Source organism: Hippopotamus amphibius, chromosome 3 (genome assembly GCF_030028045.1).
Source record: "Hippopotamus amphibius kiboko isolate mHipAmp2 chromosome 3, mHipAmp2.hap2, whole genome shotgun sequence".
Lineage (NCBI taxonomy): Eukaryota > Metazoa > Chordata > Mammalia > Artiodactyla > Hippopotamidae > Hippopotamus > Hippopotamus amphibius.
In genome coordinates this window covers 153,972,895-154,099,241 of record NC_080188.1, presented here as the reverse complement: position 1 = coordinate 154,099,241, position 126,347 = coordinate 153,972,895, and the positions used below count along the sequence as shown (strand labels likewise).

The window sequence follows — 126,347 nt, the reverse complement described above, 5'->3', positions numbered from 1 at the left end:
AGACACTGTGTGGTGGGGTCTGGTGGCTTCCCTGGATGGCTGTCCTCCTTTCCCTCTGTTCCTTCTCAGAACCTGTTCTTAGTAGGGGAGAGAAGGAAAGGGCACTGTCACGGCTTGGGCTGGGCAGGCTGGGGACAGCCACAAGATTGGCTTGAACTCCCATGGGGTGGTCCCTGCCTGGTTTAAAGGAGGGGCTGCCCAGGAGTTGGGCTCTGCCCAGGGCACGGGTGTCCTCCTGACATTTCAAGCTCTTTGTTTCATTCATTTGACTCCTCTGACTTTTTAATCAGGGACCTCCCTGTAATGCTACCCTTAAGCCACCATGTAAAGATCAACCAGGATCCGCAGGGTGATTTCTTTGCAGTGGACCTAGCTGGGTAGACTGAATTACAACATGGGCTTGTGTGTGTGTGTGGCAGGGGATGCCAGAGTGGTGACCAAGGTATCACAAGTGGGGAGTGTGCTCCGTGCTCTCCCCACTGAGACGTGATTCCTGGCACCAGCCCCACCAGCTGAGAGCCCGAGAAGCCTCCCTTCTTCAGCGTGTTAGTGGAGCAGCCTTGCAAAGACTGAGGCAAAAGTGTATGAAATCTCCATCGCTCTCATCACACAGGTTGTTTGGGATCCTCTGGACTTGGCTCTGATCCTGTAAAGGGCTCTGGGAGCCTTAAAAAGCTGGTGCCCACGCTGCTCCTGGGGAAAACGCCCTCTCCTTTGGATCGGACTCCGTCTCTCTTGGTACTGCCTACAGGAATCGCCCGAGTGGGGCCCGGCTTGGGCGGCCTCTTGCCCCTGCCCCGGATTACGTACCGTACCCCACAGAGCCCTTCACATTTCATCTCAAGCCGGCCTGTGTGTGCACTCAGCCTCCTCAAGACAAGATCATAATCCGGGTTGTTCCCCCTGCAAGTGCCGCCCTGCCATGGGGCCTCGGTCTGCTGTGTGTGTGCCTGCGTGGGTGCCGGGGGTGTGCAGGGCAGGCAGTCCCTTAGTTGGAAAAGCCACAAACATCCATGGATCTTTTTCCACTCCTTCTCCAAGGCTAACTGTATTCAGGGAAACCATGAAAGCACTATCTGCGCCCAGGTTGCAGATCCCCTTGCAGGGTGAGCAGTATTGGCGCCAGCAGCCTCTCGGACAGGTGAACATTTCTCTAGACCCTGGGACTTGCCAGGAAGCGGGTAGACCAGATGCCTCTAACCCCCCCAGGGCAAAGGCAGCAGACAAGGAAAGGGCTAGTTTTTAACTTAAACGCAACCATCTCCTCAAAAGCAAGGTAAGGAAAGAGGGTCCCATTCACCATGACCCAGGCAAGTGGGAGGTGGCCCTGCAGTGCTGTACTCCCCAGATGCTGGCCTCCCTGCTCCTTCAGCTGGGCTCATGTCCCTCTGTGTGGACAGGTTTTCAAAGGAGAGACTGACTAGGGGAGGCAGAGGCACCAAAGCACCGACAAGTTAAGCAACTTGCCCCAAGCGGCAGAGAAGAGGGGCTCAGGAAGCAGGACGGTCCCTGTCTCGCCCAGCCTTGAGGACCAAGTTCTCCCTCCAACGCTCCTGCCTTGAACCTGGAGCCACCGGAGGCTTCAGCACTCAGAATGCTCCCAATTAATGCCACTGTGTCCCAAGCCTCAGTTCCAGGACCGTCGGTCCTGTGCAGGCAGGGGCCACACCTGACTATTCACCACGGTATCCACGGCTCAGAGCCTGGCTCAGACCAGCTGCTCAAGAGTGTCTGTGGAGCGAATGAATGGACAAATGAGAGCGCAGCAGGTGGGATGGCAGCACAGGCAGTGGAACTTCTGGAGCCGGAAATGACCTCCGCTTCTTCCTCCCCGCTCCCCTGCCCCCAGCCAGACAGGCCGAAGCACCAAATGGTATCGTCCTGTCCTGGCACTGTGGTTGGTATGCTTGGGGTGCCTGCGTGAGCGCCCCAGCCGGCAGGGAGTGCTGGACAATACGGCTTTCCTGCCAAGCGGGGTGGGCTCTGGCACGGGCTCCATGGAGAACGGGCTCTCCTCTTCCTGGAGGGAGCTGCCACCCTAACCCTGCCGTCCACGCACCCCTCCGAGCACCTGCCATCTTTGCTTGCGGTAAACGTGGTTCTTCAGGCCCAGGCTTGCTCCTGCCCGCTGGGAGGGAGGTGATCACGTGGTGTGGTCACCTCTCAGCGTGACAGCCCTGCGAGGGGGCCGACAGCACCACCTTCATACACAAAGGGGGTGTCAAGGCTGGCAGGGCACAGATAAAGAGCAAAGACAGGCTGAGAACTCACCTCTCCCCGAGACCCTCTGGCAGCAGAAGCCCTTCCCCCTCCATCAGTTGTGTGGAGGACTTGCTCAGGCAGGGGGATGGGCACGATGATATCTCACAGTCCATCCTGCCCCAAGAGCTTGCTTCCGTGCGAGGAGTCTACTCGCGCGGACGGTGCCATATGCAATGAGGGCCCGAGACACTGATTGCTCTGCTCAGATCCAGCGTGTTTTCTGAAAAGGCCGGTCCTTTAATTCAGCTCACAGGCACACTTCCCTGACAGTCCCTGCCTAGGCTACAGGAATGCCCAGCCGTATCCAGGCAGGTGGAGGAGGAAAGCCAGAGGAGGAGACCCCTGAGCTGGCTCCCTAGCCCCCGCTATTCACCCTGTCCCCTTTTACCACGAGAGAGATGCCCCTCAGGCTTCCTGACAGCACACCTGGCTACAGCTCGGGCCAAAGGACAGTTACTCTCAGGTTCAAACAGCCTACGTGGCTCAGCTGTGGGCTACATTTTCTTACCTGCAGACAGAGTATGTGTGTCTATGGGCTTCACCTTTAACTGACTATTCAGTGATGCAAGCATTGCTAATACCTTTGTGGCTTAAACATATGGCAAATCAGGCTTTCATAAAGTCTCTGAAGGACACAGCCCTGTTCCTGCCCAGATCCCCTGGCAAGCAGCTGGAGGCTCCAATCAGAGGCTGTGTCTGTGGCAGGTGGTCCATTACTGGGGGTCAGCTTCACCCTCCTGAAACCAGCTCTAGCTGCAGCAACAGCTAAAGGGTTACTCTTAGGCTCAAGATCGCTCTCTCTCTCTCTCTCTCTCTCTCTCTCTCTGAGGCTAGGTACCTTTGGTTTCAAAATGGAATAGGTGGGGAGGATGAAGGCAGCGCCTTGGGTCTCTGAGAACGGCAGGTCTGACAGTGTCTCCATCTGGGACAACGGGCTGCAGGGCATGTTTTGAGTGGCTGCTCCTGGCTCTGCTGTGATGCTTGCATAGGCCGCCCCATTCCCCTTGAGAGAGATGTCACTGGAGGCTTCAAGGCTTGCAGGGAGGGGCTGGGAACCTGGGAACTGCAGGGACAGGTCAGAGCTGCGTAAGGCATACGAAGAGCCCTCCCAGGCCAGGCTTTACAGCACTGTTAGTGCCGCGTTCCTGCAGGGCCTCCTGTTATGTAAATACCCTAAGGAAAGGACACACCGGCTCTGTGTTGGGGACAGCAGGGCCCCATTCACATGCCACAAAACACCAGTTTCAACATCACACAGAATTGACTGAGGAGATGCTATCTGCTAGAGACGAAAGGGGGAGCAGTGCTTTCCACCCCCAAGCACACCAGCACAGCCTTCACATCGCAGGGGTCCATTTCCTGGAGGGTAGCAGCACACACCCTGACCAGGTGGGGGGCACCCTCTATTCTGGATGCAGTGGGTGTGGTCCTTTCTCCCACATCCTGAGTTTCACTGATAGGGAGGAAGGAAGTCCAAACTAGCCCTTTCTTTCTTTCTTGAGGTGGGCACAGCTCCCCAGGGACCAGATGCCTGGTTTTCCTCTGCTTGAGGTACACGGTCACGGGAGCTGAAGTCCTTCCCATCAGTGCCCACTCCTGTTCCTCAGCCTCCTTCAGTCAGCGCAGCTTTTGTCTCAGACACTTCGGAGGAAGGGGCAGGGTAGGGGTGAGGAGCAAGAGGTAAGCCCACCTCCCAACTGAACCAGAGCAAGGCAAGGAGGCCTGCCCACCCTCTCCCTGCCAAAAATACTGTTATTTTCCAGAAAGAAGCCAAGCTCAGCTCAGCAACTGACAAGGCTGAGGCGGATGGGTTGGGGGCCAGGGGAGGCATGTGGCGAGAAAGGCATCCTTCAGAAATACGTTGGCCCAGCAGCGGTTTGAATACTATAGCTTTTCTATATGTTCGTTTACGGATCAATCCTTTTTGCCTATCTTTGCAATTCCCTGGGGGAGAATCCAGCTATTCTTTCTTTTTCCAGGGACATTTCTTCAAAAGGAAAAGAAAATGGAGATGTTGGGTCTGGAGGGGAGGATGCACAAAGCAAAAATAAAGATAATGAATAAGTACCGTAACCAACAGAAACGGGTGAGTGTGTGTGTTGAGGTCAAGGGCGGGCAGTGTGGGTGGAGGCTCAGGGTGGCTGTGAGGCTGAGCGAGGGGCCCGGGCTCCCTCCAGCTGAGCTTAGCCGTGGCTCCTGCTCACCCACAGGTGGCACCCCGGCGGGGGATCATCGGGAGGGGGCTTGCGGTTGGCTGGGTGGTCACTGGTCCTCACAGCTTGGCAGACTCCCATGTTGTACCCTGGTTCCTGAAGGTGGTGGCGGCTTTACGGTCGGTCTGCAGCGGCTCATCTCCCCCTCTCCCCTCCTTCTACTTGCAAAGTAGTGGCTGTGCCTGGGGGCACTCCGTTAGGCCAGAGAATAGATGGCGTTGACAGGCGACGTGGCCTCTGAGCTTTCGTTGCCCTCTGTCTCTTCCTTGTCCTTTTTGACTGTGTACTGGCCGATGAAGGAGCCGTCCTCATTGAACTGGCCCTCGCCGCCTTCGCCATAGTCCACCAGGCTGTCGTCACTCTCCTGCTGCTTGATGGTGCCATCCAGGGAGGTCTGGCTGCCCTGCAGGGGCTTGTTGTCCTCGTCACTGGACGGAGAAAGACAGAGAATCAGGGCCGGCCCACCCAGTGCAGCCCAAACCAAGGCCGGGCAGGAGAGAGCCTGCAGCCTCTTGCCAGGCACACGCACTACACAGCTCAGAGAAGACGGGGCTTCAGGGTGACCCAGCCCAGCCCTCACTCCCCTCCCTGTCTGGCCAGCTCTACAGCAGGGACGCTGAGGCCCAGAGAGGATGGCACATTCTCCAAGGCGAGGGGGTAAGCTGGTACAGAGCTGGGATGGACCTGGCCTGGGGTCCTCTCCATGAGGCTGGGCTGCTCTCTGGGGTGGAAGCTGAGAGAGGACGCCACCCTATGGTGCGGCAGAGCCAGCTGCTTGTGGACCAGGGGGATGGGAAGGATCACAGAAGGGGAGTCAAGGACTTGGAGCTCTGGTCCTGAGTGTGTCCCTGTGTGGTTCAGTGGCCTTGGGAAAGCCCTTCCTTCTCACTGGGCCTTAGTCCCTCCATCAAGAGGGTTCAGCTAGCTTTGACTCTGTGACCTCTGACTTTCTCTGGAAAGACTCTGCCCTTGACAAAAAGCAGGGGTCTGGGCCTTAAAGAGACAAACCTCTCCCTGCCCTTCCCCTTCTCGGTCTCGGTGGTGTTCCTCTCAGCTCTGGTTTATCCACAAACAGATGCTGTTGTTTCAGGGCTAGCTCGTGATGGAGGGAGGAGGGAGGGGCATGCAGATGAGCTAGGAGGGGCCCGCAACTTGAGACAAAAGTAGCAAGGCTCAGAGGATCTGGCCCAGCCCTCTCTGAGGCCCCAGGTCCGGCCCTTAAGCTCCTCTCCTGCAAGGAGAGCTGGTAGCTAAAGTGGCATCTACCCACTGGGGTGCCTGCTGTGCCCCCAGGAAGTGAGACACCCCGAGTGGGCCAGGCATCTGCTCAGGCACCACATGCCTTCTCCTGGCTCTTTCAGGCTCAGAGGCAGCGGCCGGGTGCTGCCGGCTGCACTTCGGAGGAGAGACGAGGTCCCTGGCAGGAGGCCGTCGGACCAGCAGTAGGAATCCGGGTCCCAGCAGGCAGGACCACAGCGGTGCCAGGCAGTCTGAGCAGACACCCCCCACCCCCACTCCCCTGCCCCAGGCCACGCGTAGCCCTTCCTGGGCTTGTGGCAAACCACCATCGGAGCTGCCATTAGAGAGGGCAGGGAGCTCTCGCTTCTAACCGCAGTGCTAGGCAAAGACAGCTGCTGCGGGAGGGCCGTGAGCAGAGCCAGAGGAGCTGGGTGTCAGTCGATGGAAAGCTATTAGTCCACTCGCCCCACGCGCTGCGAGGGTGCAGCCCCATTACCCGGCCTGTGTTCTCGAGAGGCAGCCGACTGAGGAAAGTGGGTCTGCGGGGTTAGGTTGCATTTGTTCGGGGGGTGGAATTCACATTTTGAGAACAAGCAGATTCTCATGACCAGGCTCCGTACCCCACCTGGCAGTCTTTTTCCCAGGCACCCTCTCCCTAGGGCCCTCCACACCCCCTGCAGGGACACGATGATGGCGTCTATGTGATTCTCCGGAATTCAGGCACCTAAGCTAAACGCAACCACCGGACAGGGTGGCCCAGTGGGGCGGAAGGCAGTGGGAGGGGTCCTTAGTGTGCCAGGGTCTCGTGCGGAAAGAGGATCTAGGTCTGGAAAGAACAGACCTCTCCCGAGGGAAGCTTGAAAGAAACCCAGTGACTGCGGCCCCTTGTCTAGCCGCTCGTTAGCCTCCCTGCCAAGAGACCTTCGAGGACCCGGTGGACAGACAAGGGAGAGAGAAGTGGAGAGGGCCCCACCAGAGAGGTTCCTGGGCAGCGAGGCCCCAGACGAGCAGGGTGGGCCGGCCGCCCGGCCCCTCTCACCCAGAAACTTGGGTTTTCCTCTGATGTATTAGTCTCTGCCCTTTCCGAGTTTCGGACTCTTGGACTCCTCCAAGCGGGGGACCTAGGGTGGACGCTACAGGCCTCCCCAGAGCCAGAGCCGAGGGAGCCGAGGGGCGTGTCCACGCGTGTACATGCGGGAGCATGGTGTGTAAGCCCAAGCACGCATGTACCCACACATGTGTATCTAGCCTCAGTGTCGGTGGCGCAGGGGGTTGGGGTGGGGAGGACTCAGGTGTTTTTGCCCAACGGCTTTGGTGTCTGGGGGAGGAGAGGTACCTGAGGAGGTGGCTTCTCATCGCGCAGGTTACCTGGCCCTGATTTGAGGAGGTCCTCACCCTGGGCTGCACTGAGGCCCTGGGGAGAGAAGGCCCAGGGCCTTTGGAACCGATAGCTGGGGAATAGCTCTCAGCCTGGGGGGAAGCTGGGCCCCACCAGGGGTGCCGAGGACAGCCAGGGGAGGGGCCTCTCGTGCTCGCCCTTTGGGAGGCTCATAGGGATGCAGGGACTGGATGCCTAGAGCGGCCCCTGTGTGGGCAGCGGCTCTGCGGCCCGTTGATCTGATCCTATTTGAGAGGCTGCTGATGGGCAGAGTGGTGGAGGCCCAAGAGAGGATAAGGAGTGGTTAGAGGAAGATGGGGTGAGCTGGCCCCAGAGAGTAACTGGGTGGGGGTGGGGAAGGAGGGCTCCAGTCAGAGCATTTCCTCCCACTGCACGTGGCCTGAGAATGAGACCTCCACGACCCATCCTGCCTCATTCATTTACTCAGCGCACACTTGCCATTAAAATGGATGGATTACAACTTTGTTAAGCCGGATACAGAGGCCCGCCCAGATCCGAGAGGGAGCACGGGCGTAGGACAGCGGCAGTAGCTGGACGTTGGGCCCCTGGCCTCTCCAGTTTTGCACTAGCTCACTGGGTGGAGAGCGCAGGAATCTTGGCCACGTCACTTCCCAGGCTGGGCCTTGGTCCTCTCATTTGTGATACAGGCACTAGACCAAATGCCTCTCCAAGTCCTATTCCACAGTGCAGCCCAGAGAAGTCATTCTAGCTCCTGAGGAAAAGGGTGCTCCTAGAACACCACCCCCCCCACCCCGCCGCTGCCCTTCATCTCTCACCCAGTAGAGTCTTAAAGACGATACAGCTTCCCTAGGCCATTATCTTCACGGTTAGGGTGGAGTATAGGCAGAGAGGAAGCTAAGAGCAGAGCTCATTTCACAGCAAGGGGGGCCTGGCTGCACTTTGAGAACAAAAAGGTGGAAACACACTTACGAAGGATGCAATAAATCTGAACTGTGCCACTGAATGAACGAAATGTGGTTCAGCGAATGATTGGAGTGTGTTGGGTGAGTGTGTTGGGGGCATGGGGGGGCGCTGTCACAGAGGCAGAGGCGACAGCCTGATGGGAGAGGACATCCGTGCAGTGGCCTTTCAGCCCAGCTGAGCAGCTCTGAGGGGAGGGGGCTGCCCCAGGGGTGGTGAGGAGAACCCACCCGACAGAGGGTGCTGTGTATGAACAGGCAAGGAGATCACGCACCTGTAATCAAAGGAGCCATCCTCTTCTTTGGGGTCTTCAGGGCCAAGGGGAACGTCTTTCTTTTCTCGCACTTGGTCAGTAAGAGAAGCAAAGACACAGACATGGTGACTGAGTGTGCTCCGCTCTGCAGGGCCCCGTGCACAGCCAACGCTGCCTCTGGGCTCAACGACGCTCTCTCTTAATAAGGCGCCATCCATGCCCCCTTGTTCTTTCTTTCCACATTTCATCAGGTTAATTCAGCCAAGTTTATGCTGCCTTCTCCTCCCCATCACTGGGGCTTTTCTTACATCGTCACGGACAACTGAAATCTACCCCCACGTGGTTCCCCACCACCTCTCCGTGAGGTCTTCCCCAAACACCTAATGGATATGATCCTTGGCACCTTCTTGTTTTGTTTTGTTTTTTGTGGGGGCTGCGCCATGCGGCATGCAGGATCTTGGTTTCCTGACCAGGGATCGAACCCATGCCTTCTGCGGTGGAGCCCTAACCACTGGACTGCCAGAGAATTCCTTGGCATCTTTTAAACTCCTGCTCTGTGTTATAATTATTTGTGCCCATTTATTATGCTCGTAACAGAATGCCAGTTCTTTTCTCGAGGGTGGGGACTGTGTGTTTCTTCAAAGCTCCTAGGAGAGTGCCCTGGGCAGACAGGACACGCCACGCACACGTCTAGCATGGAAGGTGCTCTTCTAAGCGTGACCTCACTTGTTTGCATGACTCCCTCTCCCCCCACCCCCCTTCTGTGATGCGCCAGCGTCCCTCCCAGGCCCTGTCTTGTGCTGTGGTCCTCTGACTGTGCCAGCTGCACTGACCGTGAGGGAGAGGTCACCTCTCCTTCTAGTATCCTTAGCACCTAGCAGGGAGCCTGGCACACAGCGGACACTCAGGTGAATGACTGCTTCTTTTCGAGGTACAAGGCAAGATAATCACCCCTATTTTAGGGGAAGGAAGCTGAGGCCTTGAAGATGTCACATAACTAATTAGCAATTAAACAAAGTTTAGAGTGGAGACTGGAACCCTGGCCTCACGGCTCCTGGTTCACTCATCTCTTAATGGAAGGAAAGGAGGTTAGCTGTAAGAAGAACTTTCTGGAATGAGCAGAGGAAGGCTTAGAGTTTATCTAATCTGTTCTCAGGTGCACCAGTTCCACTTGGAACAGGGCGTGAGCTCAGTAAGGCCACTCTTCTCCCTAACTCTGCCTTTCTCTCTTACAGAAGAAAAACAATCCCAACACAGCACAACAAAGTGAAAGAAAACATCATTCACTGATAAAGAAGTATAATTTCCTGTCCTCCCTGACTTGAAGGAGAGGCATAACTCTTTAGAATCCTAGGGTCGGAGGACACGTGGGCCAGGGGAAGAAAATAAAACAGAATCTCTTCTCTCTTTCAGTTTTAGGGGATCTTGGAGGAGGACGTGTTCACAGACGTGGGGAGATGCCAGCATCTGGGGAGCATGGGGTGGGTCTGGTGACGGCTTTGGGGGAGGGAGCAATTTCATTCCGTAAGCCAGCCAGACTTTCACTCCCAGGGTCATCCATTATCCTGTCTCCTGTCACCCTACCCACCCCATCACAGACAGATGGCTTTCTCATCGCTGTTTGAAAAACAATCAATATTTCCAGAAACAAAAAAGCCAGAGGTCCTTGCCCTTGACCTTGGTTTGTCTGGGCTGGAGGATCTTCAGGCCACAGAACAGAAATATCTCTCTGGAGAAAAGCCCAAAGCCCTTTAAGGACTGCAAGGCCCTTTTCAGTGCAACCCACCCCTCAGCCTCTGCCTGCTCCCCATGCAGGAACATCTGGCCCTCTGTTGCGGTATCTATGACTTCAACCCAGTCATGCTGAGAGCCCAGCTCTGCAGCCTCTCTCATGGGTGTGCTTCTTCTGTCCAGACCTCTCCTCACTCCAGTCTCTCTCTCATGGTTACAGAAAATGCATCTCTCCTTCCTCCTTCACTGGGACGTTGGATCCTAATGAGATTCAGGCTGAAAAAAGCCAATTACTGAGCAGATGGGTGGTGAGTCAAGGGGAGGGAAGGCCAGGGTTCCTTGCATCCCCTCTCTGGCTGCCTGGACTGCGCCATCCCCCCACCTCAGGCGAACTTAATTAACTCAAGTGCTTGCTGGCAACTCGAAGACGCACGGAAAAGGCAAGAGGACGGTACGTCCGAGCGTGGCCAGGGCCGTGCTCACGGAGAGAACGGAGCCCCCCGGACCTGGCAGGGGACCTGGTGACTCACAGGAGAGCCTGCTGGCCCCGTCCCCCAGGCCTGCCCCTCGGATGCACCTCACCTGGGTACTTGCCGCCTCGACTCCTCTTGATGAAACAGACGATGAGCAGGATGAGCACCAGGAGGGCGATGGCACACATGAGCCCGATGAACCAGCCCTGGGTGGCGATGTCCGCCTGGTTGTTGGTGTAGGCTGGGGGGGAGGGTCAGAAGCAGACGTGTGAATGATGGGCACACAGGCAAGGGAGAAGGCGAGGAGGGGACGGGGGGAGGGGCGGGAAGAACTTCAGCTATTTCACGTCCAGGTTCCTCCTGCAGCCTAACACGACGACCCAGCAGCCCTCCGTCCCAAACTACCCCGCCACGGGGACAAGGAGAAAATAATTCAAAAGCCAAGGTCAAAAGGTGAGAAAAGAGGCACAGGAAAGGGGTAGGGAGCAGAATAAGCAGCAGAAGGCGGAACAGGTCCTTTAGGAAGGGAAGGTTCCTAAGGATGAGGCGTGGCATTCTTGCAAACCCGATGGCTGGGCACAGCCTGGTGGGGAATGAGGGGAGGCCAGGGACTGACTACGATTCCCCATGAGTAAGCCAGGGGTGAGCCGGCATGCTACCCGTCAGGCAACAGGGGCAGTGGTCACATGGCAAAACCCCTGGAAGAACGCCTTCGCAGGCCTGCACAGGCTCAGGGCAGCAACCCGTCCCACCCGCATGGCCCTGACGTCAATCAGGCTTCAAAGAAGTGGCTCCCGGGCGAGATGCAGTCCCAGGATGCCCTGTGCTTCCTCAGGTCTCCGCAACTGCACTGTGGGCTCCCTGACAGCAAAGACAGTCCCTGCGTGGGTACCCAAGACGGGCCAGTGGCAAGGTTGGGGCCAGAGCTGTGCCTTCAGCACACCCCACGCTGCTTCCAGACCACTTCCACACGTGGAGACCCCTGTGACAGTGGGCCCCTTGGCGTTCCTGCCTGGACACGTGGAGACCGGTCTCAAAGTGGGCAGATCCCTTCGTGATGCAAGGGGCAGGTGGGAGGGCCTGGAGGCTGGAAGCACACCTGATGGTGTCCTGGAGGACCAATGGCTAAGATCAGAGACCGGAAGGGGTGGGGTGGGTAGGAGTCCCTTGACCTCCTCCTTTCTGTGCAATGGAGAACAAGAGATGCAGCCTTCCATGGAAACCATGGCTCAGAGGATAGGAAGCATCAGAGGGACAGAACACACCCCAGGTAACCCTGGGGCCAGGAGAGCAAGCAGAGTGGCCTCTGGGAGAGCCAGACAACAGCAGGAGCCACACAGCCACAGCCGAGGCTCAGGGCCTCCTTGGGGAGAAGCACAGGGACAGAGGGTGGACCCCGGGCCTGTGCTGTGCTCCAGGGTCTACATCACACACCACTTTGTGGGACACGTATCTGGGTGCGCTCTACCCTTTGCTCTCCTTGGGCAGAGAAACTGTCTTTATAGTGTTCTCAGCATCTAGCCAAGGGCCTTGCAACCAAGAGGGGTCTCAATAAACAATGAAGACTGATGAATGAGACCTTCCACGCTCTCCGTGCTTTGGCTGAGCAGGCAGCCCAGGCTGGAAGGCAGCTGAGTCCCACAGAAACATGGCTGTAACCACCCTGATCCAGGCACACTGTGTGACAAGTCCCATCCCTGCTTCTACTCCTGCTTCCAAAGGCCATTTCCCACACAGGGTCACAGAGGTCTTCCCAAACCCCAGGTAGGATCAGATCACTTCCTTGCTATAACCTCCAATGCTTCTCCTTACTATTAGGAAAAACCCTCCATTCCATATCCTGACCTGCCGGGCTCCATCAGTCCCATCTGCCACCACTGTTGACCCTCCAGCCACACTGGCCACTCCCATTCCTGCCTCGGGGTCTTTGCATCTGCTGCTCTTTGTTCAGACGGCTGCTTCAGCAAATGCCATCTCTTTAGAAAGGCATTCCTGGACCTTCCCAGCTAAGGCAAAAGCCCTCTCCCCCACCCAGCCACTCTCTATCTGAGGGCTAGAATTTATCTTTTTCATAGCACGTATAACCATTTGCTATATTACTACTACTAACAGTTTACACTTATAAGCACATCCAATGGGCTGGCACGGCTCTAAGTGCTTTCCCACGGTTATCTAGTTTCATCATCAAAACAGCCCCATAAGGTGGATTTTCACTATTACCCCCGTTTCACAGGTGAGGAGACGGAGGCACTGAGGTTAGTGATTCGCTTAGGGTCCCAGGTCTGGTAAGTGGTAGAGCTGAGCTGTGATCCCAGGCCACCTGGCCTGAGTCTGTGCTCTTCACCCCACTCTCACCCTTCCACCCAGAAAGTAAATTCCTCGAAGGAGGAACTGTCCGGGCTCCTGTCGTCCCCCCAGTGCTGGGATGGAGCCTGGAGCGTAGAGGCACTTGATTCACACCTGCTCCTTGACTTCCTTCCCTTTGATCAGTCCACTCTCCCTCTTGGCCTGATGGGGTCTCTGCTTACCTCAGACTCCACGCTGCCCTCCCTTCTGCGTCACCCATTCCAGCACCCGACTCAATTGCCAGCTGCGGGTCCCCTTGGCAATTACTGCATTTTTCTGCTCCTGCCATGAGCCTTGCTGGAGGAAGATGCAGACCCAGGCTCATCACAGATCACTAAGTCACACTTCAACTGGACCTTCACAGTGGCCTGACCACCCATCCACTCCTCTCTCACTGCCCCTCCCAAACTGCTCCCCCCTCCCCTTGCTGTCCCCACGTGACCCTCTCTCCGCATCAGTATCTTGGTGTCAAGCTCATCTGCCCCACTCTGGAGACCACTGAAACCTCACAGCGTCCACAACTGTTCCTTTCTTTCGTGTCCAGTAGGGCTCTCCTCTCTCCCCTCTGAAGGGACCCAATGCCTCATTTCCTTGGTGGCTCAAACCTGTAAGGATCACTGAAAACTCTAGCATTTTCAATTAATTTCTGTGCTGTGTCCTCCATTCTGCTGTTAAATGCGTTGAAGCTCCTTGTATCTTAAAACAAAAAACCCTTGAGGAACCTGCCAGACTTTTTGGCTCTAGTGCATGCACTGTCCTCTTATAGGTAAACCCTTTAATCTTCCGTCATCTTCAGTTCCTGCCAAGTCCTTTCTCCACCCCCAACATGCTCACCTCAAGCCCCTCCATACTCAACGTTCCTCCACCATCACTGAGGGCGTCATTCCCAAACCTGCCTCAACACCCTTGACTCTTACTCTCACTTGTCCTCCAGTCCTGCCTTTCCAACTGGTGATCCTGTTTTTCATCTGTCATTGTCCTTCCAGCTGGTACCACACTGCAAGCCCAGGGCTTGCTCCTGACATCTTGGATGGCCATCTGCCTCCTTCCTGCCCCCCGCTTCTGCCAGTGGCTTCACAACTCATCTCTAATGGCTATCATTTTACTCCTTCCAAAATGTCTCTCATATTCATGTCACTGTCCCATTCTAAAGGGGTCCCCTCACCTCTGTGTCCATCAGATCCCAAGGATACAATGACACATCATGTCATTATGTTCCCAGGACACTTCCATCATGCCAGATGCTCTGGTCTTCCCCTTCCCTGTGTCCTGCCTACCCAGAGTGCCTGGACTGCCATCCTTCTTGCTCTCCATCTCTCCACGTTCTACCCCTTCCTTCCTGAATCTCCCATTCCTCCAGCTCACCCCAATCTTTGAACTCCGATTTCACCCCCATTTACTCCACACGATGTAACATCTGTTTGCTCTGTTTCCAAGGATACCAGTAAAGGCTTGCAAACAGGGAATTATTTGAGCCTCCTCGTACTTAGCACAGTGCTGGTCACCTAACAAGTAGTCGCTGACTACTTACTGATGACTAATTTCATCCCAATATAATATGGTTAACCTGGGGTATCTCTTTCATTACTTTCTTGATACCAGCTGGGGGGCAGTGTCACACAGATATTGGCTTGACCACATGCCACCTGGGCACTGGGAGGAAGGAGTCACTTCAGCTGTGTTTGGATGGTGGCCCCCACCTTTTGCAGAGAAGTTGGTCTGAATGTCTGCAGTGACCTGTTTGCTCCACCATCTTGGTGACAGCTGTCTAAACACAAGACTTCTTTCTCTTGGGAGAGAAAGTCACAATTCCAGGGAAAGTGGCCATATGGGCAATTTAGAAATGAAATGTAGCTTTCCATTCCTGACAGCACCATGTAAAGTTCCAATGTTACCTTCAGTCCTCACTGAAAACATCAAAGAATTTTCTGTGAAGGTTGGACACAGACGGTTGTTCAAAACCAAGTAGATTTTGTAACTATGTTTGGTGATAGATGTTAACTAAACTTATAGAGATAATCATTTTGCAATATATACATAGATCAAATCATTATGTTGTGTACCTAAAACTAATCAATGTCAATGATACACAATAACAAACAAAGAAACCAAAACCCCAGTGGGATCTGGGGTAAGGTGGGCTCAACCAGACCCCATGAAAATGATTTAGTTTCTCAAGAACTGAAAGAAATTTAGGACACGATCTCAGTCACAACATGACCCCACACATGGAGGAGGAAGGCATTTTTGGAAGGCTTCAGGGCGGTTACATTTGTCAGCCAACACCATTCTTAATCGATCCGTTCAACATTTTTCCAGACTCCTAATGGATACAGTGTAATAGCAACATTGCAAGACCACTCACCACATTTGCCGGAACTAACAGAAGCCAGGACAGCACCTGTTCATCGGGTACACACAAGTCCTAACAACTCTTACTCTGGCCTAGATGCCATATTTTGTGTGCCTTCCACACCACACCCTACGACCCCCCTCAGAAAGAGGCAATTCACCTGCAAGGCAGACAGTTCCCATAACTCCTAACTCTAATCAGGAGGAAACTGGTTTGGCCATTGGAGGGAGGCCAGTCACTCAAAGTTGGCAGAAGAATTATATTTCAGAAATAGGGCAGATGAACAAATATGACAGGGGTGGGCTCTCTTCAAATGCAGTTTGGCTTGGCTGCTCTCACTGGAGCGTCATTTTACACCTTTCCATCTTCACCTTGCTCCATCCTGGGTTTCTCCGAAACACAGCAGAAAGATGCTGACTGCAGGTAGGTCCCCGGATGTCCCTCCTCCCCGTGTCCCTGAGGTCTAAGGCAGTTTGCTGTCTGTCTCGCTGGCCCCTGTCGGCACCCCACCCCGCCTGCCCCAGGATGGAAGAGCTTATGGGCCTCTTAGAGTCCAGGGTCATGTGTTCGTGGCCCCTCGGGTCTCTTTGGCTTCAAAAGTTTCAAGAAGATGATTAAACTTCCCATGTGGGATCTTTCTGGTGAGAGTCAGGGAGCCTGTTAGCATTCCTTGTGGTTTTCTTACATTTCCTGCCCAAACCACTGTAGCATGTGTGAGTCTGTGGACTAAAGTGGTGGCCTGTGGTTGCCTAAATGACTAGTGGTTGGGCCCAGAGATGATCATAAACTTGCTTTGATGAGACACAGGGACCTGGGAGATCGTGTGAACTTGGCTCTGGAGTCCACCCACTCCTTTGTGTATTTTCCAAGGATCTGGACACACACTCACAGGCACACACGAACTTCAGAAAGTGAAAATCTTTTCCCTCCCTATGTGGTCTGCACATAGTCATTCCCAGCCAGCCAGCGAGGTAAGTGACCAGTCTGTACTCAGAGCGAGAGTCAGGAACCTGCCCTCTCCAACCCGCGCTGGGAGGAATTAGGGCACCATGCAAGTGCGGAAGGCCTCACTCACTCTGAAAGCGAGCTATGGCATCAGCCTCTCCATAGCACGCACAGGAAAAGAGCGACGAACATCTGAGTCAATGTTCAGAAGTGTATTATTGACCACTATTATTATCTTTTTGGTACTGCACGTGTAATATCTAAGAGCAGATTTGGGACCTGCCCGAGCACAGGGACTGGTCCTTTTCTCTCTGGCTCTTTTCTCCCCAAACCTCACCCACAGCCCCAGGGCTCAGCACTGGGAGAAGTCAGACTGCAAGCAGCCTGAGCGGGCTTCTGCTGCATTTCCTAGGATGGGGCTCCATCCACAAACCTCATTTTCACTTTCTGCCTCTGGGCTGGACCCAAGTTTGTAATGAAGCCACATCAAATGCACGTACTGGTGGGCAACAGCTTGGGACCTGACTGGGGCAGACAGAGTCCCACCACCTGCTCCACTCGGTCAACTGTCCAGTCCCCCTGGCCTGGCTCCCAGGATGACCTGGCGGCTTGCGGACATCCTGCCTGAGTCGGCCTGGTTAGCCTCAAGCAGGCAGCCGGACTCTCAGACGCCCCGAGTCCTGGCAGCGTGGGCATGTGCAGAGACACAGGGAGGAGGCTGGGACACCCAGACCAGGAGGGACCAGGCTAGAAGGGGTGGAGTGAGGTATTTATACGTATGGGCAGTGACTCTCAAGATGCAAGCGACCAGCATCAGCCTCATCAAGCCAGGCACAGGAAGAGTAATACATCCTTAAGCACGCATTCAGAAGTTCGTATAAGCCATGGTGTGTTTTCTCCTTTATCCTCATGTCTAGCAACCTGCATCTGATTAGGATGTGTCGGTGGGACGGGGACTGGTCCTTTCCTCTCTCAGTCTCTTTTTCCACATTCATCCTTACCCCGTGCTTAGCAAACTGGCCACTTGGCCAGCTTTAAAGAGACACACAAACAGACAAGCAAGTGCCCTCATGGTCTCCAGACTGCCAGGGTCTCCACCCTGACCAACAGAGAGATTCCTGAGCCTTGTACCCTTTACTGAGCCCCAGGTGGCCTGTTCATTTGGTACAAATGAAGAAGCTTCTCCATCCACAGCTGAAGCCCTCATTGATCCAGAGCTCTTCTAGGACTAGAAAGCTTCTTCTCTTCCCCAGCACAACAAAAGGTCAACTACTTTTAAGCCATGACAAGCTTGGGGCAAAATTAAACCAAAACAAAGCTCCAAACAACTCATGTAACACACTTTAGAATTTTTAAACAACAGATGGCAGTGGCAAGGCAGTGGCATACATGCTGACCCTTGGTTTGGTTCCTGGGAAGACTTTTGGGTCAAGACCCTTGGATGGTCCTATCCCCTAACCCCACATGCAGGAAGCAAGCCCCTGCGCCCCCGGGACACAATGCCCCCAGACCCACACACAGAGACCACATTTACACATACACCAAACCCTTGGGGTTCAAGCACAGTGGAGGCCAGGCAGTCTCCCCTGCCCTCATTCTACAATGCCCGCCTTTCCCTCTGACGTCCCACTCATCCCCAGGGTAAGAAGCATGGGTTCCTCTCTATTGGCATGCATTTTGGCTCGTTTTGTCTTCCCAGGAGCTGCAGACTGACAAATAAGAAGAGCCGAGCCACGCCATGCAAGGTGAGGAATGGGAGAATGAGTCTTCTTTCCGAGGAGAAGAGACAAGCAGGAAGCTGAGAATGAGAACGGCATGCCCCGTGCTCGCAGGGGATGGCCAGGCCAGATCCCCTCTCACCTGTACTGGTCATAAAGGTGATGACAGTACTGCTGATGCCCTCGTTGTCCCGGGAATAAACTCGCAACGTGTATGTCATCCCGGGATAGAGGTCTGTCAATTGTATGGGCTGGGCCTGAGCCTTAACAGGGATGGTTTTTTTCGTATGGTTGCCTGGGGAACAGAAACCTCAATCAGCCTAAGGCCAGGCACGAGGTGCTGGAGAGGCAGTGCTTAGGCTCCTGGGCACCTGTCGAAGGTAGAAGCACGGCGGGGGAGGGGGGGCCCAGGCTGTTGTGCAGACCAGGAGGTCAGCAGACAGCTCCAGCAGCCCTCCCATGCAATGCTGAATCTCCTGCACAATGGCCCTGCAGCCGAGGACACTGTTCCCTCTCCTGAAGTTTTCTGTCCTCACCACAGCCTTAAGCACGGAGCACATCATGACCTGCTTCCCTAAGCTCTCAGGGTGTCAGCCAGTGCTCCGTTACCCTGGAGAGCGTCAGAGAGCCACTCAGCATGCCTCAGGGTGGCCAGAGGTGAGACGGGCCTCTGCTTCTCAGCTCTCACTGCTGGTTTCCTCTCTCACGTCTCACCGGGCGGTGAGTTCACACGTCAGGAGAAGCGAGTGCCTGGGTGTCTAGGGGGAGGGTGAATGGTGGTCACACAGACCAAACTAGGAATTCTGGATTCTGTGGATGTGACTCTCTCTCCAACCACAGGGAACTAAGAGTTGGTTTTGTTCTCCTGCTAAGAACTCTGGGTGGATCTTCCGGCACAAGTCAAAAAGGCCAGCATGGTGGGTCTGAGTCCTCAGGAACAGGGGCCTTCACTCAGAGAAGGCAGATATCCCGACCGCCCTCTACAGTCTCACAAATCTGGACGCTTGCCCCCAAGATCCAGTAGAGAATGGACAGCTCAGCTCAAGCCATCAGTTGAGACAAGTGACCCTGGACGGTGTCTCTGACCTATGGGTGGCTGGTGTCCCTCTGTGAGCAAAGCACAGTTGAACCCCAAGTCTGGACTGGCCCAGCCTGTCTAGGGGAGACAGCTGAGAATATGGACCCTGAGTTAAGGAGATCCATGCAGAGGTGAGATCTGGCTCACTTGGGGGCCATCAGAACCCCCATCCTGGGCAGGAAATGGACAAAAGGCCCCTTCCCCAGGCTGCCTCCCCAGCAAGGCACCCCTGGACCTTCACTAATGGCCGCAAAAACCCCTTTCCTCTTCTCAAGGCTGCTCTTCAAACCTCGCTGCCGCCTGAGCACAGGTCAACTTCTTTAAGCCACAATGAAGAGGCCGGAAGGCCTCCCTGAGCCTGGGGGAGCGTCTACACTACCCGGCAGCTGCCGCCGCCACCCGCACAGCAATGCTTACTGTCGATGTACTCAACCACAAAGTCAGTTCCGGGCCCGAAATTGTGCTTCCAGGTGATGTTGGCCCATTTACTGTTGGGGAGCACTGTGACGTTCCAGATGGACTGCTCGTCGGGGGCTGGTGGGGGGTTAGAAGAGGAGTTAGTGGTGAGGAGGGAGGCAGCACTGGAGACACACACACGCACACACACACACGGGCAGCTAGGAAAGGGTAGAGTAGGAAGTGCCTGTGCACAGGGCCCGATAGAGCTCCAAGCTGCAGCCTTGGTGGCCAGGTACAAGCCATCCAGGTACAAGCAGGTACAGTCATGAGGACCCGTATGTGAGGGAGAGCCAGAAACTATGTGTCCACATAGGTAGGGGTAGGAATGAAAGAGTGGGTTTGATCCAGGCCATTGGAGGCTCTAATTTGGGTTTATTCCCTTTTTAGGTCCCTTGTCATAGATTTGAATGGTGCAGTGAAAGGGGCCAGTGAAAAGCACCATTAGCCAGGTGTGCCAGCCTTCTTCCCCTCAACTATAGACATTCTACAGAAAGGAGAGAGGGCATCTTGTAAAGCCACTCGAGAGTCATGATGAGATTTGCAGAAAGGACAGGACCAAACCGGGGAAAACCTTAATGGGCCCCTGAAGCTGGAGGTGGAGAACTGCAACCTACACGGGTGACTCTGGTCTGAGGAGCCCATGGGGTCATTCTTGGTTAATGAGGTGCCGAATTATGTGAAAAATGGCCTCAGATTGTCTAAGGGGACCTGGGGCCTAAAACCCCAGGGCCCCAAGCAGAGACAGCACAAATCCTTCCTCTCCCTTTCATGGGCTAGATGGGACCAGAGACAATAACTCCTTCTTGACACCCAGCGTTCAGTGGTCCAGATACCACAAGAATCCTGTTCTGTTGGCTTCTCAGCACTATATCTTTGAGGCCTGATCTCCATGCAACACAGAAGACATTAATTATCTAGTTCCTATGAGCCGGGAGCTACTTTATCAAAGCCATAGCACTGTCTGAAACCATAGCCTGTGGACAGGAGAATGGCACTAATCTTCAAACGTAATCATTTTTCAAGTGTCCCAGCAGTCTGATTACCCCATGTCCCAGCAAAGATTTAATAGTGGGGTACTAGCACGGAGACTTGTATTTCAAAGACTTTACAAGTGTGGCTCCTGTATATTTTATTAGCATGCAAGGGGGCACTGTCACCAACTCACTTGTCAAAAATAAATGAATAGAGCACATTGGTGATGCATTTACTCATTATCTACTTGACATGTGAGTGAGTCTGCAGGGCTGGGGAAGTGATAAAAGATCTCCTGATCTTGACTTCAAAGAAGCTCCTTCTCAAAACTACAACCTTGTCAGTTGTCGGTTGCCCCAGGTGAATATGATGCGTTTTAGGTGAGGGGCCAAGAAAGAGATTCCATTGATGGTGCCAGGCATTCCCGGTGGGGAGGGCAGGAGACAGGCTTCTTCACTGACCTGCCAAAGGTTTCCATTGTACTGGCTGCTGTAAGTCAGCCCAAATCCCGGCTCCTTACAATCTCATGGCTCTTTCTAGTGGGAATGAATTATGATCAGTTATGATCTGGGGACTTGAGGTTTTTCCTCCTCAGCTCTGGGCCTGGGAAATAGCCAAAGAATTTGGGTTTAAACAGTCTGACCACCAGTACAGCCCTGGCCCAAATCTGACTATCTTATAGGTAATGGAGATTGGGGCACTGTTAGATAAGGTCAAGCAATGGGAAACCAAAATGATTTGGAGGTAGGACTTGGAGGAAGGCACCACCATCCAGAGAGACCAAGGGGATGATCTCTAAAGAACAGAAAAGCTCAAAGAGAGGCATCAAGAAGGAACGCTATCAATGACTATGAAAATAACAGAAGGAAGTGAGGGGAAGCATGGATAGTTCTGTCCGTTCCTGGGATGGGAGACTCAAGGCGTATACCTTGAAGTCTGAAAAAGACAAGTTAAGGACAAAGAAAAAGTCCCACTTCATCCCTCAGAGAAAGTAAACTCAGGAAACATTGTGTCCTAAGTTGTAAGACACGATAAAGATGAACATTCATTTTGAAAATCCCGGACAACAGAGCTGCTCTGCTGCGTGGAGGGAGCTGGGGATCCTGAGGGGAGCCCCGAGCTCTAAGGATAAGGGCAGAGTGTGGCCAGGCCGCCGCAGCATCTCAGGCACAGTTACAAGCTGGGATGTGAGAGTTCACAGGCTAGTCCTCTGTGCAGAAAGGCTGATCCTTCCAGAAGGAGCAAGACCCACTCCCTGTCCTCATTCTCGGCACATGTCTTCTGTGAACTTGGAGCATTAATGTGGGACAAGGGGGCCGATCTGAATGCAAAAGAAGCCTCACTCTGGCCCCAAAGAACACCCATCCCCAAACTGCCAGTGACAACTTCTCATAGCCTAGCAGGTTTCTCCTCAGCCAACTTTTTCCTACAGAGCACGCTGTTTAAATTCTCGATTTTGCAGCTTTAAAGCCAATCAGTGTTTTCAAGGTCTGATACAATGTCAGCTGTGTATCACGTGTCTCCCCTTATGGCTCACGGACTCCCTGTAATTGGATTAAAGAAAATACTCACAAGTGCTTAAGCCTCCGTCCTCATTCAGGTGCTGAGAGAAGAGGAGTGGGAGGGGGGACAGTGAGGTCTTGGAAGGTGAAGGGACTTCCCCAGGAAACAGGGGGCCTGCAGGTCTACAGCTGCTGGACGAGGGTTCTGGGTGCTTCCCGCCAGCCCTGCCGGCTGCATCATGCTGACTGTGCCACTGGCCTGGGGGCTCCACAAGCTAGAGGGCCTCCCCTCCGTGGTAATAAGAGTGTTTGATGTCAGTTCTTAGAAGTATTGCTGGATTCCCAAGGGGTCCCCTCAGGCTGGAAGAACAGAGCTTCCTGGCCTGGCTGTGTGATGCGGGAACAGCCCATTCTCTGGGCTCAGCAGGCCAGCCCTGGGACCGATTCTTACCAGGGGCCCCTAGAAAGGCTGTGATTTTCCCTCCATCTGTATATCTGGGGGGAGAGTAACAGAGCCCTCTCCCGCATTACAGGACTCCCTGGCAATACCATTTCCTGGAAGCTCTGACTTTAGAAAAGCCTATAAATGTGCCTTTCGGGGAGAGGCACAAGGGAGGTGCAGGGTTCCGGGAATAGAGCTGCCTGGCGTGCTTGGCCACTCCCCACGCCTCAGCCCTCTGCTGCAAGGCTGGGGCATCACGGCCGAGGCAGGACGCCTTCTGAGGCCGCTTGGCCAGTGTCAGGCCCCTTTCCTTCCCCCCTCGCCCCTCTCTGGAGTGTTCAGCCCTAAGCCGATCTCTCAGCATGCAGTTGGAGGCAGCCCTACCACCCAGGACTTAGGGGTCCTGCCTGAGGGGTGTAGCCCTCCATTAAAGAACAAGGATCTGAGGTTAGGACAGGGGGTCTCAGCGGTGGAGACACCCAAAGAGTAGGCGTGGGGTGCTCTGTGCCTCTAGGCTACCAGACTGAGAATCCAGTCTGCGGTGTTTTCAAAGGAGAAACAGAGGGAGGCGCTGATCAGCACCACCCCAGACCCCTCCTATCTAAGGAAGCCTGCGGGTGGAGGGTGGGAGCACGGACGATGGGCAGTACCGGATTCTTGAATCTTAGTCCTGGTGGTGGTGGGAGGACTCTCCGTAGTGGTGGTGGTGGCGGCAGTGGTTGTAGTAGTTGTGGCGACGGTGGTGGCGGCGATGGTGGTAGGTGCGACAGTTGGGATGGTGGGGACTGTTGTGGCTTCGGTGGTGGCAGCAGTGACACTGACATCAGTACTGCTCACCGTGCCCGTCGCACCCACCGTGGTCAGGGGCGACGTGGGAGGAGCTGAGGGGGAAATGTAAAACAGCCGAGTCTGGTTGGTTTGGCTGTCCCCAGCCTGGACACACGGCCCCACGTGCAAGGCAGGCAGCCCGCAGAAGAGATGGAGCTTAGTGACCAGAAGCCTCCCCAGGCAGGATGGACTGGGTCAGTTGGGTCGCAGTGAAAGAGAACAGGACCATGGGAAGGGAAGAGAATGAAGCCGATGTGTTTCATTTTCTTCTCATGGTCGGTGTCGCCCAAAGCACCCAGCATGCACCCGGCCAAGGGCAGTGATGAAGATGGGACACGGACCACATCGCTCAGATCCCGGGGATGACATGGAGTCCCAGGCTAAGCGCCACCCAGCACAGGCTAAGCAGTACCGCTTGGGTCCAGGCCTGGAGCCCTGGCCTTGCAGGTAGGCAGGCAGCAGGGACACGTCCGGCAGGAGCACCAGGAAGCCTGCTGTTCCCAACCACTCACTCCAAAATGACCCTCCTTCCGCCTGCTTGACTTCTAACACCACCCGAACCCAGCGACAGAGAGGGGACCATCTCCCGCTGTGGGCACACCTTCCACAGTGGTTCATCTCTCCTGCCTCCACTGCCACCCCCTCCCCAGGCTCGCAGCTCTTGTTCGTTCCTCGATCTCTCCTCCGCTTCTCTCTGCCCAGTGATGGTCCTTCCTGCAATTACCCCAATACACCCTGACTGGTAGTAACTGCCTTTCTCTCTAGAACACTGGGGTCTGGGCACCCAAGTCCTTTCTCTCTGCTAGGAACGTGGGGAAAGGGCACTGATAGACTCGCAGTGTGGCCTGTGCTTGGTAGCACCCTCTCCCCAGCCCACAGTAGATGCAGAAATCCCAGGATGTGAGTGAAGCACATGCTGGGCGGCTTTTTTGCGTAAAATCTTTAGAGCAGTTCCAATCTGCACTCACTCTTACCTTCTCATTTCCCATCCAAAGCTACCCTCTGACATCGGTCAGCTCTAAGGGGCTAAGTCTATCGTGACAATGTTTCCATAGACCCTCTTTCCTTCTATAGGAGGGTCGTGGATGTTATCAAAGGGCTGGCCTACTCCTCTTTAGTTCCGGTATTCCTAAAGCTGAGGGTATGAGAAGAATGATGGGGAAATCAGAGAGAGACAGAGCTACCTCTCCTCCTTGCCCTCTATCTCCTATGATCTGACCACAGTCTACTTTCTAGTGTCTCTGCTAATGCGGTAGAAGGCAGAAATGTCAAGACATAAGTAGGTAACTCTAACTTCCAAGGAAGAATGATATCCTACCTTATCTCAAATCTCCAGAAGTTCAGGAAAATACTATCCCCACTCCCCAGAAGGGGGCCAGGGCCGGGAGGGAACCAGAGAGAAAATTGCCAGAAAGCTTTTCTCAAGAAAGAATTAAGAGATCCTAAGCCTTCTCAACAAGAGTCTGACCAACAAAAGCCCTTTCATTCCCCTGGGCTCCCAATATAACAAGTCCCCCATAGAAAAGGGGGGACTGTTCCTGGGGTCCCCGTCACTTTCCTATTTGTAAGATCGGAGGCATTATCGGGCCTGAGGGTACCGACCACAGAAGTCACACTGGGCTGCTGACTATGCCCCATACATTCCAGAGATTCCTGGACAAGGTCAAGGCGGACAGTGCTATAGTCCCCAAACCCCAGTCAACTCACAGACATCAGGAAGCTGGGGGTGGGGGGGATGCGCGGTGGGAAAAACTCTCCCTCCCACAGTCAGTATTCAAGGGTGTATTTCAGTCCAAGGTGGCCCCAGGCCTGGAATGCAAGCTCAGTGCTATAAGAGCTCAGCCTGAGGGAATTCGCCTTTCCCACCCACCAAGACACACACACACACACACACACACACACACACACACACACACACACGCGCCTGAGAGACCCACAAGGCAAAGGCGAGCTCCCTCCCAGGCCTGGTGCCTGGCAGCTCCCATGGCCATGGACACATATGGGCTCTCCCCGCTGTTCTGCGTTGCCGGAAGGAACCCTGAGAAGCTATTCTGTCCATCTGGACAGAACGGCTCTGCTTTGGCTTCTTACCGATAGTGTATTTTCTAATAATTTCTGGCAAATGCAATGTTCACAAGGCTCCCCTTTGCTGTGACTATTTAAAAGGCATCATCAGAAAAACGGAGACTCCTTTCTTAGTTAAATCATCCCACTCTGTGCAGTGCAGAGACGTGGGCTTCCCTTCCTGCGCGCACAGTGGTGCTGCATGTCCCGGCCCCCGGAAGCTATACACACTCTCGCGTGGGCCCTGGTCCTTATACGAGCCGATACACGTGCTCACGCTCACACAGGGCCTGCAGCCGGGCCCACACACTCCCCTGGGCGCTCCAGCGAGCAGCCCTGGAAACTGAGATGCCGAGAGAGGCTGGGCTAGAGCGAGTTTCTTGCTGGGCCCTGCTGGGCAGAGACAAGAATGAGAAACGACTGAGGATGTGTCCTCACTCTCCTCCCCTCCCTTTTCCCAGCCCCTCGGCCAACGGTGACAGGGGGAAGGGTTTTTCTGATGACAGCTACCTAGATGCTTTTCCTTCCGCTCAGCAGCAACAATCAGGTATTAGCGAGAGGGGACCAGGAGGGAGTGGGAGGGAAGGAGTCGCTTCCTAGGGGTCCTCCCACAGGGTGCCCGGCGCTGGAGGCACAGTGGAGGAGGCACCTTGGCTGGCTGAGGTCACAGCTGGTAAATCAGGATCCTCTCTGGCCCACTCATTAGCTGTGTCTATTGCCCCAGGGCTGCACAGGGCCAGAGAGACTGGGAGGGCAGAGGCAAGAAGGCAAGGCTCTGAGGGCAGGGACAGAAGAGTCAGCTGAGTGAGCTGTTGGAGGCCCGTGTAAGTGGGATGGGAGGGCAGGTTTTCCACGGGAAACTTTCCAGCACTCGGGTCTAAGGGGATTCAGATGACTTCTACCCCTGGGGCAGGGTCGGGGTAGCAGATAAAAGGGGAACAAGGCCCAGAAGTGGGGCTTATAGAGAGTGGCTCACAGGCTGGACAGACATGTTGCTGGGCTAGGATGTCATCTCCAGCCACAGCACGAACTATGGGCTGGAGACCCACCCCGGTCACGGCCCAGTGGAGACCACCAGCCTGGCAACTGAGAGTGATGGGGAATCCAGGGTGGGCCTGGAGGTGGAAGCACAGGACCCCTACCTGAAGGCAGTGTCAACCTAAGAGCTTGCCAAATGCACACTGGAAGACACCTCAGCCATGCCCAAGGGTTTTCCACCAGAGTTTTGGGGAACACCACACAGGAGATGGAGAAAAGTAAGAGACAACATGTCTCTTACTCATCTTTTATTGCCCAGAACCCGCCATGGAGCTGTCCACCAAACACTGGCAGATCTGAGCTGACTCAAAGACAAGGGCAGCAGTTTCTAGACATTCCAAGGTGGAAGGTTCAGTCCAAAAATGTCCACATGGCACACGGACTACCCTGGCCAAACCACAGATGGCCAGGACAGATGGGCAGCAACCCTGAGAGACTGCAGACGTGGGTGCATGAGAGGGATTATCCTTACCGGGTGAGACAGGAATAGGTCTGTTTTGGGGGGAAAATGCCCACGTTTGGAGATGAGGTCCCCATCAATAAGGTAAAACCTGGACACCTTCACTTGGCACCTGCAGACTGTGCACGAGGTTCTTATGCATTTGAGGCTGGGAACAGCTGATGCTATCAGCACAGCTCATTTACCAGACGTGCATCGCGCCCCGACCACCGTGTCACGTGGAAGCCGGAGCCTAGGAAACCCATCTGACTGATGGACAGAGGCCCTGGCTCCCTCTGCACACCGGGGTGAGCTTGGATCTTTCCTACATGAGAAGTAGGAAGTGGGGTGTTTGGAACTACACCCATCGCCCTCACACCTGCCACACACGAGAGGGGCAGCACAGACTGGCACAGATGCCCGCTGAGCAAAGCAGACGCCCCGCTACCGGACCCACCTGCCTTGGGTCCTGGGAGCCAGAATGGGGGAGGTGGACTGCAAGCGGCTTGACCAAAGAGCTTCCAGGTGATTCGTGGGGCGCCCTCCCTGCATCTCCCCTTCCATCTCCACCAAGCCTGCTTCGGCCGCCCTGAGCACCTGCTGTAATAGTCCCGGGGAAACCCTTATGCACACTTGAATCAGGAAGTCAGGGCCACCCCCAGACCGCAAGGATGGCTTTCTCCTGGTCTCCAGGCCCAGGACGCCTCTCTGCCTCACATCCCAGCAGAGGTGGGAGGCACTGGCCCCTGCCCGCCTGGATTATTTGCGGGGAGGGGGATGGAGAGGACTGGGGGAGGGAAGGATGGTGGCAGCGCAACACCCACAGATCTGACTGGCAGAACAAATGCAAACAAAGGAAGCAAGGTGTGCAACAGAAACAGAATCAACTAAAAAGGGGGGGGGGGGGAGTAAACGAGTGAAGGTAGAGGGGAACCAAACTGGGTAAAGTGGTGTCCTCTTCATAAGCCAACCCTCCGGTTCCTCACCTGGCATCGACTCTCCCTGCTGCCTAGAGCCTGAGGAGGCTCTGGCGAACCCTTGCCCCACAGCCTTTGCTCTGTCTCGAAGGGGACCAGGGGAAGGAAACCTGGGGCCCCTGCCTAGTTCTTCCAGCTTGAGGACTGGCCTTCTATGGTGATGTTCCTCAAACCCACAATGTGAGGACTTGAGAAGGGGACCTTGGCTAGCGGGTCATCTCCTGCTCCGGACCTGCCTGCCCAACTCCTCACTGGGCATCCACCTCCCAGACTCCAAGAGCGGAGACTGTTCTTAACACCCAAGACTCTGAGAAGCTGGGTTTCTGAGGGGTGAGGGGACAATCAGCCCACGGCATCCACTGAGACTCCAGGTCCTGGGGCACCTGGCCCCATCCCGGGACATGCAGACGCGTTCTCACTAACCAGAAGCCATGGTGGATGGCAGAGCTGGTGCCGGGCCCCATGCAGCATGCGAGGCCAGCATGCACGGCGTGCGCACCCACAGGCCACCCTTTCAGGGGACGGCAGCCTGACCAGGAGACGGGAGCCAGAAGCACGCTCCTTCTAGGGCACAGCTGGCCACCCAAAGCGTGGACTCTCTCTCTGTTCTCTGAGATGTCAAGCCTGGGCAAGGGCCCAGGTGGCTCAGCTGCAGCTCCAGAGAGCAGATCTGGAGCCTCCACGTGTGGGTCCCCTTCTAAGCTAGCCTCCTTCTCTAGCGAAAGGAGGAGAATGTGTTTGATCTCCTCTGGTCCCATCCTCCACACACATCCTCCTGGAGAGTCTGGCTTCCCAACCACTGAAAGGGTGAGTCTGGAGCGTGCTTTCACCCCAAGCCTCTCCCTGCTTCTCTGCCCTGGCTGGGCTGCGCTCCACCTGCGTTGCCCCATGCCATGCCCATTACCTCCGCTGCTGGTACGGTACCTGCGGTTGGAGTAGCTTCAGAACACGGCACCCAAGATAGCCAGAGAGGAGGAGGTAGAAAGAACGAGAAGGAAGAGAAAACAGTGCATAGGTGAAACCACAGGACAAGCAATCACAGGACAGAGAATATTCTGGCTCAGATCTGACCCAGACGGTGTGGCCAGGTGCTGGCCACGGCCCTGAGGATGCCACCTGGTGCTCAGGGATCAAGTTCAACTCTATTGGGGTCTGGCATGGTCCTACAGAAAATTTTCCTGCGTCTTGGAGACCTTTCTAATATACTCGCTCCTACCTCTACTCAAGGACATCTAAGAGGTGTCAGCAGAAACAGTCCACCTCAAGTGCTATGTTCCCAGGTCTTTCTCCAAGAGTGTGTCCTTCCCTAGCTGGGCTGGGATGAAGGAGTCTGGGTGACCGATGGAGTCCCTCAGTGACTCCAGGAATTGAGGGCATAAGGTGTAGGGGGTACAGGAGGACATTAACCCCAGGCAAAAGTATGGTTCCTTTATCCCCAGGGGCAGGCGTTAAATAGTGCTCGGGTGGGAGGAGAGGGGGAGCGCATTTGGCTGAACCCTCCGCACACCATCTCAGCCTTGGGGCATGTGATGGACCGGAGCCTGGAGCCCCTGTCCTGACGTTCTGCTGCCCCACTGTACCGTATGAAGTAAGAAACTCAGCTGTGGGCTGAGAGGCCTAAAAGGAATTCCTGAATTTGCCGCAAACCCCTAGGTTGAGAAGAAAGTCTCTCTTTGTTCTCTTGTCCCCTGGAGCTGCAGATCTTTCTCTGCATTGGTCACTGGGGCTGGGCAATGGAGCTTTGTTTATCCGATGTTCTGTATTGGGGGGAGATGGGGAGGGAGAAGAGGCTCTCTTTACGTATCTCCTTATAGAATTAAGTAATCAAGAAAGTGCATCATTCCCAGCCGGTAACAGGCATATATCAACCACCTACCCAAAGTCCCCCAGCCCTAAAACATTGCCCAGGTACCCAGGAGACTGGAAGGGTACACTAGGAGGGGACCTTACTGTGTGGCTCACTCCTGGTTTGCAAGAGCAGAGCGGGACACACAAAGCACTGTCAGCCTTCCTCCAGCTTCTGCCTGGTCCCTCTCCCCTTGGCTTCAGTGCTGGCCAGCTGGCCTGGGAAGTGGGGCCTGGGGAGGGCTGCAGGGCTGCTTATGAAGCTGCACTAGGAGCCTAGGGTAAGGCAGCAGAGGCAGCAGGGCCTGGAAGCACTGCTGCTATCCTGGGTTGCGGGCAGGGGTGCTCAGGCCACCGGACCTTGGCCTTCTGGGGAAAGCACTAGACATGATAACCTGTTGTCAGCTTCGAGGATTCCTAATCACGTCACCCTTTCTTTGAAGTCTTCCCTTGGAGAAGTCTTCCCCGCTCCCTGCACAGCCACTGTACTTCTGTCATCTAAACACAGCATTGCTCATGGTGAATTACAATGAGATATTCTCGTGGATGCCCCTCCTTCTAGACTGTGAGCTTAATAGCTTTTACATCCATTGTTTTTGGCACAGTGTCTGGCACATCATGTTGCGGGTGCTCAAGAAATGGCTGCTGAATAGACCATCGTACCTCCCGAGAGGCAGCGCCCCCTCCCCCTTTCATAGGGGACCTGCCAGTACCGAGGCTTCTAGAGTCTCGCCTGCCTGAGAGGCTCCTAGAAGCCAGCCCATGTGAGGGTGGGCCTGGAGCTCCCTCTAGTGGCATTCCCAGGTAGGTGCAGCACTGGGCAGGGTGTGATGCCGCCAGATGATACCGGAACCCAGGAGAGGAACTCAAGTGCTCTCTTTGAAGCTGATTTGGCAAATGGCTGTTTGCCAACTCCCTTTCCTCTCCTCAGCCTGACAACTCACTCAATTCAGGCTGCAGGGAGGGACCACATCTCCTGCTCTACTCATGATCCCACAAGTACCTTCCATCGCTCCTGTTCCCTTCTCATCTTGGAACCACGCACCCTTGGGAGAAGGGGCATCCCCAGAGCCCTCATGGGGCAGTCTCCACAGTACTGCTGCCTCCTTCACTAGGCGAACACCTTCACTGCTCTTTGGAGTTTGTGAGCACATTTACTTCCAACACGCTTTCTCTCATCCCCTCAACTCAGCTACGATTCACACTCTCTTCCCTATTCCCCGGCCAGAAGGAAAGATGACAGATGTTAAATAGCTGAGCGAGTAGAGGCCAAGTAGGGATCCAGGTCTGATCGCAACAGTAAGAAGGTGTATTTTCCAGATACATCACCAGCACCTACCTCTCAGCACGTAGGGTGGCTCTCTCCTCTGGAGGGCTCGAGGGCTTGCAGCCGCTCCATCCCAGGAGGCCGGGTGGCCAGAGGCCAAGTCAGTGTTTCTCTAGGCATCTGAATTCCCCGGGACCATTTGCCCCAGGGCCACCGCAATGCACCTACCTTCATTTGGGGGCGCTGGCGACTCCTCTGTGACTGCTTCCCCAGAGCCCACCTGCGTCCTGGCACTGAGGGAAAAGCGGTAGCGCGATACGGGGTCTGCTCTTTGCATCGTGAACTTGGTCTGATTGGGAGAGAAGTTTTCCACTATCTGCTTTCCTACTTTGGTTCCATTAACTGGGGAGAGACAGGTAAGTGGAATTGAACTTTAGCAATGTTGACCACGATGGTTATGTAATCTGCAGCTGGAAGGAGGAAGCCTTCCCAACTCTGCTGGGAAGGGAACCCATGACACCTGCCCGTGACCTTAAGGACTCGGGGATGGGAGACGGTTCAAAGGCCAAGTGCTGGGCAAGAACTCCTTTCCGGCTCTTTGATGATGCACCAGGTTTAACACTTTTTCATTGATCTCATTATTGGTAGCTGAGTGCAAAGTTATGTGGCTGATTCTGAAAGATTCCATTTTTAATCCTCAAGCCTTTTCAACAAGGACACAACTTGAGTTCCTTTTTTCCTTTCAAACAGAACTAGGGCAAAAACCACGAGAGCTTTTCTTTGTTAACGCTTCCTTTGTAGAAGACCTATTCACTATACATCAAAGGGGGAAGGTCAGGTCCAGAGATGGATTCAGAACCACATAGAAGCACACAGCTGGCTATTAAAATCCTTAACAGCAAATACCTCTCCTTTGAGCTTCACATCGAGGCAGAACATCACCCACTTTAGAAGACTTAAAGTTTTTCAAATGAGTGGCACTCCTGTCCCTGCCTGGTGACGCTAAACTCTAGGTGAGGTCGTCCCAACCCAGGCTCCTGACTGAGCCCCTCCAAATTCCACGGCAGCTCTGTGTGCAGCTTCCTCAACACCAATGGCATCGTGTTAAGGTGTCCCCAAGCGTCAGTGTCGTGTGGATGCCTGTGCCTGTACTATCTGCCCCATTGGAAGGAAGCTCTGTCAGGTAAGGAACCTTCTCTCCTAGACTTGTAGATGTTAGAGACTCTAAGATTCCTGAGGGCAGGGGTCAAATCCCTCATCAGACAGGAAGTCCCCTTTGTTTCACAGGGCCGACTGGAAGCTCCCTACAGGAGGAGCTATGTCAGGAGAGCAGGGATGAGATCTCACTTGCCTCCGCTAACCCTATGGGAAACTTTTTCCCTGGCCCCTCCATCCCTCCACAATGCCCTCTGCACCCATAGGCTTTCTACCTTAATTCCTTAGGAAAAGTGATGAGAATGGGGTTTCTGAATCTCAGATTATCCAAGAGAAAGAAGGGCAGAACGTACAGGCCACGTATTTGAGAGTATATCCAATCAGGATCCCATTGGGGTGTTCTGGATGATCCCATTCCAGGTTGATTGTCTCCAGGTTGGGCTGCCGGACTCGGAAACGCCTGGGGGCACTGGGTACTTGGGGAAGGAGGAGAGAGTGGGGGAGATGGGGGGGGGGGGGGTGGCGGGCAGGATGAGGAAAACACAAAAAACAAAGCACAAGTATGAAGGCATTGACATCTGGGCAACCCCCGTGCTGGATCGCTGCTAAGCCAGGACCCAGAGAACTATGAGGTGGCCAGCTCCCACCGCCCCGTCCACGACGGCGCTTCCCCACATCTAGGACAAGCGTGGCTCAGACTCGGTTTACATGGGGAAGAAGTCAGTCAAGTTCTCCTTTAGCAACTACCCTGGATTCAGCACATGTTAGGCTCTGATCCTGCAAAGAAACCTCCAAGTTGGAAGCAATTTTAGCCGTTTGGTAACGGAGGCTGCAGTTCCCAATCCTCAGACAAGGATTCTCACCACTGGGTCCAAGCATCAGGCCCTGGCCTCAGGGCTGAGAATGCCGGGTTCAACGGTGAGGAGAAAGAAACCCATGATGGAACACGTGGACGGTGCCAAGAGCATGAGTGATGGGGAGAGCCTGGTGATGAAAACCAGAGGAGGAGAGGAGACAGGAGTAAAGAAAACAAGAAGGAAGAACAGAGGAGAGGACGAAGGAGGAAGAGAAGAATAGGGAAAATAATAGTTAAGAAGGGAGGAAGGAGAAACAGAAGAAGGCAAAGCAAATGCCAAGTTGGTACAAGAGGATTGGGAGGAACAGGAGATGAGCCGGGGCCTCGGCACGGGTCCGCCTCCCAGGACCAGGGCGCCCCCTGCAGGACAGCCTCTTGACTACAGTGGTGTGACAACAAGCGAAGGTCCTTGGGGCTGGTAACCCAACCAGATGCCTCTTGGGGTCAAGGTGCCTGAGCTCCCTCAGGAGGCGGTGGGCAGGCAGCCTGGCTCCCACAGTGCCCTCAGGAGTCTGTGCGCACAGCTCATCCGGAATCACGTCAGCAGCCTGCACAGTCTCGTCTTGACATACCACCTCCTGTCAGGGTGGCCGCCGCCGTGACGGTGCCCCACCGGCACGGCTGGAGCTGCTCAGATCACAGGTCATCCCTCCTTGAGGTCACGCCGAGATCAGTTGGTGCCATCCAGGCCGAGCCACGCTGGAGCCGCTCGGGGCCGCGCCGCCCTCGTCCTGCCCCACCCGGGGACCTGCTGCCGGACCTACCTCCTTCCGGGGTGGTGAACTCCTTGGCTTCACTGCGAGGCCCGTCACCTCGCCCATTGACCACCACCATCTCCAGCTTGTAATTACTGTAGGGGAAGAGGCGGGACACCACGCCACGGAGGCGGTCGCCGGGGAAGCCGGCTTGCTGCCTCTTCTGAGACACCCACAGGCTCTTCAGCAAGCTGCTCTCCCTCCAGTAGTAGGCCTTCAGGACAGAGGCAGGCCGGTGAGGGCATGGCCAGGCAGAGCCGGGTTAGTTGTTAGTGGTGGTGCTCGTGGTGACCGGTCTTCCCTTTGCTGGCCACAGGCTCCAAATCCCCAGTGACCTCAGCAGCCGCACGGAGGGCTGGGGGGTGTCCTGACAGTCCCCATTCGTTAGCCACTAGTGAGTGGGAACTGATATCAAAGAAAATAGAGTTTTCGGCTTCAATCATTTTCTGAGCCATGCCGCCTCTCTGGGGAACAGGTAAGTTAGCCAAACTTACAGCGGAGCTGCTCCATCTTGAGACTTATTTCCAAGCTGGGAACAGGTTGCTCAGGGAGTCGGGGCCAGAACCACAAATTTGAGCCAAGGTTGCAGGCATGGAAAGCTCTTTTCTGTGCTCAGAGACCACATCACCTTGAGTTAGATTTAGTATGGTTTAGATTGGCAGCGGACAGGAGTTGACAAGTAGCAGGTTACCCCCGGAAGTCTGAATATAAAGGTTGATTTAATCCTTTAAAGTTGAATGGTTCCTTTCAATACTGTTGAAAGACCTTTCGGATAGTGACATGTCCAAGCTGATGGGAGACCAGGCTGTGGGGTGGCAAGAGCTTGGATGGGATGGGACAGCTTACGGAAGGGGGTAGTGTCACAGGTACAGTCAGAGAGTCTGTGACGTGGGGTCTGATGAGCAGTGGAGGAGAAGCCCCAGGTCAGGCTGTCAGACCAGCACCCGAGGGGCCTCCACGCGCAAGGTAAGGAGGAAGTTCAGACTTAAGAGGGGGACCCAAAGGGAGTGTTAGCCAAAAAAACCTCCAGGCAAGTAGGTTAAGGGCGTAAGCTGGGGAAGAGCTCATTTAAGTGTACATAGCACCTTGCTTTCCTTCCCCTATTCACCAAATCCATTTCCTGAGAAGAGACGGACTCCCTCCGTGTGCCCCTAATGGTCCAGCAGCCAACTCCCCATGACCTCTAAGCCACAGAACTTGTGTTACTCCAGGGTTACAGCCTCCTCTTTTAAACAGAGCTACTCATCAGGGAGAGCCTTTCAAACCCTGGGTTTTCTCTCCCTTCCCTCTCAAAGAGAGAGACGTCGGGGACAGAAGAGGCGGCCAGGGGAAGCCAAGGGCCTTGATAATCGGAGTTGGCTGTGACAACAGGGAAGGGTGTGTACCCTTTTAGTGGCTCTTCCGGTTAGTTGGGGCTTCATGAAACCAGACTGGGTGAGGCAAGCCGCCCAGCAGGGGCCATGAGGAGAGGGGAGGGGTGTAGCTCAGCGGTGCCTTGACACTGCTCCTGAAGATACATGTATGTCCACACACATACATTGCAAGCATAATGTGCTAAGTGTGGTCAACCCAAACCCAGCGCCCTTCACGTGATTTTCTGCTGAGCAGAATCTCTCAGCATACCTGGTACAGGATACATCTGGGTATATATATCAATATATTTTTTCTGGGTATATTTTTTAACAGCTAACCCTAGACATCATCTTCTTGAACCAACTCTGGATCTAACAACTATCCCAAGGACCCCTTCCAAATATCTTACAGCCCGCATCTGCTACCCCCTTGCCCTGGTTAGAGAGTTGGGTGGTTAGACGGAGCCCAGAGCTGGCTTCCTCACTCGGTACTCTCTGAGCTGGCCCTGGACCGTGTCGGAGTAGACGCGGTTCCACTGAAGGCTGATGGCTGTGCTGTTCAGGACTCGGATTTTAACATCAGTGGGTGCAGCCCTGGGATCTGCAATGTGTTGGGACAGAGAGCTGGTTATGCAGGCGGGGCTGGCCCCCCGATTCCAGAGCCCCCTCTGACTTGTTCCCCGCTGGCCTGCACCTCCAGCCCACTCTGGACACTGGGTACTCCCTGAGGGCAGGGGCACGCCTCCTCTATCAGCCTGGACATGGAAGAGTTGGGGGAGGCTCAGGACAAAAGGGCAGCAGTCCAGGCAAAGGAATCTGCCTCCACACTTAGAGGGCAATTATGTGCAACCCTCGCATGCCGGGTAGTGTCTGTTTGCCCCTCTGTCCCTCTGCCCACCCTTCCCCGCCCTGCTCTGGGTCCCGGGAGGCTGTCCTCTCTGGACTGTGTCAGCGGGGCTCCCTTGTTCTCAGGCTTCTAGATGGGTCTACCCAATAAGAGGTGCCAACAGGAGCTCCCGGGGCAGGATAGAGAGGATGGTATATGTTTCCCTGGCTGTCTCTTTGCGGGGCAGCAGGAAGACAGCAGCACACTCTTCTACCCAAGGGCAGCCGTCGCTGGCCATGGTGACTTCTCCATTCCCTGGCCCTCAAGACCAGAGTGGTTTAATGGCATCCCGCTGTTGCTGGCCCTCTAGGTGGTTTGTTGTACCTTGCTGTTTCCCCTCTAACCCTGTCCGCACATTAGAAATAGTCCCCTTTGAGTGGCATCTGTTTCCTGCCAGGGCCCTGCAGGAAACATTATCTACAGACTGAAGACGCCCTAACCTAGTTCAGGAAAAGATCCTGATCCTGTGACTACCTGCAAAGGGAGGGCCACTCCCTCCCCCATAACGGGCTCTCACCCCCGTTTTCTCGACTCTGCTGCAAAAGCAGTTCTGCCCCATCCCCTCTAAAGCATCGGCTACGGGGGTACACAGATGCGATGGAAACGGAGGGTGGTCCCTAAAGTCCACGGCTAGATGCTGCCTTTTCCATACTTACCCTCCAGCAGTCCCCACCGTCTTTTGTTTGGAAGTGTCTGCCCCCGTGGAGATGAGAGTGGGATGGACAGAGGGCCTGCTGATCCCCTCTACCCATCTCCCGAGTGGGCCCAATCCATAATCACCTCCAGGGAAGCGCCCAAACCTCACCTGCTCCCATCCCACCGTCATGAAGCCCACTGGCCCTGCTCCTGGCCCCAGCATGGGCCCTTGTGACTCCGCTCCTCCCCAAGACCCTCCTCTTCCCTTCCTTCTGGTCACACCATCCACCTACGTGATTTCTTTTTGGGTCAGACCCAAACGCATCAGGACATGAACTGCCCTGCCCAGGAGGAGCATCATCGAGCCTCCCCCTTGCTCAGCAGCCTACAGGACTGATGTGCTGGGGACAGAGAGGCCACCACCATCCGGAGAGCCAGGCGCATACTTCCACATACATGCCCAGAATCTTGTTGATTTACTCAGTGACAGCCTCCAAAGAACTTCTCTTCTTATGCTCAATTCCAAGGGTTAAGAGCAGCACCGGGAATGCTGCAGTGGCTGGTCTGGAGCGTTCCAGTCTAGGGCTCTGTGGACTTCGCTTTCTCAAGGATTCCCCCGGGGATCCCAGGGAGGAGTCTGGCCTGTGGCCCTGCTTCCTGTGGAGGCGTCTAATTATGGCTCATTTGGACGGGTGGTCCTTGGTGCTAGCAAGGCCTGGCAGTAAGGTAGATCAGAAGGCTTGGGTTCTACTTTCAGGCCTGACATTTGCTATTGTGCAATACTGGCAGGGGTTTCCCTCGCAGGGCCTCACTTTCCACGTTCATGAAGTGAGAGTACTGGACTAGGTGACCACGTTCAATCATTCTAACGAGTGTTCGGCTGATACCATCTCTGCTCCCAGCAATACTCGGGGCCTGTCTGCTCTCGGTCACCTTAGGGGATTTCTCTTTCCTGGGAACTGGCTGTCCTCCCAGGATGCTCTTGCAAGACCCACGGTACCCATCCTGAGGTTCCTGATCTGTGAGAGTGGCCTGTGCAGCCCAGCCACGAGGGTCCCGGGGCAGGATGGGAGAGGGTACTCACAATCTTCTCCAGAGTAACCGATGACCGTGTCGGGCTCGGGGCCCTTCCCAAAGTCATTTTCAGCCTGGACTCGGATCTCGTAGGGCACGTAGACAGGGGTCTGCCCCACCACGTAGCGGGAGCCCCACACCGTGACGTTGTTCCAGGTCTCCCGAGTCTCTCTCCGTCGCCACTTGACGATGTAGCGCAGGTTGGGTCCAAAGGCGGAGGTGGCGTTCATCGGCTGGGCAGGGAGAGGAACGGCAGGAGTGGAGAGCGTGCAGGCGGAGAGCCCAGGACACCCGTCCCCAACCTGCCGCGCAGCAGCCAGCCCCATCACAGCACGCGGAAGAGCACGCCCCCCGCTCTGAGTGCCCCCGAGCCCGGAGCCCTGTGAGGCCCGCAGCGTGCAGATTCTCCACCCACGCCCCAGTCCCTCTGCCGCCACAGCCAGCCCCACCAGCGGGCGCGCAGGAGGCGAAAGCTTTATTGTCGACAGAACTCTTTCTTGTGATGGAGCAACAGGAAAACAAAACATGGACGGTGATATAATAGACTCCAGAGTCGGGAAAGGGCAAGTTTTGGTTCAGCCACAGTATGCCTGCTGCCAATGAACTCAAAAATCCAGATTCCAGTCCTACTTAATCCTTGTGTTTCTGCCCTGTCCTTCCAAAAGGCCAGAGCTGGGAGTGGGCATAGCTCTGCTTTTGTTCCCTAAGGGCCTGGTCCAGGAAGCGTACCACTGGGAGCCTGGAATACAGAGCTGTAGACCTAGAACCGACCCTTGCAAGGTCCTGAAGATGAGCCCTGGTGTCTTAGGTCTGGCCTCAGCCCAGTTGCCAAGGCTGCTGAGAGACCAGGCCCTCAGAAGAAGGGGGTGGTTGTGATTCCAAACCCTGTATCTCCCCGTTTCCATTATTCATGGCAATGGCACAAAAGTGTTAATAATTTGCATCTCTTAGACTTGGAAGTGGTTTGGAAAAAAGTCATTTTGAGGCCACATATCCCAGTTTCGGTTTGGAAAATGTGGTCAGTGAGCCAAGATGAAGATGAGCTTCCTGGAGGACATCTTTTGAGTCACCTTGTCCATCCTGAACTTATAGATGGCCGGCACTGAAGGACCACTCAGAGGCTGGTCTCTCCTCACTCCCAGAAATCTCCAATGAGGGGACCCCAGAACACGCCAAAGCGAGGTACTAATGTTTAAGCTAAATCTTTCCTAGAGACTAACCTAAATCTCTCCTTCCTCTAAAGAAGTTCATTTATCCTCCAGGACTCTTTTTCTGCTTTTGCCAAACTGACAGTCTCTGTTCCTTGGTCACCTCTGCTCCTGTCTCCTACCTTAAATCTTGCTCTTAGATATTCTCCTGTTCCGTTTCTGGATGCTCAACCCAGAGGAGAGTGGCCCCCATCCCAGCCAGGTAGTCTGAGCCACCCTGCAGCCTTGGGGTCTCAGCGGAGTCAAGGGCGAGGGCTCCCAGGGTGAGGCAAGCACGCCCATCACGGGTGGGCTGCAAGGGGCTCTTACCGTCCATGTGATCTCCATGTTGTTCTTTCTGGTCCCCTCTCCCTTCACATCAGAGGGGTTGGACTCAGGGGCTGGAACCCAAATGGATGCAAAGTTCAAGTCCAGTTTGAGCGTTATCAAGGCACAGTAAGCAAACTCTCTCCCCCAACCCGACTGGTCCCTTCTACCCTCTGTCTTTTCTCAGCATCTCTCAATACACTCTGTCCCATAAGCAACTGAGCTTGCTCTGCTGCTTTGTCATCTGTATGATGTGCCTCCCTAGCTAAGATTTAAACCCCTTGAAACAGGGATAATTTCTTTTGAATTTTAATCCCTTACAAGACAGCGTTTATTATAAGGCTTTCCACACGTGAGATGATCCATACAGCCACCTCAGTGTGGATTATCCCCATGGTGGATTCCCACTAAGTATGTTGAATTCCAGACTGGTTTCTTCTGGCATTCAACATCTGGGGGGAGCATCACCACCCTCAGTGAGCCAGTGTGATTTCAGAAATCGAAACATTTCATTACCCAAGTGTGTTAAACCTGATGTAATACCAGACCATATATTTCTACTGCAAATCTTTGCCGTAGCTCTTCCCTTCAGAGCAGATCAGCAAGAACTACTTACAATATTAGTCATGTTAAAAATGACAGTTAAGATTCATTGTGTGCTTGCTATACACACATCATGGGAAGGACCCGAACTGCATTTTCAAATGTAATCCTCACAGTAGCCCCACGATGGAGAGGGTGTTATTATTCTCTGTTTCACAGATGAAGAAGCCGAGCCTCGGACAGGTTGAGGAACTTGCCCCGATTCCAGTGGCTGGGGACGAGGGGAGCTCGGTTTGAACTCGGGGTACCCGGCTTCAGCACCTCCCGCTAGCCCTCAAGCACTCACGTGCTCCACTGGTTCGGTAGCGCTCGGACGGGAGGCTGGGGTGGCTGCTGCCCACCTCGTTGACGGCAATGACCCGGAACTGGTAGTTGACGTACGGGGACAGCCGGAGGACGGCTGAGTTGACGCTGCCTGGGAACTTGGAGTGGTCATGCCAGACCCCCGGCTGGAACTGGTCCTCTTCAAACTGGACGACGTAGTCTGAGGGGGCAAGGAAGACAGGGCTGATGTGGAGCTGACTTAGTGAGTTCTTTCTCAAGAGCGCTCCCTCCTTGTTTCCACTAGTCTTTATTATCTCCCTTGGGTAGACAAAGGTACAGGAATCCTTCCCAAAACAAAGGAAGGGAAACCAAGGCCTCCATGCGTTCTGTCAACAGCCCAGGGCACATGGCAGGTGAGGCAGAAGTAGGACCAGAAACCAGGACCAGGCCTCTGGCTTCCGGGCTGTCGTCCTTCTTTTTTTTTTTTTTTTTTTTTTAATTTATTATTTTTTGGGGGGTACACCAAGTGCAACCATCTGTTTTTATACACATATTCCTGTATTCCCTCCCTCCTTCGACTCCCTTCCAGGAGTCCCCCCCACCCTCCCCGTCCCAGTCCTCTAAGGCATCTTCCATCCTCGAGTTGAACTCCCTTTGTTATATAACAACTTCCCACGTCCTTCTTTATTTTATTTTATTTTATTTTTTTTTTAGTTGTGGCGCACGGGCTTAGTTGCTCTGTGGCATGTAGGATCTTCCTGGAGCAGGGCTCGAACCCATGTCCTCTGCATTGGCAGGCAGATTCTTAACCACTGCGCCACCTAGGAAGCCCCCCACGTCCTTCTTTTCTGGACTGTAGCGCAGGGCCCTGGCTGACCTGTGATGGGGCTGTTGTTATCGTCCCCCGGGATCCAGGTCAGTCTCACGCTCCTCTCGGCCAGGTCGGTGAGCTCCAGGTCCCGGGGTCGGTCTGGCCGTCCTGGCAGCAGAGGGAGAAGACACCACGTGGGCCTCCCGAGTTAGAGCTGGCCCGTCCCTGTGCTGGCCTCAGTCCTGGACACTGTCCCACGGACAGGACCCTGATGGGCTGAGGTCACCACTGCAGGAACCAACCCCAGTCTGTGCTGGAGGGTCAGCACAGGGGCCACCCCCTTCCCTTAGGGCTTAAGGAAGAACAAAGAGGGAATCCTAAATTCTACCACCCCCCAAAATATCAAGGAATGCAGGGCCACAGGGAGAACAGGGGCCAGCCCACCCCATTTCTGTGGATGTTCTTGAAGTGCAAGCATTTGGGAAATGCTGCCCTTTGCGTTAGACCATGTTCACAACCTTCAGGAAAGCTGATGAAGAAGTATGGGGTTCTGTCTCATTTTCTCATAATTATCTTCCACTCTGCGGGCTGAGGCTCTGAGGGGGCAGGAGCCCAGGGGGTGTTTGCAGAGCTGAGCAGGGCAGACCAGTTAGGGGAATGTGTGTGGGGGGAGCAAAGACAGAGAACAGGCCAGGGAGGAGACAGGGACGCAGTCTAGAACTTTCAGTGATGGACAGCAGGACAGAGGCTCCAACAAGGGCAGAGGCAGCACCTTTTTGGGGCTCCAGTCTCACTGGATTTCCTAAGTGGGTGTATGTGCCCTCCCGGCCTGGGGATAAAGCCATCTGGCCATTGACTGGTGAGGGCAGGCGTGGTTTTTCCTCTCATCCTGGCTTCTTGAACCAGCTATTTCCACATTTTGGCTGGTTACTGGAAGGATCTGGAGGCTGAGTCATTGAGGCTCACATGTGTGTGTGTTGCACACGTGTGTGTGCAGATTGAAAATGGGTGTATAGCAGCAGGTGTGAAAGGCTGCAAAAAAGGTGGGCTTACAGATAACTCAAAGCAAGGGGGCTTTCCTGACTGGATACACTTCTGAGGCCAAGCTGGGGGGAGAGAACAGGCCACCCCAAGGGGAGAGGCGGGCATGGCCAGAGGTAAGGGATTGGGTGGGGGGGAACGACAGCTGGACTTTGGAGCTCAGGCTGCTAAAGGAGCAGGAAGCCAGGAGTCGGGCGGTGACAGGGCTCAAGGAGGTGACAAGGGCCTCTTGAGAGGAGTCAGGTTTAGCAGGGAGCAGGGCGTGCTACCCCTTTGCCTGTACACTGCACTCCGTCCTGCAGCGCCTTCCTCCTCCTAGACTCCCCCCTCCCGGACACCTCGAGGGCTGCGCGAGGGTCCCGGGATTAGTGTGAATTACCTTTGGGCAGGGCAGCCAAACGGTTAGTTGGAGTGGCCTGATCAGCTGCAAAGGTAAGATGGGTTATCCAGGTTAGCAGGTTATCTGAGGATAAAGGTGTTCTAGGAGGGTGGGAACAGGTAGCCACGGCTTGAACAGCCACCGCAGCACAGCTTCACCCCTCCCCCACTTCCGTGGCGCGTGCCCCAGCCCTCACAGAGGTCTTCCTGTGCTCCCTCCACAGCTGGGGGCAGACACCCTGCCTCCCTCCTGTCCCCGTGCTAGGCTGTGCGGTGCAGGGACACTGCCAAGGGACAGGAGCGCCCTGAGAGCGAGCGCAGGGGTGAGGAGGGGATTTGCTTCCCTGGACAGGAGAGGCTACGTTCCCAGGTCTGGGGTGGCGTAGTATTTACAGTCTGGCCTGGACACGAGGGCAGGACAAGACAGGATCATCTGACGTGCAGAGCACCCTGTGAAATCCCATGGGGAGCGGGGCAGAGAGGAAGGCTAGCAGAGGGTGTTGGGAGGACAAACACAAAGTCAGTCTCGTTTCAAGGACGGATGGTATTAATTGACTTAGTGGCTTAGAGTTAGCTGTAAAGTTGGTAAAGATGATGGCAACGAGAACCCCCTGGCCATTCCCTCTCCTTTAGGCAAACTTCAGGTGAGGATCTGGGCGAGTCCATGCGTCCATTCAGGAGGTAAGGCGCCCAGCAGAGCTTGTTCTGAAAGGAAGAGCTTCCTGACCCTTGGACCAGAAGGCAGGAGGGTCAGCACGCCTGGCCTGGAACCGTCCTCCGCCTCCCTGGCCTCAGGAGCGGGGGTGGGGTCAGCACCAGTGTGGACGGCGGCAGTTACCTAGCACTGTCAGGTAGGCCTTGGCCAGGTCCTGGTCCAGCTCGGTGCTGGCGACGCACGTGTAGCTGCCCTGGTCCCGCTCAGCCACACCGAAGATGGTCAGGGAGTCCTCTTCCTTCTTCATCCTGCAAAGGTATCAGGGAGCGACTGACTGAAGGAAGGCGGGTGGGGAGACAGCAAAGGGGGAGGCAGGGGGCGTGCCGGGCACTGCCCATCTGCTTTCTGCCTGCAGAGGGCACAGCGAGGCAGAGGGAGAGGGAAGCCTCACAGGCTGGGCTGGGCGGCTGCAGCCCCTCCGAAGGGACACGAGGCTCCATCTCAGCACTTCGAGGGAGGCAGGCTCTTCAGGTCCCCTTGAGAGCTTACGGTGCTTGATGCAGGGGACAGGAAAGTAGAGGGAGCTGAAGCGGCCCTGGCCCGTAGGCACCGTTCTCCACTCTCACACTGAGTCTGTCCTCTGTGCCTTTCTGGTGCTGTGCTCCCCTCCAGGACTGTGGCACCGTCAGGCCCACCCCTCAAAAGGCAGGGCTTCTCGTCCTTCCAGCTCTGCCTTCAGCACAGATCGATGCCGGGGCTCAGCCCAAGTGCCCCAGGTGCCTCTGAACAGTCTCCCACAGAGGGAGGAGGGCACCGAAGAGCAGGGTAGGCCCTGAGCATCACTGAGTGCCAGAATGCCTGTGCCTGTCCGCAGGCTACGCTCCTGCAGAAAACCAGATGATCCCTGGAAACAGCTGGTACCCATGCACAACCTGCCCCGAGATGGATGACGGTACAGCAAAGAGCCCTGGAGGGAAGCTCGGATCAGCTGTTCTCAACCCCAGCTGCATATTACAAACACCTGGGGGGACTTTTAAACACTATCTATGCCCGGGCCCTCCCTCAACTCCACTTAAATCTGAATCTGGGATAAGGGAGGGGGCAGGCGTGGGCCTGGGAAACGGTCCCAGGTGCAATAAGGATGCAGAACCACACTAACCACAAAGGTTAGAGTCCGCTCGGTCCAACCCTGCCCTCTGCTGGAGAACAGGGGCACTGAAGGCAGGGCTGAGAGCATGGGGAGGGGTCCTGGCTGTGAGGCAGAAAAGGAGGAGGGGAAGGGATCAGAATAAAGGGAGGAGGAAAAGAGGAGTGAGGGGAGAGAGGGAGGGAAGTGAAGAGAGAAAGGAGTGGGAGGGAGGAGGAGGAGAGAGAAGCAGAGCACGGACGGGAGAGGGGGGAAGGTGTGGGGGGGTCTCCCCTGAGGTGGGGCAGGGGTGTCACCGAGGCTGTCATGCCGTCCTCAGCAGTTCTGCAGTGACCCACGTGCCACAGGTTCCCTGGGCTCTTCAGTGCATCACCAAGAGCAAGGGAAAAGAAAACGCCCCAAAGAGCAGCAGCGAGAGAGGAGGGAGGAGCAGAAACCTGTTTCCGATGTAGAGGGGCTCATCATCCTTCAGCCAGGAGACCGTGAGCTTCAGGGAGGGGTCGTGCTTCACGCGGCACTCCAGCTGCACCGTGGTGCCCCTTTTGGCGATCTGGTCCTCAGGCATCCGGTAGATCCTGGTGGGGTCTGCGGGGAAGCCCCTGGAGCTCATCTCTGCCATCCCCCACCCCCGTGTGGCCATACAGTGTGACACACATGACCTCCAAGTCAGACGGACCATGGAAAGGGGCAGAAATAGGATTTATGTGAATGGTAGGGGAGGCCTGGTATGGGGGATCCCCAACAGTAAACAATCCCCAAATCCTTTCTCTCCACCTTGGGAACATGGGATGCAGTTTCTGGGGTGGCAGTGGGGCGCTGGTGTGGGTAGCAGGCGGCCCTGCCGAAGTCTATTTGGACGAGGCTTGTAATAACTCAGTGCTCGCAGCATCAGGCCAATCGGAGGCCCTGGCCACGAAACTTCCACGGAGAGGACACACAGACCTGGAGGGAGGTCCCACTAGGTATTACACATTAGGTGTGGTACATATTCAAAGTGAGTGACACACGTGGATAACTTTGAGGAGATGGCTTCCTTGCCCTCCCCACCCTGCACTCTACCTAGCAACCCTCTCCTTTACCTTTGACCTCCAGGCGGACCTGGTTCTCAGCTTTGCCCAGGATGTTGGTGGCAACACAGGTGTAGATGCCTTGGTCCTCTTTGCGAATCATCTTGATTTCCAGGCTGCCGTTCTCATAGACATGGTAGTTGCCACCATCCAGGTTGCTTCCTTGCCCATTCTTAAACCTCACAACAGAGCAGCAGGACACACAGCATACTGAGAAAGGACCAGCCCAGGGAGCACGAGGAGCCCCGAGCCTTGTGGGTCTTGCCTCTGACCACTGGGTGGCCTTGGCAAGTCTCCGGGCCTCAGTTGCTTTCTTTGCACAATAAGAGGGTTGACCCACATGATCTGCCAACTTCCTCCCAGCTTCAACCCTTCAAGGCTCCCATGACTTGCTGAACACCTCTCATGGGCCAGATGGAATGAGAAAGGCAGGACAGATGCCCCTGAGGGGGAGGCCTGGTCTCCTGGAACTTACCATCGGAGTGTGGGGATGGGAGACCCAAAGAATGGGCAGTCCAGCCGCGTCCGGTTGTACAGAATCACCCTGATGAGCTGATTTCGGGGTGACAGCATCCGAGGCGGCACGTCTGCAATTCCCAGAGAACTGATCTTGGGTGGCGAGTCTTCACTTTCTCTTTGTGGACCAGTCCTATCTCTACGTGCCTTCTCCTCACAGCAGCTTCCAAGCACCAGTGTACCTTCCCCCATCAACCTCCCTCCTTTTAGAAGCCTCTAAGGATTAGGTGAGGAAGGAGGAAGCTTATTCATCTGCCCTTCACCTATCCTACATCCAGCCCAGTTTTTGCAAAGGGTTCCCTGCAGTTTTCCAGCAGCTCCTATACCTGTGCCTCCACAGCCCCAAGGCTTCTCCTAGCTGCACCTGCCCACTGCCCTCTCCCTGCTCCAGGAGTGTTACGAACATACTCAGGACTATCTTCCACCCTGAGACCACAGGGAACCCAGGGAGAGCCAACATGGACACACCAAGGAGATGAGACGGTCCCTCCTCTCATCAGGGGAGGAAGGGGACTGAGACTGACTTCTCACATGGAATGAACTCTGTCTGCACACCCAGCTCTGTGGGTTTTAAGTCCTCCATCCTCCCTGCAAATCTCATCCTGGGTCTCTGTGCTTCCCCCAACCTGCCGCCCTCACACCCCACCACCTGGCTGATCTCTGGGGAAGGGAGTGCGCCCACGAGGTGAGCAAGGGCCAGGCAGCTGAGCGGAGGGAGAGGCGCACTCACCCAGCACGCTGACGAAGGCGTTGGCCAGCAGGTAGCCGTGCTCGTTGGAGGTGTTGCACTGGTACACGGCCCTGCTGCTGATCTGGGTGTCCCGGAAGATGATGGTGTCCCCGGCCACTTCACGGTTTGGGTTGGGTGGTGCCGCTACAGAAAGGAAGATGCTCCTCGTGAGAAAGGGGGAGGGCAGGGCAAAGGGCACTTGGGACTCTGGCCAGGCCTCCCTGGTAGGACTGGGGTGTGGTGGAGGCAGCAGCACTGCGTGGCTCTCAGACACAGCTTCTGGCCCACCACTGCCTAGCTGTGTGGCCTGGGTCCATCACTGAGACCACCGGAGTTTATTTCTCAATCCGTCCAATGGAAATAGGAATCTCGGTCAAACGTGCACAGCAGCCGGGCCGCGGTGGTTGAGAGCGTAAGCTCTGGAAACAGGAGAGTGTGAGTTCTAACCACATGACCTGCTAGCACGATTCAACGGCTCTATGTTTCAGTCTCCTTGTCAGCAACATGGGGATGACGTGTCACCTTGTGGGGTTTTTATGAGGATGATGGGAGATTCTCTGTGTGTCATTAGCAGAGGGCTCAGCACATACTGATTTTGATCGTTGTTACTATTTTAATCCAATGTGCATATACTCAAGTGTGTTTTGAAAAGGATAAAGCAATATACAACTAGATGGGACCTACCACCTTCTCCACCATCCGAGCAGAGCACTCTGCAGACATTCACAAAGTTAAACCCAGAAGCCGATGCCTGCTGAAAGCTGAATGAGTTCCTGTATTTGCTGCAGCTACCTGATCTTCCCAAGACATGGGCACACCGCGAGGACATTCCCTGCTGCAGTTCTCCCGGTCCCACTGGCTGGGGATGCAGAGAGCAGAGGCTGGGGAGTGGCTGTGGAGGGTCTCACACCTATCCCTGTATCATTCTAAGACCCGGGGCAAATCAATAACTCCTCTGGGCCTCCTTTCCTTCATCTGTCAAATGTGGAAGCATTGCTCCCGTCTTTCCCCTATTCTGAGGAAGGTTAAGATAAGAGAACGATGAGATAATGGGCTGTACAAATAAAAGTTTTCTAGAAATGTAAAGAATCCCCACTTTTCTCATCTTTCACCATCAGAAGGTGCCTTTCCTCTGTAAGATTTCAGGACTGGGCCAGATGATTCGGCTTGTGTGATCTATGAACTCATCCAGGATCACTCAGACCTACCACAGAAGCGGGCAGAGGAGGACCCAGGGTCTGGCCCTGTGGGCGCCACCCCACAGATAGTAAGTCTGAGCCCGGAATTAGGGAATCAGAGGTGAACAAAGCTGACGTCAACATCCTCATCATCCTCCTGGAGTCTCCACTCAGCAAAAAGGCACAAAGGAAGCCGACACCAGCGACTTTATGTCTCCTTGCCCAGCAATGTTCTCAGCGCAGCTTTCCTCCCGGTCACTCCTTTGAGTGACAAGGGACCTTTCCCAGGCCAAGACTCAGCTGCAAATCCTGGAATCTGCATTTATTTAATGGTGCCATGAAGTTTAGAGCCTTTGTCTGCCTTGTCCCCAAACTGCTACTAGGACAGGGAAAAGGGACATACAAGTGACTCCATATGTCATTCGTATTCAGGGTCAGGCTATTTCCTGGGATAACTAGATGCTCAGTACTAGACAGGGCTGGCATGTTGTGCTGTCACAGCAGCCCACAGCTTCCTCACTCACTAGCCACGCGACCACAGGCAACTCCCTGCCCCACCGGAGCCTCATTTCTTCATCTTTAATGTTTGAGGTTAAGATGATGAGGGATGCACAGTGCCTGGCACACAATAAATGTCTAGAAAGGTGCATTCTCACCTTCTCCACCTGCCTCCCTACCTCGCCACCTGCTTCATCAGCTGTTGCTTGTGAGTTAGGCTCTGAGTTCTTGCCATCTATTTTTTGCCCCATCTGGTTGATAACACTGTTTGCATTTCCTCTGACCCCTTAGAGAAAGTAAGGACAGGACGTGTAAAAAGTAAAGGCAACTGGAGTGAATATGATGTGAAAAGTTGACCAAGACCTTTGGCTGGAAGGAGCCCTGGAGTCATCCATTCCGGCATCCGCACAGAACTAATTCTTCCTGACGTCTATAAGAACTCAGAAGCTGCACTGCACATCTCTGCTCTCACAGGGAGTTTTCCCTCATTTCCGGCCATATCTTTCATAACTTCACAAAACCCTGCCTCTTTTTTTGCCCTTGGCAGAGAGAGGGACTTGGGTAAACAATAGCAATGAGTTACCAAGCTCTCCTCTACCTCCTGAGCCCCAGCCATCACTCAGAGCCTTTATTCTCAGGATGTACAGCCGAGGTCCCCAGCCCTCCAACTGGGCTCTGTAGTTGTTAAGGGCAGAAGGGAGAAATTTATGAAAAAGCCCAGGGAGCAAAAATCCCCTAAATATGGGAACATAACCACAGGCCTCCTGTTCCCTCTCACACACAAATGAGGCAGGTTTCCTCTCCCTTGAGATGTCCAAAGAGACGGGCTGCTCCCTTACTTCTGGTGTACAGCGCTGGCCCACAGGGATGGGAGAGAGAGCAGAAGCAGGCAGGACAACAGCGCGTCACTCACATTGCAAAGGCTCTCCATTCACCATCCACTGGACGGTGGGCTTGGGGTTCCCATTGGCTCGACACACCAGTCTCCCGTCCTCGCCAGGAGCCAGGATAAGGTTCTTGGGTTCGTCCAGCCAGTAGGGAGCAGCTGGAAGACAAGGACAGGCATAGGCAGGGGCGTCAGATGACACAAGCAGGCAGGAGGAACCACATGGGATCCCTCTAGGAAGGCAGGAGTCCCCGAGTGCCAGCCCCAAGTCCCTGCCACCTGCCCAGGGCTCATCCTGATAGGATGGCGGTCAAGGCTGCCTTTGGTCGGCTCAGCACTGCAGATGCTGACTCATTTATTTCAAGTTCACAGAGCAACAGTTCTAAACTGGGGCCCCCTGAAGAGCTGTTAACAAACATGGATGCCAGGGGCCATCTTCAACCTACTAAGTCAGAATCCGTGGGGGAAGCCTGGGCGGCCAGTGCTTTGAGAGCTCCCCAGGCACTCATGATGCACTCAAGGGCTCGAGCCAGGGAGGGTGGTAAAGCACCAGGGGTCGGTCCCTCTGGATTTCCGTTCTTGTTGCTGCAGGATCAGACCATTTAGAAAAGGCCTGCTATTCATTCTTTTAGCCACTGAGCTTTGGCTAGAGTGCTTTTAGCTGGCCACCCCTTCCAATTGTCTGGAAATTTTTGTGAATGTGTGGATATGGATTCTTTTGAGAAGATGGTCCTTTGGATCAGAATCCCAAAGATCTTGAAACCCCATTAAAGGTTAAGAACTCCTGGTTTGAGTGTGGTGCTGAAACCAAGGTCACACGTCAATTGAGCATGTCCAACCTCATCACCCCAATCACCCATCCAGCCCCACCATTCAGACTGAGAAGTGACTGGTGGACCCCTCCCTGCACCACACTCCCCACACCTGTGGCTGGGACCCGCAGAGGTACGTGTTCTATTGACTACAACTGCTCAGGTGAGCTGTCTGCTTTGAGGGGAGGGAAGTGATTTTCAAAAAAAGTCATTTGGGCCATGATGACTTCCCATTTTTAAAAAGAACTATGCACAATACACAGACAGAGTAGGGCTAAGACAACACATCGTGAACGGGAATGTGAAACAAAAGACAGGAAGGTTCTTGGTGATCCAAATGGGCCATGGGAGAAAGTGCATCTGCTGAGGGAGCCCCAGGCACAAAGGGGAGTCGGGCAATGGTGAGAGAGGATCTCCTCTCTTAACGCCTCCCTCCCCCCGCCCTTTTACACAGGCACACATACACACACATCCAGGCGGTGACACCATGCCTGCAGGTCATTATTGCCACTAATCAGTGTGTTGGACGTTTTCCCCACTCACCCTGCCCCCAACCACCCTGAGAGGGAAGGGTGGCCGTGGAGTGTAGGGCTGGCAAAATCATCATAATGAGAAATACACACAACGTACCCTTTACTCTCACCGAGATCGTGTGCCGGATGCTGCCCATCTTGTTGGAGGCCAGGCAGAAATACTCCCCAGAGTCTTCCTCGGACACGTTGGTGATACGCAGGGCCTTGTTAAAGTTCTCGAACTTGGCCTTGTCAGATGGGAGGTCCCCACCTTTCTTGTACCATGCGATGTCTGGTGTTGGGCTAAGAGGGACCAAGTGAGAAACAGGGACTTATCACTAAATGTGGCTCTGCTATTCTAGTATGGAGCCTGGGACACCTACGTGTCCTTAAAGTGTACTTGGGCCTGGGAGGATGCATGTTCCCTGAGAGCTGACCCCTCCCATGCAGGGGGGATGCTCAGCCACAGGGTCCCTAAGGGACTTATCTAAGATCACAGGAGGGTCTAACACACGTACAAGAAGCCTAGCCACCTCCTTTCCTCATTATCTAAAAAAGAAATGGGGTGGAGATAACTATGATTGGCAGCATCCTCACAAGGAGCTGTTTGCTTCTATTTTTGCCACCCCCCCCCCCACCCAAATGTGGTAAGAACAAAGCATGCACAAACCCCCAGCCCATCCTCCTGGAGGGTGGCCAGAAGTGGGGGTACAAACTGTACGTACACCCCGGAGGCGATGCACTCCAGCAGGAGGTCCATGCCACGCAGTACCATCTGACTGCTCGCAGTGCCCTGGGGATACATGAAGCTGGGTGTTCTTTCTGCAACTCCTCGGGCTGAAACAGGATGGAACAAGCTCTCGTGAGTTTACTGCCCAGAGGGCTGACCCAGCTAGGCCAGAGCTGTCGGGATAGAGAGAAAGGTCATCATGCCCTCCTGCTTACCCCCTTACCCTCAGAGGCACCAAGCCCCAGGCCCTCCCTGCTGAAACCACCCCAAGGGCCGGGGCATCATTAAGAGAGGTGTGTTAGGAAGCGCAGGGCTCCCGGCCCCACCAGCACATGTGTGTGAACAGCTCTAAGTTCTGACAGGATCTGCCAAAAGGAGCCCAGCTTCCCTCCCCGTTCAGTGAGCTGCTCTGGTCCTGGAATGTGGGAGGGGTTGCCTGAGCAGCAAGCAGTCTACTCCCTGAGCATCTCGTGTTGGGAGCCAGAGGCCAGTAGAGTGGCCCCCAGGGAGGCCATCTCTGCAGCAGTGGAAGAAAGAGAAGGCACATCTTGGGGCCACAGACAGATAACCTGCTCTTTGGGACCCTGGAGACAAGGAGCTGGGATGAAGCCACAAAGACTCAGATGAACAGTCAGAGATGCAGGGAGTATTATTAATGGTTTAGCAAAGACATGGAGAGAATTAATGAACACAGATGACAGGAAATCACTTTGGGGCCAAGACCATTCTGCTTCTTCACTAATGACTTTGGAAGGGGGCTGGGGAGGAGGGTGTTAATTGGATGTGAGAGACTGGGGGAGGGGTGAGACACACATGGCCACCAAGATGGAGGAGGCCATCTACAATTCAACTAGGCTGCAGCAGCCGCGGGCTTTGGAATCAATGAAGGCCAGATGGCTCACAGAGATCGACACTGTCAGGGCAGCTGTTTCCCTGTGCAAGGGGTCATGCAAGTCTGGGGACACCCTAGCTCAGTGGACCCCACCGTACCTGCACCTCACCTCTCCCTCAGAGCACAGCTTTATGGAAATGGATAAGATGGGACAGAGAAGCATAAGGATTTTGCCAGAAACCACAAAGCAAAGGGAAACTGGAGGAGTCACCCCTGCTCAAAAGATGTATGATTGTAAACTAGAAGAGTTAAAGATATAAATATAACCTGGGGCTACCCAGGGGTTTAATGGGTTTTCGACTCAGCTGGAGAGGTGAGAGCTGGAAGGAAGGCAAGGCTGCCAGGAGCTGGGAGCCCTCAGACAGGCCTGGAGGGAGAGCGAGGCATTCTTCCGGGTGGGAGGCAGGTATTGTTACTGGGTGCTGGCAGAACGAGGACAGAGTGGCTGGGGAACTCTGTCTCTGTGACATTGCTGGACTTATTGGGCTAGTTGACGTCTGGCTCCTGTGGGGCTCCTGGCTCCTGTCCTGGGGCACCCAGCTTCTCTCCATCAGCCATTGGGGGAATGTATTTCATAGAGTTGGCATCTATTTTATCCTTTTGTCAGGGGAAGAAACGATGAAACGTATGTGGAGGTAGTTACGCTGCCGGCACACAGCAAGTGTTCAGTAAATGCTTGTGGGATGAATAAATTCAAGAGGGGAAGAGAACAAAAAGGAAGGCAACAATGTACCCAATGTTATCTCTTTCTGTAGATGTCCTCACCTGTCCCACCAGCACACACATATACAACAGTGGCTACAAAAGGGTTAATTCATTATGTGGTTAATTGGTTACCATCTATAACTCTTATAGCATCCAGCTCTCAGCACCTAAAGAAGCCTGATGCCAAAGCAGCAGCTTCCTCCCACCCATCATCCTGGAATCACCCAAACGGTCAGACAACACAAGGTCAGGGGCACCATGAGAAGATCTGAGGACAGGAAGGTGAATCTGTTGAGAGCTGGGAACCGTGGGGTTGCGTGGAAGCTCAGTCGGCATACTCTTTCCACATGGGAACAAAACCTGCAGAAACCAAGTGTGACCCTGTGGACATTTAATTCACACCATAGCATGCAGCCCTGCAAGCACACAATACCAGCAAAGCATTAAGTATGGGAACGGGGGAAATGAGCACGGAGGCCCGCTGTGGCTGCCTTGACACACTGCAGCTGTGACTATAAAAAGGTTACAGCAATATTTCATTTGTAGGATGTGGGCTAGCAACCGCAGAGCTGTCCCAAAGGAGGAGAAGCTACTGGGAAATGAGCCAACGTTCAAAAATACAGGGAGGAACACCCTAAAGGCAGAGGTAATAAACAGGGCAGCCACTTGGCCGATCACTGTGGACCAAGTGCGGGGCTCAGCTCCAGCTCCCTCACCATCATCACGTGCGATCCTCACAGCAAACTTGGGGGGGGTGGGTATTTATGCCATTTTCCAGAGAGGAAACCAAGGGTCAGTGGAGTCAACCGACTTGCCAAGGTCACAAGCCAGTTATGTTTTGGATTCTGGACCATTTGGTGCCAAAGCTTGTGTTCTAGCACCTATTCTATATCGCCTCTCTCTTTAAAGATGGATACCCTACTTGTTCCTACTTCTGACAGTCAGCTTTGGGAAGAATTTTCTTACTCAAACTAAAGAACACCAAAATTCAAGGGCAAAAGGGGTAAAGGAGAAAGATATTTTTGTCTTAATGAGCTGCTCTGGTGAAACTTTTCCACGATGTTTTCCTCAAGTATTACCATCCCAGTTGAGATTCCATCTCTCCTCGGTGGCTATTAAACAAAGTCAGGCCCAAACTGGAAAAAGAGAAGCTGGGCTTGAAATTAAGAGATTCCAAAGACATCTCAACTAGATTGTTAAGGCCATGGAAAGCCTGAAGAGGAGTCAGAGTGACACATGGTATCATTAAGGGATGAGAAGGCTGGACCCAAAGGGGAGGTCGTGAAGACACGTGGCCTTATGTGAAAGGGGTCTGCAGGAAAACTGACTAAGGATAATCCAGCTGGTGGCTTTGGGAGCTACTGCTCCCAAGGGAGGGTAGCTCATTTCTCTCCCTGGAGATGTAGACCCAGGAAGAGTGTTGGAGGCAAAGGCGATTACTCTATGAGACTCTATATGGTAGAAGATGACAGAGCCTTTTAGGGCATCATAGGGTCCCACCACCTACTCAGAGGTGGGGATCTAACCTCTCTAGCTTGATGACACTTCACTGACTCTCCCTAATCTTCAGGAGTGGAGTTGGACCTAAATATCTGATCATCTCAGAATCCAGATGCTAAAGCTTATGTCTGTGAGGATCTGGGAAGAGCTTCCCACATGGGCCTATCTGACCTCTAGGCCAAGGGCAGTCCTTCCTCTCCTGCTCTCACAGCTGTGGTACCAGAGTGGGCTCATGGGTTTCCAGGGGAATCTGGTCAGCAGGGGGACATCAGAAGATGCCTCTGCCTCAACCACCTTGGCTTTGAAGAGCCAACGAAAAATGCCTCAATTGTCTCCTGCAAAAGGACTGGGCAAAATTGCAGAAAACCCGAGTTTCCCCTCCTCTGCCAAGTACTGTGTGTTAGCAGAAGACAGTTCAGTGAATCAGTTGTATCTGAAAACCATAAACAGCTTTTAGGGGCGGCTGGATCCTACCTTCGCTGCTTCTGATTCTCAGAACTGAGAACTCATGGGGCTGGATCCTTGGCATCTCATCATCTCTCTGGCTCCAGAAACAGCTGACCAAACCACCCCAGGAGACAAGAAAAACTCTTTGTCTAGTAACATTTGATACTGCCAGGAAATCTCTCCCATAAATCTAACCCAAGTTCCTCATACTGCAGTTGGAGCTTTTTTCTTATCCAGTTCTCAGTGCAGCTGAGAATCTGAAAAGCTTTTGTTTTTCTAGTCTGCTCTAAAATTTCTCCCTCCGTAGTGCTTTCTTCCCATAATTGTGCCTGCCTCTCCCCTAAGTTTCTCTTTAAGGTCTCCATGTCCCTCTCAATTTTAGAAGCAAAGAACAATTGTACTTGATACAGTCAACACTAAGCCATATCCTTTAATGCCAATAACGGTAACAATGACTGATCATTGATGTGCCTGACGCCACACTAGGAACATAAGCACATTATCCTGTTTAATCTTCACAGCAATCCTTTGGGGGCAGGTAATATACCCATTTTGCAGATAAGGAGATAAAGTTCTGACACACTAAATGACTTGCCCAAGGTCACTCAATGGTATGTCCTAGAGCCTGAGTTTAATTCAAGGCAGTCTGCCTCAGGGTGCATGTCCTTATCTTCCTTTCTGCTTGCCTGGATGAATTCTGAGTGGCAAGTTACAATTTCAGACCAGTGTCCCCCTGCTACTGAGCACGTCAGGGGGCATCTGGCATATGTTCAGAGGATACCAAACCACTAGAGAAATCACTGGGACAAAGTGTAGTTACGGGCTGGCCCTACTGTTACAAAAGGGACATGTTTCAAAGCCAAGTTCAGAAGTGTACTGGGCATTATTCATCACATTGTGTCTCTCTGTCTAGCTCCCTGAACTCAGGAAGGACCTTATCTTCTTTCCTTCCTTTTCATTTTCTGTTTCTAGAAGCATTCAAACTAGCTGTCCTTTGTTCAACATGTGCCTCACTTTGACTTTATACCCTTTCCAGCTGGGGTCATACTTGGTCAGCCCCACTCTACCTGGGATTGAGGAGATGAGGTCAATCTTCGTGTGAGCTCTTGGGAGTCTTGCTTGGTTTCATAGCCCTGGATGATTCTTATAACTCCTACTTATGCACTTACAATAGTATCTACCACTGGTCACAAACTGGCTTAAGTGGCTGGAATCAATCAAACCTACATCGTTGATAAAACAACTCTACATGCATGTCCCCTTCAATGGTTTATTTTATATAAAGCAAGGAGCTTAGGCCAGATGGCCTCTAAGAGACCTTTTGGCTTTCACAGACTCCAGCTTTAAGAATACTTCCATAACAGATTACCCGGAATCCAATTTAGAAAAAGGCACATTCCACACCAGTGCTCTGGGGCTCTTGACACAATGGTGGTTGGCCCCGTTATTTTGAAAACAAACAATGCCCAGAATCCAACAAAGGTCCCCTGCTTCCTCGGGCAGTAAATCTCTTTGGCAGGATCTCAGTGTGGCTCTGGCTGCTCGGTGCCAAGTTAAAGCCTTTGCACTCTCGTTGGCTCTCATTCCCTCTTCCCATCCCCCACTCCAGACACCAATCATTGTTTATATTAGCACATCACAATACGGACACTTCCTATCTATCTGAGCCCACAATGACCCCTCTGGGGACCTGCAGCCTCAGCTTCCGAGGCATAACTGATGATGGGGGCCAGCTGCCTTTCCAGAGCCAGCAAATGATTCCTCTGGCTGCTCAAGGAAAACAAGACATTCTTGAGCCATGGTTGCGGGTAGCTCAGGTGTGGAAACAGCCAATTACTCTACTAATCAGCCTGAGCAACCAGTTGTATGATGAATTGGAAATACGCCTCCTAGAAATTGTTTCATGACTTGCAAATGTGTGGATGGATGGGCATTGATTTGCATGCACTCCCACAGGAGGGAAGAGACCCAGGTGATAGACTGCAATGGACGGTCCAACTTCTTTTATATTTACCCTGAAAGAGAAAGAGCTAGACTCTTCCTCCTATTTCCCAGATGGATTTTAAAGAGATATGGGACCTGTGAAACGGTACCCCCAGTAACTAAGGCTAGAGCACAACGCAGGCAATTCACATCCAGACACATAAGAGCTAGCTAAACACACACTACAAAGCTGCCTGTGCTCTTTAAACCACTGATAGATGAGACTTCCTGCTTCCTCCTGATGGTGGGAACTCCCCTATTCTTAGATATTCTCTATCCATTCACCACTGATTCCTAAGTTTCTCCTGAACCCTCCAAGAAGCTCTTTTGAAGTCCTACCCTGGCTTGACCTGCTTGTCCAGAATTCAAACTGGAGGCTGCCACATTCGAGGAGACCATACCACCACACAAGCATCTCCACCTCCCACACTGGCCACCTTCCTCCCAGTGGGCAGTGTTCTGGAGGTGGCGCCTTGGTATCCTGACCTGGCCAACTGTCAGACTTGGCACCCAGCACGAGTTAATGACATGGTATCAGTCAAGTTAGGCAAACTGGGGTTAGGACAGGCAAGGTTACTCCCAAGGTTACCACGGCGACTCACCACTGTACATGTCAGGGTGGTTTCTTAAGGACGAGTCATTATAGGGGTGGTCTGCAATAAACAAAAGAGGGTGAGCAAACAGGGACCACGGAGAGGTCATGGAGGCATAAACGGGAGAGAACAACAGAAATGCAAAGCCACAAAACAACCGGGGAGCACCAGTGGTCTTTTGCAAAGGAAACACACAGCATATTTGGAAAGGAAATATGCTTGGTGAAGAACAAGCAACACAAAACAGCCCCCGAAAGGGAAGAAAAGGTTAAATCCTGCAAAAGAAGGCAATTATGTTTCTTTTTTAATAAAGAAATTAGGTTTGACCTTTAACTGCTTGGTCCTACTACTATTTTCAAACAAATGAGATAAGAATTAGTGGTATCCCACAGCAATTTGAACAACTCTTTCCAACCAAAATTCTCAGTTCCCAGGACTCTGGATCAGGCCAGCTCCTGGGGTCACTAAAGAGAAAAGAGGGTTAGTGAGCCCTGGGGCAAGAAAAGCCCTGCCTGAGCAGAAACTAACCTGCAAGGGGTAGGAGGTAAATGGGGGAGAAGACAGTCAGAGAGAAACAGATCGTCAACAGAGTGGGACAGAGGGAACCTTGGCAGCACCCAGCAATCAAGACCCAGACCCTGACCAGCAACAACCACACCCCAACCTGTCTGGGTGGGCACCGCCCTGGTCTCCGACACGTGTCTGTTGACAGAAAAGCCTCCTTCTGAGGAGGCAAGGAGTGCTCCAGGGAGGCGGGGACAGCCAGGCTGACGTTCCGATTTTACGATTAGAAAGGGAGCCTGGGACAGGAGAGAGGGTGTGAGCTGTGAGTCCCACACTTACAACAGGGAAAGGCCTGCTGACTAAGATGGAGGTTCAGCACTCTCTAGACTAGCTTGGGATGAAGCCATTCCTGAAGGAATAAGATCAGCGGGCTCCAATGTTAGGTAATTAAAACCTTTGGGCATTTCAGCCTCAGAGAAAAAGACATTTTGGAATAGGGCACATAATCATGCCAGCATCCTTAAGGAGCTTTTGCTTCTCCTATCACCATTCCCTTCCAGCTACCGGGTTCAAGTTTTGACAGTACCAACAGGGGGTGGGGAGTGGAACAGCCGACTGGAAGCCAAGCAGACGGCCCTGAGAAGCCTGGACTGAGCCCAGCTGCCTGAGGGAGGAGGGATGCTGCCAGAATATTTGCATATTTGAAGACAGATCAAATCCTGTTACACCTCGTGTGCAATGCAAACTCGTTTCTGGGACCCACATTGCGCTGCATCCCAAATTTGTTTCACACCCGCTAGAAGGAGTTTCATTATTCAGAACCATCCTTTAAAATGGGGTGTGTTATAAAAGACCTAGCCTGTGTTTGGGAGGTAGGCTTGGGTTTATCTGGAGCTAAAGGCGGGAACTGACCTGCAGTGGAAGGAGGAGACAGGGTGGCAAAGGGGCAGGAGGGGCAGAGACTGGACTTGGGAGGCAATGTCCCCCTCCTGGGGAGGACGGGGCACGCACAGGTGAAAGGGCCCTTGCTCCCAGTGCCAGCAGCTGAAACAGAGGTGACCAAGCTCAGAACTGACCTCAGGATTTGTGGATTCTGGAGCACATCTGAGAAACTGAGGGAGACTTTGACTCCTCTAAGAAGGTCACTTAGACAATAGACATTAGAAGGAAGCAGGGTGAGCGCTCCGCCGTCTGCCTCAGCGACAACCTTCCTCCCTCACTGTGCTGCCTCTCGTCCCCAGGAGGCACCCGGTGCCTGTGTGGTGTGGACAAAATGGGGCAGGCATCTCTTTGCTGCTCCGACGTCACTGTTTGTCTTTGACTGCGTCCCCAAACAAGATTTTAAAATGATTTTATATTGCCCAGTATTTTGAATTAGACCCCTTTCTCTCCTTCCTTTAATGCAGGTAATAAAAAATTGGCTGTGATGAGATTTATTTCCTCCCCAATGGGCAGACTGTGAAAGAAACCCCTGGTGAGAACAGTCTTTGAAGTTGTCCCAACTTGTCTGTTTTGTCTCCCACCCCCAGACCTGGTTCTGAAGGTACAAGAAAAAGCTTGTGTCCTTTCCAGGCAGGAAAGCAGAGAGAGCACAAGTGAGCTATTTTAAGCAACTGTGCCCAATTCTGGGCTGGCTCGGATGCCCAGAACTTGCCCCTCGCCAAAGCTGCCCCTGGGAGAACTCCAGGAAGCCGAGAGGGTTCTGTTCCCGTCACTCAGGGGGTTTCTCAGCATTGGGAGGAAAGAGTTCTCAGTGGAGTAGGAGACCCCAAAATGAAGCAGAAACAAACATCCCTTACCTACTCTGGTAGAGAACAGGATGTTTCTGAAAAGTCCAACTTCTAAATGTCGTTGAAATCTCTAACTGCTTAATTCTACAGAGGAAGGCTCTCCATCACCTCTGTCTCCCTGCTTCTACCCCATGGAACAGTGAGGGCCTCTGCCCAGGACTGCAGATGGTCACCTGACTCAGTCCGCAAACAGCAGGCAGACTTCCAGCATCACCCCAGGCCGGCAGAGAGGGATGCAGGTGATGCACTGAAGGCTGTCCCGGGAGCATCTTACTCTTGACATTCCTGCCCCTCCCACTGCCCAAGGCTGCCGGCTCTGTCCTGGCTCCTGAGGCCACGCTGAGGTCCTGGGCAGACCACACTGTCCTCCCCAGCTCAGCCAGCTGGCAGGCGATCACTCCTGGACTGAGGCGACACCTTAGACAACCCAACTTTCTTCTCAGGGGTCCTCTCTGGGCCTGGGTCCAGAATGAGAAAACCAGGGAAAAGGCAGCGAGTGGACTGAAGCTGGGCACCCCTGCCAGGAACAAGCGGGGCTTGTCCCTGGGTTGCTGGCCATCCTGTTGGCTATGAGAGTACCGGCAGCTCAGAGCAGGGTGAGGGGAGCTGAGAGGCAGGAGGGGGAGGGTTAGAGGAGGGTGAAACAGGGTCCAAAGAGAGACGAGAGGGGAAAAGAAGAGAGAAAGACAGAAAGAGAGAAAGAAAAGAAAGAAAGAAAGAAAGAAAGAAAAGAAAGAAAGAAAGAAAGAAAGGGAGCAAAACAGAGAAGACGGAAGTGAAAAAGAAAAGGGAAGAACATGAGAAAGGAAGAAAGAAAAAATCCACAACAGGAGAAGGGGAACAGGAGGGACACTGTTTCTTGTGGGTCCACCTCCATGCTGTGGTGGAAACGGAGTGTGGGGCTGGGCTGACTCTCAGCACCATGGGTTCCCATCACCGGCAGAGACTGGTGAGGAGAGAAGAGCCCACCTGTCCCCAGTGATGGGTAAGCTCACCCACGCCTCTCCCCCGCCTCCCGCGCCCACCCAGCAGGCATTGTCAACCACCCGCAGGTGCGCTCCGGGAAGCCAGGGCTCAGCCTCTTTTCTTCAACCTGCGGAAACTGCCAGCCCCCACGTGGGGCCCTCTACCTGGCCTCCCCCACAACTGCCTCTGCCCATGGTACTGAAAACAACATTCAGAGCTGCGTCAGACAGATGAAGGTCTTTGGGGGGCTTTTCTACAGAAGGAAAGTTACAAATCCACACTATAAACCAAGACAGCCACTTTCAGTGTCCTAAATAGGCTGAGGACTTTGCAGCCAAAGCTCCAGGCTGGCTGGTGCACAGCAAAAAGTGTCTCTCTGAACTGACTAGCTTCTCTCTCTCCTGGTGGAGGGTCATCAACTCGAGAATGGGTCAGGAAACACTGATCCACTGCGGTACCAGCCAAACAGAATCAGGGAATACAAATGAAAACAAATAAAACTAGCAGATAAACCTGCAACTTGCAAACAGAGCGACTCCATAAGGTCCAGCATATACTTATTACAGAATCAAACACAATTCATTTTGCTGTACTCATTAATTTGGATATTCCATGCCATCGCTTTATTCTAGAAATAAAGATAACCAAACAATGATGAGAAAAAAATCAAACTGACTGCATGAGAGCGATGCAGGATGACCACTTACAGCAGTGCTTCTCAAATTCTGGAGTGTCCCCAGAATACCTGGAGAACTAATGATGCCCAAAGAGGTCCAGGACTGTCGGGCAGGAGAGGGCTGGGTGCAGGTGTGGGTGCTGAGTTTGTCAGGTGATTCTGATTCCACCAAAGTTTGAGAAGCCCTGGCTTGCAGTAGGACTGAGTTTAACTCAAGGCTCCAGAAACAAGAGATGTGGCTGAAAAGCAGCTAAAGTCACTCAGGCACAACGAGCTGGAAGGATTTCTAGGTCAGCCTTGGGACAAGGCTCTTCCCAGACCCAGGTGCCCGGGGCTGCTTGGGCTCCGTGGGCTGCTGCCCCCGGCCCCCAGCTCCCAGCCCCGGGCAGGGGCCTGCACTTACTGGTAAGGACTTTGAGGGTGAACGGGTTCTTCTGCTGGATGGTGTGGGTGAAGTGGAAGCGGGCATTGCAGCTGTAGTCTGTCTGCATGTCCTGCAGCATCACATTAGAGAAATACAGGTCTCCGTTATGGCCCTGGGAGACACGCTTGTCTTGGGTGATGGGCTCCATGGCTACAAGGAAGCAGAGGTACAGCGGGAGGTTAGCAGTAATAACAGCAGTAAAAAATCATCACAGTTCTGGCGACTGAGTGCCTGCAGAGGGCCAGGCGGGGGCCAGGAGCGTGACATTATTTGATTTAATCTTCTCAACTCTGAGGCAGGCCTTATTCCCAGTTTAAAGCAGAGGATTTAACATGATCTGAATTGCAAAAGCAGGGAGAGGGGAGTAGGATTTCGACTCAGACTTGCCTGGCCACCTTGCTCATGCTCTGTGACCGTGCCCTGCCACCTCCTATTCATGCCACAGAAGATCTGACTGGCTCCGAGGCCAGAGGGAGGAATCACAACCCTTCCAGTGCCCCTCAAGTTGGGAGTCGTTTACCCGTTTTATGTTCTAAACTTCCACTCCTCCCCAAGAAAGAAAAAAGCACCACCAATTATAACTGTAAGATGCATACCAATCAATGATGCATGCCATCAATTTTAGGACACCTTCCAATTTCAGAGATGTTAAAATATGAAAATGTGTGCTTTTTAGAATTAATGACACCATAGGAGTGGCTGAGAATGCTTACTACATTATCTACGTTTTTTTAAATCACTGCATCTAGGCTGTTAGGTTTGTAAAAATATACTTAATAAGGCCGACTACTCACAGGTCTCTCCTTATCCCTGACGATTGTTTCTCAAGTCAACGTTTTTTTTTCTCTTGAAAAGTGGTTCTATTTTATTTATTTATTTTACAATGTTGTGCTACTTTCAGGTGTGCAGCAAAATGATTCCATTCACATATAAATATAATACTTTTTCAGATTCTTTTCCATTATAAGTTATTATAAGGTACTGAATATAGTTCCCTGTGCTATACAGTAGGACCTTGCTGTTTATCAAGTCACCTTCTTAAAGCATTTCTTATAGGTTAATGATGCCAACTTTCCAATGATGGGCTGGTCAGCTTTTCAAATCATTTCTCAAAGATTTACTGTAGGCCTACTATGTGTTAGGCACTGTGCTATGCACTGTTGAAAGAGAGATAAATAAGAAAGACAGTTCCTACCCTCAAAGCGACTTCCATCTAGTAGAAGAGAAAGCAGATAAATGCAGTGTGGTGTGGTGAGTGGGAAGCCCCAGATAAGAAGGGGATGGGCTGAGACAAGGAGCACCCAGTCCGTTCTGGGGTTTGAGCTGAAGCTTGAAGGCTGCTTGACATTTACCAGACAGAAGAGAAAGGACCTAAGAAGTTTCTAAGCAGCAGGAACGGTGTGTGCTAAAGGCAAGAACCCACAGCCTGAGCGGGGATGGGGAGGGGCAGAGTGTAGGGGAAGGGCTGGAGAGTCAGAGGCGCCTGCACTAGGAGCTGTGCGCCAAGGAAAGGAGTCTGGGCTTTATGGGAAGTGATGAGGAGTCAATGGAGGACTCTAAGCAAATGAATGAATCAGATTTACATTTTTAGAAAGACTAGGGAGGCCATGTGTGGATAGTCGCTGTAACCCAGGGAAAAGCTGATGGTGGCCTGTGCTGGGTAGATGCCAGACAGGATGCAAAGAGGAGGGTCATGAGATCTGCTCAGGAGGTAGCATGGACACAGCTTGGTGTAATGCGGGGGATGAGTGGAGAGCCTGACCTGTTAGCCAACAAACCAGCCCTCCAGCCTGTGGCCAGGCCACCTCTCCACACATCTGCACCGTGCTGAGGCAAGAGAGGGACAACGCCTGAGCACAAAGCCATCCTCACCTCACAAAACAACTGAAAGCAGCCTCTTTAGGAAGCAGGCTAATAAGAACTGAGGGATGGAGAGAATGATGGGAGATAGGGAGGAGGATTTATAGATTGATGAATGGATGGATAGATAGGGAAGGAGGAAGGGAAGGGGGGATGGGAGGTATTCAGGGAGGGAAGGAGGAAGGAAGCCAGGGAGATGCTCAGATAGATAGCAGTCTTCCATCCATCTTCATAACACCCCCCTCCCTTTATCTGACTGAAAACATAGGAAGAAACACCGGCCCAGGGTAGTTAAGTGAGCCTGTGTCCAAAACTGAGCCAGGACAAGCCCTGAATGATGTACTTTGTCTCTTAGCTCCAAACATCCTGTCTCCCCATCACTCCTTTGTCAAAAGTTTCATCCCCAAATCCCCCCTTCTGTCCTACAAGAAGAATGAATTGGAGTAAATCTAGATGGACCAAAGATTGAAATAGGAGGCTTGGTTTCAGCCTGCCTTCAATTGGCCGACTGGAAACCAGTCTCCCCCCTGCCCCGTTCCCTTCGCTCTTCTTCTTCATCACAAATATTCCTGAGCACTTATTGTGTGTCTGGCCTTGTGATAAGCACTTTGGATGTATTGACTCATTTATCCTTATAATAATTCTATTAAATAAGTACGATGATCAGCCCTATTTTTTCCAGAAGAGGAAACTGAGGCCCAGAGATGTTAAGCATTTTGCTCAAGATCACACAGCTAATAGCAGCCAGGCTAAAAAGTGAGCCCTAGCAAGCTCTCTCTGCAAAACCCGTGTCCTCAGCCACACAGCCACCTTATCTCTGCTTCTTACAAGTCAAGGTCATCTAGCTGTGGGAAGACCCCCTCCACTTAACACTCCCTAAGATTAAAACAGAAATAAAACACCAGGCCCCCAAGACTTACAGCTGCTCATCCAGAAGATGACTGGGGATGGAAGTCCAGGTGGGGGATTGCATTGGAGCGTCAAAGGAGCGCCTTCTTGAACGACGACAGGGTCTAGGTTTTCCTTGGGCCACAGAGGGGATTCTGGGGAGAAACAGACAAAGGAGGATGCGATGAGGGTGATGGCTGGGCTGGGACAAGGAGCAGGGTTAGAGGCTGGCATGCAAGGAGGGCAAAAAGAAGAGGAAATGGGAGAACACGGGAGGCACGAGAGAGAGATAGGGCCTGTGAGCCCAAGAAAGGCACAGCCCTTGAGAGGCAGGAGAGGCCTTTCATCCGACTGAAGAGAAGCACATCTTTAAAGCTTCCTTTCCTTCCCCACCCTGTGCCCGGAGTGTCCAGTGAAGTTATTCAAGACTGGTCTGGAAACTTCCTTTCCAAGGAATCTTTTTGAGTTGGGGGAGGCACACCCCTGCTCAGAGACAGAAAAGCAAGCAGGACATGCAGGGCACCAAGGTACCTGCAGGACAAAGGTGGGAGGCTCTTCTGCAATAACCCTCCATGCCCTGCCCTCCACGGACCCAGAAGCAGGGCATCCCGGCCCTGCCCCACGCACTCACTGGACACCTGCAGGCGGATCCTGTTGGATAGGGCCGTGCCGAACTTGTTGCGGGCAAAGCACTGGTATTCCCCCTCATACTCCTCTGGCCGCCCGCCGCTGCGGAAGTCAATCACCAGGGTCCCAGACCTCCTCCTCATTGACACCCGGGGGTCCTTGGCAATGTTGAAGAACCTGCTGTTGCGAGTCCAGTGGAAACTGTGGACAGTGCAGTGGCGGGGGTTGGTCAGGAACAACGAAGAGTGGCAGGGTGGGCTCCAGGCTCTGAGCTCCAAGCCAGAATCTCGGGGCCCTGGACCCTGACTCAGGCCCATAACCGCTCCTCCAGACCAATGGGTCCCAGCCCTGGCTGAACAGCAGGACCTGCTAGGATGTTTGATAAGATGCCGGGTCCCGGGTCCCACCCAGGTGCATCTCCGGGGTAGGTCCCTGACAGTAGTTTTACCCAACCCAGGCCAGGAGTCATGGCTCTAAGTGATAGACACCAAGCAGCCCCTGGGGGATTGTGCTCTTTGGCGGAGTAGGCAGCAATTTTGATTTTTTAAAATCCACGGTCAGCTGCTACCTCCACCCCCAAGCATTCCCAACCTCCGACTAGGAATGCAAACCCAAATTCCTACTCCATCCGACCCCAAACACATCAGGGAGCCAGCTCTGCTCCTCCTGTGTCCTTATTTGATAATCGACTCTAAAGCCAAAGCGAAATGGCCCAGGTTATCTACGCTGCTGCTCAGTGGAGGTAGATTATAAAACGGTGGCTGTACATGATGGCCCAGGAGGAGCAATTTTGAAAGAAAAAGCAGCCTTAATAAAACTGAGCCCTGGGGGGAAGAGACTAGAATATCCCTCTGCTTCTCCTGGGGGGAGGTGTGTCTGCGGCTGCCTAGGACATAACCTAAAAGAGGCAGGAGCATTCGGTCTCAGAGACATTGTCCCCGCGAAGGACTGTGGGAGAAAGACCAAACCTCAGAAGCAAGGTCACCCATGCCCTGCCTGATTCTTCAGGCTCCTGCTTCTCCTGTGGTGGGCAAGAGAGGCCCTGCTTGCTCCCGGCCTCCCAGCTCGGGGCGAGACCATCTCAGGCACACCCGGGGTGGGAGGCAGAAGCAGGATGCCACACCTCCGAGGCCCCACCCGCCTCGTTTCTCCTGCTGACAGACACACCCCACGTGGGTCCCTGTCACGTCTGGGTCTGAGTCCAGCATGAGGCTCCTGAAAGCTCCACCCTGTGGACGCTGCTTTGAAGATGGTGGACAGGTAGGTGTTCCTTATCACTGATGCTTATCACTTGGTAGAAACAAAGCTGGCCTGGGGAGTCAGAGGCCTGGGATCAGGTACTTCACATCTCTGTGCCTCCACTTCACTTTCTCTTCATGAGGACATGGGTCCTTCCCTGAAGGGCAGTGAGGTGGCTGAACAGACAGTGTGAAGAACAGCATCTAACACAGAGCCTGGCGCAGCAGGCTTGCAGCTTGTGTCTGCTGACATCCCATGAGATCCTGATGTGCGCGTAAATAAGCAGAGACGCGCTCAGATGAAAGACTCAAGTCAGCTCAGAGAGGAACTTCCTATACGCTAAGCACGGGTGGATGCCAGGAACACAGGCAGCAAGAAGCACGTTACACTCAGAGTCAGAAAACGTAGTACCTAGTCCTGACTTTCTGGTGTGAACTTAAGCCAGTTAAGTTTTCTGGCCCCCAGCTTCCTCATCAGCTAAACTTCCTGGTCATCCACATTGTACCTTCTACGAGTGGGTGCCTAATGGACATTTTTTTGTATGGATACATTTAATTTCTCAGCTGCTTCATCTACTATCAGACCTGGGGAGGAAGGGGAAGGTTTAAGTGCCCTCTTCATTTAAATGCCCTTTTAAGGCCCCTTTCCCTCCACCCAGCTTGGATTTACCTGCCAGTGCACTCACCTGGGGGCAGGGTTCCCCTTTGCTTCACATTCAATCAAGATGTTATCACGGGGATCCACGATGTGGTCCTTCACCGACTGTTTGGTGATGGTCGGGGGCTGGGACACTGCAACAGCAGGCACAGGGGGCAGTTAGGGCAGGTGCCTGACTTGGGGAACGGTGGAAATTGAGAGCTGCAGGAGCCACACAGATAAGCAGGCAAGCAGGGGGGGATGGGTGCCCCATTCTAGAGACCCAGCTCCTTAAATGGGGCTTCAGGAAAGAGGGTGTGTGTGTCAGGGATTAAGCATAAGAAGAGTCCCTCTAAGATCTCATAATATCTTTATGAGAAACTGAAGGCCAGGCTTTTGTTTTACTCATTTTTCCATTCTAATGCTTAGTACAATGCCTAGCGTACGACAGCTCTCGATCAATGTTTGTTGAATGAATTGAAGAACGAAAAGCAGCTCGATTTCCAGAACCCAGTGACCATGATGGTTCTGAGCCCTGGAGGATGAACAGTTGGCCAAACTGTGGCAAGGCTGGAGCTGAAAGACACTTTAGTCCCCAGAGGGCTTCCCAGGAACTTGTCTGCAGCCAAAGAACTGGCTCCTCTCACTCCCAGTGCCGAGCTCAGAAGCTCTCCTTGGCGCTGCCGTGACAGCCACCGGAGGACAGGGGAGCTGCGCCCTTCCAGAGGCCACCAGCCCCCCCAGTATCTCCTCCCTGGCCTTCTCCCGCCCCTCCTTGCTGCCCTCCTACCTCTCAGAGGCACAAGCGCAGACAGGCGCCCGGGGGACTTACGCTCATTCTGAATGCTTGCTGTTAGTCCCCATGGGTTAGCATCGTGAGGGGAGAAAAGAAGACAAGAGTTATCGGTTAGCGGTTATCGGACACGACTGATGCCCAGGTGGCCTCGTGCCCCAGCATGCAGGGAGGGGGCGAGGCGGGCCTGGGGAGGGCAGTGTGCGGGCTATCTCCTCCCAGCTGCGGAGCTCCGTGGGACAGCCAAACAGGGGTGGCGCCGGACCTAGCAAGTGCTTCGTGGAGACGGTGATGCCTCCCCCAGGAGACCAGACCTTGCAGTTGAGCAGAATGACCAGTTTCTGACCAAATGACGCTGTCTCCAGGGAAGTCTGCATATCAGAAGTGGCAATGCTGCTCCAAAGAGACTGGGGTCTGAAGATGTCGCCCATCTCCAGATGCCCCCAAGGAAAGCAGGCTCCTTAGCCAAGGGTGCAAGGATGAGGCTGGGGGGCCAGGGAAGGAATGGATCTGAACCACTGCTACAGGGCGAATTCTGAGGGCCTAGTCAGGTCCACAGGCCTCACTCCTCCCTCTGCACCTTCTTCTCTTTCACACCTGAAGGCACCGTCTCTCCTCAAGATCTCCTCCTTTGCCATCCTTTGGAAAACTCAAGGGATGGATGAATTACCGTCGACTGCTCATGGCAGAAGTGCATTGTTCTATGGAAACCCTGCTTCTGAATCTCTCTGGGGATGGAGGAGAGCCCATCACTCCTTTCTGCGCTTTTCACAAAGGCGGTAAAGGGGCAGGTGACACAAATTTTCCCTGGCCCTCACCTGAGATGTGCGTGTGCTCATGTACAGGTGTGCGCGTGTTTGGGGTTTGGGCTTCTCACACTTTGAGAAGTGTGAGCATCACATGGGGGGTGGGATCTGCAGGTTCTGACTCAGTAGATCTGGGTGGGGTCTGAGCTTCTGCATTTCTGACAAGCACCCAGGTGATGCCAGGGCGGGTGGTCCGTGGACCACACTTTGAATAGCAAAGTTTTAGAGGGTATATTCTTTGTGGGGAGAGGGGCTTGGTTAAAATTTGTCCCCAGGAAAAAGAACGTGTTGCTGTAACTTTTTAAGACGTCTGTTCCTCACGATTACGTCACTATATATATTACATGATTGCATTACTGTACGCCATTCTTATTCCTCGCTGGTGGGGATGTCAGACACTGCCGGAGCTGTGAGCTGACATTTTCCGAGTGAGAGCTTTCTGGGGGAAGGCTGAGCCATGGTGACCCCAAAGCTTTCTGACTTGACCGCAGTGAGATGTGCAAGGGGAGATTAGGGGTTCAGAGAGGGGGTGGGCTGCAGAAGGCAGAGTTAAGACAGGACCAAGAGACGCAAGAGGAGCTACAGGAGAGAGAAGGCAGACAGAGGGGGGAGGTGGAGGGGGCAGGGACGAGGGCCCTGTTACACACGCTGTCAGCAAGTGAAAGTGTTGAGTGTGAGGCTCCTGAAAAGGTTCAAGATAATCCTTTCAGTGGGTCAGGCTTGCGTGCCTGTTTGGGCACTGAAGAGAAATTTCATCTGCTTTACCATGTGCCTGGGGCAGCCTTGGCAGGAAGCAAAAAAGGGAAAGAAACGTCCAGGGGAACAGCAGAAATCTGTGGTTTCTGAAGACATGCTCTGCAGAGCTGCCCTTGACCACCAGCCCAGGCCCCTGGTTTCTTCATCTCAAGACACAGTTGACATCTCTTGGGTCCTCATATCCAGTTGAGGGCTCTGGCCTTGCCCTGGATGGAAAGCCTGGCAAAGGATCTGCTTTGCCCACATGGTCTTCAAGCCTCTTTTATACAAAGGCCGATTCAATGGAAACAGCCCTGGACATTGCCCAGGGAATCTCAGGTTCTTGGAAGGGAAGTCACTCAGTTAAGGTCACACAGGAAGTTTGTTGCAGAATTGGGAACGAGAATCAGCTCTCCCACTGCTGGTCAAGAGCTCTTTTTGCAAATCCATCCTCAGCCAGGGAGGTGAGCTAGTCTGGCGGGGTCTTTGTACTCTGTTCTCCTTGACACTGTGGACAGAGCTTGGGGAACAGAGACTCTCAGAATGCTGTCCCCAGCTCTACCCTGAAATCAGGCCGGGGACCTCTTGAGAAACCACTTGCCTAAAGAGATAATGACATCTGCAGCCACCACTGTGCTACCAAGGGGTTTATTACAGGGATACAGTCAACCCAGAGGACATGCCGCCCCAGGGAGAAGACAGCGGGAACAGCCTGCCTGGGGACAAAGGTGACCCATCTATTCCTGTGAACGCCCCGCCCCCATGTCACACCACCTGCCCTTCTCTCCTTCTATGGAACTTGCTGAATGTCGATGTCAAGTGGAGAATGAATTTGCTCTCTCAACGTCCAAGGGGAGGAAAAGTCTTTCAATGGGCTCTACAGCGGGTGAGGCAGATGCCTGCCCAGACTGCAAGGCTTCTTTATTCCTGAACCTCTTTTCTTTCCCTGGCGCTGATATCTACCACCCCGGCACCCATCCCTTGGGGGATGGAGTGTGTGTGTGTGTATGTGTGTGTGCATCCTGCAGCCTCACTACCTGGGATGACTGTGAGGAGGAAGTGCTTCTCCTATCCCAGTGCCTGCCTCAGTGGGTTCCTGGGAGAAAAATGCCAAGTTCCTTGACGTGGGGAGAAAGATGGAAGGGCAAGTGGCCAGCAGACTCACTTTTTTGGCAAAATCACTCTGGTGGATCAGGCAACCCTGTGCTTTTTCCAAAGGTCACGCTGTTCTGCTCAGGTGGTGAGGGCGGGGGCGCACGTGACTCTGCGGGCAGAGCAGTGGAAGCGGGAGGCTGCGGGTTCAATGAGGGATTGTGCCGCTGCCCAGGGGTCTGTTCCAGGAAGCCTGCTGTGCCCAAGCCCAGCAGAGCAGCACAGCAACCGGGTCCTCAAGGCACAGACGATGCCTCCCCAGAGGGGAAGAGAGTGGAGGGCATGCGGGGCTGGACAGCCTCTGGCCTGAGCCCCTCAGCCCCTCCCAGCCAACACGCGGAGAAAGTTGAGAGTCCCTGATCTGAGACAGTTCCCACTGGCTACTATGAGCAGTGCTGCATGAACAGGGGATGCAGATACCTCTCCTGCCTTTTGCAACAACACGGATGGACCCTGAGGTCATTGTGCTAAGTGAAATAAGTCAGACAAAGATAAAATACTGTGTGTTCTCACTTATACGCAGAATCTAAAAAATGTCAAACTCAAAGAAATAGAGAGGTGCATGGTGGTTGCCAGGGGCCAGGGGTGGGGAAAGTAGGGAGATGCTGGTCAAGGGGTACAAACTTTCAGCCACAAGATGGATAAGTTCTGGGGATCTCACGCACAGCATGGCAACTCCAATTAACTGCACTGTATTATATACTTGAAAGTTGTTACGCGAGATCTTAATTATTACCACAGACACAAAAAGGTAATTATATAAGGGGATGGATGTGTTAACTAACCCTATTCTGGGACCACGTATGATTTGATATGTGCATCAAATCATCAAGTTGCACATCTTAAACTGACATGTTATATGTCAGTAGTACCTCAATAAACCTGGGGATGGAGGGGAGAAAGCCTGATCTTTCCTCAGCCCAGGTGGAAGGACAAGCTCAGATAATCTGGGAGGCGTCTATCCTGCTGGGCCCGGGGGAGGGAAAGTCCTGGCTGAGGAGGGCTGCTTCCCAGGGCAATTGGATGCTCTCTGAAGGGCTTGTCTTGCTCTTGTCCTGCGTTTGGCTTTTGTAGACTCAGTCTAGAGATGTCACCACGGCCACTGTGCCTGCAGCAACCAGGGAGGCACAGCATATACGAGGCAGGCTCCTGGCAGCAGCAGGAGTTTCTTGTCGACGTGACCCAGGGTACCAGGAGTGTCCCTGCAGAAGGACTCACCTCTTCATCCAGAGAAACACTGGCCCTGCCACTATGAGCTGGAGAAAACAGCTTTATTTCTCTGCTCCTCAGATTTCTAACCTGTCAGCTAAGGATCACACGTACTATGTGGATTAGCTGTGAGACTCACGGAGGATGATGCCTGGAGAGCTCTCAGCTCTCTATCAAGCACAGGGCCGCTGCTATTCCAGGCAGTTGCAAGAGGAGCTAAAAGGGGGCAGGATTACCAGAGGCAGGGGTAACGCTGTGCCAGACTGGGGAGCCAAGAGGCCTGGGGTCTTTGCGTGAGTCCGTCGCCTGTTTGCTGTGTGACCCTGAGAGAGCAGGGCCTGAGTTCCCCCTCAGGGTCCTGGCAGCAATCTGCCCCACAGGTGGTGCTCTGGAGAGACTGACGGAGGGCATCCTGCCTGGGGCGCCGTTGAGCTTTAGGACTCCAGATTCCTAACACAGACATCAAAGCCATCCGTTTACAGGTTCACCTTGCGGGAACCACTCACCCACCAGCCCCGGGGATTAAAGTGGCAGGTGAGTGAGCGAGGAGAAGTGGCAGAAGAGAAACGAGGCTTCACCACTTCCTTCACAACCCAATTTCCTCTGCAGCCCCTCTCCGCTCCAGGGACATGGCCTTATCATGCTCCTTATTAGATTGTCTGCCTGGGACTGTTAATGAGAAACTATCCTTGAGCCAGCAGTGCAGATGGTCTCCATGGGAACAGTCCCCTTCACAACTCCACTCTCCCTTTCTCCCTAAGCGCGCGCGCGCACACACACACGTATACACGTTGGGGCCATCGGGAGGGCAGTAGGGGCCTTGCCCATCTTGCTCTGGGTCTAACTTATTTTCTCCTGGCCTTCTCCATCCAGAAGCGCCCACTCCTCTGAGCAGCTATTATTGGTGAAGTGGGGGGAGGGAGCTGAGATACCTGCAACTCTTCTCCAAGCTATGGTAAGGCCAAGTCCCAGGGGCTGGCTTTGGAGAGCTCACTGGGGACTTCTTGGAGGCTACGTCACTCTCCCATCCCTCTCCAGACACCTGTCACCTGGAGGGAGCCCAAGTCAACACTGGCATCGCATGGGTCCCAGCTATTCCTAGAAGCAGGGAATGTGGGACAGAGGTGGTGTGTCCACATCATAGCACTGGGATGCCAAGACTTCCCGGCAGAAGTGTCAGAATTGTAGCAAAGGTGGTGCACACCTAAATGCAGGTCCAAGGAGCACGGCTGTCAGTCAATGGACCACATACGAATGTAACACCAGATACGGTTGGTGGAGACACAGCTGTTAGATACCAGCACTGTAAGCTTTACTTTACGATCCTGATGGCCAAAGAATGCCCCCACCGTGGGAAACAGATGCCATGGATTGTACTTTTCAACTTCACCATGGGAAAGTTGAAAACAAACAGAAGGAATCCATGCCTGGTTCTCCCACAGTGACATTATAATGGGGCTCTATTTTAAGGTCTCATTTAGCCACAGTCTTTTGCAAAAGTAATCTCCTTTTCAACCCTCCCCAGGCCATCCGTCCTCTTCATCACTTCAGCCAAGAGGACCTAGATATATGAGAAAGGCAAATAAGAGCTGTCCACCACGCTCAGCCCCTGGAAACTCCACTTTGATAGGTAAGTCAAGACCACAGAGGGCTGAGGGAGGGGTGTAGAGGGAAGAACTCCCCAGTGACACTCAGACTTCCAAGCTCTGCCAGCTCTCGTCCTGCTCAGCAGGGTCCAGGCAGCCATCAACGCAGCCGTGGCCCTGAGAGATGGCGCTGCGACGCAAGGTCCCAGGTTCCCAAATATGAGGCTGCCTGCATCGATTCTTTGGAGGGAAACCAAGCTCTGAATCCAGAAGCCACCGTTTCCCCTGTCCCCAACCTTCTTCGAATGGTGTTCACTCTCCCTGACCTCCCCACCCTCCAACTCCTCTGCCCCAAATCGGGAGAATAGAAGAGGACAGTGCAGGACTCACGATCCATAGGGATCTCGATGGCCCGGCCGAGGCTGAGCAGGCAGAAGAGGAAGGCTGCGTGCACCCAGGGCGGCGGCTGCTGCCTGGCCATCCTCAGCACCGGGCCTCGCTCTCTGCTGCCCGGCCCACAGGGTCTTGCTGCCTTCAGCCGCTGTGACTGGGCCTCCCAGACAGAGCTCAGCTGTGGAAAGAAATATGATGACAAGTGAGTTTTTCTTGAACTCTTGGTTTGCTCTAGTAACCCTACAGGGCCTTGCGGGCTCGAGGGTCCCCTTGGTTACAGACCTATGTTCTAATACTGGGTTTCTTAACCTTGCGCTACTGACTTTTGGGACCCAACAATTCTTTGCGTGGGGAACTGTCTTGGGTATTGTAGGATACTGAGAACATCCCTTGCCTCTACTCACTAGATGCCAGCAGAACCCACTCCTGCCTCCAATCAAAACAATGTCTCTAGACATTGACAACTGTTCCCTGGAGGGCAAAACCACCCTCTGTTGAGAACCATTATTCTAGAAGAAAGGGCAACTCTGCATAGAACAGTCATGAAAACAAACACTGGCCCCCAGGCCCAGCACCTTGGAGTTGCCAGGCACTGAGCCAGTAGGAAATGCACCAATATCTCACAGCCTCTCTGAACCACATATGATGAGGGGACCTGAGGCCGAGTGTGTCTGGGGTAGCGGCACAGAGACCACATCATAATGCTATCTTTCGACCCAGAGGGAAGGGGAGGCTGAAGTTTGGTAACTGAAAACTTGGCTTCCCCAAAGACTTTTTGTAAATGAATGATTTCGGCAAATACTTTGTGCAGCGAAATATTTGGTGGTGGTCTCCACTGCTGTCCCTTTAAAGGCAGTGCTGAGACGAGAGCCCAGGACAGGAGGCTCAGGAGGTTGGTAGAATAAGCAACATTTACAACAGCATGATGTTCACATCCTCAAGCACAAGGCATCATTCCTGGGCTTGCAGGCGTGAGGGTTACAAATGGCTATTCAAGGAGCCTGGAATGGGTCCTTGAGACACAAACCCTTTTCCGCTTGTCCTGAGAGAGAAGAGCAAGAATGGCCTACAGCTAAGGCCCAAATACCAAGCTTTGAAACTGCCTGAGGCTCTGAAACATGGAGTCTTAAAAACTGGTCCAGTTTGCTCTTCTGCCTACCATGGGGCCAAACAAATCGAGGGGGATGGCAGGAGGCAGTTTCCCCACAAATCCTCCAACCTTCCTGGACTAACAGCCACCCATCAAATGGACACACTGTTTAAAACAACTTGGCAGCAATGTGAAGCCTCTATCACCTGTACACCCCCACCGTCTCCCACATATCCTGACTGAGGGTGTAGGGGATGCCCTGTGCCAGGATGTGAGTGAACGAAAGGATGCTGATTCAGATTCCAACAATTTCTTTCCTGGAAGCTGGGCCCAATACCAGCCCCCAACCTCATGTATATTTCTGGACTCCATCTGCCCGTCTCCTTTCCCATTGCTTCTTCCTTGGTTTTGGTGACCACTGTTTCATACCAGTTGCTTCAACAGCTTCCTAAGTGGTCTCTCTCCACTTCTACTCTTGCCTCTCTGATTCATTCTCCATCCGCAACCAGAGTGCTTACTCCTCATATGCAAATATCAGTACGCCACTCCCCTAGTCAAACTCACTAGCTCACTGCTGCTCCAAAGTTGAAGCTGAAGTCCATGACGTGGCTCAGAAGCCCTGGGTGATGCAGCCCCATTTGCAAGGTCATTTTTTTATCACCATTCCCTTGCATTCTGTGTTCCAGCCAACATGGGTCTTCTACCAGGTCTCTTACTGCACAGTGCTCTGTTGTACTGACTTCTGCACAGATCAACTTCTATCTAGAACACTCTCTGCATCTGCCCTCTCTCATTAGGATATGCCAAGTGTGACTTATGTGCCCCCTTGTCTGCACTCCTGAACACCACTCATGACCCCCTACTATAGCACTTGCCATTTTATATTCACTCCAAATCTACTCGTCTGTACCCCCTATAAAAAGGAAGATACTGTAAGGGAAGGTGCCTTGTCTTGTTTATTCCTAGAATATAGCATAGTGCCTAAAACATAGCAGGCACTCAACACCATGTGATGGATGGATGAAAAGTGAGCAAATGAATGACTGAATAAAATAAACCACTTGGATCACATGTTTTAAGCCTCATGTTTCCCCACAAAACCACCAGGCGGCGCAGGAGAACACATGCTTTGGACCTGGGCAGCAAATGGTGAAGACTTCCAATCAGTGGAGAAAAAAATTCCCTCTCTTCACAGGCACTGCTCTCTGTCCAGGGAACCATCCAGCTGTAAGAGAGTTGAGAGTAGAAAATCTCCTGGTGCGGGGGTGGGGGGCGGCTGTCTGGCCGGAAGGCATCACAGGAGGTCTTTGGTTCTTCCTCCTGTCTAAGATGATTCTTACACTGTCTCAAAAAGAGCTGCTAATGCCTCTCCACAGTTCCTGCATCTCCAAAGACTAGACTCAGGCTCTCCAACTGAAACCCTAGTGCTGAGGGAACCAGCACCGGGAGAGGCTCAGCATTCCTTCCAGGAGGACAGTGGGGATGGCTCCAGTCTTGGCTCCGTGACCACTATGTTTTGTTCAGCAGCTGCCAAATGGTACGGAATGATGGGAAAGAGAAGACTATCTTATTCTGGGAATCTTAATGGAGACGGGAAGCCAGAAGCTATTCATTAACTAGAAACACATTGGCAGGAAGAAAGTCAAATTATTTGGGGTGTCTTTAACTCACAATTTAAAAACACAGTAGGAAAAAAACAGAGAAATAATCACATTTAGCTCTTTGACAATTCTCTCTCCCTCTTTTCCTGGAATCCAATTTTTCCAATAAAATCTTTAAAGAGGAAGATAATTTAAAGATTATTTTGCTTTATGCAATCCCCTTATTTCTCAGATGAGGAAACAAGAGCCCAGAAAGGAGAAGTGATGTGCTTAAGGTCACCGTGCAGGTTAGTGGCAAAGCTAGGAAAAGAACCCAGGTGTCCTGACTCCTAGCTCAGGATTTTCCATCTGATTTCCCTGTCTCTCAACATGTATGACAGTTCCCAAGCAAAGATGCAATGTAAAAAAGAAATATATAGTTTGGCATTACCTCAAAAAATTAAGCATAGAGTCACCATATGACCCCATATTTCTGCTCTCAGGTATACGCCCTAAAGAATTAAAAACAGGTACTCAAACGAGAACGTGTCCACACATGTTCACAGCTGCATCATTCACAACAGTCAAGAGGTGGAACGAGCCCAAATGTCCATCAGTGGATAAACGAATAAACAAATCGCAGGTTATCGCTGGAAGCAAAGAAGCACAGCATCCAGCTGGGGGCGGGGCTTGGGGGTGGAGTTGTCAGGGCCCTTCAAGGGGAATGCCATCTAACTACGGAGCATCCCGTGGAGGAATAAGGAAAACCCCATATCCTTGAGAGGGCAGATCAAGGCTGCAGAAGAGGGGGCAGTGATGACTGTCTTGGAAAGTTGGAAGAGGGTGTGGAATTTTTCCATTCAGCTCCACGGGAGCAAAAGAAGGATCAAATGAGAGGAAGATCCAGAGATGCAGATGCTTCTCTGAGATTCAAGGAAGAATAATCTACAGCCATCGTATAAAACCATTCATGAAAATGAAACACACCACCCACGCACGCCACCACTAATGATGTATCTGAAGGATCCTTTCATAGCGAATCAAACAGGTAAGAGGTGAACTGTAAGGATAAAAAATATCTTGAAGGGGTGCCTATTGCAGGGGGAGAGAGTGAGGAAAAGAACAAAAATAGATAAAACCAAAAGAGAAATCTTGTGTGAATTGATGGTGTACTATGAACTAGGGAATATGATTAATCCAGTTCTTGTATATCTGAGATCCCCATGCCCTAACCCACTGTGTGAAAAGAAAAGCCAAAAAAAAACAAAAAAGAAAAGGAAAAGAAACAAAGAAAGAAAGAAAAGAAAAAAGAGAGAGAATAGAGTCACCCGAATACGAAATGTTCTGCACCTAACGGTGCTGAGCTCACTGCTTCTCATAAAAAATCCAAGCAGCATTTGGTCCGGTGTGTCCCTAACCAGCCCCCACAGGAAGGCAATTCGATGTTTATCAGGACCACCTGGCCACTATTTAAATACATGCAAACTTCTAGATAGGGGCCAAATCAAGCCTGCAGATTCAAAAAAATTTTTTTAATTTGAATGCCCTTACTCTGTTATCCTACACACACTTAGGCAACTTTTGTGAACTCAAGGCCTTTAAATTTGGAAGCCTTGTGGGAGATTTGAATTCAAAATATCTAAGATGGGGCCCAGGAAATCACATGTGAGTTGAGTGATGATCAGCCACTGGTGGGGACAGCTGGACATAACAGCCTCTCTCGGTCGAGTTCGAGAGCATTGGCCGTGCAGCAAGCTCACCTAGGTTTGAAGCTGCTCCCCACTTACAAGGTGGGGGTCAAGGGCAAGTACTGAACCTCCCGAGCTTTGTATTTCTCATCTGAAAAATGCAGATAATAGAAGCACCTATTCCAGACGGCTGTCATTGTGACTCAATACCTCAAATCCTATATAAAGCACTTAACAAAGCACAGGGGTACAAGCTCAAGAAATGTTAGCTGCTGCCACCCAGCGGGCTTTGAACTACCTCTAAGACACCACCAGCAACAGCCCCAAGGAGCAATACTACTAATCCAACCACAATCACAGCCTGATTTTTCCTTTTTTCTGGGTCCTGGTTTGCTTTCTTTCCCCAGATTGGGGGGCCCCGGTGTTGATTCCACAAGCTGTCCCTGGCAGATGGATAAGAGGTCCACAGCTCCCACAAGCTGCTGCCATTGGGAGCTCCCCGCATTCCCGCAGCCCCATTCTGAGCAGGCTGCACTGGTGGTCACAATGCACCTGAAGTGATGGGGAAAAAAGACAGGCTGCGTTGAGACATGGCTCAGTGGGCAGCTCCACACCCCCTGCAGCAGAATCCGCCTTGGACTTTTGGGCAGCAGTCAGCCGGCCATTCATTCACTTACCAGACCTAGTGGCAGGCACCGTTTTAGAGAATATACAGGGACAAGAGATGAGGTTTCTCTACTCTCACAGAGCTTACGTTCCAGCGGGGAAGATAGGAAATAAGCGTTGAACAAAAACAACAACAAAATCAGGCAGCAATAAGTGCAAAGAAGAAAACACAAACTGAACGGCACACAACGTTTATAGCAGCCTTTTCCATAACTGCCAACACTTGGAAGCACCCAAGTTGTCCTTCAGTAGGTGAATGGATAAATAAACTGTGCTCCATCCAGACAATGGAATACTTTTTAGTAGTAAAAAGAAATGAGCTATCAAGCCATGAAAACACATGGAGGAAACTTAAATGCCTATTAGTAAGTGAAAGAAGCCAATCTGAAAAAGGTACATAACTGTATGATTCTAACTATGGAACCTTCTGGAAAAGGCAAAACTATGGAGACAATAAAAAGATCAGATGTTGGAGGGAAGAAGGGATGATTAGGTGGAGCACAGAGGACTTTTAGGGCAATGATATGATACTCTAATGGTATCATTATAATTTGTCAAAACTCATAAAATGTACAATACCAGGAGTGGGCCCTATTGTAAACTACGGAGTTTGGCTGATAATGACATTTCAGTGTAGGTTCATCAGTTGTAATAAATGTACCACTCTGGTGGGCATGGTGGTGACAGGGGTGGTTGTGCATGTGTTGGGGGCAGGGGGCATACGGGAAATCTCTGTACCTTCTGCTCAATTTTGCTGTGAATCTAAAAGTGCTCTAAAAAATAAAGTTTATTAAAAAAAAAAAGAAACCACAGTAGGGAGGTGTGATCAACAAAAGTGAATGGTTAAGTAAAGCCTCTGTGAAAAGGTAACATGTGACCAAGATATAAATGGCAAGAAAGAGCCAACCTTGTAAAGAAAGGTCAGACTCAAGAGGGAGGGGGTATGGGGATATATGTATATATATAGCTGATTCACTTTGTTGTACAGCAGAAACTAGCACAACACTGTAAAGCAGTTATACTCCAATAAAGATGTATTAAAAAGAAAAAAAGAAAAGAAAAACATTTCAGGCAGGGAGCACTAACTGCATGTGCAAAGGCCCTGTGGCAGGAAGCAGAAGCTGGTGTGGCTGGAGCTTGGATGGCACAGGGGGAAGAACAGAACAAGTCATAGTCTCAGAGGGATACAAGAGTATACTCCCAGAGGGCTGAAGGTTAAAGCAAGGAGTTAAAATATACTCTAAGCATGTCAGGAAGCTATCACAGGGTTCTAAGTGGTGAACTGACCCAATGAGACTCTGGCTGCTGTGTGAAGGATGGAATGCCAATGGACAACGGTGGAAGCAGGGAGACCTTGTGGGAGGCGCTGCAGTCTCTGGGGCGAGGCCTGCCCTTCAGCTTCCAAACCCAGAAACATTATCACCATTTCAATGAAATCACCCAATGCAACCAGCCTCTTGGCTATCCTGGGTTCTCACACAAAATATCCCAGGTGCTGAGGGTAGAGCTGAAAGATTTCTCAAGAATCTTTTAGTGCTGGGTTTTACCGTTGGGTGCAGAGGAGCTGGGTGGGTTCTTTGGAAGTGCGTCAGGCCTTCTCCAAGGGGTGGGGAGTAGCTAGCTGTTTCACAGCCCTCATTTCACATTGGGCTTTTGCATAAGGTTTTGTTTGAAGAAAAGACTCAATAAAACAAAGAGCTGAAAACCCCTGTACAACAGCCTAACTTCCCAAATGCAGAAACCATGCGCCCAGTGGCAACAACACACGAGTGCAACAGCCAGGCGCAGGCGAGAGGAAGAGCACCCCAGGCTGGGGCCGCAGCTCTGGGGTTGACACCATCCGGCTTCCCGTGCCTAGCATTTCCTCATTGAGGCTGGGTGGGGAGCTGGGGGGGTGCTTCTCAGGACAGCTTCACAATCCCTGACACCCCTGGTCAACCTGTGTCCATCCCTACCACAGCTGCTTCTGCCCTTCACGTCCCTCTTAAAATAAAACATGCTTTGAAAGCCCTCCCTGACCAGGCCTTTGCCTACCTTACCAGTCTCATCCTCCACCCCTCCACTCACCCCCAGTTATACTGAATTATTCCTAGTTCCATGAACAGTCCTTGCTCGCTCACCCATCCACTGAGAGAGGACCGCAGAGACGATGGCCACACCATCTATGATAGCCACACCATCTATGATAGCAGGAGCCTGGCCCAGAGTGGTCAGGACTCTGGGCTGTGACTACAGGGTTTCTGATTTTTTTTTTTACCAGTATTTCCAACTCAAGACCAACCAGGGAGAGACAAATATGCTTCCCTGATCAATCACGTAGGATGCCTGCTTCTACTTAGCCCGCCTCCAGGTACTCATGTCAGTCTGAGCACACCTGAAGCCTTCCCTTTTCTTTCTCTAAAAACTTGTCCTCTCCCTCTCTGCCTTTAAGTCTCTGCCAAAGCAAGTGATGGTGGCTGACTCCCTTGCTACAGCTGACTCTGAATAAATAGCCTCTGCTTGTTCTCATTTGGGTGGCATTTATTTTCACACTAACTTTACATAAATCACTTTCTTTTCCTAGTCTACCTTTTTTGCACTTTCACCCAACTTTCTGTTATCTTTCAGGCTCAGGGCAGGTGACACCACCTCTGGGAAGCCTTCCTTGGTTTCCCTGGGACATCCCATCCCACCAAGGCTGAATTTGGTCCTCATCCTCTGTGCTCCCAGGGAATTCTGGGATATACTTGCTGTAATGAGTGCTAGGTCTTGGTGTAGACTGTTGTCTCTGCAGCTACACGATGAGTTCCTGGAGGCTGTCAAGCACATGGAGAACCTAGCGGGCATTTACTGGATGTTTATCCAGCATCCTTGCTCTCCTCCTCCCACCCACTGTACCTGCCGTTCATCAGCTAGTACTGCCGTGACAAATACCACAGACTGGAAGTTCACTGTCTCACAGTTCTGGAAGCTGGCAGTCCAAGATCAAGGTGCCAGCAGGGTTGGTTTCTCCTAAGGTCTCTCTCCTTGGCTTCCACACGGCTGCCTTCTTGCAGTGTCCTCACATGGCCTTTCCTCTGTGCAAACGCACCCCTGGTGTTTCTTTCTCTTCTCATAAGGACATCAGTCCTGTTGGATGAGGGCCCACTGTAACATCATTTAACCTTAATTACTTCTTTTAAAGGCCCAGCCTCCAAATACATTCACACTGTGGGTAGACCCTCAACATACGAATTTTGGAGGGGACACAATTCGGTCCATTAACAGTACCCACATTTTTCTTCAGCAAATTTATCTCTGCCTCTTTCCCAGAGTGATCCTACCCCAATTCCAGGGATGGGTGGTGACTAGTATTAAAAAAATTAGCATTCCCTAAGCAGGGAGGGTTGGGATGGGATGAATTGGGAGATTGGGATTGCCACATATACATTACTAATAAGAAAAAAAATATCAAATTGTACATTTTAAATATATGCAGTTTATTGTAAGTCAATTGTATCTCAATAAAAGTTCTTAAAGAAAAAAAAATTAGCATTCCCTACCTCTCACCACTACGGTAGGCTTAGGAATGGATACCTCATCCAGCCAGAGGCAGTGCGCTTCACGGAGACTTCCGCTAAAGCTCTGGGAAAGACGTCTCCCCCTTTCTTCTGAAAGAGAACCAGTGAGGAACCTCCCTAAGGGGAGAGGATGGAGCTTCAGGGAGTGGGAAAGGGGGGTCTCCGAGTACAGTGTGAGGACACTCCAACACTGCAGGAGGCAGAGAGAAGACACAGGAAGACCTGATCCTTCGTGTTACTGAGTCACTGATCGAGCATTTCCTGAAGCAAGCCCTACCTGGGGATTTTAAATTACATGTGTGTTTAAATAAAAACTCTCTTGAATTTTTAAGCCAGCTGGAGTCGAGTTTTCTATCATTTGCAACTGACACTGCTATCAGAATCAGAAATGCCCCTAGAATGTTGCTTGAACACATAAGCTTCCCATGACCTCCATTTTCTGTATTAAAAAAGCATCCCTCCCTCCTCCTGCCTGCCTCTGCCTGGACCCGGCCCCGCCCCTCTGCAGGGTCCCTGACCATCAACGATCTGCTCTCTTCTGAATTTCCAAACTCTTCTCAAATGGCTCCCTGCCTCAGCGGGGAAACATCTTCAAGTTTCTCTCATAGCGAAAGCATAAGATCATTCTCTGTATCCCACAGCCTCCCTGCATGTACCTGAATTTTTTTCTTCCATTTCTTCTCATGAAAGTTTTTTTTTTTTCTTTTTTCAATACTGGTCAATGGCTTCTGCCTTTACTTATTTTGCTTCCATTCACTCCTCGTCCAACCACACCCTGGAACTCTCCTGTCTGGACCTCCCATTGGCCTCCTGATGACCGAATCTAGCATTCTCAGTCTTTATCTTGCCAGACCTCAAGGAGGCACTAACAGTTAACCACCCCATCCGCCCCTCCTACCATCCTTTCCTCCTTAGCCTCGTTTTCTCTCTGGCCCTTCTAACCTCCACGGTGGCACTAATCACACTGCTGGATCCTCTTCTTCTGCCTAATGTCCTCAGTGTTTTCGTCAGGGTCCTGACCCTCCATCTCTATTCCCTGTCTTTGTTGCTGGTACCCACCTAAGTCACCAAGTCAGACACCTGGAATCACCCTTAAATCCCACCTCTTCTCACACCTCACATCCAGGCACCAAGGCTCTTGGACTGTCTCCTTCCTGGTGTCTCTCATTCCCCCTCCCTTCTGCATGTTCCCACCTGCTTACCTCTGATAAATATCATGTCTCATGGACCACAGCAATAACCTCTCAGTTGGTCTCCTTCCAACCCATTCTCCATGTTGCTATTACAGTGATTTTTCTAAACCCCCACCTGATCATGTCAGTGCTCCCCATCAATCAACAAGATCGAACCCAAACTCTGGAGTGTAGCATATAAGGCTCTTTGAAATCAGGTTCCCGGAGGCCTCTCCAAACCCTAAATGCTTCCTTACTGAATGCTGTGCCACTTCCCAAGCATGCCACACCGTCTACAACCTCCACACTTCGCCCGTGCTATCCCCTGTGCCTGGAGAGAGGCCTTCCCTCCTCGTCATGTGATTAATTCCTATTCCGTCTTCAAGACCTCACTGCTCAGACATCTGCTCGCTGAAGAATTCCTTGTGCTTCCCCTGTGCCCTCCACCCCCCAGCAGAGCTGAGAGTCCATCTCATCTCCACTGTTTCTGAGGCCCTTAGCACACTGGCAAAACTATGTAATTAAACTAAGGGTTGGAGATCTTTTCTGTAACGGTCTAGACAGTGAATATTTTAGGCTTTGTGAGACAGACAGTCTCTGTCACAAGTGCTGAACTTTACCATTACAGCGTGAGGGCTGCTATAGACAATAAGTGAGCAGATGGGTGTAGCTATGTTCCAATAAAACTTTATTTACAAAACAGGCAGTGGGCTGGGATTGGCCCAAGGGCTGTAGGTTGCTCACCACTGGCTTAAGCTTTCTCCCCTCTTTGTGGAATTCTTGAGGCTCAGGCCATGCCCTGCTCATTTTTGTGTCGCCAGTGCCTGGCAGGGTCCCTGGCAGGAAATATTTATGGAAAGGAAGATCCAAGTAAAGGTCTCAGTCCTGCCACTTATCTTTTATAAATTACTTGCTTTCCAAGCCTTTTTTAAAATCGCAAAAATGGAAATCAATATTCCTGCTTTGCCTGAGGCAGATGGAGGCTGTGAGAATCTCATGAATAACGCAGAGGAACGTGAAGCACGGCACAAAGAGGGGCTGTTCAAGTGACTCCACTACGCACAGACCTTTATCAGGTGAGCCTAAGTCCTAGAGAGGGCCTGTGATCGGCCCATCGTCCTGCCCACCTGCTGGCTGGTCCGGGGCTCAGCCACAGGCCACTCTCTGCCCTACAGCATCCTCCTGCTCTGGGAGTGAAGCCCAGGGGTGAAGTTTCTCGACCAGCAGGCCACCCACCTCCTCCTAGAGTCCAGATTTCACAGGTGCCCCCCGGCAGGTGTGAAAGAGACTGTGTATGTGACAGATGAATGGCTTATTAGCCTCCAAGGCCTCCCTGAGATGTGAGGACGGTCTCTGGGTTAGACTCAACAGGGTTAGAATCTGATGACTGGCTGGTACTGGAAGGTGAGAAGGAGGATGGCATCAAGGTTTCTAGGTTGGGAAACTGGATTAGGATGACGCTTATAACTGGCATCGAGAATAAAGAAAGGGGAAAAGTCTGAAAGTGGTTGGAGCTCAGGGAGATAACGAGCTTGGAACCAGGTATGTTCAGTTCGAAATGCCCAGGGCTGTGAACAAAACAGCTCTGCAGGTAGTCTGAGGCTGTGCTCGGAATTACTGCCTGGGGATACGCACACCAGCAGATTAATGCTACGAGGCCACGTGCCAGCAGCTAGCTCTTAGCATAAACTGATGAAATGACTAGAATAGTAGCACAAGAACCACGTAAGGAACACACTCACACATCACTGCCACAGGATATTGTGGGGGACCAGAGAGATAATAAAAGCCCGACAGAGCCAACGCAAAGCTCAGCCACTCTGTATTAGATTAAAAAAAAAAACCAAACACGCAGCAGGGTTTATTACTATAGCTGCCCAGAAGCAACCTGTTCAGAAATCAGAGAGAGGAGCTTAAACAAAAGAGGAAACAGAGGCACTCAAAATAAGGAGTGAGGAAGGGCCGTGTGTGAGGTCTGAAAAGAGCTCAGGAGTATCCCAGACTGGGCCGGGGGCTCCCTGTGGATAGGCAGGCAGGTCCTCTTAGCTGGGACTCAGCACTAGGATATAAGGAATTTCTCAAGTAGTTTCTTCCCAGTACAAAGCAGGAACAGTTGCAAGTGATTTATACGTAAATATAAATCTGAGTGGCTCAGGTTACTGCTATAATAATCACATTTTCACTCACTTTCCGTTTTCTTTCTTGAAGAACAGAGCAAGAGTCAGTGTGTCTCCTCTATTGTGTTTGTTTTGGAGAAAAAAAATAGCCGAGGAGCTGGCCTAAGAGACAAAATCTCTACTCTCTGTGCACCACGCACACCCCTGTGACCTGACTCCCGCCACTCCCCAGACCAGTCAGGTGCTTTCTGGACCTTTGGCCATCTTTGTTCCACGCTGTGTAGGCTGGAAGTGCTAACCCCGCACCTCTTTACCATGCAAATTCCCCTCTTCACCAAGGTCCTCACGATGCTGACCCTACTTTCCCACTGAAAATGGGCTGCAATTTCCCCTGTGCTCCCCAGCACACTCTGTCCCAGGGGTCATTTCCTCCTGCCTGTGGGAATATTCGTTCCTGCGTCCATCTCCTGCATCAGACTCTTGAGGTCAGAGTCCGTGTTTTATCTCCCTCTGTAGTGAGACAGCACAATAAACATTCATGGGGCGAGGGAGCAGTCTTCCTATCAGATGCTTCCTATTAGAGAGAGGTGCGACCCATCAAGGAACCAGTATATTATAACCCCTTGATTAAATCACAAATGAGAAAACCTGTTACAACATAAGCCTGAGTAATAAAAATAACAGCAATAACCTAATAATATCTATTAAGCATCCCATGAAATAGATAGATCCTGTCCTTGCTCAGCAGACGCACTCATTTTTTTTCTTGAAATCCTTCCCCACTCCCTCTGAGGGCTTCTGCTTTCTCCATCCCACAGACAGACTCTCAGAATCTTGAGATTCAGCGGCTCCAGGCACTAACCCCAGAACGACCATCACCTCTGTTCCCAGCCTCCCTGCGTCCTCAACCCGAGGGCTTCCGCTTAGCTGCCCTGGTTCTGAGGTCACCTTCAGCAGAGGGTTGCTCTGGGCACTGTGGAGGACCCTCCTCCCTGCTTCCCCTCCTACCTCGGGTCCCCACCTCCCCCCCATCTCTCATGCCAAGGAAGGAACCTTGCAACAGATGGCGACCCGCGCCTGCTCACTCCCTCCACTCACAGGCATCTGAAGGCCGGAGGGGTTTCCTAGGAAACTGGAAATGCCCCCATTGATGATCATCAGCCTGTCCCGAAGAGACAGAGCGCCAAGCAGGGAGGAGGGAGACAGAGGGGTCTCTGGAAGAGGACGAGATAAGACGGGGAAGCCGCAGGAGGAGCTCCCTGCCTTCCTCTTGAGAGAGCCCCACCGAAGCGCGACATCTCACATCTTCCATTCATTCCCCACGAAACGACCGCAGTCTCAGCATCTTTACAAAATCTCTCTGCCGGCGCACTCCTCCCACCTCTCCTTTTCGGGGCTGTAACTACACCAAACCCTCCGGGACCCAAGGACTTGACAGCCTAAGAAAGCACTCACCAGCCTGCTTCTAGATCTGCCTCTCCCCCTGCCCAGGAGGGGAGAGCCTGCTTCCTCTCTCCTCTCTCCGTGGGGTTGAACCAGTTGTCTTCTAGGATTTTCCAACAACTAAAGACACCTTGTATATGGGATTCAAGCCCCTTCCCCCTCCTCCCTTCTCAAGGGTTGGAGGGGGGTGGTCTCCATCTGCTCGGTGCCTGTGTTTCATGCTTGGCTCCCTTGCATTGTCAGGGGGAGAGATCTGGGGGGAGTGAGGGGCTGTGTGTTTAACCATTGATAGGGTTCCCCTCGGTAGCAGGGGCACCGGCAGGTCTGGCCCCTCCTCTCCCTGCCTGGGCTAAGTTCAAAGAGGCCATGGGGTCTCAGCAGGAGTAGGGGGTGGGGGAACAACAGTATCAGGTGGCCCGGATTCCCGCTGGGAGGGGGTGGAGGGGGACACCTGGGTTTAGCATTAAGGACTTGGCTGAAAACAGCTGTTTCCTGCTCAACACCCAGAATTAAGCTATAGGCTGAAACCTGAACCACTTGGCTATTTATTAAGTTGGGGGTAAGGGAAGCAGGGGATAGGAAAGAAGAAAGGGGGGAAGGGAATATCTCCTGACTTTCTCGTGTTCCCTCCAGGCTCTCTGGGGCACGAAGCACTGGCAGGGCCCCTGGCGCTCATAAGCCACCAGGCAACCAGGCCCCACACGAAGGCTGCGCCCACCACGAATGTGCCCCCCTTCCTGGGCGGGAGGTGCCCGCACCTCGCTGCAGAGGCAGAGCTGGTTGGGTCACTAAGTCAACAGAGCTTGGACATGGAGACCTGCTGCATACTTTTTCATAACTGATGTGTGTGGGTCTACCACAAATCTTTTAACCACCTGCTTGTAGTGGACCTTTAGAGTATTTTTCTTTATTTTTTCCCCATCACCACTATGCTATAATCCACATCCTTGTACATACAGCCTGATATATGGAGGAAGTGGGGTTGCTGCCTCATCCTGTCTCTTTGACCCCAGGCCAGCTGGAACCTGACACACCTGAGCCTGACACAGCAAGACAGCCCAAAGTATACAGGTAGCCGGGTCCACAGCCCAGCCCTTGAAAGCCGACTGCATAGGCCAGCAGTTGCTGGGCACACTGGGAGAGACATCGCTGGTGCTACAACCCAGCCAAGCCAGCTTGCTGAGCTTCTTTGGGGCTGTAAATGTTCTCCTTGTTATTATCGCTTATTCGTTCCTCCTCCAAGACGCGGGACTAGGAAACATACATGGAATGGAAAAGGCTCTCAAATGTAGTCAGTGTAGGTGCCTGTTAGCTGCTCTGCCATGCTGTGCAGGGGCTGCCTTCAATACGGTTTGTGGATATCTGTGACTTTCCATTATTCTGGCTCCATTTACTGCCCCTGCTCGGGGTTAACTGAGCTCCGACCACTCTCCTTATAGAGATTAGCAGGGAAAGCAGATAGTAAAGGCAAGAGAAGTTAACATGCAGGGTAGGCAGACAGCCTCCACCTTGGAGACATCCGCTAAAGACACAGGAAACAATCTTCCCTCGGTGAAGGGAGCAACTCTGCCACCTCGAGGAAGGAGGAGAGGGACCCCCACCTCTCTACAACTCAAGAACCAGCTTCACACTCATCTCCCTGTTTTCTACCCTCAAGGAGAAAGTTTCACAGCAATTAGACACACATCTTCTTCACAGCTGGAGGGAGAGGAGACAGGGCTGTGACGCTCCCCATCCCCCTCCAAGTGGCGAAGAAGACACGGGGATGGCAAAGCTGGCTCCCCTGGGCCTGTCAGTGAAGGGAAACGGCTCTGAGCAAGGCTGGAGGGAAGTAATCATAATCCCATTGACATAATCCTATGTGTCCAAGGGTGCAGCCCAAGACTGGGGAGCGTAAGAAGGAAGGACCTGGGTGGGAGAGAAGATGGAGACTGAAGGTAGAAGGCCTGAAAGGGAAGCTTGGATTTTAGAATGAGAAGACCTAGGGTTCCTCACAAGGTGAAACACAGATTTACCATTTGACCCAGCAATCCACTGCTGGGTATACACCAAAGAGAACTAAAACCATGTGTCCACATGAGAACTCATACATATATGTTCATAGTGGCATAACTGATCATAGCCAAAAAGTGGAAACAACACAAATGTCCATCAACCAATAATAGATAAATAAAATCTGGTATATCTCTCTCTATATAACGGAATATTATTCAGCCATAGAAAAGGAATGATGTAGACACATGCTACAACACGGATGAACCTTGCAAACACTATGCTCAGTAAAAGAAGCCAGACACAAAAGACCACATATTGTATGATCCCATTTATATAAAATGTCTGGCATAGGCAAATTTAGAGAGGTAGAAAATAGATTAGTGGGACTTCCCAGGTGGTGCAGTGCACAGGACACCAGTTCAAGCCCTGGTCCAGGAAGATCCCATATGCTGTGGAGCAACTAAGCCTGTGCACAACTACTGAGCTCATGTGCCACAACTACTGAAACCCATGCGCCTAGAGCCCATGCTCTGCAACAAGAGAAGCCACTGCAATGAGAAGCCCATGCACTGCAAAGAGAGTAACACCTGCTCTCTGCAACTAGAGAGAGCCCATGCACAGCAACGAAGACCCAACGCAGCCATAAATAAATAAATAAACAAACAAATTTATAAAAGAATAAGAAAAAGAAAGTAGATTAGTGGTTGCCTAGGGCTAGAGGAAGACCAGGGTAGGTTGAGGGGAGAGGAGTGACTGCTTCTTTTGCGGAAGGGGAAGTTAATGAAAATTTTCTAAAATTAATTGTGGTAATGGGCACCCAACTCTGTGAATATATTAAAAATCACTGAGTTATATACCTTATGTAGGTGAGTTGTAGGTATGTGAATTATATCTCAATAAAGCTGTTATTTAAATATTAATGAGAAAAGAATTAATTACATAAGGATTTGGAAGACAGGATATTGTGATACTTCAAATAGTGAAATGAATGATTAAAATTATAAATGTAGTTTCAAATGGTCAAAGGAATTTAACTAAATTTATTAATGGAATCAAACAAATGATTGGTAAACTTCATGAGATTTATTAAGAGAATTGTAAAATTTGTTGGTTGAAATGAAAAGTTTAAGAAAAAATTAGATTTGGGGATTTATAACTTTAATATATTGAATATTAATTTTTTAAAAAAGACCTAGGGCTAAGTTCCTGGATGCCACCCCAGAACAAGTCACAGTCTGTCTAGTCCTTATTTCCACAGTAAATTGCAAAATGCTCTGCAAAGGGCATGCTGCAGAAAGAACAGCCCGAAAACTCAGTCTCTCTCTCGGCAGCTTTCCTGAAGGGTGGTAGCTGTACAAATCCCAACTTCCTCATTCTAGTCACTGACCAGTGTGTTCCCAGGCTCCCTGAGTGGGGTGTCCATTTGGAGTCCAGGCCACTGTCCACCTGAGGCACTACCATCTGGACCCATCTGTTCACAACTTCACTCATGTTAAGCTGCTTACTCCACCCTTTATTTGTGGGATTCCAAGCCTAGTTTCAACAGACCAGGATTCTAAAGCCAGTTGAAAACCACAGGATGAGCTCAAGCAGGCAAAAAAAAAGGGTGGGAGAGCAAGACTACTGAAGAAGCTTGGGGTGAGCTCAATGCAGAACAGAGCTAGCTAGGAACATGCAGACCAGGGGAAACACACCAGACACGGATTCTGAGATGCAGCTTTAAGAGGAAGTGACGTAGTATAATCCCTCTGGCACATGAAAACGGCATGGACTTGGGAGCCACACACCTGAATTTCAGTCCCACCTCAGCCATATACCTGCTCTGTGTCTTCAGTAATTTGTTTACTCTCTCTCTCAGAGCCTCAGTTTTCTTGTCTTTGAACGGGATAATACACTTACTTATTACAAGATTAATGTGATGATTATTAATTAAATGAGTTGATTTGATTGATTTTATAAATTTATTTATTTATTGGCTGCATTGGGTCTTCATTGCTGCATGCAGGCATTCTCTAGTTGTGGCGAGTGGGGGCTACTCTTCCTTGTGGTGCAAGGGCTTCTCCTTGTGGTGGCTTCTCTTGTTGCTGAGCACAGGCTCTAGACACATGGGCTTCAGTAGTTGTGGCACGTGGGCTCAATAGTTGTGGCTCGCGGGCTCTAGAGCACAGGCTCAGTAGTTGTGGCACATGGGCTTAGTTGCTCTGCGGCATGTGGAATCCTCCCGGCTCAGGGATCAAACCCGTTTCCCCTGCATTGGCAGGCGGATTCTTAACCACTGTGCCACCAGGGAAGTCCAGATTTGATTCATTTTAAATGAATTAATGGGCTAATGTATATGTATAGCATCTAACACAAGGCCTGGCCCAAACTAGGCTTTCAAAAACTATTGGTCCTTTCTCCTTCCCCACAAGTTACAACTGGTGCAATGCTTCACTATATGACTTTGGACAAGCTGCACTTTTGAACCTACAGATCTATTTTGTAGATTTACAAAATACACAATGCCTGTGCTAGTAACCATATGTTAGCTCTGTGGCCAAGGAGTCACTACTCACTCTTTCAGCCAACATGTGGTTATCTGCACAAGCGTTGTCCACTGTAGACCAGAGAGAAGGGAGGCTCCTGCAGGATTCCAGATCAGCCAAAGCAGCTCTGCGCTCCCCTCTCTCCTGCCTCTACCTTGGCCTCCTTAACCAAAGTATTTCAAACTCCTGGAGACCACCCCCCAAAGCCCCAATCCTGCCCTTGTTCATGCCAGCTTCTTCTACCAGTGGCCCATGACCTATGACATCAACTGCGCCAGACTGGAGTCAACCTCAAAGGAGCCAGATCAGTGCTTCTGTCAATATTGGTCTAGCTGCCGATATTCCAAGGATAGCACATCCCCGGCTGCATTTTTAAGATTCCTGTCTGACGTGATGAGGAAGCACAGGGAGGAAAGGACCAAGACAGCAGGAGGCAGCAGCATCTGGCCCTCCTCTCCCTCCAGCCCTGTGCATTTACATCCGACACAGACGTCGGTCTGGATCCAACTGCCATCCTGGCAGGCTTCTACAGACTGGAGGAGATGTGAAAACACAGGAGTGTGGAGGAGGGGAGGTGGAACAGACTGGGGAAGGCTGTTTCCTGCACTGTAAGATGCACCGTTTGTCTAGAAGTCTGGTGCAAAGTGCTAGCTATGATGCTTACACCGAAGACACCGTTGGCTCCGGCGATGCAGGGGAAAGCTTTGTGTTAATGCCCTGAGTGAGCGCATACACCTGCATGGAGAAGGACCTCCCTTTGCTATAGTCTGTAGTCCTCCTGTTAGACACAGAAACTCACAGGGTGACATGCTGTCTCAAACCCAACAGCCAGCTTCCAGTAAAAAGGTGGGTTTAGTAGGGCAGCAGGAAAGGCTGAGAGGGGTGTAGAAGCGATTGCATCACCTCAGCAGACACGAGATAGACAGCACACATGCCCCTATTGAGGAGAAGAGCTCTCACTGCTGCCATCCATGGCTCCACACCTAGCCCTGCAGATCTCAGCCCCCAGGAGAAGGTGGCTAAGCGTGGGTGCTGCCTCGGGGCCCGGAATCAGTCTTGGGGTGGGAAGTGCGGAGGCGAAGCAGTTCCTAATGCAGCTCTATGGCCCTTCCCCGATCATCCCACAGCAGTGCGTCCTGAACTCATGTTGGCCATGGAGGCCTGTTGTCATGTTTTTGGAGAGAGAAGGCCCAGCTTCTCACCAACAGGCAGAGGGGCTGAGGAGTGTGAATGCAATTAACCAAATGACTCCACTGAGAACCTGAAGGCCTTGGGAGCGGGGTGGTTCCTCTGCCTGGCGTCAGAGGGCAGGTGTCCGCTCTGAGTGCCTGGCGAGGCCCAGGAGCTGAATCACTGGGGCAGGGAAGAGGAGGGAGGGGAGAGATTAGTCTGAGTGCGGGAAGGTGCCTCACGCTGGGGCTGCAGGAGGAGGAGGGAGGGAGGTGTGTTGCTGGGGAGCAGATGCCTGGTGCAGCTCCAGATGGCAGTGACCCAGGAAAAAAGGAGAAGAGCCAGAGGGAAGGAGGACAGAGAAACAGACTTGCTTCTCTGAGGCTCCCCAAATGGTGACACAAAATCAGATTCCTACCTGGAACCTGGCTGGAGGCTTGCTCCAAAACATCTATGCAGCCCTAAACCACCCTGAAAACACACTGCAACCCCAAACCCAAATGGTCAACCGTGTGGGCCCCAGAGCTGGAGAACTGCTGGGATTCGAATTCAGGTGCTGGCATTTTCTCAGTTGTGGTGCTCTGAGCATGTCCCTCCACCTTTCTGTGTGTCTGTCACCAGTAAAATGTGGGTAACAATGGGCCCTATTTCACAGAGCTGCTGTGAGGAGGATTAAATAGAAAATGCACAGCACTGGCGGCTGGGGAGTCCTCCACTGTGGATTCTCGTAAGGATGACTGTTACCAGCCTCTAAAGACCCTGATCAACACCCCCTCCTCCAGAACTTATTGGCCCCTCAGTAGTCACATGTGCACACTCTTCTTTTTTTCTCTTTTTTTAAAAGTTTCCCTGTGCGTCTGAAAGTCCTCTGATCCTTTGAGCCTTCATGATGTGTGGGTGCCTCAGAAAGAAGGAGGCAGTGTGGTGTCCCAGAAAGAAAAACGGCCCACAACTCAGGACATCTAAGTTCTAATATGAGTTCTGTTGCTAATTCGTTTTGTGGACGTTGGAGAAACAGCTTGTTGAGCCTCAGTTTAGTCATCAAATGGGAATGATGACACCAGCCTTGCCTCCATTCACAGAATTGCCGTGAAAGGCAAATGACACAACAAATGTAAATGAATGCACTATAAAAATATAGTGAACCAATATTAGGTTCCAGAATTAGGGCTTGTGGGTTAGATTGGAAGTGTCCAGAGGTGCAAGCTAGAACAGGTTTGCTCTGCATCAGGCAGGATGCAGCAGGGTGTGACTCCAGCTGCCAGCCAGATGTGCCACTGGGCAGTGATGCTGCTGTCATCAGAGAAGGAGGGGGGGCTCCCAGGTTCCTTAGGCAGGGATCTGGTTAGGCAACCCAGAGTGTGTGTGCCCAGGGGGAGTGTGGAGGGGCCTTAGGAGGGGGCACAGAGATAGAGAGCAGGGAGGGTACATGAAAAAGTGCCAAGAGAGGGGGCACAGTGACACAAAGCTGGACTGACCCCTGATTCTGGCACAAACCTGGGGATCTGTTACATGCTGTTCTACATATATTTACATGCCAGTTATAATAACCTGTACACTGTTTCTGCAATCAGAGTCCTCCAAATACAAAGCAAAAAAATGGTGTCCCCTCTGCTGCTGCCAAAGTTCAATATTTAGTAATAAGTGAAAAAGTCCAGTGGTCAGATGGATTTCCCAGGTGGTCCCTGAAACCTGACACTGTTCTAAGGCAAGCTGTAGACCTAAAAGGACCCACACAGAAACTACCTTCATAAAACAAGTATATCTGAGCTGCTGTTGATAAGACAAATAACTTTCATTTACTGAACACTTACTATAAGCCTACTATATGCCAGGCACAGTGTAGGGCTCTTTAGGTGTTTGATCTTTACAACAAGATGTTCATTACTGTCCCCACTGTATAAACCTAGAGTGGTTCAAAACTTTCCTACAGTTTCACAAAGCAAAGAGAGCCAGAATCCATGTCATCAGCGTATTCTGTTCCTACTTTTCATCCCTCCCTGCCTGTATCCTCCCAGTCCAAACCTCCAACTCTTTCTGGGAGAACAGAAGACATCTGAAAGGGGAGCTGGAGCAATGAGGCAGAGATGCCCACACTCAAGAGTGGGGAAACCTTTCTCTGTTCAGGTCTCCAGGTGAGACTCCCCCAGTCCAGAAGCCTCCAGGCTGCTAGCTTGTGATTCGATGCCAATTACTCCTTGGTTAAAATTGTAGCCCTTATTTCTTGCATGTCTTCCCCTGCCATCCCTGCCTTGAGGCAAAAACAGGACTTGCTGGGGGCAGCAGGAAATTTTACCCCGGAATGGAACAATGCAGACCCTGGACATAGGGTGTGGCTTCCGCCACATCAGCTTCAGTTGCTTACAGCGTCCTGGACAGCTGTCCATCTGCCAGGGCCCACTGCCCCGCCCAGAGGAGGGGTTCTCAGACTGCCCCCCATATGCTGGGGCTGTCACTCGGGAGGCTCCCAGGTTGCGGAGGCCAGGCTAAGGGGAAATGAGGGTCACAAACACAGCTGTTTCCCTATTTTTCAATTGAGGTGAACAGACGGGACAATGGCAGGGCTCCCTGCATCTGCTGGAGAAAAAGGAACAAACGTTTCCCCAAAGTCAGCCTCCTGGCCTAGGAGAGCCTTGAGGTCTGGCTCTGGGGCTGACTCTGGGGAGAAGGAAGGAGACGTCCCCTCAGAAGATTCCGAGGCCTGAAATTTCTCTCGTCAAAGAGAAGAAGCAGGAGGTAAGAATCTGCCCTGCCCCGCCGCCCGCCCCCACCGGCCCCCGAGACACAAGGCCCAGGTCCAGGCCCCACTCACCGTCTCTGCCTCATTCAGTCTCCTTCCTGTAACACCAGAGGGGGCTCCCTTCCAGTCTGCTGCAGTGGGAAGGAAAACGCCAGCGTCCCAAATTGCACATAAGTCAATCAACCTGTCACAAAGCAAGCACAAAAAAAGAACCCCAGGGTCACTCTAGGGAAGAAAAAGAAAAGGCTTTGTGCTTTGCAGCCTGTTCATTCACTGGGAAATTACATCTTTGTCCACACCCATTTGGACAGTTTTCCGTAGCATAGCAGCATCTTTGTTCACAGAGATTCAAAGCACTCTGCAAGGAATGGGACAGGTTCGGCAAGCTGCCTAAGCATGCTGGACTTGGGGAAGCGGGGAATCGTCTCTCTCTCCACAAGATCATTATTGTGGCTTGACATCGTAATCGAATTGCTGAATCCCTAGTCACCTAAAGGAGTTAAGTCATATCTTGAAGAATCTTTCCTACACCCGAGGGAGAATTTACCCATAATTATCTCATTAATTTTCTTACTTAGGAGAACTATTATGTTTTGCTTCCCCATCTACAGATAATCAAACCGCGTTCACCATAAATAAATTACACGTTAAAAGAAGACCTAATTTTAGTGTTAGGAGACGTGGGTTTTAGGTCCTAGCTTGTTTTATCATTTCGGGTGGATCATGTCCTTACATGTGACTCATTTTCTTCATCTGTAAAATGGGGAGAAGGTACAGGAGAGGGGGTCACACCACTAGACCATTAGTTGGCATTTCACGGGTTCAAGTCCCAGGTCTGGTCCTTTGGGGCAATTCTTTAGCCTTTCTCAGTACAGATAACATATCTCACTTAATCATTTGCTTTAACTTTAAAACATGGCTGCAGGAAATGGTAACATCTACCTTTGCAGAGGGGAATGCAGCAAAACCTATCAAAGTAAGTATGCATTTACTCTTTGACCCAGCAGCCTCAGTTCTAGGAATCCTTTTGAAATATATCCTATATGATGCCCATGTTGTGGCCTCCAGGATTATTGTTAAGTGAAAAAAAAAAATGATAGGAAAAAGTGTGCTTAATATGTTACCATTTATTTAGGAAAGGGGGAGCGAATGCAAAGATACGTATGTATTTGCTTATATTCTGAAAAGACAAAAGGATAGAGCATAAAACAAAATTTAAAGGCCTTACAGGGAGAGGAGGAATGAGGTAGAGGGAACAGGGATTTTGAATAATACCCTGTTTTGTAGATTTGCTTTGGACAATGTAAATATGTGACATAATTATAAGGTACAATATTTTTTAAAGACATTCCTAAAATGAAAGTGTAGCAAATGAGTCTGTGTGTCCAGCTGGTTGGCATAACTACACATAGAGAAATTAAAGCACAGTAATTTGACTGATTATCCTTGGAGGAATATACCCTAAGAATAAAAAGAACTGCCCCATCCTCCACCCACACCAAATCCTAAACTGTTTTCAATAATCACATTATTGATGAAGCTATGGCATTATTGTTGTTGTTGTTATTCTGAGATTTTTGTATATGTATTGTGGGATAAACCAAATGAATAAATATTTATATTATTGAAAAACAACAGTTTTCCTGTTGAAAGAAGATACAAATGTAAGCTTGATGAGATCAGGTTAAAATTTTGTAGTCCTGATTGTGAACTGGGAGTATCAGGATGAACTTTATATGTTTTATCTTACATCCATCCATCCATCCATCCATCCACCCACACACACACACACACACACACACACACACACACACACACACACACTTCCTAGCAAAGCCTAGAAACAAGGATCATCCTAGAAGAAATGAGTAGCCCTAGCAATCAGGTTATGAACTCTACGTACCATCCCCCCAAAGGAATCAGGCTTCCTTGGAGAAAGGTCTGAAGCAGCAAATGTATAAGATGAGCCTAGAACATCTTGTCACACCGTAAAAGCAAACAAAGCATCAAAGACTACTAGAGTTATGCCAGAAGGACTCGGAAGCTACCCAGCATAAGGTATCCCTGGTCAAGTTGAGCATTAAAAAGGATCATGACTACAACTGGTTGAAATATAACAAATGTGTTTAAATCTTACAAATCCCTAATAATATTCTTTAACGCCGCAAATAACATATGAGTCACCTTTTGGGGATGTTAGGAACATGCTTCATTATTTTAAAATCTGGTCAATAAAGCAAAAGAGGGAGGAGTGGGTAAATATATGGCTGACACAAGACTGACCTTGTACTGATCATCACTGAAGAGAGTGACAGATACATCAGGTTCATTGCATTATTCCCTCTTCTTTGTAAAACATTTTCAAAATAAAAATAAACTTCAAATGACAGAACAGGTTGAGATGTGAGAAATCTTAGAATGCTAATTCTTGAAACTCTTTAGAACCACAGTCACTTAATCCTAACAACAATCCTATATGGTGACCAAGGAGATAGATATTATTATATCCCCACTTTACACTGGAGGAAATGTGTAGAGAATCCTTTGAGTCAGAATTCAAGTCCACATGTTCTTAGCCCAAAGGCTCACTATTTCACAGTTGCCATCTTTTATACCTGCATTAATAAAACTTTCCTTGATTATATGAGGTTAACAGGGGTTGCAATGAGATAAGTACTTGGAAAACAAATCTTTGTATAAATATTTTACCTTCATTTGAAAATTGGGGATCAGATCTGCCCTATGCGGTTGCTCTGAGGATCCACTGAGAACTGTGATTTGAAGATAGACAGACAGACATCAAGAGAGATAAATAGAAAACCCTCAATGATGAGTGAGGTTACAATTAGCCCAATACCTTTATCATCACTCACAGAACTTCAGGGTTAAATGAGAAGTGAGGCTTTGAACCCAGGGTATAGACTCTCCAGCTGACCCAGGGAAATGAAGGTTCCAGGAGGGACACCTGATGCTCTGGGGATGATCAGGGATCAAGAAAGACACCTGACACCCTGCAGGCTGCAAGGAGAGTGGCTCTGAGTCATGGGTGGGTGGGAACAATGGCCAGGTTGCTGGGCATCTCAGGCACTGCCTCCAGATTCCAGATGGTCAGATACCTGCTCTCTCTCGCTGTTCATATTTTAATGTCTGCCTGGAGAGTACTTACAGATCTCTTCTCAGCAAATGTTCGTTTCCAGATTGTCCTTCCCTCTGCCACAGAAGACAAGTGGGCCTGGGGACTCTCTAACACTTTTTCACCTTGAAATTCCATGATTCTATAAGTGCTTATTTCCAAAGAAGTACAAAGTCAAACTTGTCCTGAGTCCTGGTTCATGTGCCCCCTCTTCCTGGATATTTAGTCTGAGCTTAGAGAACAAGAACTCTCTCTGTCTCTACCTCTCGCTTGAGGTTCTTACTTAAACATTTAAAAATTACTTTGTTTTTTGAATAGGTAATCCCTTGACATGATATGAAACTCAAAAGACACAGGAGTATACAATAAAAGTACACTATATATAAGCAAATTTCCCTTCCAATCTTGTCCTGCAGTTTCCCAGTCCCACTAAGCCCCTCTCCCCAACCAGCCACTCTTACCAGTCTCCTGCATATCCTTCCAGACTGTCTTTGCATACATAGATACATTTAAAAAATTATAGCACACTATACCTATTTTCTCCTAACTTGCCTTTTTTCAGTTAATATCTTAGATATCTTTCCATAGTAGTTTATATGAATCTTCCTTGTTACTTTTAGCAGCTGTGTAGTGTTCCACTGTATGAACATATAATAATTTATTCAATCCTCTATTGATAAACATTTAGGATGTTCATAATCAATGGATGTGGAAAACCACTGCAAGACATATCTTTGGATAAATACGATTTCTGCATTTGCAAGTTTACTTTTAGGATAAATTCTTGGATGCAGAATTCCTACGTCAAAGGGAATGTGGCTAAATTTTTCTCCATGAAAGTTTTCACAACTTAAACTCCCACCAGCAATTTATAAAAGTTCCTGTTTCCCATTCCTTCTCCAACATGCTATTATTATTATTTTTTGATCTTTGACCATCTGATGCACAGAAATTGGTGTCCTTTTGTGGTTCTCTTACTGTGAGTGAGGTTGAGCCCGTTTCTTTTCTTTGAATGATTGTATTCTTTGCCCAGGTCTCTACTGGGTAGTTGGTTTATTCTTATCCGTTGAAGGAACTCTTTATTTTTTAGGAAAATTACCGCTTTATTTATAAGAGGAGCTGCAAACTGTCCATATCATCATTTTTATCCTGACTTTATTTAAGGTGTTTTCGTCATGCAAAAAAAAGTTTTTTTCATAATAAAATAGATCTTTTATCACTGTTTTTGTCATACTTAGGCTTCTTCTTTCAAGAACATTTTCAAGTATTCCCATGTTTTCTTTAGCATTTTTATAGTTTAATATTTATGTTTCAATCTTCTATTCATCTGAAAATCACTTTGAAATCATAGGAGGGAAGACTATAACTTTATAAATATATAAGATGGCTTTCCCAACACCATTTATTGAAGAATTCAAATTTTACCCGTTGGTTTGAAATGCCATCTTTATCATATATTAAATACCCTTAGGTGTTCAGGTCTACTCCTGGATTTTCTCTTCCACTCGTCTACCTCTTCATATGCAGGTACCACACACTTTTGATTACTGTAGTTGATTTTTAAGAATTTTCCTGTTTATTCTTGCTTTTTTTCCCCCATATGAACTACAAAATCAGATTCTCTAGTTTTTTTCAATCAGATGGTATTTTTTAAAAATTATATTAAAATTATAAATGAAATTGGAGAGAACTGACATATTCATGATGTTGAATCTACTTAAGAATGCGACATACTTTTAAATTTATTTAAATTTTCTTTGGGGTTTTCAACTACATTTTAAAGTTTTCTCATATAGATTACAAACATTTTTGTTATATTTATTACTATGCATTTGTTCTCTCATCAAGTTATTTTAAAGAATTGTTATATTAATTTTGAATTCCACTATTTTGAATTTTATTTTAAATAATCCATTGTTCAAAGAGAAAGCTTCAAGGGAAATTAAAAAAATACATTGAACTGAATGAAAATTAAAATACAACATATCCAAATCTGTGGGACACAGTTAAAGCAGTATGGAAAAGAGAAATTTACAGCACTAAATACATACATTAAAAAAAAAGGAAGAGTTTCAAATCAGTAATATAAGGTCCCACTTCAAGAAAGTAGAAAAAGAGGAGTGAAATAAATCCAAAGCAAGCAGAATGAAGGAAATAAAAAAAAGAAATTAATGAAATAGAAAACAAAAACAATAGAAAAAAATCAATGAAATGAACAGCTTCTTTGAAAAGAATTGACAAACTGAAGAAGAAAAAAAGAGATGACACAATTACCAACATCAAGAATGAAAAAAGGGAATGTCATTACAGATCCTGCAGATATCAAAAGAATACTAAGAAAATACTATGAACAATTCCACACCCATAAATTTAAAAACTTAGTTGAAATGGAAAAATTCCTCGAAAAACACAAACTACCACAATTCCCAACAGGTAATACATAATTTGAATAGGTTTATAATCATTAAAGAAACTGAATTCATAATTTAAAAATTCCCCAAAGAGAAATCTCCAGGCCCAGATTCTTTCACTAGAAAATTTTAACAAACTTGTAAAGATAATCAAAACCAATTCCATAGAATCTCTTCCAAACTATAGAAGAGGAGAGGACACTTCCCAAATCATTTTACATAGCTAGTGTTACCCTGATACCAAAATCAAGGAAAGAAAGAGAAAAAAATTAACAGATCAATAATACCTCTCATGAATATAGATACAAAAATCCTTAACAAAATATTAGCAAATAGAATTCAGCAATATATAAAAAGAATTATACACTATGACCAAGTAAGTTTCATTCCAGGGATGCAAGGCTAGTTTAATATTCTAAAAGCAATCAATGTAATCCACCATATTAACAAGCTAAAGAAGAAAAATATATGACTATATTAATCAATGCAGAAAAAGCATTTGACAAAATTCAACACCCATTCATGATTAAAAAAAAAAAGTCTCAGAAACATAGGAAGTGAGAGAAAATTCCACAATTTGATTTTTAAAAATGTACAAAAATCCACAGCTAACATTATACTTGATGGTGAAAGACTGAATGCTTTCCCCCCTAAAACTGGAGATAAGGCAAGGATGTCTACTTTCACCACTCTTATTCAACATAATGCTGGAAGTTTTAGCCATTGGAATAAGGCAAGAAAAGGAAGTAAAGTGCATTCAAGTCAGAATGGAAGAAATAAAACTGTTTCTATGTACTGATAATATGATGGTCTATGTAGAAAATCCCAAGGAAACAAACAAAAAAAATCCTCTTAGAACTGGAATCATCAAGGTCTCAGGATATAAGATAAATATACAAAAATAATTGTATTTCTGTACATAAGCAATGAACACATGGAAAAATTTAAAATATCACTTACAGTTTCTCAAAAAATTAAATATATAAGTATGAAATGAACAAAACATGTATAGGACTTGTATGCTGAAAACTACCGATGAAATAAATCAAAGACCTAAATAAATGGAAAGACATACGTTCATGGACTGGAGGACTCAACACAGTAAACATGCAAATTCTCCCTAAATTGATACATGGGTTTAATACAACCTCTATCAAAATCCCAGCAAGATTTTTCGTAGACATAGCCAGATTATTCTAAAATTTGTATGGAAATACAAAAGAACTGGAATAGCTAAAATAATTTTGAAAAAGAAGAAAAATGGAAGGAATCAGTCTACCCAATTGAAAGACTTATTATATAGCTACAGTAATCAAAACTATGCAGTATTGGTGGAGGAACAGACACACAGATCAATGGAACAGAATAGAAAACCCAGAAATAGACCAACACGAATATGCTCAACTGATTTTTGAAAAAGAGGCCAAAGCAATGGAGGAAGACATCCTTTCAACAAATGGTGCTGGAGGAACTGGACATCCATAGGGTCTACAGGCAAAAACAACAACAACAACAACAAAAAGCCAAACAACCCAAGTCCTTGCACAAAAATGGGCTCCAAAGGGATGGTGGACTTAAAATGTAAAACTATAAAACTTTCAGAATAAATACAAGAGAAAATCTAGGCAAAGAGTTCTTAGCGTTGATGCCACAGATCCACAGAAGCAAAAATTGATAAACTGGACTTCAAAATTTAAAACTTTGCTTTGCAGAAGGTAAGAGCGGGAGAAACCATACACATGACAAAGAACTAGCTCTTTGTCACAGAATATAACTAGAATATAAAATAAAGAACCTAAAAACTCGGTAGTAAAGATGCAAACAACCCAAGATATTTCACTGAAGTAGATATTCAGATGGCAAATAAGCACCTGAAAAGATGTTCAACATCATTAGCCATCAGGGGAAAGCAAATTAAAACCACAATAAAAAGAAAAAACTCAATGAGGTATCACTACACATCTATCAGAATGACTAAAATAAAAAAATAGTGACAACAGCAAATGCTGACAAGAGGTGGAAAAACTAGATCGCTCATACATTGCTGGTGGAAATGTTAAATGGTACAGCCAGTCTAGATCACAGTTCGGTAGTTTCTTAAAAAACGAAACATGTAACTATCATATAACCCAGCAAGTGCACTTCCGGGCATTTATCCCAGAGAAATAAAGACTTAAGTTTATACCAAAACCCATACAAGAATTTCTATAGTGGTTTTATTCATAATAGCCCCAACTGGAAACAACCCAGGTATCCTGTAATGGATGAATGGTTAAGAAGCAGCAGTATGTCCACATCATGGAACACTACTCAGCAATAAAAAGAAAAGAACTACTGAAACATGCATTAACTTAAGATACACCTCCAGAGAATTATGCTGAGTGAAAAAAGTCAACTCAAAAGGTTAAATAGTGTGTAATTCCATTTATATAACATTCTGGAAATGACAAAATTATAGAAATGCAGAACAGATTTATGGTTGCCATGGGTTACGGAAGGGGGTTGGTGATGGGAGGAGATGGGCCAACAAGAGGTATAAAGGTCAACAAGAGGTATCTTTGTAGTAATGGAAATGTTTTTTATCTTGACAGTATATCATCAATATGCTAGGTGATATTATGCTATAGTTTTGCAAGGTGTTACTATTGAGGGAACCTGGGCAAAGTATATAAGGGATCTCTCTGTATTATTTGCTATAAATGCATATGAACCTATAATTGTCTCAAAATTTAAAAATTAATTAAAAATAGTTTTCAGTTGATTCCTTTTGAATTCAACATAAACAATTATATTACCTGTAAATAATTATAATAGCTCCTCATTCCTAATTTTTATACCTCATTTCTTTCTTTTGGCAGATTCAACTTAAGGTTAGGCATTGGAAAAACAAATTAGGCAGAAAAATCTGCTATCATATAAAGTAATACAAACTGGATGGAAATAATTTTTTAAAATATTCTTATTACCGGCTAGCACAGATTACAGAATTTTGATGGTATTTCTAAAAACTACCTAGATGTATTTAAAAGCTATTTCTCCTCAGAACAAACTGCCCAGTTCCAAGAGCATCATGAGTGTTCAAAAATGACATTTCCAAGAAAAGAGATTCGTCAGCCTTCCTGACAACTTGCCTCACTAAGTAGGTCTCACATTCCAAATGCGCAAAAAAATCCCACTAAAATTCAACCCTGTTATTTCAGTACAGCTGGACCTGCATTCTGGAGCCATCAGCAAGAGAAGGAGGTTCTCTAAATGCAAGAAAGACAGGCATTCACTCTGGAAAGTTCAAGACAGATGTGAGCACTCTCACTCACAGTTCCAGCAAAGTTACACCAGTCCAAACAGAACGGTAAAAAATGTGCAGAACCAGTATCTTCAAAATGTGCCCAGGGTATAGGGGTAGTGGTTCAAGAGGTACAAACCATCATGTATAAAATAAGCTACAAGGTTATGTTGTACAACATGGGGAATGCAGTCAATATTTTACAATAACTATAAATGGAGTATAACCTTTAAAAATTGTGAACCACTATATTGTACACCTGTAACTTATATGATATTGTACATCAACTATGATTCAATTAAAAAAATGTGCCCAGAGTGAGTGCTGGTGATAGTGGGGAACCCAGCATCAAGTGGGCCCCTGCAGCTCTGCCTGCTGCACAGTAAGCAGAGGAACAACCAGGAGAGGCTAGAGGGCCTATATAGCCACTAGAAAGACACTGCTAAGAGAACAAAAGGACAAGCCACAGACTGAGAGAAAATGTTTGAAAAACATAAATCCGATAAAGGGCCAGTTGCAGAATATACAATGAATTCTCAACTCAATCATAAGAAAGCAAACAACCCAATGAAAAATAAGCTAACGATCTAAACAAATCTTCACCAAAGAAGATATATTTGGCAAATAAGCACTCAAAAAGATGTTCAACACCATTAGTCATCAGGGAAGTACAAATTAAAACTACAATGAGATACCATTACATACCTGTTAGAATAATAGCTCAACCCATCACCCCAAAATAAAAACCTCACAATACTATGTGTTGGTAAGGATGTGAAATGAAACTTGCATACATCGTTGGTGGGAATAAAAAAAATAGTACATCTACTTTGGAAAACAATTTGGCAGATTCTTAGAAAGTGAAACATACAGTTACCATATGACCTCGTAATCCGACTCCTAGGATTTACCCAAGAGAAATGAATACATATTTCTACATAAAAACCTATATGTGAATATTTATAGTAAGTTTATTCATAATTGCCAAAAACTAGAAATAAGCCAAATATCTGTCAATAATAGATGACATAGATACATAAACTATGGTACATAATACTATGAAATACTACTTACCAATAAAAAGAAATGATTTACTAATACATGCAGCAAATTAGAGGCATCTCCATTGCATTAAGTAAAAGAAGCCAGTCTCAAAAGACTGCATACTATATGATTTCATTTATATGACATTCTAGGAAATGCACACTCTAGGGATATAATAAAGATTAGTAGTTGCCAGAAGCTGGGACTGGGGGGTGAAGATTAACCAAAAAGGGGTACATGAGAACTTTACGGAGTGATGGAAATGCTCTATACTTGGATTATGGTGGTGGTTACATAACTGCATGTGTTTGCAAAATTCACAGGACTGTACACCTAACAAAAGTGAATTTTATTCTATCTTTGAGTTATACCTCAATAGACCCAACTTGGATAAAAACCTCTTAAGGGATGTGAAAAGACAAATTAAAACCTATAAGATATTGGATACACACATCTGACAAAGGATTACTATTGAGAATGTATAAAGAAGTTCTATAAGTAAATAAGAGGATAAACAATCCAATAGAAAGTCAGGTGGGAGGCAAACAGGAATATATATGGCTAATAAACATATTGGTGACTGGGAAATACAAAACAAGACCATAATGAGATACCAATTTACACTTATTCAACTGGCAAAAATTACTAAATCTGATGATACCAAGTGCTGAAAGAGGCTGAAGATCCACAGGAAGTTTTATACATTGCTAAGGGTAAAATCACTCTGGAAAAAGTTTAACATCACTCCCTAAAGTTGAACATTCACAAATGATTTAGCAAATTTACTCCTAGATATATATCCATGAGAAATTCTTGTACATGTATAACAGTGTTCCTGGCAGCATTGTTCACCATAGGAGAAACCTAGAAACAACCCAAAAGTTCATAAACAGAGAAATGGATAATTAAACCGTGTTATAGTCAAACAGTGAAATATTACACAACAGGCAAAATAACTGAATTACAGTGCTATGCAATAAAACTATATAATAAACAAAGAAGAAATAAAAGAAAACGGGATTCAAAATAATGAATTACTACAACTCAACAACAAATTGAGTTGGATGTGGAGAAACAGGAACCCTCCTACATTGCTGGTGGGAATGTAAGACGGTACAGCCTTTATGGAAAACAGAATGGTGGGTCCTCAAAAAATTAAAAACAATTATCATATGACCTGGCAATTCCACTTCTGGGAATATATAAAAAAGAATTGAAAGCAGGGTCTCAAAGAAATATCTGCACACCCATGTTCACAGCAGCATTATTCAAGATAGCCAAAAGGTGGAAGCAATCCAAGTGTCAATCAACAGATGAATGGATAAACAAAATGCAGTATAAACATACAATGGAATATTATTCAGCCTTAAAAAAGAAGGAAACGTGCTACAACATGGATAAACTTTGAGGATACTATGTAAATGGAAATAAGTCAGTCACAAAAGCACAAATACTGTATGATTCCACTTATATGAGGTACTTAGAGTAGTCAGATTTCATAGAGACAGAAAGTAGAATGGTGATTGCTAGGGGGAAGAGGGATGGCGAAATGTTCTTCAATGGGTACAGTTTCAGTTTTGCAAGATGAAAAGAGTTCTGAAGACTAGTTGCACAACAATGTGAATGTACTTAACACTACAGAGCTGCACACTTAAAAATGGCTTAAATGGTCAACATTCTGTCATGTATATTTTACTACAATTAAAAAAGAAAGAGAATGATTATTCATGGTAGTGGGGGAGGTGGAGAGAACAGCTGAGTGGTTGTAGTGGGACCATAAGATTAGATATTTGCTATTCTCAAAGTCCTTTCTTTTGTTGTAGGTGGTGGGTTTGCAGGTACTTACAATATTATTATAGATAAATAAGTAAAAAGATAGACAATTAGGAAGGAAAGCAGGTCGGAAGGAAGGATGGTAAGAAGGAAAGAAGAGGGGAAAGAGGGAGAGAAGGAATAAAAGAGAGAAAGAAAAACAGCAGGGCATGCATGGACCAATGATGAGAATGAGTCATGAACCAAGGATTATAATTTATCCTATGCTATGTACCTGAGGTTCCCCACCCCCCCCCCAAAAAAATCTGTTCCAATGGCTCAAAGAAATCCTAGATTATCTAAAATGAAATGATCTCAGAAATCTCTACTTGATTCTAATTGACTCAAACCCAGGTGTCTCCAGAGCCCACACTCCTTTGATACCATGTGGAAGCCCAATTCCCAGCAATAGAGCAACATTTCAACTGCTACTTTATGAATGGCCCTGGATTTCTTTTAAAAGTTCTCTTTGTGATTATATCAGAAAGTTGTTATTATGCCCAAGGGAGAAAGGGGGCATAATTACACTTAGTTTATATATTCCATATGTCTTGGTTTTAAAATATACCATGAATGAGAGACAAATTTGTAATGGTAACATGACCTTGCCAGAGAAATGCTGATTTATAGAAAGCTCTTCTTAAAGAAGTTAAAATAGGTATGTCATAGCAACCGGACCCCTAGTCCTGTGACTAGAACTTAGGAAGAAATGCTTCAGTGAAAGATAGACTCCTGCTTCAGATGGAAGAGACTTGGAAAAGATCACAAACTGATAGACAGGAGGGGTGAGGGCAGCACTCTACAAAGGCTGAACCATCATCAGGGGTGTAGGAAAAACCCTGTGTCTTTGATTCCCAACTGGACCTCAACGACATGCTTCACAGATCAAGCTAACAAGTGAAAATAAGGATCTGTCCCTATCAAATTACCCATGACAATTTTCACAGAACTAGAACAAATAATCCAAAAATTTATATGGAACCATAAAAATACCCAGAATTGCCAAAGTAATCCCGAGGAACAAAAACAAAGCAGGAGGTATAATTCTCCCAGACTTCAGACAATACTACTAAGCTACAGTAATCAGGACAGTATGGCATTGGTACAAAACCAGACATGCGGATCAATGGAACAGAATAGAGAGCCCAGAAACAAATTCACACACCTATGGTCAATTAATCTTTGACAAAGGAGGTAAGAATATTAAATGGGAAAAAGACAGTCTCTTCAGCAAGTGTGCTGGGAAAGCTGGAGAGCCGCATGTAAATCAGTGAAGTCAGAACACACCCTCACACCATGCACAAAAATAAACTCAAAATGGCTTAAAGACTTACACATAAGACATGACACCATAAAACTCCTAGAAGAGAGTATAGGCAAAACATTCTCTGACATAAATCATATCACTATTTTCTTAGGTCAGTCTCCCAAGGCAATAGAAATAAAAACAGAAATAAACAAATGGGACCTAATCAAACTTACAAGCTTTTGCACAGCAAAGGAAACCATAAAAAAACTAAAGGACAACCTATGGAATGGGAGAAAATATTTGCAAATGATGCGACTGACAAGAGCTTAATCTCCAAACTATACAAACAGCTCATAGAACTCAACAACAAAAAGACAAACAACCCAATCGAAAAATGGGCATAAGATCTTAATAGACATCTCTCTAAAGACATACAGATGGCCAAAAAGCACATAAAAAGGTGCTAATCTCACTAATTATTAGAGAAATGCAAATCAAAACTACAATGAGGTACCACCTCACAGTGGTAAGGATGGCCATCGTTATAAAGTCTTCAGGGGCTTCCCTGGTGGCACAGTGGTTAAGAATCCACCTGCCAGTGCAGGGGACATGGGTTCAATCCCTGGTCCGGGAAGGAAGATCCCACATGCCATGGAGCAACTAACCATGAGCACCGCAGCTACTCAGCCTGTGCTCTAGAGCCCACGGGCCACAACTACTGAAGCCTGTGTGCCTAGAGCCTGTGCTCTGCAACAAGAGAAGCCACCGCAATGAGAAGGCTGCACACTGCAATGAAGAGTAGCCCCCCGCACCCCACAACGAAGAGTAGCCCTGGCTCTCCGCAACTACAGAAAGCCCGTGCAGCAACAAAGACTCAATGCAGCCAATAAATTAAAAAAATTTTTTTAAAAAGTCTACAAATAACAAATGCTGGAGAGGATGTGAAGAAAAGGGAACCCTCCTGCACTACTGGTGGGAATGTTAAGTTGGTGCAGCCACTATGCAAAACAGTATGCAGGATCCTTAAAAAAACAAAAATAGAGTTACCATATGATCCAGCAATCCCACTCCTGGGCATATACCTGGACAAAACTATAATTTAAAAAGATACATGCATCCTTATGTTCATAGAAGCCCTATTCACAATAGCCAAAACATGGAAACAACCTAAATGTCCGTCAACAGATGAGTGGATAAAGAAGATGCAGTACATACATATAATGGAACACTACTCAGCCATAAAAAGAACAAAATAATGCCATTTGCAGCAACATGAATGCAACTAGGGAGTATCGTACTAAGTGAAGGAAGTCAGAAAGAGAAAGACAAATGACATATGATATCACTTATCTGTGGAATCTAAAATATGGCACAAATGAACCTATCTACAAAACAGAAACGGAGTCACAGACATAGAGATCAGACTTGTGGTTGCCAGCTGGGAGGGGATAAGGGAGAGGGATGAACTGGGAATTTGGGGTCGGTACATGCAAACTATTACATTTAGAATGGATAAACAACAAAGTCCTACTGTATAGCACAGGGAACTGTATCCAATCTCCTGGGATAAACCATAATGGAAAAGAATATTTAAAAAGAAGAATGCCTATATGTGTAAAACTTGCTGTACAGCAGAGACTGACACAACATTGTAAATGAACTACACTTCAATTAAAAAAAAAAAGAAAATGGGGATCTGACATTGTTCATGAAAGGCATTAATATCACACTTGTCCCAGCCATGATGTGCACATGGGGAGAGAACTTGAAAACCAAGATTACCCCCTATTTAGGACCAAAGGGGAGGAGCATGGGACACAAAGCAATTGAAACCACTTCTAGTCCTACTTTTTTTTGTTTGTAGATGCAACCAAATAAATCTTAAAAAAAAAAAAAACCTGGTAAAATATACATAACATAAAATTTAACCATAAAATCTAACCATAAAGTGTACAGTTCAGAGGCATTAAGCACATTCACCTTGTGGTGCAACCATCACCACCATCCAGCCTAAGAACTTTTTCATTTTTCCAGACTGACACTCTGTACCTGTTAAACAAAAATCCCCATATTCCCCCTCCATGTAACACCTCCAAATAAATCATTTTAAAGTACTTGCAATAGAGTACTGAGTCTAGTCAAAACATGTGGGTGGGCTGGGCAATCAGCTAGTCATGTTAGCTGTGAAGTCACTGAAGCAAAGCCAGGACCCCAGTCCTCCAAGACTTTATCAACACGATGGGAGGATGATATTCTCAATTCCTGTACTTGGTTGGCTAAGCCCACAATGCTTCACCTCCTCTGTGCCCCCACAAGTGCAGCTGGTTGTGGCTGGGGAAATACATACCTCGATGCTGTCTGGCTTCGTTTTAATTCATTTAATTAATTTTAATTTAATTCTTTTTAATTTAATGCTTTTGAAACTCAAGTGGGCCCTTTATGGCATGTGACAATCAAATGTATCTCCCCCTCATCTGCTCTCCCAGATGGCAATTCATATCTTCTCCTCTCTTCTTAACCCCCAGTCTCTCCTTCCCCGTTCTTTTTTCCTTTGTTTTAATTTTTATTATGAGGTAGGAAAAAGTACAATGAATCTCCACATGCACATCAGCCAACATCGACAATTACTGACCCAAGGCCAGTTGCACAGTATCTCTCACACACACACTTCTCCCCCACTTCTCCACTGGGTTATTTTGAAGCAAACCCCTGTTATTGTGTAATTTCATCTAGGATACTGATATTTTGGCATCTATCACTAAAAGACAACCCTTTTACAAAACATAACCTCAGTAACATCACGCCTCTGAAATTATCAATAACTTTTATTATCAAATATCCATTCAATGGCTAAATTTCCAATGGGCTCACAAATGTCCATTTTTTTTTACTGTGTATTTGAATCAGAATCCAAATAAGGTCCACACATTCGCTGATAATTATTATGTCTCTTTTAAGCTGTAAATTTCATCTCTTTTTTCCCTTACACCTCATTTTTTTTTTAAACTGGGATTCCCCCACCATTTCTTGGCTAATGGCCACATTTATTCTTTGACAGAAAATAGAAGCAACAAGTGAGAACACTCCATTTGTCCACCTGTCAACTTTTTTTTTCATACTTGCCTATGAAACAATGGACAAAGGATTAACCTCCAAAATATACAAGCAGCTCATGCAGCTTAATACCAAAAAAGCAAATAACCCAATCCACAAATGGGCGGAAGACCTAAATAGACATTTCTCCAAAGAAGACATCCAGATGGCCAACAAACACATGAAAAGATGCTCAGCATCACTAATCATCACAGAAATGCAAGTCAAAGCCACAATGAGGTATCACCTCACACTGATCAGAATGGCCATCATCACAAAATCTGGAAACAACAAATGTTGGAGAGGGTGTGGAGAAAAGAGAACTCTCCTGCACTGTTGGTGGGAATGTAAGTTGGTACAGCCACTATGGAAAACAATTTGGAGGTTCCTTAAAAAACTACAAATAGAACTACCATATGATCCAGTAATCCCACTCCTGGGCATATACCCAGAGAAAACCATAATCCCAAAAGAAACTTGTACCATAATGTTTATTGCAGCACTATTTACAATAGCCAGGACATGGAAGCAACCGAAATGCCCATCAACAAATGAATGGATAAAGAAGATGTGGCATATATATACAATGGAATATTACTCAGCTATAAAAAGGGATGAGATGGAGCTATATGTAATGAGGTGGATAGACCTAGAGTCTGTCATACATAGTGAAGTAAGTCAGAAAGAGAAAGACAAATATTGTATGCTAACTCACATATACGGAATCTAAAAATGGTACTGATGAACTCAGTGACAAGAACAAGGACGCAGATACAGAGAACGGACTGGAGAACTCGAGGTTTGGGAGGGGGCGGGGGGTGAAGGGGAAGCTGAGACGAAGCGAGAGAGTAGCACAGACATATATACACTACCAACTGTAAAATAGATAGCCAGTGGGAAGTTGTATAACAAAGGGAGTTCAACTTGAGGATGGAAGATGCCTTAGAGGACTGGGACGGGGAGGGTGGGGGGGACTCGAGGGAGGGTGGGGGGGGAGTCAAGGGAGGGAGGGAATACGGGGATATGTGTATAAAAACAGATGACTGAACTTGGTGTACCCCCCCAAAAATAATAAATAAATAAATAAATAAAAAGTAATTTGCTCAAGTTTTGATTGTATATTGAACCAGGCCTAGAACTCCAGGCTTTCTTGTGTACTTTCAAGAGCTCTCTCACTCTTCCTTTTTTTTAAAAAAATTATTTATTTATTTATTTGGCTGCATTGGGTCTTTTGCTGCATGCAGGCTTTCTCTAGTTGCAGCAAGTGGGGGCTACCCTTCGTTGTGGTACGAGGGCTTGTCATTGCAATGGCTTCTCTTGTCTCTTGTTGCAGTGCACAGGCTCTAGAGCGCAGGCTGAGTAGTTGCAGCGCACAGGCTTAGTTGCTCCATGGCATATGGGATCTTCCTGGACCAGGGATTGAACCCATGTCCCCTGCACTGGCAGGCGGGTTCTTAACCACTAAGCCACCAGGGAAGTCCCCCACCTGTCTACTTCTGTCTTGTACGTTTCACCTTCTCTCCCATATCTGTGAATGACCCATCTGTGCTCTGGTCCCTGGCCCCTCTTGCCCGCTCAGCAGCAGTGCTCCAGCAACTCTCTTCTTCCTGCATCATCATTACTGGATCTTTCCCACCAGCTTACAAACGTGCTGTGCTGTAGCCCAACCCAAGGATTAGCCTTCCTTTGCCCCCACTCTCGCCTCTGGCTACTGCCCTATTTCTCTTCCCCTTACAAGAAAAATCCTTACAGACCTGCCCATGTTTATGTCCTCCAATTTCTCTTCTCCAAACTTCATTTAAACTCGTACCAGTCAAGATTCCCCGTGACAACTCAACCAAAACTGGTCTTATCAAAGTCACCTCAATAGTGTAAGTCCAGTGGTAAATAAAGTCCTAGTTATCATCTTTCTTGCTCTAACACAAGTGATCCCTCTGTCCTCCTGTAAACACTTCCTTCCCTTGGCATCTGGAATCGCACAATCTCCTGATTTTCCTCCTTATTGCTGTTCCTTCTCTATCTCATCTGCTGGATCCTCCTCTTCTTCCCAATTCCTAGTGTTGGAGTGCCCCAGGCTTGGTCCTAGGAGGGCTTCTCTACTTGGGCCCTCTGTCTTGTGATCCCACCTAGTCTCACCGCATTAAACACCATCTGTATGCTGAAAACTCCCAATTTTAAATCTCTAGCCCAGACCTCTCCACCAAACTTTGGATCCACATATTTAACTGCCGACTTGGCATCTCCAATTGTGTTTCTAACAAGTGTCTCAGAGCCTGAGACTCAGCTCGTGATCTCACCTTCCTCCTCCGACTCCACCAGCACAACTTTCCCATTTCAGTTAATGACAACTCTTCCAGGTGTTCATGACAAACCCTCAAGTCATCTCCAACTCCGCTCTCTCCTGCCCACCTTACACCTGAGCATCAGGAAATCCTATCACCTCCTCCTTGAAAAGGAATGTGCTCTCTCCTCCCTTCCTCTACCGTTATTCTCCTGGTCCACACCACCATTCTCGTCTACTATCTTATTTTCCTCCCTTTGTTCCCATGTCCCCTTCTCAGTAAGGAATTCCTGGTCACCCCACAGGCAAGATGGTCTAAAATTGCAAACCATCTTGCCCCAACAACACTCTCTGTCCTCTTTACCTGCTTTATTTTATAACTCCTTAGAACTTATTACCTCCTAATGTACCACATATTTTACATATTTTACTTATTACCTGTCTTTCCCTATTAAAATGTAAGTTCCTTGACATACAGGGATTTTATCTATTTACCGTTATATTTCTGACATCTAGAACAGTTTCCAGCCCATAGAAAGTGGTCAAAAAATATTTGTTGAATAAATTAATACACTTATACATGTAGCTATAATAAAAAGTATTTCCTGCACGCAGGCTTCCTGGAGTCCTTTGACCTCCCTAGTGCTTAGGCTGAAATGCAGCAGTTAGTATCACTGGGTTCTCTGAGCCTGAGATCTGGTTTCCCATTTATCCTTACTCCCCCTCAGCCCCACATAGTACTGATCATGAATTAGCTGTTCTTGCTGCTCAGGTTCTCAAATCTATATGGACTCAATATTTATTTTGGCTAATTAATCACTTATATTTTAATAACTTTTTGTTTTCACATACAATCTTTTTCTTTTCAAAATTATCACCACCACAACCATGTGAGGAGGAAAGGGAAGGGTATCCATCTCTCCTTCAAAAAAATAACACTGGTTACTAAATGATTTAGAATTGTCAAAGTATTTCAGCACATTCACTACAATTGATCCTCGTAACCTCCCAGTATGGTAGACATTATTGTCATCATTTCCATCTTACAGGTGAGAAAACTGAAGTGCAAATGATTTTTAAAAATCCTTTATCTGAGGGAAAATAGATTCGCCTTACCCAAGGTCATACAGTTAGAAGCAGGAGAGCCAGGTCTCATGACCTGGGTTTCATGATTTCACATCATGTGGTCTTTCCTGTCCATCATGCTTCCTTCATTTAAAACTGATGGGAAAATGGTGGTCCTGGGAGCAGAGTAAAGGAATGGAGGAGAATTTGCTCAAGGTGACATGTAAGTCATTTGTGGGACACAAGCAAGAGCTTCCTGATTAATCCAACATTGCCTTCAATAGACCTCAAGTTCCCTTTCTCTCTTGCCCGACATCAGCGGTCATGGTCTCCAGAGTTGGTGCTGGGGAGGAAGGGCAGGGAGACAGAAGGATTCTATTTTGTCAAGGATGGCCAGACGAATACACTGCATGCTAGATGGTGCTCCAGAACATCAGCTGGAGGCACAGCTGTTCTCCAGAGGTGGGAACTGGCCCACTACCCATGCTACCAGCCTTGCCTGTACAGCGGAGTGTGAGTTGTGAGCCAAGTTGGGGTTTGGATGAGGGTAGCAGAGATGGCCTGGGTGTTGCAGGTTACCCGTCTCTGTTCAGGAGCTTCTCCTCCCTCCTGCAGGGCCATAAGGAATCCCCTGAAACAAACCCTAGGCAGAGGAGATCGGCTCACCCAAGATGGGCACAATCTCTGACATGACTGACTTCACCCGCTTTCCATTTTACAGATGTGATGAGTACTTGCTGCTTTTACAGCTAGCCAGGAAAAGGCAGGAAGAAGCAAAGGTTTCAAAGTCCTCTGGTGGCAGCGTGGAGCCAGAAGTGCTGTGACATTTTTTTTATAGCTCTGGCAACTTTGATCACTGTGCTCTTATTTATTCTCCTATGTCTGTGCTTCCTATCTCTCCCATCAGCCTGGGAGCTCCTAGGGCAGGTCTGTCACTCCCCTTCAGTCTGAACTTCATGAACACAGGGGCTGTACCTCCCCCATCACATTGGGAGCTGTCAGAAGGCAGGGTCTGTGCCTCTTCCATTAGACTGGAATCTGCCCAAGATTAAAGGTCATATGCCCCAATAGCTTTAGAATCCCCTGAACCCCAGGACTCCCATCTCCCCTTTTAACTTCCCCCAACACCAAGAACCAGTGTTCTCTCCTCCCCTGCAATTTGACCTCTCGGAAGTCCATGAATAACATAGAACCCAGTCAGGCTCCTGGGAGGAGATCAGGCACTCAGCGCATCTTCAGGTGCATGAACCTCACACATCTGGACTGTGATGTGGAGCACACTGGCTGTGCTTGGTCTCCCTGCTCCCTCCCTGCCTCTGCCTCCTGCCTTCTGGCCCCATGAGCCCTGCTGCCCACACTGTGAGCAAAGAGAAAGGAAAGGCTCTCTCAGCCTAGCAGCACAACCCCAGTTTAATCACAGAGCGCTTCGCCCTCACAATTAGTCATTTCATGCTTCCTCTTATGGTTTAATGAAAGGAAAAAGGAAAAGGTTCTTCCTGAGGGAGGTGTCTACTTAATTTTTTCAGATAAGAAGGGTTAGCTATACAATTTACAGTGTCTCCTTTTACGCCATATCTCCTAAGAAATGTAGGGGAAAAAAATCTGTGCTCAGATGGAATTTATATCTCCTCTCAGTTCATGGGTTTTATTATTTTATTCCAAATTTAACCATCTTGTTTTATTTAAGCCATTAGAAGAGTCTTCAAATCCTAAATTATACAGAGATGCATTAAAAATTATATTGTGTGTATATTTTGTCTTGTTAATGACCTGCGAGGACAAAATTATGTAGTGGTTCATAAAATGGGCTTTAGAATTAGAGACCTGAATATAAATCCCAGTTCTTATTAGTTTACCAGTGAATTACTAACTGTGTGGCTGTGGACCAATTACTCAACCTGTCTGAGCTTTGGTCATCTCATCTATACATTGCAGACAGTATCTCTTCAATCCATTCTCACTGGATCTAAATTCCTTACCCTGGTTTACCGGGCCTTCCCCTCCTGGCTCCTGCCTATCCCTGTGCTCGGTTACCACACTGGACTTCACAGTGCCACATGCTCACAGATTGTTCCTATTGCCTGAAACTCACTCCATCCCAGCCTCACCTGTCTTCTTCTTTCCTGCTGCGTCCTCATCACATCTTGGTTTAAAAGTGACTGCCTGGGCAAGGCCTACCTTCATCCTCTACTTTAGACTGAGCTAATCCCTGTCTGCTGGCCAGTGCTTCCCAAACTTTAGTGTACACATAAATGAATCACCTAGTGATCTTTTTAAAATATGGCACATCTGGTGGGGCCGTACATTTGTTATTTATAACAAGCTGCAGGTGATCTGATGCTGTAATCAAGCAGGAATCTATGTGGCCTTCCCTCTGCAGACCCCTATGCTGTAGCCCCTCTCTGAAGTACTTAGATAATAGTATCTGGTGCATATTTCCTGGATTGTTATGCAGATACCAAAACCACCACCAAAAGGAAGAAATGAACTACTTGATGGTCATGAGCACATAGCTCCCAGACCTACTGGCACCTACAGATCGATAATGTTAACCCCTGTGACACCACCTTCAACCTCAACATCAACTAACCAGAGAATCATGCATGAGCTAATCACATACCCTGGGATGTCCTTCTCCCACCCTGCCTTTGAAAAGGCTTTGCTGAAACCCTTTGGGGAGCTCAGAGTTTTAGAGCACGAGCCACCTGTTCTCCTTGTCTGGCACCTTACAATAAACACTGCACTTTCCTTCAGTAGATTGCCTTTACTGTGTGCGGGTGAGCAGATCCATTTGGTTCAGTAACAATGCTGCCAGGAGGAGCACCCTTAAGAGTGACGAGGCACTACCTGTAATCACTTGTTTAATGGTATCTGTCTTCCTGCTAGACTAAGCTCCCTACTCCAGCCCCTAGCATAGACAAGAAGCACTCAAGAAATGTTGGCTGATTAAACCAAGCATTATATATAATGTCTCTAGCCTGGTTTCCAGTCAGAGTAAAAAAGATACAATAAATGGTGTCAGCCATTATTAATAATAATATTATTATATGCTCACTACAGCTTCTTGAGGCAAGAACCATGTCTTTCACTTCTTTTCCACCCCAAACAGTTCTTAGAATGGTCCTGGACACAAAACCAAGCCCTGGAATATGCTTATTGAATGGATGCCTAAAGGAACAGTGAATGAGAAACCCTGGTCCATGGCCCTTTATGAGTGTCCAACATATGTAGAATGTCACAATTAATACATCCCCAGCCTTTCTTATAAACCCAAACCCTCCCTTCTACCAATGCCTGCTTGCGGTTAGGAGCACAGAGTGTAAACACACACAACAGAAACCAAAGAGTTACTGAGAAGTTCTCAGAGCAAACAAACAAGTGACAGCTCAGGAAGGAGGGTATTGTTTTAAAAATTATTTCCTTAGTCCTCAAAGGACTGGAACAAAGCAGGATTGTGCTGGCTGCCTCCCCTGCAAGAATTCACATTCTAGGCCTGTCTAAATGCCAGTCTAAATGCTACTCAGAGTACAATTACTAAACCCAACGAGCAGCCACAGGCGGGGGCTGCAATGCTACCCCTCCCACCAATTTTGCAGCAACTTCAGGCAGTGAACCGCATTTCTCTGCATTCAGCTTTTCTGATTCCCCACCCCGGCTCCCCCGCCTCCATTTCGTTCTTTTGGCCTAGTCCATGCTGTCTCCTTCAGGCCAGGGAGTGGGCAGAGCTGTGTGCAGTTCACAAGCTTCTGAACAAAATAACTCAAGGAAACCAGTGGATCAGGCCATCCCCAGGCAACCTGACCCATTGGCAGAACCAATTCCCTTCATTCTCAACCTCCTACAAATAGGGAGGAAAGTAGAAACCTGGGGAAGGTGCTTGAAGACTCTGTACCTCCAAGTAGGTGATTACAGGGTGAGAGGGACCACTTACTTATACAACGGGGGTTGGAAACATCAACCCTCAAATTCAAATGTAGGGTCTTAAGTATTTAAAAAATGAGAGTCTTGAGTGCTGATGTTCATTTTCTTCATATGAAGAAAATGTAAGGAAACAGGATTACAGTCAAATCAACAAATATTTACCCGGAAAGATACCAGGAATAGAAACAAATAAGATAGCACACCTCCATGTCATTTACATTCTTGTCAGGGGAATGAGATAAATAAGAATAGTAAATAACAATGTGGCATTTAAGTAATGCCTCAAGGCTACAATATCAGAGATGCTACCAGGAAGTAAACATCTAAAAGCCAGATGAGTGGTTCAGGTGTTCAGTTTACAGACAAGGCATTTCTGGAGATGACACGGTAAAGCTCACTTTTGTAAGGTGAAATCCTATTTCAGTCATTCCAGCCACATTCAGTGTCATCAGCTAAAATCAGAATGTGAATGAGTAAAGGCAGGGAGGATGGATGCCCTATTAGGCAGTACCCAAAGAGCAAAGATCAATGACACAAAGCGGCAGATGTGTTCAGAACCCTGAGGTACAACAGCAAAAGTGCTTTGAAGTTCAGAGAAGGAAGAGCTTGTGGGAGACTCATGGGGAGGGGTGGCTGCTGCCAGGAGGTGGGATGGGGCTCTTGAGCAAATTGTTAGACAGCCTAGGTCTTGGAAGATTTAAGAAGGGGTAGAAATTAAGTCATGCAGGAAAGGCATGAGTCATTTGATACTGGGTTGAGTTTGTGCAACGATTCAAGGCTGGTCTTGAGGGCAGGAAGGATGCCAATTTGAATGGAGAAGAAAGTTCATGCAGGAGACCAGTGGAAGAGGAGGTGGAAAGAATGTGGAAAACTTTGAATGCTAGGTTTTTTCTTTTTAAATTTTGCAAGTAACACAGAATATATTCTTACAGTAAAAGATTCAAGTAATACAGATGAAGTTAACAAACCCCTCAACACCTTCTTCTCTCACTCAAGTCTCTTCTACATAGACAACACTGTTATTGGCTCAGTGGCTATCCTTCTGTTAAGGCTAGAGACTTCATGTAACAGGCAATGGGGACTCACAGGAACTTTCCAAACCAGGGACTGTGTTCAAATAGGGAACAGTCAGCAGAGGTGAGCAGGTGACTCCTCAAGAACAGAGTAGTGCAAGGCATGAGGTGGAAGAGAGTGAATGGGGTGGGAAGAAGAGAGTGAGTAAACAAGCTTGAAGACAACATTGAGATTGACTGATGGAAACTGGGACTGAGAGAGACTGATCACAGACAGAAAGGAGAATAGGTGGTAAAATATTTTAAAGGGAGGAGCTGAAGGGGAGATCAGGAGTACAGAGGACAAGGTCCACCACAAACAGAACAAAGATGATAGCAATACAGGATTTTCAAAGTCAGGACTAGCTGCACCAACCAAGATGGTGAGAGAAGTGGCTGCAATACTGATTCAGAACTGAGCAGAACCCAGAGGGCTGATTCAGTATCCCAAGCAGGAAAGATCTCCAAGGAATAACAGAGGTCAATGAAAGGTGGTAGGCAGAAGGATCTACTCAGTATTTTAAAACCTGACCTGTTACCTGTCTCAGTGGTGAAATTAACTGTTCTTGCTACATATTAGCCACTCAATAAATGCTGGATTGAATGCTTTCTAGCCGAAGTTACATGGACCAAATATATGGGTATGGAAGATACCATTGGTTTCCTAACCAACAGCCATTCCTCCTTTTTCCCCAGCTTTTAGGACTGCCCCCCCCCCCCCATTTTTTTTTTCCTGGTGGTACCAGGCTCAGGGAAGGTGGGTCTTCCTCCTGCTCCAAGGGATGAGGCACGATTTGGCTAAGTCAGCATGGTAACACCATCTCCCTTTGCTTCTGCTTGCTTTAGTAATGGCCAAGTTGACCAATGAGATATCAGAGCAAATCAGCTGGAGAAACTTCTGACAAAGATTTCTATCGCTGTCAAAGATACAGCAGAGGCCTGATATTTTATTCCTTCCAAGAACTTGACTATTTTAGGATACGATGCTTGGAAGTATGGCAACCATCCCATAATCGTGAGGTGCTAAATCTGGGGACTGAGGATTGACAAACTTAAGATATCAAAGAGGAAAGACAACAAAACCTGGGTCCTTTATGACATAAGTCCTGCCCCAAACCTGAAGCTACCTACCTTCACGCTGCTAATTATAAGAGGTAATTAAGTGTCCTTTTACTTAAGCTTCTGTTATCTGGTCATTCTGTTCATAGTCATCTGAAGGCTGGCAAATGGTCACTGGTAAGATAATCAGCTTTTACTAAGACCCTGAAATGTTTAATCGGGCAACAAAGTTCTTGTTACATATTGGACTCAGTGAACAAGAGGAGGGAAAGGGAGAGAAGCTGAACAGAGCAGGGAAAAAGCTTAAAATGGCTAGAGCAGCCCAGGAAGTAGTAAACTCAATTCAATTCAAACCAGTGCAGTGCAATACAACGCAACTTAGTCTAATTCAACAAATATTACTACCTGTCTTCTACGTACAAAGCCCTTTAGGGAATAAAATGCTGAACACATGGCCCACTATGTTCTAGGAGTCTCTTTTTCCTTTTCTTTAGCAATTATAGATTAAGTACCAAGCCCTGTTACTAGATCATTTCTTGGCCTACTTTGAAGGTTCTGTTTCCCTTTCCTGTACTTCAAATATCACACTTTCCCAGGGTCTCACTCTCAAGCAATATCTTCTTAGTTTACCCAACCACCCCCCACCCAGAGAATCTTATCTCTGCCAGTGGTTTTAATCATCTCCTACTCAATAAGACTCCCAATCAATTTCTCGTGTCCTTCCTTCTCTCTTCCAATTAAATCCATATTTACAGTTGTTTACTGACCATCTCCACTTGGATCTCCCGTAGGTACCTTAAAAAACAACATAATTAAACCAGACCTATGATCTTCTCCACCAAACCTCTTCCTCTTCCTTATAGTCACATTATCAGTGAATGACACCATTATCCACTTGGCTAGACTTGAGAACCAGACTCTTCTCTTTCCCTAAGCCTCCCACATCTATTTCCTATCTATTGATATTTTAGCTCCCAGGTATCTAATTATTCTATCCCTTTACTATTCACGTTTCCTGCTGTGCTTTAGTTCAAGCCTCAACAGGATCACTACAAAACCTGATAATTGTTTTCCTGCTGCCTAATAATATTTATCTTTGAGCTTCAGCAAGGTATATGGTACAGTTCTGCTTTGCTGTGGCCACAGACTTCCTTAGGACCTAGAGCCCTTTGGTCAAAAGGCTAGGTAGGTGTCCTTTAGCCCAGCTCAGTGACTGTCACTAATTACAGCCTCTACTTTTCACCCTTCATTCCAGGTTGGTTTGGGGGTCCTGCTCCCCATCTTGTCCCACCTGGTCCAGCAAGGTGAGTGAATATCAACTGATTACAGTAGAATGTCAAACTGTAGGACTCTGAGCTACTGTATCTGTTTCTGGTGCTTGGGATTGAATTGGGGGTGCCTGTGGCATGAAGGCATGGGACGTGATGGGGATAGGGAAGGGTTTGGGGATGTCTAGAAGGAGGAAAGCACCTAAGCTGGGGAAGCAGATGGTCCACTGAGAAGCCTGGGATTCAATGACACGTCAGTGAGGGGCATGAGCAGCACAGCCTGGATGGCAGGGGTCCTGGGCTCTAGTTCTCACCAGGGCATTCAACCCTCTAGGCCTTTGGTTTCCCTCCCTCACAAAACAGAAGGGTTACAAAGCAAGACTCTGCATGTTAGCCCAAGCTCCCCAACCTTAAATGATTCTGGATCCTTCTACCAAAAGTGAAACGTATGGGCCAGAGGTGAAAGGTAGGACTATTTACCTATTTCATCATTTATATGTATAAACTGTGAAATTGCATCATAGTTCCATTTGCAACACAATTACACATTTCATTCATATAGTACAATGCTGTCCAATAGAAATATAATAATGCAAGCCATATATATAATTTTTAGTTTTCTAATAGTCATGTTAAAAAAACTAAAAAGAGGGGGCTTCCCTGGTGGCACAGTGGTTAGAAATCCACCTGCCAATGCAGGGGACACAGGTTTGAGCCCTGGTCTGGGACGATCCCACGGGCCATGGAGCTACTAAGCCCATGAGCCACAACTACTGAAGCCCACGTGCCCAGAGACTGTGCTCTGCAACAAGAGAAGCCACCACAACGAGAAGCCCACGCACCGCAACGAAGAGCAGCCCTTGCTCTCTGCAACTAGAGAAAGCCCATGCACAATGGCTGCAGTGAAGACCCAATGCAGCCAATAAGTAAATGAACAAATAAATAAATAAATAAATAAATTTATTTAAAAAACTAAAAAGAAACAAGCAAATAGAAACAGGTGAAATTAATACTGTATATTTAGCCCAATATTAAAAAATTATCATTTCAACATGTAGTCAATATATCAAAATTATTAATGAGATAGATTACATTAGACATAGTTACTAAGTCTTCAAAATCCAGTGTATTTTGAAGCACATTTACAGCACATCTCAAATCAGGCCAGCCACATTTCAAGTGCTCAGTAGCCATGTGCCGCTAGTTGCTACCATATTGGAGAGCACCGCCTTCGACCAAGCAGCTGGCAGCAGCACACGCCAGACGTGCAAGGCCAACGTACATCATCCCTTTGGGCCACCAGGTGACTGCAGCCACATGAGTGATTCCAAGCACGACCGTCAGAAGATTGTTCCAACCAATCTTAAATTGTTGACCAGAGAATTGTGAATAAACGATATGGTGGTTGTTTTAACCCCTAAGTTTTGGGCGTGGCTTGTTATGCCGCAATAGAAAACTGATACAGCAGTAGAGAGTGTTGCTGCCTTTACTAAAGAAAGGAAGGTCTTAAGAGGTCAAGGGATGAAAGGGTTAACTATTCAAGAGGGTAAAGAAGGGTGAATGTAAAAGCAATTTGCAAACTGGTAGTGAGTGTCAGAGATTCACTTTGAGATGTTTCCATTTTGCCAACCTTGAGCCCCCCTTTTATGCTTATATATTGCTTGCTAAAGCATCACATGCCTACACAGATGCAAGGCACATCCTTGGTGCTCAGTATTAACAGAGGCGTCCGCAGAACTTTTTTCCCTGGGCTGGGTTAGGTGCAGGGCTCCATGGAGAAGGAGAGGAGAAGACAACGGTTTCTTTGTAGACTGGGTTTGTTTGACTAGAGGCTGGACCTTGGTGGACTAAATGGCAGCTGCTGTTGCTACTTGGGCATCTTTCCTCTTCATCTCCATCCACAGGAAAGCCAATAATACTTCTTGGCACAATCCGCAGCCCCACTCCATGCCCAATACTCTTGCCAGTATTGAAAGAAAATCTATCTTGCCTCCTGTGCATTGTGCTGTGCGGGTGTGTGGTCAGGTGCCTCTCAGACATGCGTGCACTGTCATTCCCCTCTACCACCCCTCTTGGGAAAGGGCCCCTCACTTCCCAAAGACACAGACATCATTTTTCTTAAGTACTTTTACTTAGGATGCTTAAAACACTTCACTTCTCCCCTTATCCTGGTATTACATCATGCCTAGTTTAGGAACAAGAGCTTGAGTCTCACATGCTCCCTTGATTTACTTGTAAAATGCTGGGGATGGGTGCCCTACAGCCTGCCTTGTATTGCTGCCTAGATTTTCACGTATAGCAGTTTGGTTTTCTCAAGCATCCTGGAGGTTCTGTGAAGGCACACGCCAGGTCTGGCCCCTGGGCCACTCCCAGCATAAGCACATACCGAGCAAACACTATCTCAATGAATGGATGGAGGAAGGGGTGGACGTTACCAAGGAGGTGTCTCAGGGGATTTAAAGTGCCGACTAACTCTCCCAACAGGTCTAACACCCAGCAAGTCAGCCACATTTGCCTAGTGCAGCACCCTAAGCAGAGGTGAGAAGGCAGCTCTCAGAGATAGGGGAGGCCCACAAAGACCCTGCTGGTCTCATGTGATCACTCTGCAACAGTGCAACGAGAAAGGGCAGTCACTTATTGGAGGGGAATTACCCTTTTAAGCTGCAGCATGATGCTGAGATAAGGTGGGGTCTGGTTACTATTAGTGGCAATCACTGATGTTAATAGATTCTACAAACTTGTACTCTGAGGACCTGATGACAGCTCCCAGCAGCCAGAGAGATCACCGATTACCACCAAGTACATTTACCTTCCACGATTGTTCCTAGGATCTGGGAACTCTTAGAAGCCTCCATTCTAATCTGACTGAAAGGAAACAAGGATGATAGACATTTGGAGGTGGATGTCTGGACTACCTGCTTCCGCAAAAATGGCCTGGAGGAAGAGAAACACAAAGTCCCGGGATCTGACAAGACATTTACCACTGTGGAGAGATGCAGGTAAAGGGAACTATAAACCACGAAACTCTACACAGAAAGGCAGTATCATCTGCTGCTACAGAGTAAGTAAAAATGATGCTCTTCTGAGCCAAGAGGGATTCTGTGCATTAAGACCACAACTGCTTCACCATTCCCCTCTGTTAACCTGGATAATGGAGCACTAGGACTAGACCAAAAGAGTCGTTTCTGATGACCTCAATAATGGGCATCTTGCTTTAAAATTTAAAAAAAAAAAATAGTAAGTAACCTAGCCACTCAGTTCTCTGACCCTGGGTACAGTAGAAAAGTGATGCTGATACACACCTTTTAGGAGTCCTAAACCTGGTTGCTACTGATTTAACTTCATTGACAGAAGGATTTTATAAATCTACCAGGAAGAGGATGCTGTATAGTCTTAATTTTCCTTAAACTTAAAAATATAGGACTTCCCTGGTGGCTCAGTGGTTGAGAATCCGTCTGCCAATGCAGGGGACATGGGTTCGATCCCTGGGCCAGGCAGATCCCACATGCCGCAGAGCAACTAAGTCTGTGCGCCACAACTACTGAGCCTGTGCTCTAGATCTGGCAAGCCACAACTACTGAGCCCAAGTGCTGCAACTACTGAAACCCATGTCCCTAGAACCTGTGTTCTGCAACAAGAGAAACCACCTCAACGAGAAGCCCACGCACCGCAGCGAAGAGTAGTCCCTGCTCGCCACAGCTAGAGAAAGCCTGCGTGCAGCAACGAAGACCCAACACAGCCATAAACAAACAAACAAACAAATAAAATGTTTGAAATACATATGTAATAATTGATTTTGAGTTTCACAATATCTTCTTGAGTCTCCTGAAGAGACATTTGGGTTTTTGCAGACTTGGGCTGGAACCGTGAGCTGGCAAGTCTAGAGCCTGTTCTTTCTTCTCCTTTAGTCCCCAACACTCCACCGGTTCTAGGAGTCACTGCTCTAGATCCCTCCAGACAAGAGTGGATCCTAAGGAAGACACATTCTTCAGCCCTCAAGCTGGCATCTATTTGAAGCAGAAGGCAATAGGCTTCCTAATTGGCCCCTCTAATTCCAGGGCAGCACAAGATTCCCTGGAGGTGGTGTAGCTCCAGAGACTGTTGGGTGGTGGAAATAACCAACCCAAGCAGTTGGTTATTTCTTGCAAAATGCCCAGCCCTGGAACCCTGCCTGACAGCATTCTAGCCCTCTTGTCATACTCATTCATTAATTCTACAAGTATATCTTAATCTCTACTACGTGTGAAGTCTTCCCTCACCACCACCTGGCATGCTGCCTCCCAGATTCTAATCATATTCCATAAGGTGCAGTGTAATGGTTCCATTGGTTCCAGACTTCATTCTGCAATGTAGCAGGAGTGTTTGGGGCTGGCAAGATTTGATGGACAGGAATACAAACTATCAGATAAATGCCCAAAGACAAAGAGGGAGGCAAATACGAATGGAGACTGGTGGCAGAGAAGTCAGAGCAGAGCCAAGGAGTAGAAGAGAGAAAACCTAGGAGACCACGTGCAGTCTCTGGTAGTAAACTGGAAATAACAGTGTCTCTTTATCACAAGGCCTGAGGGCAGTTGATTCACCTTCCAACATTAGCACCAGATGGATAAGAGCCAGGGACTGTTCCAGCTCTGTGAACCCACTAATTTGTTAATAGCAGATCCATATTTCTAGCTTCAAGCTCCCAGAATCTAAAGCAAATCAGGTTCCTCAAAAAACTAAATGTAGAA

At 49.5% G+C, this 126,347-nt stretch overlaps 1 protein-coding gene across 6 annotated transcripts; it reads right to left on the bottom strand.

Annotated features, from left to right (window-relative positions):
- Positions 1-4,671: 4,671 nt before the first annotated feature.
- On the bottom strand, positions 4,672-73,312 carry NFASC (neurofascin). 6 transcript variants are annotated; one of them, XM_057726847.1, is made up of 30 exons: positions 73,222-73,312; positions 67,383-67,400; positions 66,600-66,705; positions 64,680-64,876; positions 64,081-64,203; positions 61,280-61,450; positions 50,816-50,927; positions 50,209-50,393; positions 48,794-48,925; positions 46,205-46,348; positions 45,434-45,545; positions 44,971-45,137; positions 44,329-44,476; positions 42,928-43,052; positions 42,091-42,135; positions 40,737-40,838; positions 39,882-40,079; positions 38,996-39,066; positions 37,489-37,711; positions 35,368-35,483; positions 33,540-33,744; positions 32,273-32,395; positions 30,993-31,166; positions 28,577-28,591; positions 22,957-23,187; positions 19,349-19,465; positions 17,996-18,148; positions 10,601-10,732; positions 8,309-8,378; positions 4,672-4,903 (listed from the first exon to the last, which is right to left on the bottom strand). In XM_057726847.1, exons 1-30 carry the CDS (start codon positions 73,310-73,312, stop codon positions 4,672-4,674), a joined length of 4,038 nt encoding a protein of 1,345 aa, XP_057582830.1. The 6 variants fall into 6 exon arrangements, with proteins under 6 accessions (XP_057582830.1, XP_057582831.1, XP_057582833.1 ...); XM_057726848.1 differs by lacking the exons at positions 33,540-33,744; positions 35,368-35,483; XM_057726850.1 differs by lacking the exons at positions 17,996-18,148; positions 19,349-19,465; positions 22,957-23,187; positions 67,383-67,400 and adding an exon at positions 56,950-57,000.
- Positions 73,313-126,347: the final 53,035 nt, after the last annotated feature.

Coding starts and splice junctions, on each gene's coding strand:
- NFASC (XM_057726847.1), bottom strand. CDS start 73,312: ATGGCCAGGCAGCAGCCGCCGCCCTGGGTGCACGCAGCCTTCCTCTTC. Junction 45,546..46,204: donor CGCCTTCGTCAGCGTGCTGG/GTGAGTGCGCCT, acceptor TGGGAATTGCAG/ACGTGCCGCCTCGGATGCTG. Junction 10,733..17,995: donor CACCTTTATGACCAGTACAG/GTGAGAGGGGAT, acceptor CCTCCCCCCCAG/CCTACACCAACAACCAGGCG.